Here is a 144,179-nt window from a genome sequence, read left to right as displayed (position 1 = left end):
GGCCGGGCGCAGCGCTGGGAGCGGCTCCGACGGCGTCACAGCTTCGGCTGCGCACCCCGTTTGTGTTACGGCACAAGCTCCCAAGCGTGTCCCTCTCTCCACTCTTATCTCTCTCTCCCTCTTTGTCCAAGCCACATCGATCGGTGAAGTTGCGCTGAGCTCATATGTGAAACAGCTCGCTGCCAACAGCGCCCCTCTCCTGCCGTCTCGACATTGCCCTTCTCTCTCGCCATGCTGCCGACTGCGCGTCCGCTGGGGCTTTTGCCTTTGGACGATGCGGTCAAGCACGCAGAGCGTGTAGTAGGTCGGTGTTGTTGTATTTGTTGTGAGTGAAGGAAAGATGAAACGGAAAGTGTGCGGGCCTGCCCACTGGCTCGAGCTGAGCCACAATCGCTGCCACGTGCAGACAGAGGAGAGTTGAAAGGTGCGAGAGGAAAGATTGAAAGAAGAGACGCGCGTTGCAACAACCGCGTCCGCCGAAGCGACGACGTCGGCTCTAACAGGTACCCCAGTGGCCCCCCTCCCTATCCGTGTAGTAGGTTCGCCTGCCACTCCACTCGTTGCCGGGCGAAAGCACGACGCGCGTAGCACAGGTTTCGAACATGCCGGACCACTGGGTTAAAATATCTCCATTTTGTCTGTAAGCGCGAGTGTTCTGGACCGCATACCTTCCCTATTTCTTTTTCATGTCTTATCTTGCTTATCATCAGATGCCGTTCCTTTCTTGTTGTATTCGTGCTTTTTTTCTTGTCTCTCTGCATTTTGATTCTCTTCTATTTGTTGCTTTTTTGTCCTTGATTCTATATTTACTTATGCTGTGAGCAAGTAGCATTCTATTCTGTCCCGCTCATTTTCTTAAGCTTCCCTTATGTGTTTACTAGCCTCTTTCGCTGCTTACGGGCTTCTGCTTATGTTTCATCAGTTTTTGTTTCTCCATATGCTTCCTTCTATCTCTCGCACTATATGTTTTTCTTGTCTTCTTTCCTGTAAAAATGTCTCCGTCCTTTTGGAAACCCGCCATGTTTGCTAAATTGTACTTTTGCAGGCATTCCTTTGTGTCCTTTTTTTCGCCTCTCCGCACTAAGCAGGCCTTACTAGAATTCCTCGTGTCTTATACCTGACGTCAAAGCAGGTATGTACGTTTTTCCTGTTGCTCTCCGTTTATTTCCCTCTGCATACTAACCAGGCTTTACTAGATTTCCTCGTGTTTTATACCCGACATCAAAGCATGCACGTTTTTCGTCTTACTCATCTCACGACAGTGTGACAGAAGCCAACAGCCACAGAAACCAAGGGGCACAGGGGATTTTTTTTTATTAATTTATTTATTTTGTGGTGTTGATCAATTTAGAATATGTCATCGCTTAAAGCTAATTGATTAGAAAAGCAGAAGAAAAAACAACCACATGCCGCCGGTGGGATCCGAAGGTCGTGGGTTCGGATCCCACCGGCGGCATGTGGTTGTTTTTTCTTCTGCTTTTCTAATCAATTAGCTTTAAGCGATGACATATTCTAAATTGATCAACACCACAAAATAAATAAATTAATTACAAAAAAAAATCCCCTGTGCCCCTTGGTTTCTGTGGCTGTTGGCTTCTGTCATATTTACAACGAGCCCCTCATTCCCCTTCCTTGTTTGCTTCATCTCACGACAGGTAATTTGATTTGTAAAGGAGGTGAAGCAGCAAAAGCGGCCGTTTGTTCGGGCGCCTTGCTTTAATCACTTTTGTCTCGTAACCTACTCTTCATTCTGCCTTGCCTCTCTTTTAATCGTCATCTTCGCCTGGCACGGCGCACTTCCTTGCAGTTTATATTTCTCTATTTCTGATGCCTAATTTACTGAGCAAAAACTAGAGTCATCGCTGCGCTAGGAGCTGCTCTCACATGACAGTCGCTGGTGTTCGGCTCAAGAACTATGCATGGAGTCCCACATTTCAGCGTATATAATTCCCCACCAATTTGCTCCTTTCCGCGTAACATGAATGGAGCTTCGATTAAGAATTCAGGATGTAATTCTGTTCGAAGGACGGCAATGCATGATTATAAGCAGAAAAATATCATTATCACAGTGCATGACATATATCAATATTACAATCATAAGTTCCCTGCATGAAGTGGGAACATATTAGAACACAAACAGTAATCTCATTACGCAGCGTCAACATGACTGATTATTAGTGCTATCAACCTTAATATGTTCTCCTTTCTCTTTATGATGATTATATTCTGCACAGAAAATTCGCGATTCTCATATCTTAACGCATTCACTTATATATTCTTGGAGCTTCACACAAGAAAAGTGACTTAAGAAAACACGTCGCGGAGCTAGCTGGTTCCGTCCGTTAAAAATTAGCGCTGAATTTCTTTTCATTTGAACTAAGAGAACTGATAAAGATAGTTCTGTTAGTGACTCCTTCTGTTTTCTTAATTCGTTTTGCATCTTTTGCTTCTGTTTTGTAAATTATGACTGTGTGAATTTTGTCTCGCTTACTACAGAAAACGAATCACAATCACTTTAGTTTACTTCAGGAGAAAGGCCAAACTTTAAACAACATGTATTACGGTGTGAGCCAGTGTCAGACATGAAGCTAGCTTACAACACTGTTTCCTTTGTTCTCAGACGGTCTCTTTTTTTTTTTCCTCACTGCTTGTACTTTGGATTGCAACAAACAGTTAAACTCAAGAGTTCTGATTAAGGAACAATGAAGTCGCAACAACCGCTTCAAAGGTAGTCCCGCGTCTCGAGTCCGCTCAGTTGTAAACGCAGTGTGCAAATTCTTCCGACATCAGAGCACTTGTTTCCGAAAGACGGCGGCGTTGATTTGATGGATGACTGCTCCCACAAAGACCGCGCATCCTTGCATCTCCCCCTTTCCTCGTCTTCCACTCCCCGAGAAAGCCCCGGTTGTTCCGAGGCACTTCCGGCTCGGAATAAATTAGGCCCCGGCTCGTGCAAGAATCCAACTGCGTCCTCAGGCCGAAGCACTGCACGAGCGGAGCTGAGCTCATCGCGATGGTCTCAGAAAGAGAACAAAAAAAATAAAAATATAAATTAATGGGTTTCTCGAGGAGCAACAAGGCGGGAAGGCGAGAGAAGTAAAGTTAAAGTCGAGCGGAGTTGGACGACGTCCTTGCATCCTCGCTTCGGAGACCAGGGAAGGGAGGTCGGAGTCGTAGCTGCGTGGGACGCACTGCTGGCCCGCTGGTTGGGGTCAGAGCGGCGAGGCCCCGTAATAAGCGTGCAAGGCCGCCGGTCATCGCAGCCGCGACAGCCTCGCTCCGGAAAGACGCGCTGGTCACCCTTCATCCACTCTTCGCTCGGCTTCGCAATGTTCCCTGCTACACGCCATACGATGACCCGCATTTCACCGAGAAGAGCCTCTATGCGGGATTTTCCTGTGCCTGGGTACATTCCCCTTCGCCAACCCCCCCCTGCCCTCATGTGAAGTGCTGTCGGTGGCTATCTCTGTGTCGCCAGCGCGCCGCCAGCCATCTTAGCGTGCCAACTGAAATTAGCCACGGCCCGGAGATGTCGATTCAACCGCGTGGCATCATTTGCTTGGCGTGACGTGTGCCGCTCTGAGTTACAAAAGCACCCAAGGGCAGAATTTCTTCGTGCCTTACTCTGTTTCGGCAAACGCCATAGAGATAGCGTGACATAGGCAGCAGTGCATTCAGCTACTAAACAAGCGATCTTCTTCCGACATTTTTTTTTTTTTGCTGATAGAGCTATATGGTGCCGGCGAAGTACGCCCTAGCTGGCAATTTCGCCCGTCGCTTGCCGGTCAATAAGAGGTCGGTGAACCTAGCATCGTCACTTCTCCGTAGACGAAAGCGAAATGCCTTCGAATTTCGTCATTAATGCGCGTTTTCCACGAATGGTGTTATCCCACGAAAGCTGTTATAATCCGCAAGTTGTTATATTATTTGGAACAGCTAAGCCACTCTTAAGTAACTCAATTACATAAAAGTGAGGCCTCTTCCTAGACGAAGGTACCGAGAAGAATGAAATGCCTATCAGCATATTCACTTACATAAATTACGCAAAATGTGCGAAACTTCTAGCGATGAAGCGCCATCTATTCAACTTAACCTTCGCATGCTCAACCATTCTAGCTCATTTCTCTCAACCTTGATTTCTTCCCAAACTGCTAGGGATCTTCCACGCCAGCGTCGCTTTTAAGTCCCGTTGTGAAATAAAGCTTCGATTCCTAGCAGTGGTATTGGATGTTTTCGTGCCTCAAAGATGCGAAAATGCTGTTTCTGCGTAGATATTTTGGCATTGTTAAGTTGAGACAGATTCTGTTGATGACTCGTCACCACTTCGGCGGACGTGGTGGTTGCGACGCGTGTCTTTTCTTCTAATCTTTTCTCTCACATGTATTTCAACTCTCGTTGGTCTGCTCGAGGCAATGATTGTGGCTCTGCTGGAGCCAGTCGACACTTTGCTTTTTTATTGCGAAAGCAATACTACGCTCATGAACGGCCTTTCGCGTAGCGGCGGCCGGTAGCTACGTTTGACCTTTAGAATGACCTCTGACGTCATACCAGGGTGAGAGATGGGCTGCCAAGTCGAGTCGTCGCGCAGCGGCGGCCGGTAGCCACGCGTGACATTTAGAATGACCTCTAACGTCATGCCTTGCCTAGTGACGTCATAACATGACGTCATACCAGGGTGAGAGATGGGCTAGCAAGTCGAGTCGTCGCGCAACGGCGGCCGGTAGCAACACGTGACCTGTAGACGCGGCGCGCCGCGTTCCTTCCGTCAGAGGCGCTGCACTCGCTTTCGCAATCTACCAGGCTTAACCAAAGCTAAGCCCAAGTCAATTTTCTTCACTCGCATCAACAGCAACAACATCGCAGCTTTCTCGCATCGTTTTTCCTGTCCATTTCTTCTCCCTCCTTCATTTCTGCCCTCATGACGCTGTTTCGGTGTCTACCGAAGAAGAGTCCTCTTGTTGAAACGTTGGCAAGCAGACTGCGGCTTTCCTTCCCTTGTTCAGTTTGTGATAATCAAAAGCCATCTGACCAAACTCTTTATACCGCGAAGTGATACAGCTTGTGCGCCCTGCTAATTTTAATTGGCTGTGGTTTGTAGCACATTTGCAGGGAAATCAACCGTTTGTATAAGTCCCCAATTTGTCTTAAACAGAAAGTTACGTCATTACCACAATTCTGATAAATGTCACGCTTTTAATGCATAAATTTATTCTTGGTGTCCACATAGTACTTTCTGAACATGCAAAGAGCGGCAAGTTTTTGCGCTGGCCGCGTCGGGTGAGACGCACGATCGTATGAAAGTGTCAAACGCTTTGGAAGACATCTTAAGCACTGCGTGCGCGTCTGTGTAGATGTTATAAGTAGTTCTTAGTAAAGGCTGGATGGCAGTACATCTTATACTGGGTTGCCACCTGAACTGTAACTTTGAAAGAAGCCGTTAGGAAGCAATAAAAAGGGTCAGATATCTAAATAAACAAACAAACAACGTTTACGCCAATCTTGTTAAGTTCCGCGACGCATGCAGCATAAGGTAAGCACAGTCAAGAGGCGATATGCGAAGTTAGCATAGTCATCTCTTAGCGCTCCGAGAGCTTATCCGGTCATGTTGGTTCGGTCGAGAAAACAAAACCACTGCGCGGCGTTGGGTAAAGACGGCTGCACTTTGCGTGAAAGGGGAAATGGCGATGCACTGTCGCGCTACGTCAAGCACTCTGCCAGGATACTTCGAAGAGTGCGGGAACCAAGGGTACGTTTCAGTTTCTCGTTTGCTAGTATTTTCTTTTCTTTTTTTTGCTGTGCATGAACGTTTTAATAAAACAACAAACGCAATGCGAGATACCGTATGTAAGCGCACTGACCCGTTTACAGCTTTCGCTTGCTGCGCTGATTATTCACAAAGCTTTAAACGTGATTTTTTTTCAAGTTGCGATATTTACCAGACTATTTCTTGTTTGTGATCAGAAAAGGAGTCAGTTTAGAGCATTTAGTAACTCTCTGGCAGCGCATGATCGCTCAGATGTAAACATATCGACACACACTTGAACGAATTAAACGGGGTATTTTTTTTTTCAGCCGGCGTGCGCCGATGTTGCTTAAGCTTGTTGCCCGGTCGCAAAGAACACCTTTCAGTAATGTACCCCAAGATCACGACGATGCGCAGTCAGTGCGCTCTAGCTACAAACCTCGACCGGTCGAGCCATGACACGCGACAGCGCCCTCAAAAAACTATGCGCCGATCACAGCTTGCTTTTCTACGTGTTCAGTTATGTTCAGAAGCGCTAGCAAAACTGTCTTGACCACACAGTTGTCGCTAGGTGCTGGGCACTGCTTTCCGCTAATGTCTTGCGATCATCTTGTTGTTACGTGCGTCATTGCGTCCACATACGCTATGTGCAAAAACCGATGTGCGAATGTTTTCTTTCTTCAGGCTTCCTACAATCGATATCAATTGTATCGATATCGATAGAACGTTTCTTTATCAAGCGTGCTTTTGATGACAACAGGGAAGTTTGTTACAGCATAGGAAGTGCAGGAAATTAACAACAAAAACACTAGCACCTTTGCTTGCAGTATTGCAAACAATACATGCCTGCTTCCCTCTTGATTATATTGACTGGTATAAGTGCAATATTTGCAGCACATGTCTTCCCGCATCGTTTAAAAACTGTCGCTAGAATCTATGACGGGGAAAATCAACACTGACAAATGCGCCGGGATTTGAAAGTGATGTTTAAAAGTGCAGGTGTGCATTGCACATTATAGTTAATGGTATGGCATTACGCAGCTGGCCGTGTATGATTACACTGCTGTTCATGCAGCGGCTAACGACGGAGCACACGGAAGTTTGCAGTGCCACAGAAGTTGCCCCAGGCCAACGCATGCGTGCATGCTGCACACAATTACCGCTCGCTACCCCACCAGGTGAATTTTCGCCAGCTTGGAAATAAAGCAACGATGATAGTTCCCGACACATGAGTCGATGCAGTGCGCGCATGAGAACAACAACGGCACAGAGTTCGACTTTTCTACGCACTTCCCGGTGCCGATTCTTGCCATATTCAGCGCCAAACTTCAAGCGAAGCAGAGGACTTGATAGAAGCATGCTGGCGCTGACTAAAGACCAGCAAGGATCTACATTAGGTGAAATATCAGCGGTATAAGCATTTCAGAGAGTGAAGCTTAGATTTTGAAATTATACTGGAGAAGTTCATGAGCTTCACCACCCTAGCGCGAAAGATATGAAGAAAGCACGCTAGCAACCGAAGCACTTGCCAACCGAACCAAGATGGCAACCATCAAAGCTGCGAGTGCGGTGTTGCCAGACCTCCAAGCAGTTTTCGCATACCGTCCGTTATCTTTTTTTTTTTTTTAGTTTTTCTACAGCTTTGCGCAAGATGTCTCCAAGCTGTATTTCGTCATCGCTAAGCTTCGGAGGAACGAGGACTGCTGAATCTTTTTTTTTTTTTTACTGTAGGAAAGGAACATTTAATAGACGTCCTCAAATGTCACTTCGGCAAGTTACAGGAAGGAATTGACTTCACTTAAGCGGCCAAATATATTTCCGTCACCACAAATTCTGCGCGAATTTCTTTCGTTTGAATGATTTTCATCGTGACTTTACCCTTCACAGTTGGTCTGCTTTTAAACTCGCGCTAGTAGAACAAGATCCACTTTACATCGTCTAACTGAAGAGTGCCTGCTCTGTAGCATTCCTTCCACGTAGTAAGTGAATTATGAGGGGTATCATTCTTGCTTTTATTCTAATTTTCTGGAACTTCATGTATGCGAACTTCATGCACCAACGTTTCGCATTCCGCTTTCATCATCGATAACATGACATAATCTACTTAACGCAGGTCGTTTATGAATGCCTCCATAACGTCGTTCCAGTAAACCTCAGTCGAAAAACAGAACGCAAAAGTTTCAGTCGTCACAGCAGATTTTGACCAAAAACTTGTAGGGACAACAGAACTTTCTGTAGTTACTACAGGAAAGTACTACAGAAGTACAAATTACAGAAGAACTTGTTGTTGGGCTAGTTGGTAGTTATTCATAATTAAATTCAAAGGCGCCAAACCATACGCACACACACACACAGGAGACAGGCGCTCTGTATCGTCTTTCTTTCTTCTCCTGTGTGTGTGTGTGCGTATGGTTTGGCGCCTTTGAATTTAATTACAAATTACAGATAAGCCCTGCAGAAAAAAACTGCAGTACTACAGAAAAGTACTGCAAAAGAACTGAAAACTCCTAGCTAACACTGATTCGCCATAACTCGCCGTTGAAGCATGACAATGTTGCATGAGGGCGCAGAATACAGTGAAAAGCGGATAAGTAGTGACACAGTAAACATACTAGTACAAGGACAACGCGGCATAATCACGAACAATCCTTAGCCCCAATCTTCGCTCGCACTAACACATTTAAATATAGTTTTTTCCCCCGCACGATCACTGACTGGAATTCTTTACCACGCAACATTTTTAAAAGCAAAGATTTTGTGAAAGGACTAGAAAGCCATACTTTGCATACTTAACATATCCTGTTTTCCTTCCAAAATAGTTATTTGTCATGCATTTCGCATTCTTATCATACATGAGATGTGTTGTTGCCATTTATTACCCAATATTAGTGTTATCATATAGTTGTTCTTTTAAGAAATGTGTTGTTTCCCATGTGTTCTTTCTCGCATTGTATATGTTCTTCTTGTTGTGTTCTAAACTTGTATGCCGATACTGCTTGGGCCAAAACATTGGCCTGCAGTATATTGTCACGTAGCAGTTGGTACAGGTAGCGCCGCGTCCAGGCGGCAGAGGAACGCCAACACCGAGATGATGCCAGCACACACCGAGACGGCCAGGATGGAACGTCGAGCTTCGTCTTCTTCAGCAGCGAACCGCGTGGCGCACGAGCTGCGTGCCGAACAGCCGCCGAGCGGCTATTGTTGTAGACGCGGCATTACCCTCCCTCTCGGAAAGAGCATCGGCCCGATGCTTTAACAAGAAAATAGGGAGAAAGAAGCAAAAAACAACAGAGTAACGCACGGCACTTAGTCACTGAATGTCTCGCGAAAAATAGGGCTTCATCCGCACTACATGAACAATCTCTGGTCTCTGCTGACGGCGAGTAGTCCGGGAAGCCCCATCAGGGAGGACTTCATAGGTTACGTCGCTTAGCTGACGGAGAACTCGGTAGGGGCCGAAATACTGCTTGAGCAGTTTTTCGGAAAGGCCACGGCGTCGAATGGGGGTCCATACCCACACTTTGTCGTCCGGGGCGAACGTCATCAGTCTGTGGCGGCGGTTGTAACGTCGGGCGTCACGGTCTTGTTGGTTCAGGATGCGCACTCTTGCAAGTTGTCGAGCTTCTTCTGCGCGAAGCGTGAACTCCTCGGCGCCAACGTCGGGGTCGCGGCCATCATGGGGCAGCATTGCTTCCAACATTGTCGACACTTCGCGGCCGTACAACAGACAGAAGGGCGTCCTCCGCGTGGTTTCCTGTTGAGCCGTGTTATACGCGAAAGTAATATATGGCAGGATATTGTCCCAAGATCGATGCTCAACGTCAACATACATGGACAGCATGTCGACGAGAGTTTTGTTGAGGCGCTCGGTCAGGCCATTCGTCTGGGGATGGTAGGCGGTTGTTTTCCTGTGAGTAGTGCCACTCAGCCGCATAAGGGATTCCAAGAGTTTGGCAGTGAAAGCGGTGCCTCTATCCGTGATAATTAGTGCTGGAGCGCCATGCCGGAGGACGATGCGTTCCACGAAAAATTTCGCAGCCTCGGCTGCTGTGCCGCGCTGGAGGGCCTTGGTTTCAGCGTAGCGCGTAAGGTAATCAGTAGCGACTATAATCCACCGGTTTCCCGAAGATGAAGTTGGAAAAGGGCCGAGAAGGTCCATGCCAACTTGCTCAAACGGGAGTCTGGGCACTTGAACGGGATGTAAAAGTCCAGCTGGCTTGACAGGGGGTGTTTTTCGTCGTTGACAATTACGGCACGTGCGCACATAGTGTCGTACAGTCGCCGCAAGCTTAGGCCAGTAATAGCTCTTTTTGATCCGAGCCAGAGTGCGGGCGTAGCCGAGGTGACCTGCGGTGGGCTCGTCGTGACACGCCTGCAAGATTTCTTCACGGAGATTCGCTGGAACGACGAGGAGGTAGTCGCTTCCGGTTGGAGAAAAGTTGGCTTTGTACAGCACGTTGTTGCGCAGACAAAAGGAGGACTGGGTTCTTGCGAAGGGCTGGGGAACCTCCTCGGTACGGGCTTCCAGGAAGTCGATGAGAGGTTTCAGCGCCGGGTCCTCACGTTGCTGACTGGAAATAGTCGCTGCGTCTACGGCTGCGATGAGAGGAAAGTCTGGTTCGTCGTCGTCGCGCGCAGCCTCGACTGGATATCTGGACAAGCAGTCGGCATCGTTGTGCTGGCGCCCTGATTTATAAACGATGGACATGTCAAACTCCTGAAGGCGTAAGCTCCAACGCGCAAGGCGGCCAGAGGGATCCCGTAAGTTCGTCAGCCAGCAAAGAGAGTGGTGGTCGGTTACAACTTGAAAATGCCGGCCGTACAGGTAAGGTCGAAATTTTGTCACAGCCCATACCACGGGAAGGCATTCTTTTTCGGTCGTGGAATAATTAGATTCGGCACGAGACAGAGTGCGGCTGGCGTATGCTATTACGCGCTCAGCGCCGTCCTGCCACTGGACGAGTACAGCACCGATACCCACGTTGCTGGCATCTGTGTGGACGAGAGTCTCCGCACGAGAATCGAAATGACCAAGGACAGGCGTGGTTTGCAAGCGTCGCCGTAATTCATCAAATGCCTGCTGCTGCTGTTCTGTCCACGTGAATGGGACGTCCTCTCTTGTAAGATGCGTCAACGGTGCAGCAAGTCGGGAAAAGTTGTCAATGAACCGCCGGTAATACGCGCAAAGGCCCAAAAAACGCCGGACCGTTTTCTTGTCCGAAGGAGTGGGAAAGTTGGCGACGGCAGCTGTTTTAGCAGGATCCGGCCGGACTCCACGATGGCTGACGACATGGCCCAGGAAAAGGAGCTCCTCATAACCAAAGTGGCATTTCTCGGGCTTCAACGTCAGGCCGGCAGATCGTATAGCCTGTAGCACGGTCAAGAGGCGCTGGAGGTGTTCTTCGAACGTTGGCGAAAATACAACAACGTCGTCCAGGTATACCAAGCACGTCTGCCATTTCAGGCCCGACAAAACAGCGTCCATCATTCTCTGAAATGTTGCTGGAGCTGAACACAAACCGAAAGGAAGGACCTTGAACTCATAAAGGCCATCCGGCGTCACGAACGCTGTCTTCTCGCGATCCCGCTCGTCAACTTCGATCTGCCAGTAACCACTTTTTAAGTCCAGCGAAGAAAAGTAGCGCGCGTGCCGCAACCGGTCAAGAGAGTCGTCAATGCGTGGTAACGGGTAGACGTCTTTCTTGGTAACCTGGTTAAGCTTCCGGTAGTCAACGCAAAATCGCAGACTACCATCCTTCTTCTTAACCAAAACCACAGGCGAAGCCCACGGGCTCCTCGACGGCTGAATAACACCATCCTGCAGCATCTCTTTGACTTGTTCAGCTATGGCTTCACGCTCCCGCAGTGAGACACGGTATGGGTTTTGCCGAATTGGTCGGGTACTGCAGTCCGTAATGATGCGGTGCTTAGCGAGAGTCGTCTGTTTGACTGCCGACGTAGACGAGAAACAGTCTTGGAACTGATGCAGTAGGCCGACTAGGCTCTCCCTATCGGCTGGGGTTAAGCCTGGGTTCACGTCGAGGATCAGCTGAGGTGTGCAAGAATTGGACGTTTCGCTCTGGAGGGCAAGGCAGTCGTTAATTTCGGTGATGCCCTCGAAGTATGCGACCGCAGTGCCCTTGGCGATGTGTTGCCGTTCGGTCCCGAAATTCGTTAGAAGGACATCTGCTAGGCCGTTCCGTAGCGTGACGATACCTCTGGCGATGCAGACCCCATGGGAGAGCACAAGCGCAGTGTTCTGTTCTGCTACGCCGTCAGCACTGCACAGGTCGTCACAAATGACGGTAACGAGGGCACAGGATCGCGGAGGGACGGTCACATCGGCGTCGATTATGCGCAGGGCCACTCTGCGTGGTTCGGTGTCGGCTGGAATCGTTCCAGGGGTCGAAAATGTTACCAGATGATCAGGAAGGTTTATGATAGCACCATGCTCACGCAAGAAGTCCATTCCGAGAATCAGGTCTTTGCAGCAGTGCGGCAGAACAACAAAAGTGCCAACAAAAGCAGAATTGGCAATGGTGACTCGAGCAGTGCATCTTCCGACAGGCGTCATGAGGTGACCGCCAGCAGTACGAATTTGAGGTCCATCCCAGGCTGTCTTTACCTTGCTGAGGCGATCCGCGAGGTGCTTGCTTATGATCGAAAAGTCCGCGCCTGTATCGACTAAAGCAGTCACTGGGTGCCCGTCAACGTGAATGCGGAGGTCGGCGCTAACTGCATCGGTGTCAGGGAAACTCGGGTTCACAAAATCGTGCTGCGGCGGCATCGGGATCTCGGCATCGCGCTCCGGCGGCGTTCGGGGGTCTTCGTTATATCCGCTGTCAGCAACCTTCCCCCCTGAGGTCGCCGCTTTCAGTTTCCCCGGCGCGGGCTTGGAGACCTGCCCCGCAGTCCATCTGAGAAAGGCTGGCGGCTGGGCGACGTGACGCGTGCGGGAGACGGAGATCGGGGTCGGCGGTTAGAGGTGGTGTCATGGGCAGTAAGGTACTCCTCTATTTCGTGGGGTCGCTCACCGAAACGGGGACAAGGAGCGTCACGTGGGAAACCCCGGAGGCCGATTTCACGGTATGGGCAACGGCGATACAGGTGGCCGGCTTCCCCACAATGGTAACAGAGCGGCTGCTGATCAGAAGTGCGCCAAACAGCCGCCTTCCGGGCCGGTGGGCGCATGGCAGGTCCTCGCTGAGGCCGCTGGTAGAATGACGGTGGCGGAGCGGTTGGCGGCGGCGGGTGGTACGGCAAGCGTTGCACAGGTGGCAACTCGGAACGGAGAGCCGCGGCGTAGCTCATGGGGCGTGGCTCCGGCATGACTGGAGGAGGCGGTGAAAATGCTTGACGAATCTCGTCGCGCACAACCTCGGTAAGAGCCGCAGCCGTCGGGTCAGACGAGGCAAGGGTCAGTTTCTGCAGCTCTTCACGGACCACGGCGCGTATGAGCTCACGCAGCGACGCATTGTCGCTGGACACGCTCAAAGAAGCCGCACTGGCGCTTGGCTCACCGCACAAGGAGTCATTTCGGCGGTAGCGTTGATGCAAGGCCCGCTCAATGGCGGTCGCCTCTTTGATGAAGTCGGCTACCGTCTGCGGGGGATTCCGGACCAAACCAGCGAAGAGTTGGTCCTTCACACCTTGCATCAGGTGGCGGAGCTTCGCGGATTCCGCCATATCTGGGTCAGCGCGCCGACAAAGACGGGTCACGTCCTCGGCGAACATGGCAACTGTCTCATTAGGCTTTTGGACGCGAGCGTCCAGGAGGCGCCGCGCACGATCCCGGCGGTCCGTGCTAGCAAAGGTGTCCCGGACCTGCTGGCGGAAGGTATCCCAGCTTTGGAGATCGGCCTCCCTGTTCTCGAACCAAATCTTGGCTCCATCTTCGAGGGCGAAATACACGTTCCGCAGCTTCTGCGCAGGGCTCCATTGGTTGAAATCGGCAACCCGCTCAAACTGGTCAAGCCAGTCTTCAACGTCTTCGAAAGTGACGCCATGGAAGCTGGCTGGCACGCGGGGTTGCTGGAGCGTCAAGTGTGAAGCGCTAGCCTGAGCCATGGTGGTATGCTCACCAGGTCGATGAGTGCGTGCCTCTTGTGGGAGGAGACCAAACTCTGGGACCAGTCCCAGGAGGCGGCGGCTGCTGCGGTGAACGGGCGTGCAGACAAGGGGTAGCTGGTCAGGACTCGATGAGCGGCTGTCTGAAGAGGTGTTGGACATGGGACGTCGAGCCCGCAACCTCCACCAGTGTCACGTAGCAGTTGGTACAGGTAGCGCCGCGTCCAGGCGGCAGAGGAACGCCAACACCGAGATGATGCCAGCGCACACCGAGACGGCCAGGATGGAACGTCGAGCTTCGTCTTCTTCAGCAGCGAACCGCGTGGCGCACGAGCTGCGTGCCGAACAGCCGCCGAGCGGCTATTGTTGTAGACGCGGCAATATGTAAATAAATACATAAATAAAAAAACAGTAGTGCTCACGCAATCCTCAGAACTTCTGCGCCATATGTAGTTTGCGGATAGGTGCTTTTTTTTTTCTTCCCACAACTACGCCTCATGTGAGCTGCTGTCATTTGTCATTGCGGTCAAGCAAGCGGACGACGGAACGCGAACTTGGCATCACAGCACCAGTGCCATTATTTCGGAAGTATACGTTACGACGTACCATTAAGATTTGCAGGTTGGCTTAGCGCGAGACAAAAGAGAACAAGAGAGGGGCACAGGACGAGCGCTCTCTTCTCTTCGTTTGTCTCCCGCTAAGCCAAGCCAACCTGCACATCATGAATCACCAGCTGGCCCAAAACTCCACTTTGCTACCATGAAGACCAGCTCGCCATTAGCAGCTCTGGTTAACGGAACGTCGCGAAGTGGTTGGTTTTGGTTAAAAGTGACCCCTGTTTTCTCTCGATACGAAAGACTAGCTTTTATCCGGGTTTCTCGTATGGCTGCATGGTTTAGGTGTTTGAACTTTTCTTCCTTTAAATTAATGATGATTTTCAAGTGATAATCGTCTTTTTTTTTCTCTCTCTCTCTCAAGGAGAAAAGGTGGGGACGGGTAAAAGCCGCATAACTGCGGCTTGACAAAGCCCAGCCCCCTCTATGTACAGTTCGGCAGTAGTGCTCGTACAGATTTTACAGGATTCAATTTCGCACGTCATCTCACAGACCTAAAATTTGCACCCTACAGAACAAAAACACTCCAAATGAAAGCACATGGAGTTTTAAATACACTTAAATACTGGATCTTAATGCCGCACCACCGTACCTCGCTGGCCTTCGTTCGGAAATCCGGCATGTATCTTTGAGTGTAAATTATTACTTCATTCCAGAAGGTACTCTGTCGCAGTAAAAAAGAAAGGATTCGAAATATTTTGCTTAATTTTAATAGCTTGCATTTGTTACCAACCCCCTTGGAAAGACTAAATAATAATGAGAATAAAGACGAAAAATTTACTATCTTGTACATTTATTTTCTTATTTTTCCTTTCTATTCCTCTTTTTTTTTTGTTCTTTCTGTTTCCGACTTGATAGCATGTTCCGTTTTGTGCGCTGTTCCAACTTTATGTCGACCACCCTTCTTTTTTCTTCTTTTTCGCAAGTAATAGGCAGACGCGGGGTGCCAGGATGATTTCTCGCCAACTCCTTTGTAAGCCTGTCATCGTGCTTACAGCAGACCCTTTCCGTTCCTGCTCGGCGTTTCCTTTTTGTCGCCGTCTTCTTTCTGCGATCGAGGCCAGCTTCGACCGTCGTGAGCAATGTCCCCTCTTTGCTTCTCCGCCGAAGGCCATCATCTATAACGCAGACGAGCCCGGGGCCACGCTGAACTGACCCAGTTCCAATCGCCGCGGCTACCGCTCTCGGGACGTCGTTTGCAGTCCCTGGCTGTCATACTACAATCGGCCGAGATGACGCCGGCGTTGATTAGAAGAACGACCGTCCATGCGTCAGCTAGATGCCTGCGCGCGTTTGTCGGCCTTTTTCTTCGGATACGGAGAGTAACGACCAAGAAGACACGCCTGCCCTTGCGTGGATGTCAAAAGGGTGCCATTCACAGCAGGCGTTTCGATGTGGCTAACGGAAACATGAACGCGGTCGGCGAGGCCACTGTCTGAATACGCGGGCTAAGGAAGAAGAAAGGACAGTGTTTCTTTTCTGGCGTACTCTGCGTTTTTCCTTTTTTAGGTATGATGTACCAACTTATTGAACGAGCGCCATTCGGCGGCAACGAATCTGCCTCTGGCATCGAGGTGTACTATAGGCTACATAGCCGCTTCCAAGACTATTCGTTTTTTGCATCGACGGATTCGCTGATCCCCACCTGGCTGCTCGAAGATACTGTGGTGTGTTATAGCGTGTTTATGTTCAGTAAAACTGTTGCTGCGTCCTCTCGTTACTACGGAGAACTGGGACGTCGCCTTCTTAAATCGCTTTGTAAGTTGTTGTTTTTTTTTTGCGGATTACGTTACCTCTGAACAGGCTTGTGCTGGTCATGTATATTGTATGTCCTCACAAAAGCATGACAAAGCTTGGAAGTTAAATGCGAATTAAATGGACAACTCGGCATTCTTCGACCTTCCTCAGGGTTCCTAAATGTTGGGGAGCTATTCATTTCTACCCATTAGGTGGCGGTGCTGCTTCATGGTCCTAAATAAGAATCGCTTGGACACTAAGAAAGTGCTAGTAGTGAGGAGTTCGCTCAGAGTTTCTTAACTGGTTGTACAATCGGCAGCAAAAGTTAGAGGCACATGTTCTCGGGGAAAAAAAGTATTGTCACATTGCCTCGCGACCCATTCACCTAATATCATTACTATTGGATGGAGCTTGCACACCTCCCTCATATTTTTAAATATTTCAGGCGATCGGTTCATGTGACTTCGACGAAATAAGGTTGTTTTTTTTTTATGACCCCAGCACCCCGTAAACATTACGCGCCACAACGATGTCATCCCCGGCGTGGGAGCGTTTGGCAAGTGATTCGGTTACGGCGTGAACTTCGGCGTCATGTATGCCTGGTGTAGCTCCGTGCCTGCACGACCACTTATTGACAAAGATCGTTAAACCTGCGGCAACGAAGGCAGCATTTATTATCAGTTTTAGATGCGGGCACAAGAGGAACCACGTCTACTCAGACTAGTAGCGTGCGTGTGTGTGTTAAACACATTTAATGAACAAAATAAATCAAGGTTTGCCAGATGCGTTCTCTGACGCAAACTCGACTCTTAATCTTCATACAGATAAAAGCATTTGTTGGGCGAGTTGGTGTTTTTGATGATCCATAACTACAGCGCAAACGACAGGACAGAGATAAAGAAGGGACACCACACAGCGCTGTGTGGTGTCCCTTCTTTATCTCTGTCCTGTCGTTTGCGCTGTAGTTATGGTTCATACAGATGCTAGTCCCGGTGGTGGCGTATACCGGCCTAACTGCATTGTCTCACGTTAAAGACTACCTCGAGAGATGGAGTGAAAGGTCCGGTACTAGTCACGACAAATCTGCAGGAACACCAAACTTGTTTCTCGAATCCGTGCTGAGTACCGCAGGGAAGTACAGCGCTCCGCAGTGGCTAAACTCTGCGTTTTTTATGAACATGAACGCCGTTTTCTTTTCGCCAGTAGTCCCACACAACGGCCATTTCAAAGATTGTAGAGAGCAAGTGCCGTTGTTTGCGACTGCAGCCTTTCATTGCTTCACTCTAATAGGCTCGAGAAAAACTTATCGTGTACTATCCATGAGCATTTTGAGAAGGCCTTGCCTTAGGCATCCAGTAAAACTGAAACAAACGCCAAACGTAACTTGTACGCCGCGGGCGAGGATAACTTAGCCTTCAAAGCGGTTCACATTATCCTCTCAGGTGCCTGAAATAAAGTGAGCCTTCAGGCCTTAAGTGCGTAAACTTGTTCGCTCGTCGTTGTTTTTTCTGGCCCGCATGAGAGTGGACCGAGATGACACGTCCTTGTATTTGAGTCTGGGCGCGATTCTCGTTTCTTTTATTTTTTTCAATCCGCTTTCGACACTCGGTAGAATAAATCACCATTAACGGCAAAAAAACGCACGTTCGTGGTAAAGCACAACGTAAACAAAAGCACACTCTAACGCCCACATGCCTTGGAGCTGAATGGAAACACCTGGCTGTTCCTGGACGCGTCGGCCGGAGGACTCATCCCCGCTGAGCCTATAGCCCCAAGAACCGGGGGAAATGGGTCGTGAATATTTCAGCACACTTTTCGGTAAATCCTCTGCGACACCAGCTCAGAGGGGGGGGGGGGACTAAAACAAAAGGTAAATAACAGGAGAAGTGCCCAACCTCAGCATTCGCACCAAATGGAAAATAATAAAAGTGGCGCTATACTTCGACTCGAAGTTTCTGAACGATACGTAGAGAGGATCCAGGAAAGAGTTCAAAAGAACCATGACGAGATAAAAGGCTCGTAGAAAAAAAAAATGAGATACAGATAAATACACACATACGTAATAGAGCCGAGCGCTGTCCATTCGGCCCGCAATCGATCGCGAGGTTTCCCGTGGACGACCACTTTTGTTCCTCCGTATAGCGTCCGCCCGGCCTGCGCTTTACGTGGCGTCGGACTTTCTTTTTAGCTCTCTCGGCCACACGCTCTTTCGCGTCCTGGGCGGATGCCTTCCAAATATCTTCTTTTGCTTGCTTTCTTCTTTTTTATTTTTTCACGGAGAAGAGATGAACGGAGAGGAGTGTCTTGCAGCGTTTCTCGCCATTACGGCATTTGGTTCCCGACGTTCGCCAGGGTTCTGCGCCGATGGAGAACAAAAGAATAAGCGGGACGGGGAGCTCGCAGAGCACGATTCGGATCGAGTGTGTTTGTGCGGTCCGGCCTCGTTAGTGGCAGCCCTGTTAACGCTGGGTTCGCATTGTTCCTTTTTTTTTTTTTTTGGGGGGGGGGGGGGTGGGGGGGGGCTTTTGATCATGCGTTTTTCTCTTCTCCCGCGTTCAGGGTTCATAGTTTCCTTGCCTTTGTGGTATTCAGTTCTTCTTTGATGAACAAGTCGCAGCAGCGGGTATAGAGGCTATGCGGAACCCCAATGCATCGCTATTTATCATGAAACTCACAGAAGTTACCATGACAACATGAAAACAAGTCACATGACAATGATTCAGGAATTCTATGCGGTGTTCACGCGTCTAGCCGTCACTGGGTTTTTGCGTTTCTTCGTAGTTCTACGCAAAAGCGAAGACAACGGCATGCATTCAAAGCAGCGAAGTCAAAAATGCTCACAAAGTAAAACTTTTGCCTTCAACGCTGCAGCTTTCAAATTTATAAATCCACAAAAATTTAATGACGACGAACGACGGTGATGAACCTTGGCATACAGCGATATCTTCGCTAATGCACATCTTTCTAGCACTTTGTTTTCTGTATGCTTCAAAATATGTGCCCGACTTATTTCACGTGTAACACTGAGTGAAATAGAGAGTAATACACGCGAAAGTACGTGCTCAAAGAAAAAAATTAGAGGTATCATTTCAGAGAGAGGTTGTTTCAACTTGCGAGAGGTTGTTTCAAATTTGCGCTCACGTTGAACACCAGGCGAACGGTTCCCGTGAAGAGTAAACAGCGCATACCGCAGAGAGAGCTGCACAAAGGCTGAACACCGCCGTGTTTGCCCGCAGCTTTGTTTGTGTGCGGCCCTGTTTGGTTTGCGTCCCATTTGGAGCCCCTATATACACAAACACTCCCACTCCTTGTAAGTAACGCTAACCTGCGAGTAACCAAGCATCCAATACTTTCACGGTGTCGTTAACTCGGCGTAGACAAAGATGAGCAATATTGCCGGCAAGTAATAAATAGCTAGTAATGTTTTATATGGCCAAGCCTGGAGAGAAAGGCTTTGAGGTACATTGACGTGAAAGATGCCTTGATCGCAGCCTCGCGGTGGCCGACTGCTCTGAGGCGCCAGATAACCAAGAAACTCGCTGCGTTCAAGCGTAAGTTGGAATCCCGATCCGAACACCACACCGAAAGTTTGCTTTTGTAATTTTTGTATTTTTGTAAGTTTTTTTGTGTTGTTGTTCCTTTTGTAAGTTTGCTTTTTTAATTTAATTTTTTCTCCTCTCTAGAACCGCGTGCTGAATAACTCATAAATTGTGATATAGAAAGTTTCTAAATATAATCATATCCTGCGTCGTTTAAGCACGCCAGGTTTATCTTTCTGATAACAACCAACAGTAATTACATGTGCGGCCTTTTTAAAGAGTAAAATGTGCCTGCGTATGAAGAAAAGCGGGCTTATTTTAGGCTGCAGTCACATTGTAATCGTGTCTTCACAGTCGTAGACTATGCCAAATTATAGTTTTTTTCGGCCCTGGTGTTCTATTACACGGTCGAATTTTCTTTAATTCGCCCTGTTCGGTGTGCATTGAACAAGAAACTCTGTTACAAGTCGCTGCTTGCCAGCGTCTCTATGCACAGACATATTCCCGAAATGATTAGCTTGCCTAAATCGCAGCAAAAATTGTCCAATCGGCTCAGCGACATTCGTTTTTTAATGCGTTGCTGTAGATGTGCCTTCAGCGACATTCGTTTTTTAACGAAGACGGCAAGCAATGCGCGCTTTGCTGTAGGTGTGCCTTCATATTTTCTTCTTCTGTGAAGCCCGATGTCTGGCGCAGGTGGAAATGACATCTCAATTCTGCAAAACAAAAAAATTTAAACGCCTTTTCTTTCCTGTTTAAACCCCGTGAACGAGGAACGTCAATATGCACTTTACCATCCGTCTCTCAGGTTTCTCAAAGAAAAATAACACTCGATAATACTCTGCAGCGTATTCTAATTACAACTCAACACCTTATTCCCTTTTTCTAGTCATCCTCGCCTTGAGGAGTACGATGGCGAGGGGGCATTAAAACCTGCACCACGTACTCGCTGCAGCAGCTTCAAATTCACCGCACAATAAGCGCAAAATCTGAGACGACGGAGTGTGTGCAAGAATAAAAGCCGACTTTCTTCTCATCTTTAAACATCAAGGGCAAGAGAAAATGAAATAGCAACGCAAGATTTAAATAGCTTTCTTTGCTGTTTTACGTTGCCTCGCAGTATAAGAGTTAGAGGCACGTTAGGACAAGTTTTTTGTTTCGCGAAAAAAACTGAGCAAGCAGGCTTTTCTTCCTTTCTCAACATTCAAACACGACTGTTAATTGAACCGTGGGCGCATTTTCAGCCACAGATTACTTCGGTCGCTGATTCACTGAGGTATGCGGGAACGAGAACACAGGGAATGTGTCACCGGCTACAAAATCACAATGGTCAAAGCCAAGCTGCATGCCTTAATGACAACTTTTGTTCACTATCTCTCTCTGTAAACGCAAGTGAGTCGGTAAATATAATATTTATTTCTTTTTCTTGACCATTCTACTCTTGTAAACACAAGTGTGACCGTGACCGTCAAAGGGGAATTACTGTAGCCAGCACAACGAATTCAATAGCACACAGTAAATCGCGACACGGAGTGGACATGACACGCAATACAAACGAAAAAAAATGGAGAGCGCGTAATATTTGAGATCAATGGAGGAAGGTACAGGTTGTAACCAATATCCTCCAAACCGTAATAACACGAATGAAAACAGAAAGAATAACGCGTCATTTTACTTTAGTAAAGACGAGCAATAGCTCCGTTTCGAGTGTAGACATAGCATCCGTTCGTGCAGTCACACAAAAATCTGTATAATCTAAGTATTCCTCAGCTTCGTAGTGCAGCGCTAATAATTGATTAGATCTTCATGTGCTAGGCCAACGTTGTAATCTACGATGCACGGTGTAGAGGTAGGCTCGGTAATAATTCCGACCGCCCTGGCTACATTAACAAACGCCAGATATTCATTTCACACTGCTTTTGACATTTCGTTAGAGAATGAATTCCGGAAGACGGGCTCGACATGAAAAGGTAATACCTACTAAGGCTGGAGGAGTGTATAACGTAAGCGAGGTTTTTCGTAGCTATTAGGAGTGTGCGAATATTTGAAACTTTCGAATAGCGAACCAAATATTCTCTTATTCGATTCGCTGAACGAATCAAACAATTTATGCTCAAAATTATTCGAAGCGAATCGAATCTGTTGGCCCAGTTTTACGCCGCACAGCATTCTGCCGCGATTGGTTTACGTGAAATGGAATGTTCGGTGCTGCGACGCAGCCTGCTCGTGTGGCGGCGCTCATGCTCCAAGACAATGAGGCACGGCGCAAGCAGGTTCAGCAAACTAGAAAATCTCGTCTTGATTCTCGATCACGGCATCCACGACTCATACGTAGATCTCGCCCTTCTGGTCTACTGTGATGCGGTGTAAGATTATTCGTTGTACTCTCAGTTCCAATGCGCTTATCAGTATCAGTTGAAGTACAACGTACTGATTTCATGTTGCGTATATCCAGGTCGAGATCAATATTGCGTCCTTTGAGAACTATAGCAACATATCCATAATTTATTGCGCCGTAATGGTAGCGCGTTATCGAGGTAGCTCTTTCGCAGCATTATTTGTTCTGTGCGAATATTGGCAAAAAACATGTTCTATTCTTATTCGATTTGATTTCATTTGTGGATTCATCATTCGTAATCGATTCGGCGCCAAAGCTACACTATTCGTATTCTAATCGATTTTGAAAAAGTACTGTTCGCGCACCCCCATATTTTCTTACTCGCTGAATGTTTCTCGTCTTTTTCACGCTTTTTCTCTTCTTGTTTTCTTTATTTCCTTTCTATTTCTAGTTTTTATCTACAATTCGGTTTGTTGCGCTTTAGACATGTCTAATTCACGTAATTCGCACTCTTGGGTTTTATAAGTCGCCGTTGTGCGGCAAGCGTAAATTTCTTATTGATATAATATGTCAAACAACTGCCTCCTTCTAAGTCTTGTCCAACGTATCAGCAAGTTAAAAAACAACGATACCAACATAGAAAAGTTTTGTTTCGCACACACAAGACGCTTATGCGTCAATATAGAGCGAAGGAAACAGTGATATACGAACTGTAAACATGCATGTCAACATTTACAGTAGTCTTCGATCTTTCCTTTTGAAAATTGCACGGAAATTATATCACATAAAGCTATGAATAAAGCTATGAACGCGTGTAGACTCGCCCAACTTTGTATCTTATTGGAGAATACTGCTTTAGAAACCTTCACTGTCACGCGGGAAAGGAACACCTTCACGCGCTCCTCCCCTACCTTTCTAGTAGGAAAAAGCGCATCTTTTTTCTTTCTCAATCTTCCATCTGTTCCACGCTTTACCTGGTTGTTTATTCAATTCGCATTGTTTTCCACTTTCCGCGATGAATTGTCTCTGCTTCAAGATTTCTACATTTATGATCAAGTCTGACCCTAATTTTCAGTCATGGACGCCTTAGAATTCCTCCTCATTAAGTCAGTGGACTCATTTACCAAGCGTGCTTCATTAGCGATTCTTAGGTTTTGTGCGTAACTACCAGTTTACTTGCATATCATGCCGTCACAGTTCAGTCTTCTGAATGTTCTTCCTAGTTTTAAAAAAACTAACCTTGAAAAATCACTTTATACCGTATCTCTTCGTAGAGGAGGATATTTTTCAACATTTTTTCCCAAACTTTCAGGGTCCTTTATGCCGTTTTCGTAAAGTTGCTATAGCACTTTTTACAAATTCGGAGAAGGAGCCGTTCATAAATATTTCTGAATACGTTAGCTTCACCATACGCCACTATTTTCGTAACGACAAAAACATGGGCGTTAAATTTATTCAAAGCATGCTCACCACTCAGACCTCCTCGAGTAAACACTTGGGTCATCTGCATACGGGTTTGACCGCCTCTTTCTCATGAGATTTTGTGTGCCAGCTGGATAGAACTTTTCTGTCATCATTTTTTTTTCTAAGCCGCCAAGTACTCTGAAATCATTTTGTAGCTGTCATTCGTCTCAAGTTTGGGAGACATGTTATTCTCCTGGGTGTATTTCGGTGTCAAATGCTCTCGGAGTATTCGGTCTTCTCGTAAGAACGAACGCACAATAAAGCAAAAATATTCACCGAGAGAAGGAGGAGAAGGAGTAAAGGCGAGGAGGTCAACCAGGAGAAGGTGCCGGTGCTGCTCTGCTATGGCGGAAAGCGAACAGAAGATATAACTGTGAAAAAGAAAAGGAACTTTGCGCGTGACACAGGCATAGTCTATCACGCCGTCCCGACGTATTCAAGAAATGGAGCACTGCCTGGCAGGTCTTCACAGATGATAATCACCGAGACCACCATCCAAGAATCTTCATTTACGAGGATCAAGACAATCAAGTGCACGGCACAGAAATTGTCTTTCGACACTGTATGCAGGACAGGCACAAAGAACGTCGCTATCGTGTCGTTAAATCTGCATTTAGCGTACTCAGAACTATCAGCCACATCGATTACAAATGAGTACTGGTTCGGGAATGCGATGTTAAAGCACAGGAAACTCAGCAAAGTTGCATCATGTTGCGGTAAGTAGGGTGGAAGTCATAATGGCAAGTCAGGATACAGAAAATGCAGACGTGGGTTGGAAGACTGGTCCGAAGGCCATGAGGCAAGCGTGATCTCCCACGCAAGTGTTTGAAGCCGGCCATCTGCGTCTAGTCTCGAAATGGAGGTAGACACACGGTGACCGTCATGGTGGGCAGTTCGCCCAGCCTCGTCCTCGTAATGATTGCCAGCGATGCCGCTCTGTCCTGGTAGCCATTGAGCAGTCTATGATATCTGTTTCCCGATCCCCGCCTCCCGTTCCACCTCGCTCTCCTCATACCACTCCCTTCACTTTGCTTCGTGCAGTACAAGTCAAGGCGTGTCTTGTAGTAAGGACGACTAAGAAAGGATTAAACGGACAACGCCGACAACGACGGCGCGAAAGCAGAGAACCTGCCGTATATAGCTGTCGTTGTAAAATAGTGACGAATGACATAGACGCTAGCATGGTTTATGGACAATAAACTTGGCAGAGCATTTAATACGCAGAGCCACGCAGGCCCCAAGCAACTCGTTGTTTTTTTTTTCCGCTAGCTCAATGCATTATCGGCAAGGAATCTGTAATGCTTAGATAGGAGTGAATGTGGTAAACGTCGATAAAAAATTGGAATTGTTCATGACTCGTATCACTAAATATGAGAGGGAACTTTGTTCATCTTATCCCCTATTCTTTTGCACGCCACAAGAAGGTAATAAGTCTCGTAGGAGGCATCGAAAAATTCGCAGCGGTGAGCAAGGCAGCCTCCATCTTTCCCTTCCTCTCCGGTCTTCTCATTAAGGCAGTGCTCGTTTCCGCACCAAAAGTAAAAGCCGTTTCCACCTGCCAGTAGGAAAAGTGGTTGAAAAGCTCTAATTACGAGAAGGCTTGCAATCACCAGAGAAAAGGATGAAAAAAATTGAAAGGCCAGAAAAAATACAAAAGAAAATTAAGGCAAATAACCTTGATCCAGGATGATTTTGTTCAGCTTCATGTTGCAAGTGGTTCCCTGAATTGGTAAAAGCATAACGGTAACTGAAAAACTGTATTATACTCATTCGAAGCTTTTAAAGATTTCTCCTTTTGCTGCACAGTCCGGATGTATACTTCGATTAGCAATTCTTTCAAGAAGCTACGGACAGACGGCTTCGAAGACTTGCGGGAAGCCACCAGAAAGCGGGCATTATTTCGTCAACGTACGCTGCACCGAATGTATTATTACAGCCTTCGCTTTTCTGTGCGCCTAGCGGAATGCACTTTTCAATTTCTGGCTGCTAACTAGAACTTTAGAAAAATAAAGTCCTTTTTTAGAGTCCCTTGAAATTTTACGCCGAGTGTATGCCCTGTGCCCTTCACTAGAGGCGACAGCAGAGTGGCTGGCAACCACATGAATTCGTTGTAACATAAAAAAAAATGTCAGCGGTGTCCACACATTTAGCGCCAGGTATAGAAAAAAAAATAGGTGCAGGCCACGAAGACGGGAACCGTCCAGAGTTTCTCCATTTCGGGTGGAAACAAAACGCGCGCAAGCGGCGTGTCTCCCGTTGCATCCAGCGAAGTGCAAGTGCAAAGAGAAACACGAGCGCGCATCCTTTCTCGGCATTCCCAGGGCCATTCTCTAACCGTATCGGGTCTCGCGCTGCTCCGCGATCCCGTGTCGGAAGAGCGAAAACAAAGAGGCAATGGTGAAATGGGTGGTGAAAACAAAAGCAATGCTCGGCAAAGAACGAATGGAGACAGAGTTCGCGTTCGCGGGCCGTGTAAAGAGCGACGGGTGCACAGAGGGAGAAAGGCGCGGGGCGCGCCGGCGCCTTAAAAGCACGCGCTCGGCCTCACTTTCTCCCGCCGCGCGCAGCGTCTGGACAGAGGGCGCTGAGGGCGGTGGCGGCGCCAGCAGCGCCCCTTCGGGCGCGATCCCGCACACGGGCTCCGGACTCTGCTCGCACGGTGGCCACGCGACAACAGACCGCGGATCGAAGGCGTCCCACGGCGCTCCTTCGGGCTTCGGCCCGGTCGGCACACACGTAGCAGTCCAAGGAATACTAGGCCACCACCGCTGCCAGTGTTTCACGAGCGGACCGGCGGCCGCCGCGTCCATGGAGGCAACGTCGTTTCGGTCATGGAGTTGTGTGTCTCACGGCCCGTCGGTGCCACGGGTGGAAGGAGCCAGCGCGGACGACGACGTGGTTGGGTCACCCTGCTGCTGCTCCTGGTCGCAGCCGTGTCAGGTGGGGGAGCCCCCGCGCGACTCGGTGCCGCGGTCACGCGCAGCTCGTTTCGCCTCCGGATCACGCCGCTGGGTGGAGACGCGGCGGGTGTGTGTGGAGAAGTGCGAATCCGTGAGGCACGTTGTGCGAACCGGCGCGGGTCTTCCTAGCCTTGCGAGGTGCACGCCGCGTGAATCCAGGGCAGTGTGTGTTTTAGCGTTGAAGGGCGCCGCCCATTGTTGAAGAGCGAGGTCAGTTCTAGAGCCATGGGAAGCTGGCCAATATTGTAGGAGAATGCTTCTTTCCTACTTGATGGATACGGTAGTTTGGCGAATGGAACCTAGAAGCTGCGCTCCTACTAGCCTAGCACGCTGCTCCATGAGATATACACAAAATGTTATCTCATTTTCCGCAGAGCCTGATATGGAGGTTGATATAATCGTATGATTAAGTATTATTTACTGCAGTCCTTCTGCGCAAACTTCTAAATCTTCTGTGAAAAGAACACAGTCATGTATGATTTCGAAATGCTCCTTTGACGATATTCTAGCACCGTCATATCCGCCCGATGCGGAAAAAAAACGGTCGGTAGTGTTGAACTCTTTTTGGCTCTTCGATCGCACGGAAATGTATGCGACCGGGCGAATGCGAGCGCGCGTTTCTAAATTGATCTGCACGGTCCATCGGTTTGCCGACGAACATTCTGGAGTCCACTGATCATCATCTTGGGCTTGGTGTCTTATTTCTATGGGGGAAAACGCGGCATGAATAGCATTTAACTAACATAATTAATTTTTTTTATTGTAGAAAACACCAGCTCTTTCTTTTTAACCATTTACTGCCTCCCTGTAAATCTCCCGTTCAGTGCGCAGTGTGTTTTGTCCCCTGCGATTGACAAAATGCTCCAGAGAACCACATCGTTCTCTGTACGCGCTTAGTTTTAGGAGCAGGAACATTCGCCAGCTTCAACAAAAAAGTTGTACCTTAGAACGCAGCGACACTGACGATGATTTTTCTGGACACCAACAAACCTGACTTAGAGTTCATGCGGCAATAAACCCCGTTCTTCAACTGCCTTCAGAAACGCCATCACTAAATCATACGAGAAGAAAAATAAGCTGATCTTCTACTAGCTTGTAATATGAACACGCTATTGCAGGGCATAGTTCGTTAAACTGAACCCTCTAGAGCAATGTAATACATTGATGGTTAAGCAGTTATACAATAATTTTTAAGGACAATGACATTTTCAATGGACGCCATCTTGCTTTCACACATTTTCAGCACATGTTTCACTCCAGCAGCCCCCAGGAGGCCAATTTTTTCCTCTCAGAAACGGCAGTTAACAAATGCTTTGAAATCGACCTATTCACGGCCAAGCGAATATAAAATATAAGTGCAGTGTTTTGCAAAAAATGGTGTTGCCCTTCGGAGATCTGCAACAATGGTTGCGTTTGGGACTTTGTCATGGAGCGGAGTGGACATTGTTTCTGTGTGGCGTGCATTAATGCTGTCTCGTGCAGCTGGTCCGCTTCAGAACACTCCACCTGTGTAGCTGCGGGCTGCAATATGGCTGAAAAATGGGCACTGTAGGGACTGAGAGGGTCGGGGGGCGGGGGGGGGGGGGGGGGGGGGGCTGCAGCTTAGCGATCATCGTCACGTCTTCATCTCTTGGTCAAGGTTCAATGTGCGGGCGCTTTCGTGCTTTATTTTTTTCAGCTATCAGGGCTGCAATGACAAAATAAACAAAAAAGTTTTCCCTCCATCTTTCAGAGTACGGAAAGGGCATAACATGCCCGGTTTATAGCGGACCTCATACTGGCCTTAATATCCATATATTGGGCCTTCGGTTCGTCAAGAGTAGCTTAGCGTGTTGTTTGCAAGAACAGATTCCGAAAGCGTCCAATGCAGTGACGGTGGATAAATTGAGGCGAAACATGCAGTGCAGCGGACGATTAAACGGGAGCCTCCGGATGCAAGATAGCTTTGTATCAGGTGTCTCACACTCCTCAAGCGCAGCCACGCACTAACTTATAGGCGTGTTATAAACGCAGCCTAGAAAGTAGAGCTATTCTGGGCAAATTCTTTGACGCGGCTAGTATAGCTCACTCCGCGCATTCCTCTTGTGGCCCTTCTTTTTCTTTCCCTCTTAATGCTTGCTTTCTCTGCGTCAGAAACGTCTTTGACTATAAATTATAAATTTAACTTTCAAGTTATATTAATTAATTGGCGCAAATTGGTTGCTCGGAGATAGCAAGTTGGATATCACAAGCGCCACCGGTGGCTATGTTTGAGGCAGCCACCTGTCGGGGAAGTGGCGCATAGTTTCCCCTCTGCACCACTGCGTCTACGCTCCCAGCGATCTATGAATGTAAAGTAGGGAATGACCAATTCCGCATATATGGACATGTAGCCAGTGCCTGGACGTCAAAGAGTGCTTGCGCGGGAGGAATCTCTAATGTTATGTCACTGTACTCTTAGGAGTAGGTTAAGCGTTATGCTACAGTGAAAGAAAGAACAGTGTCCGTATCTGCGAAGTGAAACCCATAGAGGACCCCAGGCCGCTGAAGAGATCTACATACCCTTTAGGCGAAGCTTAAGTGTCCCTAAAATTTTAAAATACAATCGGAGACTATATTCCGCTGCGTATAAAGAGGAGGCGTGTTTCGGCTTCGTAGCTTCGGCAGCCCCACCAAGAAAAGCTGTCTTGGAATTTAGCTGTGTCCAAGACAGTCCGTGCGCTCCTCGGTCAGTTTTGTAGCCTTGCAAGCGTGCTTCACTGCAAGCTAATCATATATGCAGGAAAGTACACTGCATGTATTTTAATGGGGCTCTTTCCTCGTTGGCGTTGCATATTGGCACATTTTGTAAAAAAAAAAAAAACGTGCATGAGTAAAAAAGCGAGTCTCCTGCTAATCCACCATTAATCAACACCACATATCGTAAAAAAAAAACAGAAACATTCCCCAATGCTTTCTCGGTTTCAGCAACTGCTGGATTTCTTCGTGTGTGTGTCGTAATGAGCCCCGCATTCCCCTGCCCTCGTCTGCTGTAGTCGCACCTGTGATTCTCTTTTCAGTTTCCTTGCGGAGTGCTCGTGAATTTACGAAAAATATGTAGTTGAACGAAATGAATAAGCAAAAATGCATCTGAATATATCTCCGCAGTTACTTCATTTGTCGGGGCGTATATTCTAGCTTATTAGACAGGGCGCACATCGTGGAAGGAGTTGAGTGGTAAAGCTTTAATTGAAGGGACATTTTAGTGAGAGGAAGAACAAAGAGAGAGAGTGATGAGGAAAAATGAAGATCAAATTTTCGTTCTCGTGAAAAAACCTGGGCAAGCGCTTTTTATTTTGTACAAACCTGTAGTCTAAGTTTTGCTGTAATTGGTTTCTCGGCCTCAGTATTTGAAGACTGAGCCCGATAAAGCAGTGCATGGCTAATAATGAAAGCAATGAGAGGGATGAACTTCTCGCCACGAACGTTGCTCTCGCATTTAGATGGCGTCATTCTCGTCTAGCCTGTAACCAAGAGAATGCCGAAGATACCACAAATTACGACAGACTTACTACAGTGCCAAATGGTGAGCGTAATGCAATAACATATACATATCCCCCCTGCTCATAAATAAGGTTTTTTCTTAGTTGCGAAAATGTAGCTGTGTCGGCAATAAATCCCAACAAGGACCCGTATTTGGGCCCATGAATCCAGATTTCTGTGTCTGGTGGTCGGCTAGGGTAGTAGTCCTGACTGCCGAGGTGTGGCTTGCCTGCTGTCCAAAGCACGGGGCAAGTTAGCAAGAAGTGGTCTACCGTCGCCTCTGTAGCGGGACTAGGGCAGAAGGGGCGGGTCGGAAGAGGAGTGTGCGGTGTCCAGGAGGTACCGCAGGCTCGCAGCACCTACTCGGATTCCCCGCAACACCACCTCCTCACTGCGAGTTAAACCACCGAGAAGGTTGGATCCACGCGGTGAAATTACATCACGGGTAGAGCGGCGGAGATGATATTTTTCAAGCAGTACGGTGTCTCCTGCGGATAGCTTCAGTATAGGAAGCGAGTATCTCACCTGCAGTGGATGAGACACATTGTCAGCTTCCCTAAAATGGTGCCTAGTGCATCGAGCTACACAACTCGGACAAAGCATGGGTATGGCTGCGCAGTGTGACACACATCGCCGACGATGTCCGAAGGACTGGCTACATGCCGTAGAGCCCGAACTGCTCGCGTGGAATCCGTATACAGGAGACGAAGGTCGGTGGTGCTATACAGAGGCGGTCTTTTAAAGTAGACAAACATTCATCTTAAAGCAGCGCGATACACAGGATGAGTGAAAGAAACAAGAGACGACACGAGTGCAATGTGTCGTCATTGCGCTCGTGTCATGAATGGCTACGAGCTCTGCTATCTGATGCAGTGGAAAACGGCTCCTTAGTGATAGGAAAATGTCTGGTGTACATCAGAAAGAGCTGGACAAAGGAGACTGGTGTGCAAAATGTGGTCTTTCGTGCTTGTGTACACGTAAGCTTGAAGTGCGCCTATGGAGCCTACTGGAAAAAGGGGCTTTCTTTATGCCACTAAACGGTGAACGTTACGCATGATACTTATAGGTCGGTTGTCGGTGACCCGGGGACGCTGCCATGGAAGGAGTTCCGCAGGTGTTACATGAAGAAGCTCATAAATCAGGTCAAAGTAATGAAAAAGGGCAGATGCTGCAAGGGGTGCTTGAAGTTGAATGAGCAGAAAGTGGTTATCTGCACCCTTAATATAATGGTTAACTCATGTCGCTTAAGAAGGACGTTATAGGATGCTGTACACAGTGAGAAAAGAAAGAAAACGAATGAAATGAAAGTTCCATTTCATGCAAATGGGGATATTTAATCACATCTCGATCTGCATTTGCTAATCACCCGTAAACTCCGAGGCGCAAACCATCTTTCTTGAAATTCATGTGACACAAAGGCCCCTGCGATTTTTGTATTAATCACAATCACGCATGGCAATTCAAAAAATAATTTTAAGATTAGCAAACACCACTTTCTTCTTGCGAAAGATTAGAAAACGTTTAATAACGCTATTTGCATGTTCACAATACCATCCAAAATAATTTGAAATTACAGATTATATAAGCTGTAGGTTCATCTTAAACATAGATTGAGTGAGTTTATTAGATATCGAGCGTTTCATACTCGTCACTGAGTTGCAACTGTTAAAATCAATAACTCTCAAGGTTCCACACGCAGACGGAGCTAGCGTTCATCTAGGCGCAGTCAAAGCAAAATTCGCGATCTCGCTAGCGCCTATTTGTCGGATGCAAATCACATTCTAGCGCGCATTCTGTCAAAATCGCGAAGGAGGCATGTCGTATCCGTTGGATTGATTTATTCCCCGTTCGCAACAAGCACCGAAGATCCATAGGCGCAGTCGATACACTCGCGCGCGGCGAGTCAGAAACTGACACGACGGGCGCACACGCATAGGAAAACAGAGACACAACGAATCGGAAAAAGACAGCGAAAAAAAAATTGAAAAACAACGTCGCGCATAGCATAAAAGCCGCCAAACAGCTCGACGCCGGGGCTCCTCGGGCGGACCGGAATCACACGGTTCGGAAAGCCTGCATATTGGTTCCTCACGATCGCGTCGATTGCTTTCTCAATCGATCTCTGGGCGCTCCCCTCGTCTTCAAGCGCAACTCAACAGAAAATCAAGAATACATAATATGGAGTGAAAGGAAAAATTGAAACATAAATTCACAAATGACGGCGCGTGTGCGTTCCCAGAGTTCCCTTGCGCTCACTTCTGGGATGCGCATCTCTTCGGACGAGAAGTAACGCCGCTTGGATAAAGAGAGAGAAAGAGATCCCTCTGAGGCGCTCATTTCGCTGCTCCTTCCACCGGCTCTATCCTCCTTGCGCTGCCTGAAGCTTACCCCTACAACTCATTTACCCCCCCCCCCCTCCCCACTCTGCTGACACACACGCAAACACAACACAAACAGCCTCTGCCAGCACCAGGCCTCGACGGTATTACTCCGGGAGCCGTTATTCCACGGCATCTCCAAATGCGGCAGCAACACGCTGAGCCGACCGGCTGTCTCCAATCATCATCCGTAATTCCCCTCCTCCACGACCATCACCGCCAGCCCTCCTCGCTAGCACCGCCATCGAGAACAATCCTCACGCACATCTTTCTCTTTTCGCCCTTCGCTCGGTGCAGGCACCAGGCAGCGAAACTCCTCCCCGAGCCGTGCTTCTTCTCTCTCTCTCTCTCTCCCCCCTCCCCGGTCTGGTTCTTTCTCCGTTAGTCACACTCCCTGGCCGACCGCCCTTTTCGTGGCATTCGTTTGAAACCCTTTCTTTCGTCTCCCCGTTGAAACTTTCGTCGGCCACCTCCTTCGCTTGCCCTCAATCCGTTTCCCTGTACGCTCCTCCGGTGCGGTCTCCCAGTACACCGCTACTCGCGTTTCGTTATTATACGTGCTCCACGAATCTGCGAACGGTCGTAGGCCGTAAAGAGAAAACGAAAGATTGAGGGCCTTCATATTTCCTTTCCTGTCATCAACGCGAGCAGCGCCAGGAAGAAAGTGTCAGCGCTAATACGAGCCCTCTTGCCCGAGTGCGGTGGCTTTTTCGTGTGCGCGTGTTTTTGCCTCCGGTTCACTCCGCTCCATCACTGACACTTCTCTCCTTCCTTTTCTTTATTTGCTTTTTAAACCACGACACCTCCTAATGCACTTTCGCCACCTTTTGGCCTTCGCAATTTCCGGTTCGTCTTTACGCCGCTCGCTACTTCCTGTCGCTTCTCCTTCACGACACGTGGAAGGCGGAAAGGAAATGGCTGGCGACGACGTTCGGTGAGCAATCCTCTCCGTGGGGTGCCCGGCATTTTCAAAATTTGTTACCTCAGCTGCTGACAGAGAGGGGGGGAGGGGGGCAGGGGGGGGGAGGGGGGGAGGGGGGGGGGGCAGAATGTCGGTACTCAATTAAATAACCTCGTGAAAGCGAAAGCCGGATGTTCAGCGTAAAAAGAACCATAAGATGCGACGGGTCAGGCGCCGTCGCCCCGGCCGTTTTCTTTCAATGGCGTTGGCCATGGTAATAGTTTTATCTTCTTTCGCTCAACATTGTGGCCTCTCTGTAAGCAGAGTCTGTTTCAAGCAAGCATGAAACTTTCTCAAGTTATAAAAGAGTACCAAAGGTGCACAGCACGATTCTTATGTCAAATTTTATGCTAATTCTTATGCTAAATCATGTGCAGGTATCGCGCGCAGCTACCATCGTTCTGTCCTTTCAATTTGTCACTACAGAACTGGGACCAAATTCACCCCAACCAGCGGCATGGTTCCATTCTGTTGTTAACTTTCAATGGCAAAGATATCAGACCTCATTGGCGCCCCAGTTCACCATCTCTCCGCTATCTGAGAAGCTCTGCTGGTGAATTAGTGAACAGATCCAGCTAATAATGTAGTGCACTATTAACCTTTCAAATAGGACATTTTTCGTGTATGTCAAACCCCCTCCAAATATTTGTACATGCAAACAGCCCCACCCCTAACGAACCACTTTCCGGGCACCGTGCAGTTCCTGTATGCCGCAAACAAAAGCACGTCTCGCAGAACATATTTGTGAACATGAGCTCGGAGAAATTTGAATTATTACTTTTGCGTGAAGGGGGGCTGCAGTAGCAGCGTATTGTTAACAAGCTACACTTATTGTCACGTGTTATATCTGTACACAAGCAGTCCATGTTTTCCTGTCTTGCTTATAAAAAAAGGAAAAACATACTAGTTGTACTTCCTATTAGAATTTTTATTTTTTGCTCTTCGTCTAATCCAGGCGGCTCAGCCGTGAATTAAAGAACATCGCTGTAAGCCTTTGCATTATTCTGCCAAACTATTCAGCCATTTTCCTACGTCTGGACGACGGTTGATTGAACGAAAAACACATTTAGACTGCCTAAAATAGATCAGGGAGTAATTTAATTAAAAGAAACTATTAGTTTTTTATTCTTAATTATTTACGCTCAGAAGCAGTCGCGGACGTGGCCAGAGCAGTTGTTTTCATTTAATTCATGGCTCATTGATTTCTTTTTTTTTTTCGCCGACGATGCCTGGCCTTTTTCAACACCATAGTCGCTCCGTATCGCCCTATTAATGAGGGGTCCTGCGCAGCATCCCTCGGCAGCAATTAATGTGCTTATTAGGCTAATCCGAAGCACCGGTGCAGACAACGTGTTTATGCGCAAATTACAGCGCTGGCCTTAACTTCGCCGCCGCGTTTTGTAACCATATCTTTTACTTCCCATATTACATCTGGTTCGCACTGTCGTCGATATGTCTTGGCAGGAGACATTGCTTGCAAGCTGTCACTGACGTCACAGGCGGTAGGCAGTAGGTAGGTGAGCTACAGAATTAATCGAATAAACTGTTAGATATGGCCTGTATACTTAATTAGGTGTGGCAAGGCTCTCAGAAAGGCAGGATCCGAGAAGCGTCACTTCAAAACCGGTCGAAATTAAAGTCGCTCAACACGGTGGTACAAACCTGTCACCTCATTAGCCAGAACGCGGCCTATTGCCATGCGATGCGCTACGTGCCATGAGAAGAAGCAAATAAACCTCGTGCTGATATCCTCAGTGCGTGCACTGAATGTAATGTTCTGAAGCAACCGTCTGGAATAGACGTCCGACCAAGGGCTGTCATTCATATTGATGCCTCCAATATTTATCGGGCACGAGTTGTCTTCTTAAAAGTGCTCTCGTTTTCAAATCCTTTGCGACATCCTTCTTAAGGCAATGAAATGTTACAGAACCCGCAGTCATTTTGTGAACGGTAAGCTGCAAGCCTTTGTTTCAACGTCTCATGTTATAACGCTCGTTTGTGTTTATAACCAAGGACACATCTTGTCATGGACTGCATTCCAAATACCCGTACGGAAAGCTGAACGTTCTTCTGGTATTTATGATGCTATTTTTACCCAGTTCTATTTTTCCTTGTGCTCCGGTGCCCCACGAACGCAGTAAGCCAGTGGTGATCCCTTCGCTTATTTCCTGATATGCCATGCCTACTACCGATGCTGAACTGCACCAGTAACGCTCTCGTACAGGACTCAACTCACTTATATAGAGCGCGCTAATGGTGCGCTGCATAGTGTGCCTTCATCATTTATGAGTAGCCTGTGGCTAAAAGCAAGTTCCTTTCCTCATGTGCATTCACATCGATCATTCTTTACTAAAGCCTAAAAAAAGCTGTAGCGATCCAAACAGGCGGCGGAAAATGTGACCAGCGCACACCGGAGTATGAAAGCTTTAGATATATGTCTGGAAAAGTGCGCCCACCTTGTATACGCTTATGACAGTTTACGCGTATCCTGTGTATTCATCTAGTAAATCAGAATACAATGCAACCCTAACGGAGTGTCGTCATCGTAATTCTGTTAGACATCTAGTTCTATTCTCTTTACGTATTAAATGTCTGCAGATTCTCTCTGCGCGTGCACTGGCCGATTCTTTCCTTCATAAATACTCAAAACATCTCCAAAAAATTGCTGAGGCTCAGCTTGGCTAAGCCTGGGGAATGCGAAGCATATTAGTGGCTAGGCTTGGTAATACATGGCTTTCCTTGGTTGAATACTTGGTCATTTTAATACAACCACTAGAAGCCTTCGTCGTGGGGGAAGACAACGGCATGGCTACAGCGGAACGCCGACTAACCCCGAGACGCGCGTTGAGTGAGCGCCTGGATTGCCACGGAAGCCGCGTCCGCCTGCCCGGTGGAGCGAGCGTTTCACCTACACCGAGTGTGAACGCGCGTTCGAAATGCGCGGGTGTGACGGCTAGGGGTCCCACGGCGACGGCGCGAGGTGGAGGCCGGCTCTCTCATCCGATGTCACGTGGTGTGACGTCACGGTGTCACGTGGGGGTCCCACGGCGACGGCGTGAGTGGTAGCTCTAGCAATATGCTTCGCATAAAAGTAATAAGCAGCGTGACTTGTTGTCGGTTGGGGCACGAATGGTAGTGTCTATACCGGTGATCAATACCGGTATCTATCGCGCTTACAGATGATGTTGAGTTCATAGAAAATACTCCATTTACCTTTATTTCTGGATGCGACATTAGTCAGCGATAGGTTCCTCAGTTTAAACCTCCTCGATATGAACCCAAATTAGTATTCGTGGTATCGTACGACCCGTTTAGGGACTGGCTCTCAGCCAACTCAATGAGCGTACTAAGCCAGCGACCACAGCGATCAAACGGGGTAGACATCATTGGCCTCAGAGGGGCCAGCGTCATGTTCACTAGCCCTCCCAATTGACGCTTGAATTCTTGCAACTGTGCTCAAACCTTCGTTCTTCCTAGTATTGAAGTAGTCGTTCAAGCTTGCTTGTGTGCGCTGGGGACATTTTTCTCCGCCTCTCTGGACTTTACAGCTTTTTTAGGCTTGAGTAAAGAATGATCGGAACGAATGAACATACACTAAAGGAACTTGCTTTTCGCCACGGGCAACTTGTAAATGATGATTGCCCACTAAGCAGCGTGTCGTTAGCGCGCTCTAAATAAGGAGGCAATAACGACCGCATGCGCATTAAGAACCTTCATTCAAAGGTTCCAAAACCTTACTCCGTGCTTCGAATGTGGTTGCGCTGTGTTTTGATTCTCCATTGCGGGAAGCATGTCTTTCGCAACTGTGTTCGCTATAACAAGAAAAAATGGTGGTACAGACGGCAGAATCATTAGCTGGCATGCGTGGCGGCCGCGTTTTCCGTGCTCCTGCAGCTTATGACGGAGCAAACTTGCGAAAATATCGAACCCTAAGCACAGGCTTACTAAGCCCGTGCTAAATATTGAGCTTTCCGCAAGTTTGCTTCGTCGCAAAGCGCAGGGCCCCAGAAAAAGCAGCCGTCGCGCACGCTAGCTAATGATTTGGTCGGCTGCACCTGTTGTTGCATTCATTGCCAGCTTAACTATAAAGGCATCTCCCTAAACTGACCTGTTAAAGGGAAGCTTAATCACTTTATTAGAATTCTACTATATTCAGATTAAAACCTGTATAGGTCATAGATAAAGCGGGCCGATTCTTTTTGTGCTAGCATTTAAAATTGTGACGTAACTCACGATTAAATCTCGGGCTTTTTCTAACAGCACCAGAGACGTGCGAAAAAGCTCGATGTCTTTGCTCCCACTGGCCGTGCTTCGCTCGAATGCCACGAAACATGGCGTTTTTTTTTTTTTTCATCAACGAAAGGGTTCCTGGGCTGTTAATGTATCGCCATTGTTGATAACGTCGTCATGTGCCTTCAAACCGGCGCCGTGCACTACGGAGAAGCCTGAACGCCACCGTTGATTTATTTGACGGTTACGTCACTATTTTTAATGCTAGCCCAAAATTATTTCGCATGCTTTGTCGTAACTTACCTGCGTTGCCCATCCTCCTTTTTTTCCCTCCTTCACCTGTTCCTGGCGTAACTATGCAGCGCCCGTAAATGCTTCGATCGGTTTGCCTGCAAGTTCCACACATTCAGTGCCTTTATGCTCGTCGAATTCAATATCCTCTCCAGTTGTACTCAAGGAAGTTGGAAAACTATGACGTAATCACCTTTTAATCTCTATCAGTCAAACTAGAGAGTAAAGCCTTGTGTGATTCTGAAAGACGCTAAGATCTGCCTGCGGCTTGCTCACAGAACTCTCAAAGCATAAGTCCTAAGGGGTGTGGTTAGGCTCCAGTCTCCTTGATCATAACCACGGGCTCCTTGTCTGTCTGTGGCATACCTTTGGTGGTCAAAAGAAAAGAAATGCCAAACAATAAATCATGCCAAGAAAGATATGCTACGTACCTAAAATTCAGCAGGGCTTAGAACTGCCTCTATCTCTCTCTCTCTCTCTCTCTCTCTCTGTGTAAAAAAAATTTCGTCACTAGTTTTAAAAGAATTGAATTTTGCGTCCCAAACATTGAATCCAAAATGAAGAATTAGGCCAGGAAACAAAGCGCCGCTCCAGATTTTTTTCTGAACATCTGGCGCTTTACTTCACGCATCGCATCAAAAAACAAATTGTCATCAACAACATGTCATCAACAACATCAACAACAACTAAGTTAAACTTGCGTGTATTCTCCGTAGTGCTTCAGATGTGATTGTCTCAGTACTAGTCCTGCCTCTGATCGCCCAAGTTTTCCCCAGTATCGTTTTTTACGCATGCGTGCTGCCAGCTTATCGTACCTTCTGTAGCCGCACAGCTCGCGCTGAATCTTTCAGCTAATGCAAACCCGTATAGTTGCAAAGGTCGCTGCTGCTTTTACCTTGTGAGTGAAACTTCAAGGAAAGACACTTTCTGAAGTAATTTCTGCTATCTGTCGTTTATGCAGGACATGAAAAGATATGCGATTTCTTCCACTTTCTCTGAAGCAAAAGATATTGGAGCTTTCGCCATTGCAATAATGGCTCTTACTTCGAAAAGAATGGGACCCTCGGTGGCCGTCACTAATACCGCGAACGCTCATCAGCTACTGTCTCTCCGCCTTTCTGAGAAAAAAAAATATAACTAAAAGTTGAGAGTTAGGTGCCGTGAAACATCATCCACTTCTATCTCTCAGTCACACTTTTTTTCTACTTCCTTCATATTATGCGCTTAGATTGTTTTGATATTTTTCTCTTCGAGGAGACTAATTAGCGGATCGGCGCAGCGCTCGCTCCACGAATACAAACGAGGATGGCGAAGCGTTATTCCGAGCTTCTCTGCTAATGGAGAAAGTGAGCGTCTCCCCCCCTCCGCCCCCCCCCCCCCCTCACTGGCTTATCTTTGCTGTCTCCAGCACAGTAGCCTCGCTTATTCACTCTTTCATCAGTCGTCCTCCACCCTACCACAATTATATCTGGAAAGATTTCGCTGGAGTTATTATTTCAAAGTATGCCTTTTAAAAAGCTACTTTTCGGAACGGTATGGCTTGGAACTCAAAATTATACGCTTTATCGTTGAAGCCTTTCGCGCATTAAGACTGCACAGATTTTTCGGAAGACCTATCCTCTGTCTCACGATATGTTTATTAATGAACGTTGCGAGAACAAGGCGGCAGCTCCTATACATAAGTGGTTGGCACGCGAGAGTGCGGAAACAGCGCACTTATAGAAACCGTCCCACTGCATTCGTAGCTTTCGCTCTACTGACGACATGTTGTGGGATGCAGCGCAAATCTAGCTCACTCAGGGCGTGGTTTAGTTACATATCGTATTTTATTGTGTTCTTCAAAATTTCACTTCTACAAAGCAGTCACTCTATCGCGTCCAATTTTTTGCGTATCGCAGACGTTTTGTGGAAAGTGACATATAGAACATTTTCCCGCAGTTTTTTTTTTGTTCATTATGAAATACCGAAAAAAAATACGATAGATTTCTCGCAAGAGAACTTTTGTGATTTCTCTGCATACCTAGCCACTCGCCTGTTTCCGCTTGAAGAGTAACTAGAGAATGCGTGCGTTATTCTCTTGTAACTTTGTCGTGATTCGTCGACATGTAGCTTTCTCTACCTTCAAGGATAATTAAGAAAATTTTTACGATGTATAAATTGATGTGTTCATTCTTTTGCTGTAGAACATACATCTTGCTAACCTCCCATTAAAACACTGTGGTAGCATCACTCCCACTTCTAGTTTCTTATAGAGTTATCCTGCATTTGGCCTCTCAGGCCGTCCTGGCTCATCTAGATGCCAAAGTTGCTGTCTCGAGGAAACGAGGATTCGGTGTTCGACCCCTAAACCAAGATTGTTTTTCCCCCATGGCAAATGTTTCAGGAAACTCTGCAAGTCTTTTTGTAGCCAGCTGAATGCTCTCTTGTGATGATTATTTCTTAACATAAAACATTTTCCACCTATAGGATATTTTCCTCAAAACGCGCAGAAATAGCCTCGCTAGACCGATTTTTCTGCCTGGCACTGAACATTACGAAAGTACATAACAAGTAAAACTAGGCGAGTCGACGAAACAGAGCAACCCAGTACTCGGACGTCCGCGGACACACATTGGCAAACCATTGATGCTGATGAGTTTGCAAGTTTACGTTCGTTCTTTTTTGGAACGCATGTTCCACCTACTTTGTTTAAGTGCCATGTGCATGATTTATTGCGCTGTTTAAAAACTGTGCCAAGACTATCTAACCTGAGCGATAAGTTTTGGGGTGTGCGGGCATTTTGTGCCCGTCATCAAGGAGTGTTAGCATGCACGTGCATACGGAGCCGCTGGCAACGAAACTGACAAAACATGACGAAGCTTGAGAAAGCACGTATTACAGCACCGTTAAAAGGTATCGCAACACCTTTCTAGGAAAGGGAATTTGTTCTGTCTTTGAGGCAAGAACCGCAGAGCTGACACAACCATCGACAGGACATGCGCAGCAACGATGGCTCGTCTCGTTCCCGGTTATTCCTTGTATAAGCGTTTTATTTATTTCACTTACGAGCCTGGCATTGTACTTTTGAACTGTACTTTTAACGCCACAGCGTTAAGGTCTCCGTTCCGCTGGCGTGGTCGGCGCCGTCGGCGTTGTAAGCGAAAAGTCCCCGGAGGAGCAGCAATGGTGGGCCACCTATAGGTCACGTGACCTTGTGGCGCCATCTTAACCTGCCCACCGGACTGTGAGCAAACTGACCACCGTGGCAGGGGGCAGTTGATTTAATGATTGGTAGTAAGAGTTCGCCCGGGAAGAGTAACCTGGTTCGCACAGGGGCCAACGGTGGCAGTACCTGCCACCGTTGGCCCCTGTGCGAACCAGGTTACTCTTCCCGGGCAAACTCTTACTACCATATGTACCTGCCATCGCAGGGAAGTGGCGCATTCCTTAACCGCATCGCCACTGTGCCAGGAGTGGTATGAGGAGTTTCAAGGATCAGTGAATGTAAAGTCGGGGATGATCACTTCCTCATATATGGGCATTAACCTAGTAGTAGTAGAAGACCTTTATTCGGCCATAATTTACAGGCCGAGCATGTCGACCGCCTGGGCGACCAGAAGTCGCTGTTCTTCCTCCCCTTCAGCGCCAAGCCAGTCTAGCCAGGTGGTGATGGATAAAGAAGGTGGGGGGTAGGAACCCGACTGCTGAGCAGCCGGGCAATAGAAGAGGCAATGGGCCAGGTCCGCATAGATACAGATTAACCTACTGACGCTATTGCGTCATACTCTTAAGGAAGAGCTGAAGCGCCCCCTCGAATCTTGTTACTTTCTTTTTATAGTACGACCAGTCACCGGTAGTAGTTTATCTTCAGCATCGCAGACCATTCCCTGTGAATCATTTGTGGATGACGAGCGACTGCAGGGCACTGAAAATGTACCAACGAAAGCGTTGTACAGGGTTCTTCTAACAAACTAGGTCAGGGGGAAGGCGGCTACCACACATGAAGGGCTGAAGTCTCAGACTAGGTCTGGAACTGTGCGACGGTAATGTTGGTTATCTATTGACTGTGCGAGCGCCATGCTTCTCCCAAGAAATGTGGCCCTCGCAACAAACGAAGCCACAAAACACGAATTCCCGCCCCGGTTCTGGCTGTGAGGCAAGAGAAGCTGAAACAGCGGAACTCAGCAGCAGGTCTGCTAAGCATTTACGTGGAGGAGGTGCGCGGGAGCGGTGTGCCCGCTAAGCGAGAAAAAGAGAGCAGTGCAGGCGAGAAAGAAGCGCAAAAGGATAAACCGCCGAGGGCCCTAATTGGCCGCAGGAAAGGCCTTCGCGTCATCGATCATTCAATTACCTTGGCTGGCGAAAATTGAATTTCGCCCCGTGCAGGCCCGGGCACGGAGCTTGGGCCTCGGCAGAGGTTCTCCTTCTCCCGTTCTGCTCTTCCCAACGGAGGTCATGTGATGCCTTCAAGGAACCAACGCTGATGGAGCTGTTTTCTTCGAAGGATGGAAGCCTTTCGGCACCCTAGTAGCCTGCGTCGCTTCAGTCGGGAAAAGGGCAGAGATGCATCTATGAAGTTCGTTGCATTCCTCCAGTTATGGATAATAGCGTCGAAGTGTAGTAAAAGCGTCGCTTAGAATCGGTTTATGATTTTTGTATCGTTTAACTCGTCAAATCTGGACAGGGGCTTTTTCTTTAACTGAACATAAACGTGAAATTGAGCTTTCTGCTCAATTCAGACACAAAAAGATTATATTTGATGTGTTATTTTTTATCACATTAAGTTGGTTTATGCGTGAAGAATCGCACATTTGTTTAAAACACTCACGAGTCGTTTCCTGACAATTTTTCGTTTTTTTTTTCTTCTGAGGAAGGCAAGTGAAAAAGAAGCAAGAACTAACTAGTCGAACATTTACCAATCGTACAGTTCGTGCTCCTTCCATAAGCAACACTGACCCGAAAGACGCGGGTTCGATCCCGGCCGCGGCGGCTGAATTTCTTTGGAGGAGAAATTCCAGAGGCCCGTGTACTGTGCGATGTTAGTGCATGCTAAAGAACCCCAGGCGGTCGAAATTTCCGGAGCCCTCCACTATGGCGTCTCTCATAGCCTTAGTTGCTTTGGGACGTTAATTCCCATAAACCAAACCAAACCATAAGCAACACTCATCCTGCATTTGACACACGTATAGACATCGGAGAGCCTCAGAGACGAGTGCGACACGAAAGCGGCTATTAGTAGCCTTTCAAACCAGAAATTACGACTATAACACGGTACACGTGCCCAACCTCGATATGAGCTCCACACCGGTGAGCGACGACTAACGATCCGTGAGGCAGTCTACGTGCAGACTGTCGATTACGGAACCTGAAGGCGTAGCGTGGCGCACAAGTCTCGTACGAGATCGCGACGGCGCGAAGCGCGGCGATAATCAGATAGGAGACGAACGCGGCCCTAACGGGTTGTTCGTCGAGAAGCCGTCATCACTGCGCCAATGAGCCGTTACAGCGATGGTTTACTATACGCGGCGGCTGTGCGGCAGCGATGATGACGGGGATTACGGAGTCCTCGGGAATGAGATTGGCGACCAAATGATGGCAATTTCCACCTGCTGTCCCATCTCCGTACGCGCACTTGGCGGCGTGATTAAATCTACGTCTGAAGGTTGCACGTTCCCTTTTACGAAGTTTACCCATGATGAAATGGTACCTTCCACTTGATTAGAGCCTCGTGACCAGACTTGGCTATGGCGTCTGCGCCAATAAAGTGACTCGTTTTGTGTTAGAGCGCAGACGCAAGAAACTGTTAATAGTGCTTGTTCAAAGTCTCATGGGAATTGAAATGATTGATTTCTACATTTCGCTGCAACCACGGATACAAAATTGATCAATCCTAGCGCAGGAAAGGACACGAACGTAACAAGAAAATAGGAGACAAACACGTCCTTTCTTCAGAAGGGCGTGCTGTCTGGCTAATTGGTGTTGCATTGCGTAAAAAAATAGCGCAAAACCAGAGACAAAGGACAAAGGATAAGACACATGGGACGATTAACGAGCGCTACTATTAATTATTATCAACTACTCCCAAACAGTTAGTACTAGTGCTTATTAATCGTTCCATGTGTCTGCTCCGTTGTCCTTTGCCTCTGTTTTCGCGGTAATTTCTTTACATAACGACGTTTGTTCCGCTAATAAACAGGAATTTTGGAAGCGAACGCAGATCAGTTCATTTTTTCGCGTTAAATGCAACGTCGTATTTATGTTGTAATTGTGGCGTTCGCACCGATAAATTTCGTTTCTCCTGATGATCCTACCAGAGATGCGTGAGCGCGATGGTCGACGGACTGTAAATAACGCTTGAATTCTGAACGTTCACAGCTGCGGTTTCAAACGATGAGCGGAGCAAGAAAAATATCTCTTTAAGCTGGAACAAAATATTAAAAGGCTAACGCTGCTGCCTAGACTTATGTGGGCTGTGGTTGGAATTCAATTTCTTTTCGCCGCATTTATCTCCAGCTCCTTAAAAATCGTGCTCCATAGCAACGCATTCGGCCATTCCGCTCACCGGGGGCCGTTGACCGCTGCTCTATACACTCCGTTGCCTCTTGACCGCCGCGCGGCCAATTTAGAGGAAGCGTGAAGGAGCATCCTCTTCCTACAGCCCCCTTCGCTAACGCGTTCCTCGGGCTAATGTTGCTCGCTAAATAGCCGCAGGTGTCATTGGGCTGGTCGCTCCGTCCTACCGCTGAGCCCTCGACTGTACTCGCACACCTGCGCCCTCTCGTGATCCGCTGTATCCGGGCGCATTCGCTCCTCCGTAACCGATTCCCGCGCATCGCCGCCAGCGTTCCCCGTCCCGCGCGGTTGAGATATCGCCATTGATCCGGCTCCACCGGGGATTCTCCGGGAGGAGCAGCGTAGTTGACCTCGCGAGCGGCCGCAGGTCGCCCCCCCCCCCCCCCCCCCCCCCCGTCATAACTGGGGCCGCGCTCTCGGCTACAGCGTTCTCCTCTTCTGCCTTCTTCCCCTTCATCCTGAAGGCGTCTTTTTCTCTCTTTCGCGCCATCTGTATCCCTCGCTTCGCCATCGTTCCTGACCGACTGCTCGTCTGCCGAAGTGTGTTTATGCTGTCATAGCTCTAGGTACTCACGTAGCATCATCGGTCTTGGGGAGGGGGATACAGAAGAAGGCTGGAAGGAAGGAAAGGCGGGAAGGTCAAATGGGGAAGTTCCGGTTGGTTACTGTGCACTGCGGGAAGGGAAAGGAGGAATGCAAATAGCAAAAGCAGAAGAAAGTCGAGAAGTGGGCAGACGACAGAGGAGAAACGCGTGCTGTGCCTCGCAAGCTGTCGGCAAGCACGGCGGCGTCGGCTGTCACTACAAACCACAAGGTTTAGTCGGGCTGCAATTTTTGCTGCTAGGGATTGCGATTTTTGCTGACAGGGAAGAATGGGGTGTCGAATTGAAACAGCAGCGAAACGTACAAGCGTACAGCGCAAAGCTTTTGCATGTTTTATGCTTTTTATAACCGAAGAACACTTTCTAAATCCTCATTTTTAAGCAGTACCTGCAGGAAGGAGTTTCTCCGATGTTTATGCCGTACTTGTCTGCCGTAAAAGTTAAACACTTTAACTGAAAAAGAATTGGAGGGGACACTTAAGCTCCGCCTTAAGGATATGACGCGACAGTGTAATGGGTCAATTCCCATATATGCGGAATTAGTCACTCTGAACTTTACATTCATATGTGCCTGAGAGTCCTCACACCACTCCTTCCGCAATGATGCAGCGGTTGAGGGATGCGTCACTGCCCTGCGATGACAGGTGCTGCCGCTGGTATGTGTTGTGCGAACCAAGTTGCTATTCCCGAGCAATCTCTCGCGATCAATCATTAATTTAGCTGCCTCCTGCCAGGGTGGTTAGTTTGCTGACAATCCGGTGGGCATATTGCGATGACGCCACAAGGTCACGTGACCTAGGTTGCTCCTCCGGTGGTGGCCACCTGGGCCACCCTACGCCACCCTGTTTACCGCTCACACCGCCAACTACGACGCCAATGACGCTGGATTTTCGGCGCAACGGAAGCCTTGTTGCTATTGTGTTAAATGTGCAGATTTTGCCTGCTTCCAGATTTATTTGGATTATTTCGGGAACTGAAACGAATATTTCCAGGAATGGGTCTTCTGTATGTGGACCTGGACTTAAGGGGCTCTCAAAAGAGTGCGAGCTCTTGCATGCATTATGGAAGGAGACTGCTGAGTAGCCATGATAAACACATCGCGATTCGCTGATCTAAACGTTCACACTCCTTCTGCCCACTGCGGGCTCACACGTGAAGGACGGAAGGAAAGCCATTACGGATTCTAACATTTACAGGAAGGAAGCTCTTAGTTTGCTGACAAACGCATCAGGAACCCAGGCGGAATTGAGTGAGTTCTCTTGTCAAAACGTTGGTTAATTTATTAAGGCTCTCTTCGCTCCCCTCATTCAAGTTGTCGCTGTTGCGCCCCCGGGAAAAAGCGCATACCCACGGTGACGATTCGCCTTAAAGGAAAAAATCCAAACCCAAAAATTGTCAGAGCAGATTTTTGGAGAAGAAACAAAAACTACGGTATAATCAAGCATATGACGCGACAATTCTACAAAAGCAGTTTAAATTACCCCCTGTGATTCATTCGATGCTTTAACTGTAATGAAAGTTTTTTTTTTCTCTACGCCGAGGCTTCACACATGCGACACAATTTTTCTTCTGGGATGTGAGCTGAACGCAGACGGATCGAGGGTGGCGGTTGGTGATATAGGTGGGTGAGTGGGTATCCCCCTAGCTAGGGATTCAAATGGCGAGGTGGCTGGGGCTTCTGGTGGGTAGAATTATGTGGGGAGTGGATGAGTTTGGTGGATTGGTGGATTGGTGGTGGATGACACTTCTTGAAGGCGTCGGTAGGCGACGGTGGGGTGGCACGGTGGATCGAGGGTAGTGGTGGGTATGTGGGTAGAAGCCCCAAGCTAAGAGGGTGCGGTGTAGAGGTGGCTGGTGGGTGGGGCTTATGGAAGGCAGAGATGGAGGGTGAAGGCTTCTTGCTTGGGCGAGAGGCTTCGCTTCAAGAGACGCCAGATTCAATGAGGAAGAGGCACATTTGCGCAGCTTGTGAAGTGAAAAGGAGCATCAATTTCAAAATTTCGCAAGTTTGTGCTTTGAGATCCAACAACAAAACTTGAGAGATGACCAAAGCTAAATGATCGGTTGGAGGCTGAATTTTGCGATAGCGTCTGCTTAGAGTCATACTGCCGATGTTGACACTGAATTTGCATTCATATTTTATATTCGCAAAGAGCTGTGTGCAGACTACAATGTTCACACGAAGCAGTTTTAATTTCGGCAAACACCTTTTCGTTCACCCTAATCGCCAACTTGAAGGGAAAATCCCCTTTAGTAACTTCTAGAACACAATATCTCAAGACGGCAGTTCCAGAATGCTCTATGGTTTATAATATGCATATATATCCACTGTGGTGGGGAGCTATGCTGCCCGCCTCTGGAAAACATCATGGGGCATTTTCTTCGTTGAATGTTTAACCAGTATGAAAACTTCCCTGGATGCACTTTGGCTTCAATGGCTCCCTAAGCGACGATGCTGTTTCAAGTTTCCCAAGTTCATGGCACGAATACTGTGCTGTTCTAACGCACCTGTAACGCACGATGCTGCAATATCATAACCCTGAAGGTACTGTCTCAAAATTTTACAGAAAGGCTAGATCGGCTCGAAGCGACTATGGCTGCTGACTACATCGTGCATATTTTATGGCCAAGTGAGGTCGTTCTGAGAAGCGTGTTCACTGAAGCTACTCACAAGAAAAGTTAATGACCTGCTCCTTACGGTTTATTTGAAATATGCACCACAGTATTATGCATGACAGTTCGCGTTGAGACCGGCGGTGCAGCGTGCTTTAAGGGCACCTACACGATTGCACAAACCGTAAAGAGCCCTTTTCTTTCAAACAAACAAGTATCGCCTGCTCAAATTGCGTCACTCTTCTCGTGAAAAGTTTAGGCTGAAAACGTGGAACCATATCATAGAACACTACAGCGAGGTTCATTGTGCGAATCGTGGAGGGAAAAGAAAAGATAAAGAGAAGCAAGGTCAACTATAACACTGTCATCACATGCTTTGGCCACTTGAAAGGCTCCAGTAGACGGGATTAGAATATGCAGAGGTCATCAGACCTGCTCTCTTTCATCAGAGGCGTTCTGTTTTTTTCCAATTTCACAAAAAAAAACACCCGCACTTCATCAAACTTTGGTTTCGCGTATTTAGAATGGCGCTAGACAGGATCAGAGAAGAATGCGTCGCTAAAGTTTACGTTGTGCCTCCCCGTGATGCTACGAGATGACAGGGCCAAAGTACCTGCTATTGTATACGTACGTTACGCGCTCTTTCAGCACACCACGTCAAGTACCTTCCAGTGATCATCAATCGAGGACTTGGAATGACGGCGCCGAGATGGCGCCTTCCCAATGGGCACTGAAACTCATTTGGACGTCTAGTAGACGTTCTAAACGTCCGAATGACGTCTGTGGGAGTTTTGGTGTTCATTGGGTTTCTGCCTCATAAAGGCAGCGCCGACCGGCAGCCTGTCCTCCTTTACGGCGCATTTATGTACGCACCCTCGCAGCATTCACGGCAGTGAGGGATCGGCTCTGCGGCAGCAGAACGGTGCTTCCGGTGCATGTGTCCGGTACCTGGCGCTTCGCCCGACGCGCACAACTCATAAAAGCGTCATGTAGCAAATCATCCAGAAAACTTTCGACCTGCCCCGACGTAAGGCGAAAACGTTTCTTAAAGGGCAGCTGCAGCACTTTTTTGAGAATTTCGCGATATTCAAGGTTTCAAATCTATGTAGGCTGTAGGTAAACCATGTCAAGTGTTGTTGCACTGGCATTTAAAACAGTGACGTAATCGACGATTGAAATTTGCGCTTCTTCTCAATGCACCGAAGGAGTGCAGGAAAACTCAGCGTGACGTCACGGAAGGTATGATTTCAAATTACCACTGTCGTCAGCCACACCCTACCCTGACGCGTTAGACGCTGCCAAACAACTCTCGGTAGGGTTCGCCTTGGGTGGCGTTGGTTTTTTCCCTTCAAAGCAGGCGTTTGTGCGTTGGAAATGTACCGATACCTTCGATGACATCATCATGCGCTCCCCACTTGGCGTTGTGCGCTGCGGACAAGCTTGAAGGGCGTCCTGATTTTAATCGGCGATTGCTTCATTATTTCAAGTGCTAGCCCAAAACGACTTCGCATGCTTTACCTGCAAGTTTCACATATTCGACCCTCTTAAGCTCGTTGATTTCTAAAACATATGCAGTTTCCCTTTTAGGAGTGTGGAGTGTGAATTGCAGCGCTGTAGCACGGGGATGACAGTGATCGAAAACGGTTTCGTCAAACAGACGACACCGTTGGCGCAGTGCAAGTGACGTGAATAAAAAAGAAACAGAAGATTGGAGAGGTCATGGTGCTGGCAGAGTTCCCTTTTGCTGCTTGTCCAGTAGGAGCGGTCGGTAGAGCAACCTCCAGCAAGGCGGTGGTTAGGCTGACATGCAGTACACCATCACCGTGGCCTTGCGTCTGAATTTAGTGCGCGTGTAATGCGCGCGAAATTGTGAGTTGGAAGTGCACGGAACCAGTGAGAGAATTATCTACAACCTCAGTGAAATTGTGAGTGAAGTTACAACCGTTATCGTAATCTATAACATGCTTATTGCCTTTGTCGTTATCTTTCTTCACTTAGAAAATTAAAGCATCTTCAGTGTGTGCACTGTCCGCTCCGGCAGTAGTAGTTTCGCAGACCCCATGCTGGTGATTATGAACTCGTGAATTAACTCGTGATGAACTAACAGACGTTTCGGAATCCAAGAGAGGGAAACAGGAGAGCATAACCTTAACCAGCGCACGGCTCTTTAAGCCCGTAGATTAACTACGGCAAAATATACAGCCAGGCGTATTCGCCTTGCCTCGATTAACTTGTCGGACAGCGAAATTACTCTCCTTGCCTCAAGAAGATAATTGCAGGAGCAGAATAATAGGAAGGCAGAGGAGGCAAAAGAAGAAGTCGAGACTCTCTGTTCGGCAAATAAGTGTGGCCAGTCGGCGCTAGTTGTGTTATCATTCATTCTGTTTTTACTGTTTCGCTGCATGTCAAGGAGCGATCCGTGATACTTTGGAGTTTAGAAAATGCCTGGTTAAAATCGATTTTGAGAAAGTGGTGATAAGTAAAAGGAGATCAAGGAACTAATGAAAGTAGCAAAAGAGTAGTTTTCTTAAGGAAAGAAAAAAATTGTAATGTATGCGAAGGAGACACGGCGGGTAATATTTATTATGCTTTAGTTCCCAGATCTCACTATGAATTTGATAAGTTTAATTGATGACCGCCAGAGCAATTTCAGAAAAACACTTGTAAGTAAAATGCAGTCACATACATTTGTTAAAAAACGAAAACGTTAAACGCTCTGAATTTTTTTTTTCCAGTGTTAAAAATTCTTGCGTCATTCAGACACCAGGCTCAGAATTTTGTTTATCTATGAAACACTTCTTCGCCTAGCTCTCATAGTATCAAGAATTGGCACAAGACGCAGCACAGGACACTATTTTCTAGTCCTCCAATCGCTTTTCTTTTCGGCTCGCTTCATAAATTTTGCGCAACTGGAATAGTTGGCCGAGAAAGCTTTTTGAGATTCGTCCCTTCAGTAAATACTAGTAACCATAATAATAACAACGTAGATAGGGGTTCGTCTATTTAATCATGGGTATAAATCAATCAGTGCTCATTTTCTATATTTATGAGGCTCAAGTGGTTGCAGTTCAAAAATGGCTGGGTGTAGCCTATGCGGTGCGAAATTACAGGCTTGAAGCCCTTGTTAATTTCAAAACACATGGATAATATGTACTATGGAGCACAGCGACTCATAAACACTGAAATGCTAATCACAAAATACGTTTAAATTACGTTATGACGACATTCATGATGCATGTCGCACTCCTGAACGATTGCGTTGATCTCCAGTAGACTGCCTCAAAAATTTCTTCTAGATTTCTTCACTATCGTGAATAATTTCTGGAACGGGTCGATACATCGAAGCCGATAAGTTTGCCGGTTAGCACTGGGAGCTCGTAGGTCAGCTCAGGTACGACCACGAGCCAGTCCAAGTCAATTTGAGCAGCATAGCATCCTTCAGCTTTTCGACGGTTTCGGGCGCTAACTTGATATATAAAAACAGTTCTGTTATAACACAGAGCCATAGCTCTTCCAGCGCTGCGCCGCCTATGCAACGTATAATTCATCTTCTATCCATGTCCTCCCACGTGCATTCACCCCGCCTTTGCGGCCGTTATACGCTGCAGCATTGCGGAAGCTGCGGCGCTGAGAATCATAAATCAGGAGCGTGCCGAGATAATGCACTAAGGTTGCGCTTCGGGCTAGTTTGTGTGACATAGTGGCGAGATACAGCGCGAGAGAGACGGCACACAGCGAGAGGCACTGTGTCTCTCACTGTGCACGGTCTCTCCCGCGCTGTATCTCTTCGCAGAATAATGCCTTACGCAAACAGTGCCCACTCTGCTGTCTGGGCTACGGTAGCTATTAGAGACGAATGAGCTGAGAATCTCCGCTCACGACGGCGTTATTGAACCATTTGTCACTTGGAAGCGCGCCCTCGTGCTGTGTAGGTAGATATGTCTGGTCAGTTTTAGTTGCGGAGTACTCAAAGATATTCATCTGAAACAAAACAAATGAAATAAATAACAGACCGGCCTTATAACTGCTTCTACCTCTGTGACATACGCAAAGTAGAAGAGCGTATTATTGCCAACTGGCAATGTCGAACGCCACCATGGCGCCAACCCAACCGCGGTGTGTTGTCGTACCTGTGATCAACGTTGGCCGGGGACCATCAGTCAAGGAACCGAGACTGGAAAGTAAATTAACGGCGTCTAATTCACTCATGTGTCGTTTCGCCCTTATATCGGCTGTCCTAGTTCCGGCTTCGGCAAAAATTAGTGCCACGTGCCTACCGCGACCACCTGCAAACCAAATTAGACTCAGGTTTTCGTCTGCTCATTGGGGCTAATGTTCCGTGAGCGTAAATAGCACGTGGCGTATTGCAGCAAAGTATTTTCCTAGATGATTGCCGCTTTGTAGGCTTGCGAGGTCCTCGACACAGCGCGAAAAGAAGTTCAAAGTCTCCCCAACAAGTCAAACTTATGAAAGTGCACTGCCGGCCCCCTCTTTTAGATGACGGACCTCACGCGAAAATAGTTCTTTACTATTTCTAACCAACTTAAACGCACGGTGTCGCAGGGTCATTTGCTAAACGAACGACATTAAAGTCGGGCTTCATATGTAGCGGCCTTTTAAGCATGAATTACTTATTGGCCCCATTCTTAGTAGCCTCACGAGAATAGTTATTTTTACAAATATTAATACGCACTGACGGGCAAATTGGTTCGGCAATTCCTTAGAAATATGTCCCGTCCTATTTCCGGCATCCATAATCCAAAACGAGCTAGCTGAATTAAACGAAACTCTAATATCATGTCATCTATTCATCATGCGTAATTATTAGGACACTTCGGTATTAATCCTTTATTAGCTAGCTGTGTTCCGCTTCAGATCTGTTTAATTCAGAGTCAGAGACGTTACCATGTCATGCACTTGCGCAGCAGTGATGGTCACCGAAGCCCAAAGCACGCTGGTTCGGCTTGTTGGTCAGTTGTTATACTTCTAATAGGGTGGAATCCGGTCTCTCGCCTTATGCCATACCAAGCTGCTTAGAAACTACGGGCCGCTGAACGGTACCGGAGAATGCGCTTGTTGGCAGGGTGTGCTCCTAAGAGAGGACATTTGAGTCGGCTCGCCTTGCCTAAATTGTGGTGACCGATAACAAGGACTTCAGAATATTAGGTTTGGATTTGAAGAAAATGGCGCGACTCGATACAAGTATGCGTAAAGGGTGTAAAAAGCAGTGCAGAAGTGCGGGGCGGCACGGGGAAGCTCAGTTCGGTGCTCATGTGGCTACCGATGCATACCAAGAGCTGCTTCCGAGTCTCATAGGATTCCAAACTAGGCAGACAAAAATATTACAGAATTGAGGATTCACAAACGTTGTCACAGCCCAGAGATAAATTCAGCTGTAGAATGACGGCAGATTTCCTGACGGCCAGTTTCCTTTTATGCTTTATACTTCCCTAACAAGAACCCTTATGATTTCAGGTATAGTCATTTTCAATTGTCTCTGATGAGAACGAATTATGGTGTGCAGCACATTGATTACTTAATTCCTGATTTACTTAATAAACACCCACGTATTATGGAACTTCTGCAGCAGCCTCGTTCCCCCCGCAACTTCAAGAACAATGTTAAAATGTACCTTCTGTCCCTGTCACCCCCATAAAGTGTCCAGTTTCTAGTTTTTTTTTATTATGCTTATTTTCTTTTACTCGCTGGGTGTATGTCCAGGTTTGCTATTTTTGGTTTTGTTGTCCTAAAGACGTAGGAGGTATGCGATGCGGTTTTCATTGTCTTTGGTTTGCGTGTTATTTCCCCCCTTGCCTGTATGTTAATTCTGTGTGTCTCATTGTTTGCTATTTCAATTTTTTTGTTTTGTCCTATAGACATTTTAGCTATGCGTTGTTGTTTCCTTCATTTTCCATTGCATCTGTGTTACTTATGTGTAACTCATTGATCGTTACATATAATTCATGTAGTACGTATGCGATGTTTGTTACTTTTCTTGTTTTGCTTTCTGTACTTTGCTGTGTAATTTGCCACCCCCCTGAGCAATGTAACGGGTGACGGGGCCACGTCAGGCAAAAAATGAATTGCCTTTTGTCCCGTCACCTCTGACAAATCGATGCCAAAAATAAACTTCACTTCACTTCAATTCAGATTGGGCCTGTTGGTGTTCCATGGTGACAAAAAAATTCAAACAGCGCTAAACAACTGGAACAGAAAGAGAAGGCCGCTGTGTTGATCTCCTTCTCTTTCTGGTCTAGTTGTCTAGTACTGTTTGAATTTTCTTGACACCTGATAAATTCAAATGACAGAGCGGAGCACATTGTGTGTGCGGACGAGGATGCTGAAAAGGAGCTTATCTTGCTGAGTACCATTCCGTCTGTGGTGTAGCAGGTCATTTTCTAGCATACTCTCTTTTGTTGGTATAGATTCTTTTTTACGCACAAGAAATAAATAGAACTGGCAACAAGCACAGCGCACCCGGATATTGCTACCAATAACAACTGTTCGTCAAACGCCATTTGTAGTTTTTAGGACTTATGAAGTGATCCTCCCTTGTTAAATTTGAACACATGAAAAACTCCTGTAGCGGTTAATTTTATTCGTTCTTGGGGTACCACACGTGTCTGCACGGGTCGAATTGCGGTAGGTAACAGTGGTAATCGTACCGCATAGCCGTACGTCTACCACAGACGGAAACTAGAAGACAGTACCAGACAAGTCGGCGCAGACGACGAAAAAAAAATACAACCGCGGGATATTCTCCCATTCCGCCTTTCCGCATGGGCGCGCTCACACAAAACCTCTCCGCACGAAACAGCTCTTGTGGACAACGAAAGCGCCCTCGACCGAACTGCCACGCTCATGCATTTTCTCGCTTTTCTGAATGTTTTTTTTTTTACTTTCCCCTCCTCAAAAAAAAAGCCTAGAACAGAAAAGCGAAAATTCTCTTGCATCGCATATCTTTCCGGCCATGTGAAGAGAGAGCGGGAATTCGCTCCTCCTGAATTCCAAAAATAAATGCACAAATATCAGACCGCAATGTCAAGCACACGTGCACGTCGGGGGTCAGCAGCTAACATCCACATGTGGCGGCTATTTTTTATCTGCTTTTTTTCAACGTCCTCCACTGCCGCTCTTGGTTCGTGATGGGCGCCGCTTTTTTTTTCTGTTTTGCGTGAACTTTGCTGTAAGCTCGACTGCGAGTGGCCTGGGTGCATAGAAAAGCGGTGCTGCTTCGAAACGAGTGTGCTACCGGTGCGCCGTTGTTGTCCGACCTGTCCTTCTGCTGTGTCGGATAGGAAAGGCTTCTGCCCGAGAACAGCGTTCGAATCTGCTTCTTCCCTTTTCTTCTTTTCTTTCTTGCTTGTTACATTGCATGTGAATCGACAGCGGGACTGTCAGCATTAGAGAACTACTTCAAGCAAAATGAAAGCATACTAATGCTGAGAGAAATAGGCGCACTATGTGCTAAGCACTGGACATGCTGAAAGAGCAAACAATTGGCACGTGAGCATCCCATCTCGTAGCAATGTCCAAAGTGCGAATGAGCCAGCTTTCATATTTTTATTTTTTTTGTTTTTGTTGAAGCTGCAGAGAACTGATCTGAACGGAAATAATTTTCATGGATTGTGCTTTACTACACAAAGAGTGTAAACATTCTGGAGCTTGAAGTAATGAAAAGTTATTTTACTTCACTTTCTCCGCAAATTTGTTATTTTTCTTTCCAAGTGCTCGCAACACCACGAATAAGCAAATAAATGGTGCCTGCACTTAGTGTGCCTTCAGAGCTAAGTAGCCTTACCTAGAGGATCGGTTAGAAGTCTCCAGGCCGTAGGGTCTCGTTTTAATCGTCCATAGGGGAGAGGGGGGGGGGGGGATCTCTGGAGGGTGCGGACGAGTTTCATCCTCACACGTGAGCAACTTGGTAGCTTCATAGGTGCCTGTTGTTCCCGGCTATACTGCTCGGAAGCAGGCCCTGTAGGCTGGGACTTATTCTCAGCCCTCTACTTCTCTGTTTCCAACTCATAGGCAAGCAATACATTCGCAGCAAACGAAATGACAGATTTCATCATCAATACCAGCCTATGAGGACCCATCCGATCCTTCTTAACAGTAGGGGCTACATTCCGGCTGTCGTAGTACTTGTTTATTTTGCAGAATGTATGCTTCTACGAGCACGAACGGCGCGCCATATTAAGCTCCCGCTCTTGTTCATTTTGCTTCATCTGTGAGCACTGCATTTCTCAGCCGTAAAAAAAAAAAAAGAACATAGAATTCCTTTGTTGAAGTTGTTTCTGATTCGTGAGAACCTGCCGAACAGATTAAACATGCAAGGACATAAATGTTTCCCCTGGGGTAAACATCGCCGTTTCGAGTAGGATAATCCTTCGAGAATCTTTGCGCTAGAGGAAAGCCTGTTCTTCTATTCCTCGTGAGTTTTGTGAAATAAACCCTCAGCTGTCAGAGCCGCGGCATTTTTTAGCAAAAATCTCCATTGTTGCAGTGAAAAGATACTGAGTTTAAAAAACTAGCGACAAGAAAGCTAGGCGAGAAAATAAATGCGGCCGTCAGAGAATAATCCGGATAAGGCTAAAATAGTGCGGTTTCTAATACAAGTGCCGTTTAAGTCAAGAGCGCCTCAAACCGTGCGGGTCGGTTTAATCCTCACGAAACACAATCACCGAGCGAAACGTCAGCTTAGCGGAAAATCTCCTCTGAGCCCAGAAAACCACGCGATCGAAGCTGCGGACGCCAATCATGGACGAAGGGCGATGGAGTGTTTGTTTCGAATCTTTTACCGCTCCGTTGACTGTTGGTTGTGCCGCAGATGAGAGGATCGGCGCAAAACCGCATTATGCTCCGAAAATGTGTCCGTCGTGTAGCGGATGCGCGGAGCGTGAAAATCCTCTTAGTGCAACTCGCACCATCGAGTCAAGACTTTTCTGTGGCTATCCATAACGAATTTAACGCCCGACAAAATTTTCTTACATTCATCCAGCTGTTGAGAGTGATATTTTATTCGGCGCTGAGGGAATTGTGTGACGGTCGCGCGATACGTCTTTTACTGCGACCGCAGTATGGCCATCGTTCGGCGAAACCATGTCGTCATCGTTGTCGTTATCGTTAGCATTGTCCATGTTCTCCCCCTCCTCTCCCAGCCCCTTTCTCCTCCTCTCCTTCTCCTATTCTCCTTTCTCCTGTCTCTGAAGACCATAAATTTAACAATAGGATTTGTTTCTTCAAGGCGTGCAACATATAGGCCGTGAGAATAATGCAGGGGCAGAGGGAGGCGCGGTTCTTGCTTCTGCCCGCTATTCGTTCTTAGGGATCCCCAGGTCCAGGATCTGTAGGAATTGTTAGCGTGTCATTTGGTTCAAGACGAAGTTGGTGCTGATGTTAGCATCAGTTGGGCCGTATTAACGCATTCGGAACCACAGGTGGTCTTTAATAGAGGTAGCTTTCAGTGGAATCCTTCACGTCACAAATAAACTTGAGGATGGAAGTTACAATCGTATACAGTGCGGGCCAAAACGTGACTAAACACTCTTCGACGACCAAACTCTTGTCATGCATTACCTAGCAAACGTTAGGAAGTACTTATTACGCACTTGAGGCAGAAAGCTGGGCTAGTCGGTGTTTGGATTGAGAGGACATAGTAGTAGCGCTAAAAAACAGGGACGACAGGGTAGAAGAAGGTATAAGTCATTTGATGTCAAACGCCTGTGTTGTCTTCGTCTACCTTGTCGTCCATGTTTTTATTGCGAAAGCAATACTGCTCGCAGTTTGAGCCCTTCAGCGTCGTCCCGGCGGTGTAACCCCGTTTGACCTTTAGCATGACCTCCACTGTGACGTCATGCCAGACGGAGAGAGACAGAGCCCCAGCTCGACTCGTCGCGGTCGTCCCAGCGTAACCACGGTGCGCCGAGCAGCAGCTGCGCGCCGCTGCCGCTGCCGCGAGGAGGCGCTCGCTATGGTGACGTCACGCCAGACGGAGATATATCCGGCTCCGACCCGGCTCGTCGCAGTCGTCCCGGAGTAACCACGCTGTGCGTTTCAGCCAGGCCATGTCGTCCGACATGCACAAGGCAAAGCTGCAACGATTCGCTCAAGCTAGGAAACGACGACGGGCTGAAGAAACGGATGAAGTTGCTTTCGCAATTTCCGGGCTTAACCAAGCTGAGCCTCTGCCAATTTTTTAGCGCTTCTACTATGTCCTCAATATACACGCTAGTTCATGCCGCTTGTGCGCTCCCGTTTGTACCCAAGAAAGCATCATATCCTCTCTACGGAACACGTTAGAAATTTTCAAAGGCCAAAGCGGGCTTCGTAATACTTTGACCACACCTGGACATCACAAGTGCATGCTATATTACTTACGTTCTTCGGCACAAAATTTTACTGCGAACTACGGCGGGCAAGACCAGTGCTGTCATAATATGAGTCAGTTTCATTCATATTCAGTGGCTTCGTCTGTTAAGTCTTAGCCGTGCAAAGGTAATTGAGCGACACTATCATTTGTGCTTTATTGGGTCGAAAATTAATCCAAGACATTGTCAGCAAATGAAGCTGACGCGTAATGGGTTCCTTTGTGCTCTGTTTCCGGAATCGCCTATCACGTGTGTGTGTGTGTGTGTGTGTGTGTGTGTGTGTGTGTGTGTGTGTGTGTGTGTGTGTGTGTGTGTGTGTGTGTGTGTGTGTGTGTGTGTGTGTGTGTGTGTGTGTGTGTGTGTGTGTGTGTGTGTGTGTGTGTGTGTGTGTGTGTGTGTGTGTGTGTGTGTGTGTGTGCGTGTGTGTGTGTGTGTGTGCGCGCGTGTCCGTGCGTGCGTGCGCGGGGGGTGGGTGGTAAACTAGCTAGTATGTTTCTAGTGCGTACGTGTTTCTGCTTTCGTCCTTCTTTTTCTCATCGCTCTATCTCTTCCTTCTCTTTCAAGTCTCGAATTGCAAGGTATGTCTGGTGCTCCATCATGTTGTTTTCGTGTATTCTAGCTTTCGCATCCTCGCTATCTCACTGTGTCCATCTTGATCGGTTGTGTTGCATCTAGGAAACATGTCGGTGATCCATCATGAATGTAACGACGCGAGAGAAGTTATTCCGAAAAGCAAGCATGCTCAATATCTCCTTTCCTATCAGGCCAAGATCGGTTGGCCCGAGGTCAGCATTAGTTGCCTCTAGCGGCACCGAACCCATTACAGGTTATGGATAACGGCGTTTATTAAGGGGTAAAGCTCAGAGAAAAAAAGCAAGGTTACTACTTTTTTAATTGGAAGGCACAGAGCCGCACGGCCAAAGGAGCAGAGAGGTGACTGATGGCGGATAATTATCTTTAATGGTAATACGATGTTTTCAAATAATGTCGTCGTTACTACTACCTCATGAGGAAGCAGCTGCCTACGTGTACGCAGTGTTGCAAGGCCAACCGATTTTTTCCTTTTCCTCTTGTATCACACAAGGTAGCCACAAGCAATACCGTGCACGTCCTCAGCAATTCAAGTAAATATAAACAAGGCCATTTGGGATACACACGCTGTTAACTAGGGAACAAATTCGAGCTCCAGGAAGACCGCTTGGAGCTCACCCCCATTCACGTGCGACGCAGGCACCATGGAGCAAAGTTGACCTAATTAAAAGATGGGCATACACGAAGATTTTAACATCCTAAAACGCACAGTGTCTCTAAAAAGAATCTAACTAATGCACTACTACTGCGCTTGTTAGATTTATTATCACTGGTAGTGCACTACTGATGATAAAAATTTGTGAGTACAGCTGCAGAAAGAAACATAAAGCACAAGCATTCAAGAGGGAAGGGAGCGTGCAGTAACACTTAAGCTTGCACAATAAAATACGTGTGCCTTGTTGCTCTGTACTTCCCGAACCACTGACTCTATTGTGCGTTATGCAAATGCGTCCATGCGCATATATAATGTGTGTTTAAAGCACGAAAATCAGGCGCTCTGTCTCTTCTCGTTTTTATTTCTGATAAACCTGGGAGAGGCCTTTGCCCTGCAGTGGGTGTAGTCAGGCTGATGATGATGATGATGGTGGTGGTGGTGGTGATGATGATGATTATGTTGATGATGATGATGATGATGGTGGTGGTGGTGGTGGTGGTGATGATGATGATTATGTTGATGTTGATGATGATGATGATGACGACGACGATGATGATGATGATGATGATGAAACCTGGCGTTGTTGAACAAAATATTTGGAATGCATTTTTCCGCGCTTGAAAACATCATTCAAGCTTCATTAAAAGTCTTCTGAACAGAGCCGGTAACTATAGCGAATAGTGCTAACTAGTTGAGGCATGAAGGGAGAATTTTCGTATAAAAAAGAATAAAAGATCAATCAACACAACAACGCCATGTGGTTATTGAAGAATATTGCCACGTATCATTGTAGTGTTCATGGTCTCTCTTTAAATCCCTCCTTGGCACTAAGCCTGCCCTTGCTCCCACTCTAGCTAAAGCCCTCACTCAGGGGACTCCCTCCGAAGTTTTTGATCAACTCGCCTCTCTCTACCTCCCGCCCCCTCTGGCACCCTCCTACGCGGTGTACTCAGGTGGACCTAACCCCGATCTGGACCAATGCTTCACTCTCCGGGAGCTCGAATCTGCTCTGGCTGCTAATGCTACACGCTCGGCTCCCGGTGAGGATGCCATTACATACACCACACTTCGTAACCTTCCTGACTGCGCCAAAGAATTCCTCCTCCAAACCTACAATGAGGCCTGGCAGAGCGGCTGCTTGCCGAGCTCCTGGACATCCTCCCTTATTTCTATGATTCCAAAGCCGGGCAAACCTCCCTCTCTCTCTAACCTCCGCCCAATCTCCCTGACGTCGTGCGTTGGTAAGACCCTTGAGCGAATGGCTCTGACTCGCCTCTCTGATTTTCTTGAGGCACGGGAGTTCTTCCCCCATTCTCTCATTGGCTTCCGACGCCGCGTCTGTGCACAGGACATGTTTCTGATTCTCCAGCAAACGTTTCTGTCCCCTACACCCACTCAAATTTACGCACTTGTGACCGTCGATGTTCGCAAGGCCTTTGACGGTGTTTGCCACGATCACATCCTTTCTCAACTCGCCTCTTTGGATTGTGGCTCCCGCATGTACTCCTATATCCGCTCATTCCTCTCTAAACGTGTGGCTCGCTTTCGAGTAGATACCCACTTGTCTAACCCACACCACCTCACCCGTGGCACTCCTCAAGGTGCTGTTCTCTCTCCTATCCCTTTTCAATCTCGCTATGGCCCCTCTCGCCTCCCAGCTAGCTGAAATTCCCGACCTGCATCATATATTTTACGCCGATGACATCACACTCTGGTGTTCATCTGGCTCTCCCGGTCACGTACAGGACACCCTGCAACGTGGCCTAGATCTCATCGACTCCTTTCTCACCACCGCTGGCCTCTCTCCTGCTCCTGAGAAATCCGAGCTTCTCCTTCTCAACCATTCCTCCTACCAGAGCTCACACAACCACTTCGTCTCTCTCCACCTTTCTGGCTCTCGCATTCCTGTCGTCACACAGTGCAAAGTTCTTGGCTTCCCTTTGCATGCGACTAAGAATGTGCAAGCCCTCCACCGTGCTGTCACCACCTGCCACTCTGTAACTCACCTCCTGCGGCGCGTGGTCACTCGACGCTCAGGTCTCCACGAGGCTCACGCGTGCCGAGTTGCCCACGCGCTGGCCCTCAACAAGGTCTTGTACTTTGCACCCTACGCTTCCTTCACTCAGACTCAACTTAACGCTCTCGTGACTGCCCTTGTGGGCCTCTACAAGGCAGCTCTCAACCTCCCTATCACTACCTCTACCACTAAGCTCTTTGCCACAGGCCTCTTCCATCCTCTTCGTTCTCTTCTCAGTCTCCATCGTGACTCGCAGCTTGCCCGGCTTTCCCTTACCCGTCAGGGTCAGTGGTTATTGACTCAAGCGGGTATCTCGCCCATTCCAATCTTCCCGTTTACCTCTCCTATTCCCACCCCCGCCCCCAATCTTCGTATCCTTCCCCTCCCGACCAACATGTCCCCCGTCCTGCACGCCGGACGTCGTCATGCGGCCGCGCAGCACCATTCCCCTCTCTTTGATACCCAGGGTGTAGCTTACACGGATGCCTCTTTCGTGGCTCCTCGAGGTTCCTGCGGCTACGCCCTGCACCATCCACACCTCCCTGCTCCTGAAACCCACACCAGCGGGCCGTATCTACACCCTCCAGACGCATTGTCCCTCGAGGTTCTCGCCATTGCGCATGCCCTCCAGTCATTTGCCCTCCTTCCCTCTCTCCAAGAGTACACAGTCTATTCAGACTCACAAGCCGCTATACACCACATACAGAAACGCACCCTGACGCCTTCTCTCCAACAGGAGGTCGAACGAGCGGTCTCCGCACTGCAGCCTTCCATCGTTTTCCTCCGCTGGGTCCCTGGGCATTCAGGGATTGACGGCAATGAGCTGGCCCATCAGCTCGCCCGCGACACACTTTTCCGGGCACCGTTGATCCCCTGGCCCAAGCCCTCGGAGGACGGTGGGAGACTCACCCTTCGCCGCACCATAAAAGAGGTCTACCTTGAGCTCCGCCTCGACAAACGCCTTTACCCTCCCCCTCATCCATCACTCACGGTGCCGGAGTCTCGCCTTCTTCGGCACATTCAGATGAATGCAGTTATCACCCCGTCCCGCCTCTTCCTCTATCGCTATCGATCGGACCCTTCCTGTCCCAACTGCCCCTGTATCTATGCGGACCTGGCCCATTGCCTCTTCTATTGCCCGGCTGCTCAGCAGTCGGGTTCCTTCCCCCCACCCTCTCTATCCATCACCACCTGGCTCGACTGGCTTGGCGCTGAAGGGGAAGAAGAACAGCGGCTTCTGGTCGCCCAGGCGGTCGAAATGCTCGGCCTATAAATTTTGGTCGAATAAAAGTCTTTTACTACTACTACTTTGTTCGTTCGCGCTCAAGGCTGCAGGAAAGGGTTGTTATCACTTTTGTTCGTGACGCGAGAAGCGACCAGACTAATCTCGATTGATCGCAGCCATGAAAGGCTGCATCTAGGTTTTTCAAGATTACTGTAGATGATCTTGTCCTGTTATCTGGAAGTTTCCTTGCCGCCTTTAAATTGAGCGATGCCGCGAGCAGCGGGCATTCGTAGTTCGACGATTGACGAGCACGCTTGTTGCTTACGCCGCCGCCGAGTGATTTAGTTCTTTTGCGGGCGAAAGTCTGCCCAAATAAAGAGCTTCGTTTGCAAGTATTTCTGGTGTCTTCCTGACCGCTGGACTGCCGTCACTACAACGTGACAATATTACTGGTTCTCGAATGATGGCATATAAATGCTCCCAGCGTTTTCCAGTGGCAGATCTTCCTCATTCGATCCACATGCATCTTCAATGCTTGCAAAGAACGAGGTATGGGCATAAGCTATACCGCTGTGAACCAGCAGAAATTCTGAAACAGATGTAAAGCGGACGTAAATCATTTGTTATTTTATTCAGAAAAAAAAATTCGCCACACTTACAATGGACATTGTTCTCAGCGCAAGCAGCTGAAAGGTCTCCTACTCTTTGTACAGCTAATGGCTGCTTCTTATCGCGTTCCCAAGCCTCAGTGATTTCTTGCATAAGACTTTACGTTATCTGACTTTTTTCTTTCTTTCGTTATTACTCATGCGATGCATTGCACCATGTGGTACGAGCATTAATTTTTTTTTATCACTGCTTTTATTTTCTTTCTTTACCGTATGAATGCTCCCACGCATTTTTCTTCTGATACACAAATACCCGGTTGACTGGCTCCGCAAGATGAAAAAAGGAGACGCTGTTTCTGGAGTCTTCCTTTGTTCGCCGGGCACCTAATGGTCACGAAAGGGCACGCCACCACAATGCCCTCCTTCACAAAGAGAACGGCCGGCGTCGCAAAACGGATCGTTATCTGGATGCACGCTTCGGTGAAGCGAGTTCTAGCACGGTTAACGCTGTTCGTACTACGTGTCGTAGTTTGCGCTGTATTGTTCTGTCGACCTTAGCAGAAACTGATCTACACCGGAACGGTTAGGGCGCGTGAAAATTAATCGGCAGCTGCTCAAAATCCTCGCAAGGGAAGTGAAAATGACGAAGTTGAAGTCAGTTCTGGAGTAAATTTTAAGAATATAGCATTGCCCGGATATTTTTTTTTTCAAAAACATAACTGAGCGTGGTTACAGAAACTGATTAATTAGTTTCCTCGCGCGTGAATGTTTTCAGAACAAGGACTGCAAGGTTCGCATCCATTGCCGGCAACGTCCACTATTGAAGCTTTCTTTTTCTTTTATTTACGGTATATCAGAAAATATCAAACGTTAAGCCTAAGGCGAAGTCGAGCAAAAGTTACTAAATTTACCGAAAGCTCTATATCCCTTTCTTTTTTGTCAAAATAATTCACAAATTGTTTTTATTAGTCACGTGATTAGTACAAAAGTTCACTGAAACAAATAACGCCCGGAAATTTCCATATGATTGCGATAATTATATCATGCAGAGCAACAAGAGGCATTAACAGTACCGAACTCCTGCGTGCTCGCTTGCGTTCCTAGGCCCCTAACACAAGATCATCACTGGCATCTAAGTTACGCCGCTGGACCTTTGCGCTCTGTATACTTCCACCGATACACTAGGCCTGCATTCTAGCAATGTTCTTTGAAAATCCGTGAACGCTCGATAGTGAGCTCTCCTGTGTGTTCGCTTCGTGTGAAAACTGCACGAAGTGTGTTGGATGTCCTGGTGAGTGACAGTGCGCGTAAATGAATAAATCACTACAAATATGAAAAAATAAACTGAAGTACTGCAAGATGACTATAGTTTGAAAAGGAGAGAGAAATGGGTTTCTGAGGCTACTAACACGGATAAACAAATCAGACGACTCCCATATGTGCGGTTTTCTACTTCGGTCCAGTTTGTCTTGTTCTCTCAAATTCACTCTGAGCGGAATGCGCGCGAGTCGGGTCAAACATAAAATCGACTGTAAGCCGACTTTCGGCAGAAATTGAAAATGCCAGCCTTGCACAAAAAGAACATGCTAATGATGTCAAAGTCAGGCGAGCCACAGAAAATAATAAAACGCTGTCAAACTGCGGATGGAACAAGACGCGAAGTAATCATCTCTTCGAGACGACTGTAAACGCGTGAGGCGTCCCTGCTCATAAAATCTGCAAAAGGGAGGCACGACTTTGGCGTCGTCTCGAGCGAGGCAAGGAGTTTTCCACTGACTTATTCACACGATGGCGGAAGTCTGCAAACAGGCCGCAAAATCGGCTGCACACGACCTTCTTGGACTAGCTTCTGAACAGCAGTCACGGAAGCCACAATTACTCCTGCTTTTCATGCAGCCAATTTCAAACCTTCAGGTTTTACGCGTGCCTTCGTAAAAATGATGACTTACGAAAGGTTGTTTGATAATGCAAGGGCCCTGTGCTTTTTCTTCTTTCGAGCCATTGCATTCTATATTATATTAGCTCTTTGAAGTCATATTTGCGTTTCTCAGCCCTGGTAAGCGGGGCCGCTTGGTATTCGGTCAAGGTTACTTCACCTCTGCTTTTCTTTAATTTTTGTTTTTATGGCGAATTACGGTAGGTTCTGTAGAGATGCCCAACAGAGGACAAATGCATGGCGTCGCTATTACGTTTGCAGACTGTTGTTTCATTGTTTCAGAAAGAAAAAGTGTCTGCTTACTCAAGGCTACCGTTGTATTACCTCTTTGCTCAATGAAGATTTGGCACTGTCCCTTTATTAAGCCTTAAGAGTATCTAGTGTTTACACGGGCTTTCAATAAAATTTGAGCGCTTATCTTTGGCTCGCCGCAATGGTTCTGCATCATTGCTACCATCTCCAGTGTGCACGCGTAATATTCCAATAGAACTGTAGTTCTATTTTTACACTGCTTGTGTAGTAGCGACCTTCTTTAGACATCAATTAATTGTAGTGTCCTGAAACGCGTTTCAGCTCACAGGACAAATGTTTTCAAAACAAAACATTCGCGGTCTCTCGCCCTACGTTCACGCCCAAGCCTACTTAAAAACATGGCCTACTGTGAATATACGTGTCAGCTGCACCTACTGAACCGCATAAAGCACTGAAGGATTCGGGAAAAAAAATGTATTCGCTTAAACTCGACGTCTGGTCCTGCACACGCCCCGAGGGTCGCGTGCACGCTATGCGCGAGCATTTTATGCAGTCCTGTAACAAATAGTTTGCGGCAAACGCCCTGGGTGCGTCGCCGTGCAAGCTAGAGAGTGAATAACGCCCTGAAAAGCGCAGCCGACCACGCGCAAAGTTGTCGAGGGAACGGCGGTCTATCCATTTTCCCTAAAAGGGAGCGGCTCGCAGCCCCGCGTGACTCAACGCCGATTCATCCCCCCCCCCCCCCCCCCGACCTTTCTGCTAATCCTGGACGCGCATGTTCGCCGCGTGGTGGGCAAGCTCTCTCCCTTCCGCATCTCCGCAAATAGGAACCCCTCTCCACTCTCCCCCCCCCCCCTCCCATCTTTCCGACTTCGTCCGAATCCCTGTTTGGAGGAAGGGGAAGGATTCTCCTCACGAAAAGCTCCCTCTAAAGCGCGAACTCGACGCAAGGGGAAGACAGGAGGAGGACCCGTCTCCTGCGAGTGGCCAGCCGCGCAGCGTGCTTCTTCCTAATTCAATTCTCACGCGATCGTTTTCGAGCCGAAGTCGCCAGCGTCCCGTTCAAATAGCCGCGTGGCCGTGTTTTCCATCACAAGGAAAAAAAAGAATCCTCAAAAACGCAGCGTACTTTATGTGGCCGCGGTGAGGTTGACAGACAAGCGAGGACAAAAACTGATAAACATACTCGGCGAGCGTGTGACGGGAGTATGGAAGTATAGCAAACAACGCATCCTCCTTTTCGGATGGGATGTGTTCCGTCATCGCTGCTGTGTATGTTTTTAGTTTTTCATTCTTTATCTATTCCTTTCTTTTTTTTTCCTCTTTCATCTCTGCGTGTTTGGCAGGATATGAAGAAGCTTTCCGTGTACCCCTCTTTATTGACTCTGCGAAGGAATTTACGAGTTCGTCTCTTGGACAGAAAACGCAGTGAACACATACAAAGCCGATAGCCAAGAACCGATTTTCTGAAAAGTGGCCAACAAGTATTTCCCCCGGTCTAGCGCAAGCCCATTTCAAATAAGTAGAGCTTCTAAACTTACAGCAAGAGGATGGAGCGAAAGAAGAAATACTTTTCGAATTCCAAACCCGACGCTGAAAGTACTGAAGGGCCGTTCCTCTTGTTCGTCTACTTGTCTCGTCGTTTCTAATTCTTTTCCCGCTTTTTGAGATATTTCATTGGTGCTTGTTTATCGCCGTGTGTTCGATGCAACGCAGACGGCGCTTTTTATTTCTCGGTTCTTTTTTAATTCAGGCAAAATAAAGTCCACGTAAACCACAGAAATAACTGGAAACGAAATCTCCGTCCACAAGATATTCGGAGTATGTGGCACAGCTAGTATAACCGCAACCTGTGTGCTATATAGTGATATTAGGTGTTCTGATCAGCAAATTGAGATCAATATTTAGCGAGTAATGAGGTAATGTCCATAACACAGAGGAAACAAAGTTCCTTCGTGTGGCACGTAAAAATAATTCGTTTTCACGTACATGTTACCAAATTACCTTGAACAGTCACCATTGAATAAGTCACTAACTGCAAATATCTTGGTTTTACTCTTACTAGCAATATATCCTGGAATTCGCTCGTGAAAAATACGTGCGCATCCACCTTCCTAAATTCGTGCTTTTCAGATAAACCTCGGAAAGCCCCCCATGTTAAACTAGCCGCTTATCGATCAGTAATCCGGTCTAATCCCGAGGATTAATGCATCGTGTGGAAGCTGTACACTAGAGTCAATATTAGTCAACTTGAAAGATTTTAAATAAAAGCTGTAAGATTTGCCTATTTTACGTTCACACCGTTTGATTCCCCGTCAGAGCTAATGAAATCTAACGGTATCTAACCCCTTAATCTAAGAAGGAAATATCTTTAGAGATAATCTCACTTTTCATTACTAACCAACTAAATGACCTTTTAGCCTGCAGTGCATCATATTTCATGTACAACATGAACGCCATCACCATCCCAGTTCTCTAAGCCCCTACTTTTAAGGCAAAAGCCTTTGATGCCTCATCATTGTCGACAGAAGGTTGTCAGCAGAGGTGTCACGCTTTTAAGTTGGTCGAAATGGTTATGACGTCAGAGTGCGCGGATTCGCAGTAATGAGGTCACCCACGGATGCCTGACGCCCCCTTTTGGAGCAGACGACAACTAATAAAATAGTTGTCGTCCGCTCTGACAGGGGGCGTAAGGCGTCCGTGGGTGATCAAGCACTAGTACAGCACAGACAATCTCGCAGTCAATGCCAAACAGTGCGCCAGAAAAGGCTTTCGCCTTGCAGCCCTTCACAGAGCCAAGGTTCCCTCCTCCCCTGAATTTTTTCTCCCATTAATACATCCAAATGGTTCCTTCTTTCCACGGAAGATAAGTGAGTGGAATTTGTCGGCACAATAATTACAATGCACTGAGGAGTAATGTTACTTACTCCCTTGCTTTCTTGTTCATTCTTCTTGTTGCCCTGCTGCCTGGATCTATAAAATGATCTGCACTGCGCAATAAATGATAACTTTGACCCTTTGTTCTGGTAACAGCTTGAAAGAACGTAGACCAAGTTTGGTTCAATTTACGTGGGGTTATTATACATTCGACATAAACTGACGTTTAAATGTGGGATGTCTGTTGAAACATTGTAGCTTGTTCAATTTTGCTGCGGGTAATTTTACTTATTGATAAAGCAGAGGTAATTTCAGTACACAGATTTACTCGTCTGTGATTTACTAAAGGATTAAAAAAACTTGTACGATGTTATCTTCACAAAACAATAATTTACTCCTTGTGAAAAGAAAAAAAAACAGTTTTGTTTATAACGATGCTTTCAGATAGCTATGTAAAAGATGAAGAGCTCTGTAAGGAACTCACGACAGAAACGAACCGTATGCATTTCTGACTTGCAAATGAATACATCAATAATAAATACAGCCTAATAATGAACAATACTACATAATTAATCACTATGAAGCACAGCTAATCTTTTCCCAGTGAAATGTATTCGAGTACACGCTAGCACTTAGCTGTTGTCTAAAATGTTAAAATAAGAGAACCAGTTAGTTACACATCCTTGACGAAAAATTGTTTCATTCCCAACACACATGATCACGTGTGCATTACTGTAAACGAATTTTTGGCCTCGATTTGAGACAATGTCTGTCGGATATTTCATTAGTAATTGGATAAAATTATACCGGCTTTCTATACAATCTTAGTTGTCTGAAAAGTTTCACGTCTTTCTACACAAACTGTGTTGTATAGTTTTAGCTAGTTAATTTATGCGCACACTTCGACGTTTCTCAGATTCTGGTGGAATTTTCTCAGATCAGCCAAAGCAGCTCGAATTGTTATTTCGAGAGGTCTCCGTTTGAAGCTGAATAGGTCCTCTTCTAAGGGTATAAATCCATAGGCTTCGCAAGGAAATACATGAAATAATTTCAAAAAGGCGTGAACTCGACTTGAACCGTTAGAGCGGTAGAACGGAGACAAAGAAAATAACGCACAAATAGCGTTACTTTTTTTTTATGGACAGAAAGGCAGCAGTAACAAGTCTTTCTTCACGTCAATAACCTCCCACCACCAAGGAAATCTCTCGTTTCAGTAAACGCAGGGAACTGCATCCAAGACTTACTGTTCTTGCTGCCCCGTTAACCTTATTGGTAACTCTGTGTCTGCATATTTTATCGGCGCCGGCTTCGCACTGTGCGGTTTTCACAGCCTGTTAAGTTTTTTTGTTTTTTTATCACTTCGTGAATTCACAGAGTGAATCGTTTCGTATGCCTACCTCCGTGCTCCCATAGTTGCCAAGGCATCTCTAAAACTTCAACTTTCAAACTCGTGATCAGTGACCGTGTGGCACCTAATCTGAGCATTTCATCGCAATGAAAACTGCACACCACAGCGCGGGTGCCTCTGCAGATCTAAAAATTGTTAGCGAGTTTGCGACCCCTCCAGGGTGGAACAGAATAGTGTTTGCATCAGAGCTGCAACGATGACCTAGTAGCAGAGTATCCGCCTTCTACGCACTAGGTACTGTGTTCGAGTCCCGGTGGCGGTGGAAAGCCATCGGCCTCTTAGGACAATCAGGTATTCGCCGACAAGTTACCCGGCTTTTTCACGGGAAGAGCTTGCTCAAGGTGTCACTTGGTGTCTGGGAGTAGTGTAGAGCTCGTACCGGTGCCTACTCTACGAGAGTGCAGGATTCGCAGCGATTGTTGATAAGCTTCACGGAGACAAACTTATAATTGAAAAATTTGTGTTCAGATCTTTTTCGGTGCCTTTTCCTATTTTTTGTTCTGAAACTTGTTTGTTTATACCCTCACAACGAGGCATATATGGCTTTTCAGGAGACGTACAAACATCTCCCTGTCATTCTTTTTTGGTAATTAAAACACAAAATTAACGCTACGAACACGACTCAAAATTTGAGAAAAATGCACTCATCAAGTATTCGTCAGAATTAATGTGACACGTTTTTCCCGGGAACTGAACAAAACCTCGCCGAACAGCTCAGCAAATACTTGACAAAGTTAAAATTTTAATTTTGAGGCGACTGCGCAAAAAAAAAATTCACAGGAACGCTTCTTAGAATTTTTTTTTTTGTAGGGAATGGATCGAACAGAAGCGGCAGCGAATCTTTCAACATATTATGCAACCAGCTATTCTTCCACACAGGCTGCCTCTCTCTATTCCCCACCTTTCTGAAACACTCCCCCCCCCCCCCCCCCCCTTCATTCCATTCCTTTTAAAATTAACGCCGCTATCAGAACAATATTGCATCATCCTAGTGACGTCTGTTTACAGTTTTGCTCAGCTGCTCAGCTTCTGGTATGTGACTCAATTAAGTAAAAGGAGATTTTTACGCACGAGGCGAAGGTTCCCTTCTACAAAATACGCCGTGATATGAAGAAAAACTGCAAAAGAAAACATTCCTCACCCATCAGGCTTACGCAAGCAGGGAAAAGCGCGGGCTAATGCGCTTGCTTGCACGGGTATGGCTCACTCTCGAGCATGCCTGTCGACCCCGTGGAATGTGGCATTCCGGTATGAGTGGGCTTCCAACCTCTTTCGAAAGGACGGCCATACAGAAAAGCTCGCTTAAACTTTTCTCTGTTCTTCAGATGTGCATGAAAACCTTTTTTTTTTTTTTTGCCCTATGGTTGCCTTTCTATCACGAATCCCACAGCTCTGTCATCTAGGGCTCTCTCCACTCTCTATTTGGACGATCCCCTTAATAATAAGTGCCTTTCTCTGCACAGCGCTTTCAGCGTGCGAGGAGTAAAGCGAGTATTGAAGAGACGTGAGATGTGCTCTCAGAATTCAGAAACGCTTGTCCATGAAGCTTTTAGCAGACGGTGTACAAAGTTTTCTCTAGTTTTTTATTAAGGGGCAGGAGCCCTCTGTCACCTTGCAAAAAAAAAAAATGTCAATGAAATGGCTACAATTCCCCTTCGTCTTGTCGTAAACTTGAAGAAATTGTTACCTTCGTGTTGCTTGTACTGAAAATTTTTAAGTTTACATGAAAATGTATTCAAGCAGTGCTGCCCTGCTCAGCTTCCTCCTCAAGTTTTTAACTTGACACAAAACTTCGTCAAAGCTGAAAATCGTCATTGTCTTCATACACAATGCAACAGAACAACGCAAGTCAAAGCCAGACTTCTCAAATTATACAAATGAGAAGTACTGAAGAATTAAAAAATCTGCTCCTATAACATTTGGCATTTAACTGCCGATTCCTATACAAGGCTTGATAAAAGGTGACTGCTGCGGGAGAAATATGGCAACCACCAAAAAAAAAGGAAGTAAGCATGACGGATAGCAAATAATTGGCAAGGACAGCGAAAAGAAGAAGGCCGCATGATGACACAAGCATTGAATACTATAAGCCGTAAACATATTATTTTTGCACATAATAGATTATTTATGAACTTATTAAACTACGATCGGAGAGACGGCGAGGGGCACCACCGCGATTGCTCGTATCTGAGAACCTAAGAAAGTATGAAAGGAAGGACCGCTTGACACGCAACGATGATCCCAAGGCGCAAGCTGCTTTAAGAGCCAAAAATACCACAAAAGCGAAATTTTACATTAACGTGCCAAACTCCAGGACAGAATACACAACACCTTCGCATTTTTCATGTTTATAACGGTTTTGTTTGACGTGGAAGGATGTATTACATCCCTTGTGATCGTACGCATGCTTATCCTTCTGTTGGATTTTGAAGACAGTTCATATCCGCAGCCTGAAAGCAGGGTCACCTCGTTGCAAGCCATGGCATCATACAAGAGCGTTTCAATAAAGATACCAATAAAAAGACGCGTTAGAATGCGGCTTCCTTTCAATCTTTAAAGGAATCTGTAATGCTCGTCCTGTGTAATCTTTGGTATGAGGGACACCACCGCAACTGAGGTCTCAGAATTAAAGACCAATGGCTTTCTAGTGACACAAGGACCACGTACGGACAACAGTATGACATGCCGCATTAGGCTAATAGCATGGAAAATTAGTCAAGTTGGCCATCTTTCGTTCTTGAAGCCTGCAGCCCCAACCTCGTAGACACGAAAGTAAGAAGGAAGGAAACAAGACAGCGCTGTCTTAAAGTGGAATTTTTTTTGTACTGCTCAACAAGTAACCGTCCAAAGACGTCAGTGATACATTCGGAAAACCAGCGCCCACAGTAATGGTGAGGGAATAAAAAAGAACTTTCAAAACAATCACGGCAGTTACTTTCGCTTCACAAACTGTAGTGTAGCCACGCACCTACCGTGCTTCACCACAATTAGGGTAACTAGGCAGTGAAGCACGCTTTACAAATGGGTTTCAGTGAGCGCAATTACAATGGGAGAATAATTTTTAAAGTCGCTTCGCATTTCACAGTGTCCAATTGATGGCGGAACTTGCAGTTTTCCGAGCAGGAAATATAAGCGGAATTCGTGCGTTTTTAGACACGCCACATGTAGACGCGTTTCATTAAGGTCACTATGGGCGCTTCTCAGGCGCAAGTACGTGTATTCACCATCTCATCTTTGACTTTTGGATAATGGCACCGCATAGTCGTGCAAAGCAACAAAAAAAAATGAATTGTCAGACATTATTATTTTTATCCTTCTTTTGGGATGCTTATGCGAACTGGTTGAAGATAAAGTGCCCTTGTCAATCTTCAAAGTGTTATTTGTGTTTAATAGGCTCCGTTCATAACCAAAAGACGTCGTGCGACATGTGAAATTACGCCAAAGTTTTTATTATGACTCGCATTTCGTCAACTGCATTGTTTTTGTTGGTAGTTGCTTAAGCACTTCCATTGTTCCGCTTTCTTCTTGCGATGCTGAAATTAAGCATTATTCATGCTCATTTCCAGAGAAGCTAATTCCTACAGAGGGCCATTATTTTAAAAGCAGGCGGGGACTCCTGTTTCACACTTCCGTGGCAAACGAATGTAGCAAATTTGCCGCTCTAACTAATGTACCATGACAGTTCATTCACATCCTGTCTGCAGATATTGTCCTTACTGTGCTAAATTCTGGCCTTTCCGTCAAAAAAAAGAAAGCTTAAATAAATCGTTGTCTGATCACTCAGCTCCCTCTAGCTCTAGCTGCTAATCTGCTGAGTCATCGAGCTGGGTCGTGTCCTCGCGAATCGGAGGCGAAACACTTTGGCGAGGCGCAGTCATTTGCACTCCGCGGGCAACTGACACGAACAGCAGCCGGACGATTCATGCCTTCCGTTTGTGAGCTGTATGTCAGTGTTCGTGCACGCACTTCATTCAAGCACCCTCTCGTGCTCGACGCGTCAAGTTCCGGCTGCGACCGCGTTTCCCCACAGATTCCCGGAGGGGTGACGTCCCCCTCTTCAGCGACGCTCCGGAAGAGAGCAGCTCTCGGGCAGTGCCGACCTTGCGCACAATTGTGGATTCTGGAAGGGAAAACTGGCGCGGTTGGCGAGAATCGAAGAATTCTGACGATAGCTATCCGGGAGCGTGCGTCGCGATCAGCCGACGTTCCCTACGGCTCATGAAGACGGGGGAAGGAAGGGAAAAGATAGGGGGAAAAGGGAGCTCACCCAGTTCTTCTCCGTCGCCCCGCATCCCGCAGTTTCGCAATAACGAACGCAGGGCGTGCCGGATGTAGTACGTACATGACCGCGCACCACTCGATGGGCTCCCGCCTCCTCTTTCCTAGATCCTAGAAGGCGCTCGATTCGTTACCACTGCAGCACGACTCAAGAGTTAAAAAGTGCGACGCAAGAAAAATTGCAGTGTACCTGCTGGAGCTGACATACGCAAACTGGGGCCGCTCACAAAACGAAAAGGCTCACTTTATCCACACACACACGATAGACTAGTTGCCAGCTGGAATAGAACCAAAAATTCTTTATATGGCTGCTCTGCTCCTGGTGTATTCACTTCATCATTTCAAGAACAGAATTCTCAAAAACGTATCCGATAGATATTTATGTTCATACATTTGATCACAACGCATATTAAACGGCTTGGTCACTTCCGGTTCGCAGGGTGGTGCTTAAATAACATCATACTTCCTCTGTTTATTGTTCGAAAAGAATCCGTGCTCCTTTTGTTTTCTTTTTATTGCCTTCTATTCAAGCGTCAGTTCTCTTTTTCTTGCCGTTAAGTGCGAGCGTGTCTTTCCTCTTGTTCGCGAGCACTCGCTTGTACAAGACACCCTAGCCCGTACCAGCGTAGTTCATGTCAGAGTTGTACAACGAGTTAAACACGCACAAAAAGAACGAGAAATATGGGCAGGGCTGTTCATAAGCGAAGCGAGGGCCTCTATCTGCAAGAATTATTACCCCCGAAGTAACTACCTCATTACACTTGCAGCGTGCCCGGGCGCAGTGCTGCTTCGAGTTCAGCCCGTTCCCCCGGCCCGAAATGCGACAACCAGAGAGCAAAACTACGCGCCAAAGGAGAAAGCCCGCCGCCAAAAATCATAACGCTGTTTGCAAAAGAACCTTTCGCGTTTTTTCGCTCCGGTGGACCCTCGTCGTAATTCGCCATTTATATTCACAAACTCCGGGAAGCAAATGCAGGCGAAGAACCACGCGAACGAACGAAGATCAAGGAAAACAGAACTCGTTGTCGCGCGACGGACAGGCGTGCGTGCATAAAAGTAAGGAAGGCGCATGGAGAGAACGGAAGAAAGAGAAAGAAGCGGAGGAACGAATGTAAAAGAGAAGACATCCTGCCTCCGCCGTTGCCTCGGCTTCCCGGCTCCACCTTTGGTCTGGATCCCTTTTATTCCCAGCCTCGAAGAATGAAGATGCATGCAGGCACTCGGTCGGGTCCAGCCGTAATTTGCGCCATCTACACGGAGGAAAGTGCCCAGCTGCAAGGAACAGTGAGGGTCAGCAAGAGAGAACACGAAAATGAACACTTTAAGGGAACGTTGCTTGGGGGTGTCTTTTTTCGGCTGAATAAAGAAGGTTCGTCATAAAACAGCAATTCGAGACGAGAGTTGGTTTTGGTTACAAAAGAGTTAAGGGCGCTACTTGTTGGCCTCTTTTTGGTCTTCGCTGTTTTCGCAGCTGGTGTGTTACATTAAGCTAATGTTCAGCAAGTTCATTCTGTTTCGACTTACGCCCAGGGATCGCGGGTAGCAAAGAAAAATTAAGTTAGTTTTCTCTTTTCCTCTGTCGCAGTTGTTGAGTAGTATGTCCAGTATATTCTTGTCTTGCCACACAAGAAAGAAAAAAGAGAACCAGAAAGAAGCTCCGACGGTGTTGGTTCTGTACATTCATAGAACTGCACACAAGATCAAGAAGATCGGTGCTCGGGCACGCGTCCGGGTGACGTTCTCGGCGCCGCACAGGCTGTCCAGGTTGTGCAAACAAGTCAATGGCATTCAAAATAGGATAAATTGTTGTCATAAGAAACGCCACATTAGTTTTGTCTTTTGTCAAGAGGGCGTAGTGTATGACATTCCGCTTTCTTGCAGCCGTTCGTATACTGGTCAAACTGGCCGATATATTAATGTCCGCTTGAGGGAACGTGTACCTGAGGGAACATGTGCCTGAAGAAAGAACCGATACTAATGATAGTCTGAGGGAAGAAAGAAGAAGGTAACATCATGCCTAAGTCCCCGGATTGTCAACAAGGGAGTGGCAGCCAAGATACCCAAGTGTGTAAAACGTGCGGACGACCACACAGTGATCGTCTGAGAGAACGTACTGAGTCACTACGGACGCTGCAGCCTCTAAGAGCAACCTCACCCTGCATTGCGGAGGCTGAAAGAAGGGCGAGTGCGAACCAAATCTCCAGGGCTGTCGGATCCTAAAGAAATATCGGGATCAACTCACGCGCGAAATCGCAGAAGCAGTTGTGTTAAACAAAATGGGCGATAAATGTGCCAGTGCGCCCTCGATATCCCTGCTAGACAATGAGCTTGCCTATTTAAAGAGCCAGATGATGATGGTGATGATGTCCTCAGGTTTAATGAGCTCCCGTGACTTTTCTTCTTTCACATATCTTCTCATGCGTGTTTTTGTTTTTGTTAAAATTTTACGGTTTCATGTTTGTGATAAAAACGCTTCTATTTATATGCTCCGCTTGCAACAAAGCATCAGTTGTTAGCAGCGCTCTTGTCGTCTCTGTTCTCATCCCGTATTGTGCGCTAAATTATTTGTATTATCCCCGATCCCCGTCACCCCTACCACGACTAAATTGAACTTTTGCAGAGCCGTGCCGCTCATTGCATCTTCTCCAAGTATGCACGTTTCACCAGGGTTGCAGCATTAAAAGAGAGAGTTATACACAGCGCGATCCGCGATCCGCTTCCATGGGGTACCACTGGACCGTGGCCTCTGCGATCCGCTCCGGCGGCGGCGCGCGCCGTTGCCACCACGACTGGAGGTGTGCAAATCGACCTGAGGGCACCAGATGGCGCCACGTGCCCGGTAGGTGCCTGCCCGTTACAAAGGGAAAGCTACATCATCATCATCATCTGCGTGCACGCCGGCCGCGTCGGAACCAAACAGCGCATGCGCAGTGGTGCCCCACTGAAGCGGATCACGGTAACGAATCACGGATCCCGCTCTAATAACGCCTTGAGCTCGATCTCTTCTGGCGCTTACGTAGACTTTCACGGACACTTTAGCATGAACTTTAACAACACACGTCAACTCATGCATGGTGACATCCGTCCACCACACCCCCAATCGATTTCACGCCCCACGCCGCTGCTTCAATGTCAAACATGCCAGGTTCCACACATCCCCTCAATTCCTTCTCACTGTAGCGACCTGCCGTCAAGGACTGCCCCCAATTTCGCTGAATTTCAACGGTTAGTTCACTGTGGTAATGATACATAATCTCGGTCGCCAATTTTCCTACTCTGTCTTGTATTTTCTCGCTTTTATTTATAATTCTGTTTTGATATTTTTGTTGTTTATTGGGCATGACTACATTGATAACGCGGGTCAATCATATTTTTCTATGCTTGTCCAGTTAGAAATTCTTTTTTCTCCTAGTTCTTTTCTTCATCACTTTCTTTAGTTTACATTTGCTTATTACATTTTTAAGCATATTGCGCCTGTACGACTTTGCTACCTTTATTTATTTTGCGCAGCTGGCTATACATTATAAGCTATTCGCCTCTTTCGATTTCCTATTTTATTAGTGTCTAACTGTTGTTTATTTTTTACAGTATCTGTGTCTTTTCTGCATTGCGCTAACCTTCCACCTCTGCGCTGCCCTGACGGTGTTGGGGTACTCTGAGTAAACATATAAACATCACGCAAACAGCTTTCAGGATTAATGGCGAAAAATTCCAAAACTATTTCTTTATTGGCAGTGCCCTGCCTAGACTCATTTTGTCCCCGAAAAAGCCCCTTTCTACGCAAGGCTCAAACCGATTCCTTGTGAAATATAATTATAAAAAAAAAAATTTCTCAGCTCGCCTTAGTCTATCTTTGTCTGAAATGTAGCAGCTTCCCGGCCATTGTAGCATCGATCGCTATCCTTTAGAAAGTGTCGCTTTTGCCGAACAAAGAGTCCTGTCACCTCGCTGTAGTCCACGACGAAAAACTTAGTCCTTTTGTTGACTTTCCGCTTGCTTCTGCGCCGATTGCAGTTTACGGCCTTCAGAGACCAAAAATCTTGAAAGCGGGCACCAATAACTCTCTTGAGATGAACGAAGAGTTTCGATTAGAAGCTTTGTCCGGTGTCTGCTTGAAAGACAACATTCTCAGCGCGAACTAAAGCCCTTGCCGTAAATCTCGCCAGACGCGAAGCTCTTTCTTCTTCAACTTCATGCTACAAATCAACATGTCGAATTTGAAATGTTAAAGACATTTCAAATATTTTGTCAAACCTTGGTTTGGTTTGGTTTGGTTTGGTTTGGTTTGGTTTGGTTTGGTTTGGTTTGGTTTGGTTTGGTTTGGTTTGGTTTGATACAAAAATAATATTCTTGAACTTCATCTCAGTTTGAGCAAATGTTCAGGGAAATCTCCCAGTGTTGAGTAGATCTGCAGTAAGGGGATAATTACTCATTAGTATCCACCCAAGTGCAGCCATACGGCTGCAGACAAACGCTCTGAAGTACCTACAGAAGGATTGAGTCTATATCTCAGTTGAATATCACTTTGAATGGGCGAATCTTAGTATGTTACGCAAAATCTGTGAATCTATTATACTGCGTGTTTTAAAATGGCGAGGGATTTAAAGCGCTTAGTTTTTTTAAAAGGCTCACTGAAGAGGAATCTGAACTTGTCTTTTTACCGCGGGAACTCGATCTACACGTTCCGAGAATAGTTAGCAGCTTCGAATTATTGTCCTGTGCGGCCAATTTTCCTGATTTAAATCAGATTAAACGTCCCGGCACCTGCTTTTTTTTTAGCTGACAGCTGACGGTATATAGGAGGAGTCAACCAATCTTTAAGCGGTCCCGTGGGAGCTTGCCGCTCTGCCATCGGCGGAGTAATGCGTAGCGATCGGCAAAAGCAAAAAGTCCACGCTTATTTTTATTTCCGTGGGCCTGATTTGCAGCTATGTTGTCTCTGACTGGATCTATTTATTCACGGAAACCTAAAAAACAAAAATAAAAGCGAAAGCGAAGCCGCTGTGCGACTGCCTCAAAGGCACTCTACGCGTTAGTTGACTCCTCCTACCTTCAGCGGTGAGTTAAAAAAAAAGAAACAGAGCCAGAACGTTTATTCTCATTTAAATTAGGGAAATCGGCCGCACAGGACAATAATCCGAAGTTTCTTAGAAGGCCTGGAACTTGGGGATTGAGTTCCCGCAGAAAAAAGACGAGTTCAGATTCCTCTTTAGGGCACCTTTCAACTCTGTTCGTCACATATTAAACTACCGTCACTTTAACTGTGTGCTTGTACGCACACAGCCATGATTACTACCACAAAACGCCTCTTAACACAAGCCACCTGTAAACCAGCCAGGTTTTTCTATTTAGCACGTTTTTTTGCAGCTATGTACAAACGTCAACAGGCTTGTCTAGAGAGCTGGAGTATGGTGCGCGCCAAACAAAGCGAAATGTTAGCGCGACTGTTTGAGTACGGGTACGCTACTTGCGCCTATGTCACGCGTGTGTCTATGCTGTTGCATTCGGACGTAAGCCTTGTTCAGGAAACCAAGTATATGCGTTGAGATTTTGCTTCTTTCACTGCCAGAGCATCGCTCCAACACTCTAGACACGCGTGCTCATGGCAGTGCTCATTCCTGGTCGCGTATTTATGCATATTACATGCAGTTCTTTGTGTGCTTAGTCTGAGTACTGCTTTACTGATCATTCGTTCGTTCATTCACTCATAGTCGAACGTCCCTTATCACAAATTTTAGTAAAAAAAAAACAACAATTGTTCAGTCATTACGAGGTAAGCATTGACGCTTGGTCCAGATGTTAAGCCGAAACTTATATACCTACGTCAAAGTCACTTGCTTTCGTGTAACCAAGTAGACGCAGCATTTCTGAAGTGTCAGTTTTTTTTTTGTTTTTTTTTTTGGAACTGGTTTGTGACCTATGAACCAACTTTATCTTCTATAAAATAGTGCAGCTGTCGTTTACAAGTTCAGTGTCCGGCTTCAGCACCAGCTGCACTTTGACAAGATGAATGCGAAATCGCCAGTGCACTGAGATATGGATGCAAACTCGGCCGTAGGCTGACCCCAAGAAGTATTCCTCTCTCAACCACAAATAACCCCTCGTTTACAGGTGAAACATTTAACTCAGGGCAACCAAGATCAACCGATACAATCATTCCCCTTCCACGCTCTCTTTCCTGCAGGCGTGCTGGGTGTGGTGGTCACCGAGGTCCGCCTTATGTCCGACAGCAACAAGACGCAGTACGTGCTGCAGGGAGAAGGGGCCACGCTGCTCTGCTTCTTCGTGCTGTCGCCGCGCGAGGAGCTTCGGCGAGTGCTCTGGTTCAAGGATGGCGCCGAGGTGTACGTGTGGCGCAAGGGACGCCGGCCGCTGGCGCGGAACCTGTTCGACAAGCGCGTCGACCTGAGCAACCGCTCTCCTTCCTTCATCACCATCCTCAGCGCCCACATGTCCATGCAGGGAAACTACACGTGCAAGGTCGAGACGGACTCAGCCACGTCGCAGAACGACTTCTTCCTCACCGTCATCGTCGGTAAGTCCCAGACCTCCGTGCATCACCGCAATACCATCAGCTTAGCCCCCAGCTGATCACGTTGACATCCAGCAATCACTTTTCTCTCCAGCCAATTATTTTGCTATCCTGCTAATCACCTTGCTGCTCAGCAATCAATGTGCCCACCAGATAATTAGCCTGCCCTCCATTTAATCACCCTGCCCTCCGGCTAATCACCTTGCCCTTCTGTTCTTAAGCGCCACTAAACCCAACACAACACTCACCTTGCCCGCCTGCGTTCAGTTTGCGAACACGCCAGCCTATCTGAAATAGACTGGTTGACTTTAACGTCATTTGTACACAACCTGCAGTGTTAATTTACTGTTGCACATCGTTCAAGTGTTCGGAGAGGTGGCCAAGCCTAATATTGCGTGTAAGTCGATCTCGTTAGTAACCTGCTGTAGTATGGCGCCGTAGTGGATCAATCTGGCAACGAGTTTCCCCTCTCCGCAACTGCCGCAGAAGTTAGCGGTACGAAATGAAGTGGCCATTCAGTGTCTTAAGCCTACGCCAAAGGGCAACTGGTTGGAAGCGCACAAGTCAAATGTGTGGCTCCTACAGAAACCAAGGCCACATTAGTTCATGTTATGAAGGCATTCAACAACGCAAAATTTCGTTCTGAAGAAGAAAAACCTACCTTTTACTGCGTTAGCAGAATAGTCCTCGTTCTGAGAAAACGCCGTGGTCTGTCTACATCTGTGTCTGTCCGTGCGCGCGCGTGTTGTGTGTGCGTGGAGGGAGGAGGGAGTGGGCTGAAAAGATACTGCGATATCGAATTGCAAGACGCTATGTGAAGGCGATCATTGTAAAGCGAAACATAAATCCAAAACTTTTCCAACGCAGGTTTCTCACATCGTATCGTATTATCCACCGTCAATTTATTTTCTTTTGGAACTGGAGTCAAGCAGCCACACTTTTTTCAACTAAAACTTTGATTTCAATGTCCGCAGTAATGGCTACCGGGTCTCGCGAGGAAATATACTTTCCGCGATACGTGAGGAAAAGGCCTGTTGTTGCTTACCCAAGATGCCATTTAAAGAATGAGGTCCGCAGTAGCTCGTTAGTAGCGCCGTTGACGAGAACCTTTCTCGCATAATGCTCGTCCTTTCGGCGAGGCTTTCGATTGAGTACCAGCCATCGTGCTCTGCTCACATTTCGTAATCAAAATAAGAGTTGCTGTTGTAAGAGCGCAAAAAGTTTTAGTTATACAAACAACAGCGCGGCAAGTAAAGGCGTACCAAATGAGGGGAATCAGTAATAAAAAGCTTCCAAAGCAAAAAAAAAAGCACTCGAGTGAGTTGAAACTGTATGTTGAAATCTTTGTACGCTAGATAAAATTGGCAAAAAAATAAATACATATTAATGCAGTAACGCACTGTTACAGAGGCAAAGTCTTTTCTGGATTTCCTCGTATTGTAATAAAACATTCTTGTTGTAAGGAATATAACATAAAGATAGGCCCTAATGCTTGTTATGTCTTCATCTTCAGCTAATGGGTTCCATAGTTTCGCGGCTGCGTACGCGAATGAAAAAGCTCTGTGATCCGTTGTAATAGCAGCGGCCGTTTCTTGTACCGATTCATATCGCGATATATTATTTTCTTTTTTTTCTTTAATTTAAACGAACATGTAAGGAAAAGGCGCCTGCCTGACAGTTTTGACGACTTCTCCGGTTCGCAGCACGGGGAAAACCTTACAACTGACTACAAAGTATAAAACACAGCCCTGCTGCGGCACTCAGTACACAATAAAAAAAAATATCAAAATGCAAGACGCCAGGGATGATAAAAAACGAGCTGCACAAATTAAAACCAGAAGAAAACGCGGCATTTTATCATTGGCAGCTGCCGTATGTGACGCAATAGTTGATAGCAAGAATGCAATGTCTTCTGCTGACTATAAACTCTAAACGAAAAGGAGTAGAAAGAGAAAAAGCTGTCCTCTAGCGCACTAGAGGAGAGCTTATTCCTTTTTTACTCCCATATATGCCTACTTGTGTTTAGAGTGAGCATAAGATGCACTTTTTTACCGATAGCACAAGGTGGAGGAATAAATCGGAGGACATCGCAAAAAAAATTGGAGGAGTTAAGCGTTAATGAGTTTATGCCCATATATGCAGAATTGATCATTCTCAATTTTACAGACTCATACCACTCCTGGCGCAGTGGTGCAGAGGTTAAGGGATGCGCCACTGACCTGTGATGGCGGGTGCTGCCACCGGTGGGTCTTGTGGGACATAGTTTGCTCTTCTTGAGTAACCTCTTGCGATCAACCATTAATTCAACTGCCACCTGCCAGGCACTTCACAATCCGGTGGGTAGGTTGTGATGGCTCCACAAAGTCGCGTGACCTACCCAATGGGCACTGAAACCCCCTTGGACGTCTTATGGACTTTTAGGACGTCCATGGGACGTCCAAGGAAATTCCAACGCCCATTGGGTAGGTTGCCCACCAAGATTGCTTCTCCGATGGCTGCCTGGGCCACCCTGCGCCACCCTATTCATCACTCACAACGCCGACGCCGGGTTTTCTGCGTAACGCAGCCTCTCACGCTATCGCGTCAATACGGCGCCGGGTATCCGAAGTTGTCACAGCCGCATCTCACGTGATGCCGCAGACTCGTGCAAGGAGGACAGCTGGAACACCTTCTCTGACCGCGTGTCGTGCACCGAGACCGTGGAGCTGGACTGCGGAGGCATGTTCCCCAAGCCGTCGCCCGCCTGCGGCGTGTACAACGACCAGACGGGCGTGTACCTGAACACGGTGCCGTTCGACCGGGTCGAGCCGGCGGCCAACTCCACCTACGAGGTGCGGCTACACCGCGTGTTCCAGGTGCGCGACTGGCTCAACTTCCGCAACCTCACCTTCCGCTGCCACATCATCGTGCTGGGCACCGACTGGCGCTCCGGCATCTCCCACAAGCTGTTCGGAGGTGAGCCTTGTCCCACCCCGTTGTGCTGCACAAACCAAAGACGCTCTGAACCGCTTAAGAATGCAGCACCATGCGACTTTTCTTTTGTTTTTTCTTCAAAGTGTTCAGTTCAAGCTTACATTGAATGAATAGCAATTCGCTGGCGCTCGTACGCGCTGTCTGATCACAATAGCCAACGATGCGATGACCGACATTCCATCCGATATCTTGACCAACACTGTTCCCGCTTCGAGTTATTGTAGCGAAAGCAACATTGGCCACGAACTTGCGATTTCGCTGTGGCGGTGCTCCGAGGAGGCACAGAGACCGACCTTGAGCCGTTGCCTAGCAACCGCCGGAGCTGACGGACTCCGCGCGCTCGCTGCGTCATCTGGTATGACGTCACACCACGCTCCTCAACGCGGAGCCGCCGCCGCCCTTTGGTATGACGTCACACCGCTTTCCTCGTCGTTGCGCTCGGCTCCGCTCGCTTCTCCAGCTGTGTCGCATGCCTGATAACATGTCGGAGGATTGAAAAGGAGAGCTCGCGTGCGCCGCAACCACAGTTGAGGCAACTTGAAATGATGAGGCGTCATTGCTTTCGCATTGCTCCAATGCGGATTACCGCAGTGATCTCGAATTTTTCATCAATTCACCCTCGCCCTAGCATAAGCTTTCCGTACCTGTTAGCTCAGTTGGTAGAGCGACTGCTCCTGTGAAGCGGTGGTCCCGGTTCGAACCGCGGACCGGGACGAATTTTTCTTTAACTACGAAGTTTCTGAGAAACCTGTATATCTTTCCTTTGTAGGCGTGTGGCTGCGCTCGGGTGGATGCCGATGAGTAATAATTACTCCCTTATTATGAACTCATTATTACATGCGACCAACGCCCTATAGGCCGATTTTTGCTCTAATCCATCCGTAGCGTTTCACACTTGTATGAAAAATCCCTCACTCAGTCAAGCGTTCGAATCATTTCTTATTGTGCGAGACTGAGAACAGATGCGAAATAGGTGCGATGAAAATGACGATCAATTGAGTTTGCATCACGAGCTTTTGTAGGCAGGTAGCACGGCGTCACAGAATGCTTTCTTTCTTAATGTGCAACGCGATTTCAGCGTATAAAGCCACCAATACTTCCTGTCTTTTTCTTTCTCTCTATTTATTTATTTTTTTCTTTTGTAGAAAATGTTTATTCAGCGTATTCGCTGTTCCTTTGCTACGTAACTAAGCTACGCTAAAACTTTTTTTTTTTCGAATGTTTCGTGACATTTCTGTTCTACATTACTTTTTTTTTTATTCACCGGCAGTCTTTTAAAATTTCGCTGCCTTACAAAGTATTCATATCGTTCCTTCAACCGCTTGAAGGCGCTGAATCATAGCAGCGCGAAGAACTGAATTTCTCGAGCCTTGGCCGCTGGCGTTTAGGAAGCCTCAAACATCCTGGCGTGCAAACCCAATTCTAGCGCCTTTTTGTCTGTCGTAAAAAAAGTCCAAAAAAAGAAGAGTTTGCAGATTGGTTCAATTGAAAACTCCGCGCACTAGCCGACGATTTAGTGACGGGGCAATTTATCGTCTTTTTTTTTTTTCACGCCCGTCGTTAGCGCAGAAAGTGTGTCACTCTTTCCCACCACGAGAGAGCGCCTACCCGGAGGTCTACATTCTGTATCACGGTTTCGTCTTTTTTTTTTGCGCTGACGGCAATTCACGTTGTTCCGGTTTCGAACTAGCAAACAGAGACAGGAGAGACATTTTTTTTTTCCATTAGTTTTTATAGCGCGGCGATAGGACACGGCTTTTTCAGCGATGTGCGAGAGATTCTGAGCGAGCAAGGAACAAAAAAAAATAATAGAAATCGTTTATCTATACTGCTCGATAAAACCGAGCATAAAAAACTCTATGGCAATGCTTCGTTTATTCATTTTTGTTTGTTTTATCTTCTCTCTATATTTACGGTAAATCATACTCTCGCGTTTCGTACTCCGGAATCACCTCGCGATGAGATTTCCAAGCTGTATTTTTCTTAAACGGCATCACCTGATGCATCAGTGATTACTCTTGAGTCGGGTGATTAGGGGGATAAAAAAATTACTAGCAATGGCTATACCTTAGGGATCTTGTTCCCATATGGAATGATACCTAACACGCTCTTTCGTTCTTCTATATGCGGTTGTTGTGATTGAACCAAATAACGGCAAGTAAAAGTATCAGTGAGCACTTATGAAGTGAAACCTGCATAGGTTACAAGATATGTGTTATTACCTTTCATTCGACCGAAAGATTCCAGTCGATCTTGAGATTCGGACACCGAGCTAAAAAATTCGATCACTGTCATAGAACCGGTTATCATAAACGAAATAATCGTAAGCACGGAGCGGAAGGATCACATAAAGAGAGGCGGGCACGAGCACGGAAGGTACAAATAAGCGTTTTATTGAAAACCTGTAAGTTACATGACCCAGTACATGGGTTATTGCGCATGGGTCCACCAACAATGACATCAAAAGCAACCTCTCAAACCGTTCAACACGAGCACGTACAAAAGGTCTGGGAAGTTGCTTTTCGTCTGAGTAAAAGTTATCGGCCAAACGCCTATTGCGCGCACGGGTTTGCGTTTTCGAAGAATGTTGTAGCAGAGTGGTGGTGGTCCCACTCTAGCAGAGAAGGCTCAGTGACGTGTAAACGGCCCACAGAAGAAAAGAGACAAAATCTCCGAGGCTTCCATGTGCGAGGAAACAGAGTAGAAAGCGATCTGTCACACCGGCGGCGAAGTTTTATTCCAGGAGGTACTTGTAAGTAAAATCTGCACGTCCCCACGCTAGACTCTGCGCACGAAAGCACTTAAATTTCACAGGGAGCAACATGCACAGCACTCGCAACGCTGATAACTCTATTATTAATCCCCTCCGCTGTCGCTCGGTCCCGAAAAGCTCACCGGGACTGGCGGAATCTAACGAACTGCGCAAACGAGAACTGTTACGAGCGCTTCCTCAAATGCGTAACGAGCAGCGTCGCTTGCCGGCAAACAGAATGCATTCGCTAGTCAGAACCACAGAAATAGCGTGAAATAGATACCGTAGAATACGCGCAATGAGCATATGAAGCATTTTTAATCGCGAAGGTTGGAAAAGCTTCGATTCAGTCGTTGCCGGTTTCCTGAAGGCAAGCAGTGACACGCATCACAAGGCCTGCATTTCTACTACCAATTCTCGAATACATGGACACACCTACGTGTGCGTCATTGTATTGCAAACGTGAAGGGTTCAAACAGAAAGGAACTGAGGATCCCTCGCTGCAGTCATGAATAAAAGTAATAGTCATAGCAGTCACAGCGCATCTTTACAACGTGTCTATCAAAGTATGGTTACAGTGCCGATCCATGACGTTAACTATACTGACACATGCGGTGAAAATTCCCATGTTTGAGGCGTTATACACAGGATAAGCCTTTATTCAGTGTCTTTTTGCGGCGGCGAGGAGCACTTCTGTATTACTAGTTGTAGCATCCCCGCTGTTACAAAATATTTCTTGCGTCAAAATCTCTTGCTATCATGTTGGCTGAGTTGCAACAAGATGGTGCTATATATAGCTCACCCGCGTAAGCAATGGGATCAGCGTTCTGTTCTCCTTAGACCAGCTTTTTCTTTTTTTTTTTTCCGAACCCGTAACGAATCGCGCGGAAAAGTCAGCTGTCGTGCCCATGTTCCTGGGAGAAGTTGCTTCCGCTGCAAAACGAATGTGTAGCGGAAGGAAGCCCACCCCTTCCCCTCTGCGGCTCCCAATAACGCTGGGCGAAGCGCCAAACAGTGACGGGGCTGCTTTCCCACATCGATTGAGGGCGATGTGGTCGATGCGAACTGAGGGTGGATCGATGCGAACAATGAAGCCAACCGCAAAGTCGAACTGCGCCACTCCACCGCGACGCTGTGGCCGGAACTGAAATCAACCAGAAGAGATGAAGGAAGGAAGGAGGGCCTCGAGGCCCACGGGAAGCGAGGCTCGGAAAACAAAATACTGCAAACACAGCGAGAGAAACTGGATGGTTTGGCGTGTGGACAAGCTCTTCCCGATTGGAGTCACGAACAGCAGAAAGCAAGCGTCGGGGATTTGCTTTTGCATGCTATTTATTGAAACTGCTCCTTAAAAGAACACCAATGACCATTCCATCAAAATTTTGTTGTAGACAAAGATCAATTCTATGGCTGTTTCCGGGTACGTCGACGTTTGTCCGGCTGCAAAACCTGCATGTTTAGCTGAAAAAACTGAATTTAAAAATTTCACTGACACTAAATTCAAACCGTGAGGTCACACAGAGGACTCCGTGATCAAAGTCTTTAAGTGAATGGCGAAGTGGCAGAGACTCCGAATGCACGCTCTCTGTCGACTCACATATTTCATGTGCGAAGTCGGACGGGGATGGGAAATCTTTTCTAGATGGTAAAAGGTCTGCTGACATTTGGCACTAACCTCTGTGATTATACCGCTAAAATTTGTTTGTTTTTTTTGTTTGTTTATGTTTTTTTTTTTGTTTGGAGTCATCAGTTGAGGCAATGCATGATACAGGCCAGCTTCAGTGTATCATCAGTGTTGCTTAAGAAAGGGAATAGGCAATTTATAGAAAATAATAAATTTCTTTGTTATTGGTGTAGGGAAGTGGAAACATCTTAGTAGTGTTATTGGTTCAGAGAAAAAATATTTAGAAGAAAAAATACAGAAGTCAATCACACTTCTGTAATAATAATTGGCTGAATGGTCGTAATGGGTTCCTTTCTTTATTGCCGCCACTTGTTCTTCTCAGCTGTCGATCATGTTCCGAAGCCTAGGTTCTAGCCTTGGAAGAAGTTTTCCATGTGGTTCATGAAACCCTTGTTGTTCTTGTATTAACCAATCATGGTAGCATATTTATACGAGAAAATTGATGCCTAGAAATTCCTAAAAATGATACAAATAGGACAAAAAATAGATAAATGACACGAGGTTCGCCACTTAGCTTATCTAATGTTTACATTACCTGCTTGTCTCCAAAGACAGAGCAAGAAAAAGTTACAGAAAAGTAAATTGCCCGGAGGCGCGTCCTTGCGCCCCGAATAAGTGCTCATAATAAGATATGCTAGAATATTATGTCACTGTGGGCATATTAGAAGACGAAATTGTGCATTACCCACTTGGAGAAAAGAACGCGAAAACTGGTACGAGCTGTGCGACGTTCCAAGTCATTTATTTTTTCTAATTTAAACGCAAACACATGGTTCATGAGAGTGAAAATACAGCGGTTTCCTGAAACAGAAAATTATTATGCTCTAACCTCCATGCATGAAAGTACAGAAAGGTTCTTATCTGCAGAAAGAAAAGTGGTACGGTTTTAAAATATTTAAACCGAATAGACTTGCAAAAGCACGTGTTTAGCCTGGTTGGCTCGTGGTTTACGTTTTCTGGGTCGTCGGCACGTCTGGCGACGATACTTGGCTCAGGTTAAGCTCTGATCGAGGCTAAGCTGACCTGCTCTGATCTGTTTGCGCCGCAGATGGCAGTTGATAAGACGACGATGTGCAATGCACAGCGCGAGAGTGTGTTCCCGTTTATAGATATATGCTATCGTAACCGGGAGATTTCCGTGTTAACACTTCTTTTCCTTTATATTTCACTCAAAATTTATTTATTTATAATTATTATTTCTTAAATTACTTATTTTAACCCTCACCTCTTAGTTTCCTTGCCCCGCCGCGGTGGCTCAGTGGTTACGGCGCTCGGCTGCTGTCCCGAAAGACGCGGGTTCGATACCGGCCGCGGCGGCTGAATTTCGATGAAGGCGAAATTCTAGAGGCCCGTGTACTGTGCGATGTCAGTGCACCTTATAGAACCCCAGGTGGTCGAAATTTCCGGAGACCTTCACTACGGCGTCTCTCATAGCCTGAGTTGCTTTGGGACGTTAAACCCCAATAAACCAAACCAATCTTAGTTTCCTCGTTTTTCATTCGAATTTCCTCAGAATCTCTCAAATTTCGTTATTCGCTTTTCCAGATTCCTCAATTTTTATTTGTGAACCGTTTGCGATAAATCTGGATGAACTTTTGTCTCTTTTGGATTTGCTCCAAACTTTGGCCAATCCCCCACCGTGGGTATATGCTATTACATCAGAGGCAACAACAACAACACGAGGCGTGAACGGCTGCGGTGGTAGCATAGTACTGTCATGGAGCGGGCAGCGAAGCTGATTTTTTCGCACCGCCGTGGGTTCGAAACCCAGTCGCGGCAGTATTTATTTTATTTCTGCATGGTCACTGCATGGTCACTTTCTTGCGGGCTAGTTGGTTCACTGCAGAAAACATTAGTACTGCACGAATGGGACAAGACAGGTGAACGAGGAGTCACCCTCAAGGTCACTCTCCCATTGGCTAAACTACACCTGGCGCGAAGCTCCTCCGAACTAAACCGAGTTTACCCGAGGGAATCCGAGGCTTCACACAAGATTCTTGGTTGGGATCGCGTTAAGTACTGGTTTCGCACTAAAATAGTTTTTGCCAAGGCATGGACAGCAAATTTATTTCAGCGACAGGCTCCAGTAGGCCGCGTTCTACGACCAGCTTCAAGACCGCTTCACAGTCCAAGTTCCAATCCGGCTGCTCTTAATTAGCTCGTTCACTGCAACGCTCAACTAACCACGAAGGCACCAACATCAATGCCAAAAGGCAAACTGAGCTGGCGCGAAAAACGAAAGAGCTTCAAAACGAGTACTTTGCGATCCTCCTGATCGGGACCACAGAGGGCTTTTCGTTCGCGATGGAGTTTTTCTCAGTATATTGCGCGTTGGCGGGCAGTACAGGCACCGAACCAGAGCATAATGTCGAGCGAAAAGGAAGAGAAATCTCGGTCATAAACTAAAGCTTTTCTTTGCAGCTCTTTCCCACTCCTTCTTCGTTTTCTGTTCGCCTGAGTGTTGGGTGGCTGCCAGTCGCCGAATGCAAAGAACGACCTGTCGCCGTGACCAAACTGGAGGTGATTGTCGAAAGTAAAAAGAAATAAACATATAAAACAGCTGGCGGCGGCGGGGGCGTCGTTCGACAGGGTGTGGTTTGCGAAATGACAGCCCGTATCGAACGGTGAGGAGCAGAGAGAAAGAAAAAAAGAAGAGTAGGAAAACGGGGTTCGAGAATCGTTGGGGAACGCGACGACCGCGCGCTAGCAAACGCAGCACGTATGCGGTGCTCGTAGAAGCCGCCGCGGAGACTTCGTTGCAGAGCTGGAGGGAAGGGAGGCGGCGGGCCGACGTAGGCACGCTCGTTGCGACCGCAAGGTGGCGCCGTGCCACTCCATCTGCGCTCGCGACGCGAACGACGGGCTTCGACCGCCATCACTCATTCGTTTCATCCGGCCGGATAGCGACACTCGCGCCCCCCTTCCACCCTTCCGCTCCGCACTCGAGCAGCAGAGCGATCCATTCCCTGTATAGCACGCAAGTTGTACGTTTGCTTCATCTCAAACATTTTTTTTTTTTCGATACCCGCGGTAGTCGCAGTGTGCCTGAGCGACAGGCCGTAGCTTGGATTCCCGCACATCCTTGGAAATTGAACTCACCAACGCTTTACTGCGGTTCATGGATCTCTCGGAAATTGAAATTAACAGCACTGTGCTGGCACCGGTAGCCGTAGAGCGGTTGGCACCGCCGAAAGGCGTCACAGGCTGATTAAATAAGCGAGCACTTAAAAAAAGCCTGAAAATATGAAGTCAGTTATATCCACAAGGCATGAAGGAGTCCCTTTGTAAGCACATGTACGAAAGGCGTCTTGAAGGAATTTATCAATGTCTGTTCAGTATACAAACACAGTTTGATGTGTATGCCTTCGTTTATGACGGCACCGGGTTTATTGGACATATCACCGCACGTTTTGCACCATCTCTTTAGGTGTGCACTGAGCGTCTCAGAAACTTACGGCCCATGAAAGGCGCTCCGGCCAGAAGAGTGTACAAGGCTGGTCGAAAGTATCCATACTACATGGTCTAGCGTTTGAGCCCTAAAATTGGGCACTAACAGCGCCTGTGAAGCTACCACGGTCGATAGGGGCGACGACGAGACTCCTCCTCACCCTTCAAAGGTTTAGAGCTTCGGCGGCTCAAAACAAGCTAACTGCAAATACCTTCTCAGCATATATATATATATATATATCAAATGCACAAAAAATGCATTCTTACACACCAACTGTGCGCATCCTCCAGCACCAAAAAGCGTGCGACGTTTTTTTTAAGCATGAAATGCTTTTAGCTCCCGTTGTCGGCATTGTGGTGACGTCACGCCGAGACCGAGAGCCATCATCCGGGCACTGAATTCCACTCATCCGGGGCTCTGAAACGAGAACATCCGGGCACCATACGAGACTTAACGAGATTCAACGAGACTCCCTAAGCCCTCCTACGGGACCGGCATAAAGCGCCGGTTGCTCTCCAAACGAGTCACAAAAAATAACTGCTGCCAGTGTGTTCTCAATGTTTATCAAGATATCAGTCGAGCTGTGCATTTGATAATGCACGGAATTATAATTTCCGATTTCTAATAACGCGTGGAAAAAGCACATACATGCCACAATACACTTCGTTGTCATACGTGATCTGTTAGGGGCTTTGAGAAAGGCCGCTTAGAGAAAGAGGGCGAGAAGGGCTTTCGGGGGAAAACTTTCGCTCCCTCCCCAAGGATGGCGCTGCGGTCCCACACTCACGCATGTAAAAGACCGGCTGCTTGGCCTTCAAGCCCTTTCCCCCTCTGACAGGCAGATGTATACACGCTCGCGGAGTATTCGAACGCGCTGCATATACATTCTTGTCAGGCCTGCGTCTCGTCATGTCCGCGTACGCTTCTGCATCGTCCTGGATTTCAATGCCGCCACCGTCACAGCTGCTTAAGCCGAGCAATGGAGCATGTGTTAGGCCCGTAAACATTCCATGCTTACTCTACTCTCGGTTACGGGAGAGGCGCAATTTTTTTTTTGTAACTATCATTATCAGCACCAATTTACCAATGTATCAGCAGTTCCACGACCCCCATTTAAACTTCCGTAATAACAATGTCATATTACGTCAATGAAAAGGCCATGCGTCGTAAATGAAGCCAGCAAGAAGCACCATTCGAATATATCTTGTTTCGCTCCTGTTCGCATGCGTAGAGCATCAAAACGGTGGCGTGACGAGCTCACGGCGCTTAATCTACCTGGAGAGCCCCGTGAGCGCCACTTCCAACCACTATCAGGCACTCGTTTTATCGTAACCGGCACACCGCGGCGATCCCCGTGAATTAAAACGAAATGCTCGAAACGTTATCAGACGCCGCCCACATTGGAGTACTGATAAGAAAAGAAACCGGACGCCCTGATATACAGTTCTTCCTTTACAGTCACCACGTCTAGGTCATTCTTCTTTGCCGCAGGTACACAGTTTTGAGCTTATACGATCTCCACATTTAGGTCAGGGGCGGCATAGCATCGACGCATCACGCCTACGTGCCGACACAGACACGTCAACGTGGCTGTGCCTGTAGGGACGTGCTATAACAGAGATGATGTCGTACGTGACGGGGTGTACGTGTCATGCAACTTGACACGAAGGGGACATTAGGCGGCCCTCGCTCGATGTATATTTGCTTTCTCCCTTGGAACCGTTACCTTCACGTAATAACGCAACGCCCACCTCCCAAAAGTGGTCCTTTCGATCTGCGGATTCGTAGCGCACGGGGCCGCTTCTTCTAACAGCGAAGCCACACCAAGGCCTGCAGTATATATTGTATAAACATAAATAAATAATAAAATCATGTCATCTTCTGGTTCCGCTATCAAATGCAGGGCTAGCCGATGGAAAAGGTTCCAAAGAATCAGTCCAGAAAATATACGATCCCTGTGCTGTGTGCCGACTGGAACGCCGTCCGACCTATGGACGTGACTTCCACGATGCTTGATGAGGCCACTGATGCGGGCAGCAAGTTCGCCAAATGCCTGCACGAATATATAGCCAGTTTCCGAGAGCCAATCAGCCAGCTTTATCATCCGCTTCGACGTCACGTCGGCGTCGTTATATAGCCAGGACGCCGTGCTCGGTCACATTGTGCTGTTTTCCCTCCTTTTTGTGGAAGGTCGGAGACTGGACACTCTAAACACAAAAAGAAATTACCTACCGTAAGGAGACTGAGCCCGTAGCTTCAGGGACCAATGCAGGTCTCTGAAATAGCTTTAATGAGCCTTCATGTGAATGCAAGGTGGAGAGAGTATTTATTAACGAAAAAAATGTCTTAAAAGTCAGTCTCATCAGTGCAGATCTGGCTCCTACCACGGCCGGTTAGTAGAGCATAAATAGATGCGTAATCTGTAGAGCAAGATGGTTCAAAGAAACATGAAGAGCACGCAGGCGCTGACTTCCAGCCAATTTATCAGCAACCATCCAAGCTAGCTCACGTCAGTATTCACTAAACTGTCATTGCTGGTATGAATGTAGTTCGCTTAGATCGTCGCTAATGAGTCACCTGGCAGCCAACGCTGTTATGTTTATCGCGTTTATTTCTCTTTGTCGCCGTCCCTTTGCACCGTGTTTGAAGGAATTTCGAGCTCAGGTATCAACGCTCGGGGAGCTGCAAAGTAGTAAGCATGAGTCTCACGTCTGATCGTTCAAACATACGTTTTATGTAAACATACAGCAGATTTAAATACTAGCAATTCTTTTTAGGTTTGCTATATAGCTCGCTAAGATGACACTGTACAGGTTTCTATGAGTACGCAGACCAGACAAAATTAAGTATGGTTAAAACGCACTGTCCCTTTGTTCTTTGAGTACACTTCATCCAGCTTCGTCTTTCGCACGCATATTCGACCGCGACTTTCGCCTGAGCTCATCCGCACCGCGGAACTCGAAAGCCTGATATCCATACGTGCTCTGGGACTGCGGCGACGACTAATATTTGGTGCCTACGTGGACAAAATTATGCATTTCGAGAAACGCGCGGTGATCTTTTTGACTGCTTTAAGAGCCGTTATATCGTGCTCTGCTATTTGAGCGGCACTAGAGACCTAACGGCTTGGAGCGATAACTGTCGCATCAACCTCAAAAATTCTGTCAGGGCCGTTGAGGCATAAGGCTTCGATAAGAGGATGAATGAGCGCGCGTTGATGAGGCGGACCAATATTGCCCGGCACGCCAGCGACGCTTTATAAGTGAATCCTGCTGTGCAACCTGAGCTGTCCTATACCTTATCCGGTCCTGTCTTTGGTGTCTTTATGGCAGTATGTTTTTTGTTAATACCCTAGCACTAACTTGGTTTTTTGGCTTTGGAGGAAAGTAAATCACGCAACAATTGTCTCGCATCTCGATGGAAGTAAGAGAAGGGAGGAAGGTGGGAGTGAAAGAAGGAAGAGAGAAAGAGGTGCCGTAGTGGAGGTCTCCGGAATAATTTCGACCACCTGGAGATCTTTAACGCACACTGACATCGCACAGCACACGGGCGCCTTTTGCGTTTAGCCTCAGAAACCATAAACCAGTCAAGTCTCGTGTAGAAGGGATCGTTCTGTGAATGCTTACATTGCGTGTCCCTTGCCATAACCAGCAAAGCAATCACTAAAACGTGTTAACGCACCTCATTAACACTTGGCCTAACCATGCTAAATCGGCTGCCGTTTTTTTTTTCTGTGGGTGCAGTTTTCTTTTCTTTTAATTCCAAATTGTACAGTATGACATAATTCGACTACTTAGTATGCATCTGTATTATATTTCCTGTCAGTATATTGGGCAGATGCGTAATGCTCTCCCGTAAGAAGCATGTAACTGTGTGATCGTTGGTAAATCGCGCATAATCTCTGTGTGGCGATTGGCTGTAACTTCCAGCTCGCATCCATAGAGGATTTCCTTGCGCACGCAGATGCCGGATGCTCACCGGAGCCCCCGGAGATTGTGAACGGCTACTACAACGTGAGCGGCGAGGAGACCTGTTGGCGCACGCCGGCCGAGGGCTCTGTGACGCGATACTACTGCCTCGAAGGGTACGAGATGCGGGGTCCCCGGGAGCTGGTGTGCCGCAACGGCTCCTGGGTGGCGCCCAACCAGCTTCTGACCATTGCCGGACTGCCGCAGACTCCCGCTACAGCGAGGCCCTTCAAAAGCGTCATCTGCGGTATGTCAATCCTGCACCTTGGATGATGATGATGATGATACTGGTGATTATGGTGGTGGTGGTGGTGGTGGTGGTAACAGCTTTCTATAACAAAAAAAATGTCTCATTGCACACTGATCGCATAAAACAGACTATAGGAAAGCAGAAGAAAGTCTTGAGCTAACCTCTGGTTGATGCAATCGCGTAGTTAGCATATTGATTTATTATTATAATTATGTAATTAATACTTTATTCACAGAATTGCTTCATGAACATTACGCAGCATGACTGCGTGAATGCAACTTGTGTACAGGGCTGAACAATCCTGCGGAGTCAAACAATAAATACATGAAAGCACGCGATCAAATCATTAAGAAGCGCACAAGAAGCTCAGGGGCGAAATACTTATCCTTCCGCCGCTAAACTCGCGCACAGGTGAACAGATACGAATTAGAACGCAGTTAACACCAGGTGGCGTTCAAACTTTTTTTTTTTTTTTGCAGGAGCTGTGATTGCATTAATGCGAATGTTTGTAAAGGCCATGGTTTCACTCTAGCGGTTCCAAAAAAGACAAGCCACAGGCCACGTAGTCTTACTAGTGTTGCGATTGAGTTCCTGACTTCTTTTTGTGGAAAGGTGACATTTAGCCTAGATGGTGATCAATTACTGTCATAAGAAGGCATCGCGCTCAGCGACTGCATATGCGCTGCAAATTTTCGGTTAAGTGACCGCATTCATGGACGCCGTTTCCCTACGCGGTTTTCTCCACTGAGTCGAATTCTTGTTGAGCTCTCTCTTTTGTCAGGTTAGTGGCGAGTTCGCCGATCCAAGGCGCATTCGGAGGATAATACACCATTGTGGTAAGCCGCAGCTTAAGACTAGCACAGGCCATTTTGAAGACTACCCAATTAAGATAACCGACAACATTTATGAGCGCCTCTGAACCCGCCCTGCAAGCGATGTTATCTGGCCCGCCTTATACCGCACTACCTCATTTGTGGCTTAGTCTGTCGGCCTTCGTGAATCGAAGCACTGCAGAAGCACGAAAGCAGCTTTTCGCGTCGCCAACCCGCTGCAGTGCCGAAGTGTCGACGCAGCTGTTGTCTGCTTTCTTGTATGTGACAGGTCGATGAATAAGAAGTCGATTTCAGCTTATGTTCCCTGAATATCAAAAGGGTTTCTATCTAAAGTTTAACGGTGGTGAAGTGAGACAGTAGAAGGGGTATTTAAGTCATCGCGAGGGCTGATGGACACGTCAAGAGCAGCAGCTTAGTCATTTTGTTCATTTTCGATTTCGATCAGAAAATTCGCGTTTATGACTGATATCCGATAATGCTCCAACCTTGTAGCTGAACTTCAGAACTGGCCAACAGTCCAAATTCTCGTATTTTCGTCCGCGTCAACGCGCTCGTCATCAGCGTTACGAGCGATCCACTGATTAGACTCAACTTCCGGAAAGATTAAGCTCAAGAGTGAAGCAAGCAGACGAGAGGAGCTTTGTTAACGACAACCGCCGAGCGATATCTGACGTTCCTTTACGTGCCACCCGCAGTGGCAGTACGTCGGATAGTGAAGGCTATGCTGCTTAGCAAAGTCGCCCGAGTTCGAACAAGTCACACACTTTTATTATGAGATGGCATAGAGGTCCATGTTCCCATACCCACCGGCAGTGTCTCATTTTGCCTCCTGCCATCTGGTAAATGGTACAGGCATGGTACAGGGTGGTACAGGCAGAGAGTGTTTTACTATTACCTAGAGGGAAAGCTGGCGCCCCTTCTATGGGAGTTTGCATGGAGCCCCCTCAAGACCACGTCAGCCACCATGGGCGCTGAAAGCGTCATGGGCCGGTGAGCTACCCACTGCAGAACTACAACTTTTGGCCAAAAAATAATCCAAAAATAAATGCTGTTCGATAATCAAGAATGCCCTAAATTTCAATATCCTGCGTAATGATTGCAACAAATGAGCAGAAAAACATGTAAATGCAGAGTTTGCCCAAAATAAGAGATGCCTCGCTCTTCTATTCCGTGTTCCCCCCCCCCCAAAAAAAAATACGACTGTCCCGCACCAAGTAGCTCACCGCCCCATGATGTTTTGAGCGTCCATGGTGGCTGAAGTGCAGCGCCGCCAGCTTTCCCTCTAGGAAATAGTAAGAAACTCTATGGGTACACAGGTGTACCACCTGCCACGGTTGGCAGGTGGCGAAGGGGCGAGATGTAAATCCCCTCTCCACTTGTAGGAGAAAGGAGTGTGAGGCCGGAAGATGGCTGGCAGGGGAAGAACCAAGAGTCTGGCTACAGTGGAAGGATACAAGTGAACGGAAAAGAGGTGCTCGTTATGACATACCTGACGGAAGCCAAGAGTCACGGAAACCAAGGAGCGTAGGGGATGTCCTTTTTTTTTTCATTTGTAGTTTTTTATCAATGGAAGATTAATGAAAGCTGAAGAAAAAAACAACCACATGTCGCAGGTGGGATACAAACCCGCCACCTCCGAACTTCGCGTCCGGTGCTCTACCAGCTGAGCTACGGTGACTTTTTTTTGTCTTTATTAACTGGGCTGCGGCGACGTCTGTTCAATCTGCTGCTTTCGGGGGTATTTATGCATAGCGTAAGTGAAACTTGAGAATGTTCACTAGCGCCACTTAGCAGCAGACGGGGTACGTCTTGTTTTACCGCGAGTGCCACGTAGGAACGTGGTCGAACGGTGAAGACTCAAGCTGTGCGAGAACTCTCTTATGCTACCTATATCGTCAAAGCTGCCAGATTCAGATTCAAGGCCCTCGTTAAACTCTTCAGCAGACAAGTAAAAGGAAAAGAGGAGCCCGTTATGCCATAAATGACAGAAGCCAACAACCACGGAAACCAAGGAGCATAGGGGATGTCTTTTTTTATATGTAGTTTTTTATCGATGGGTTAGGATCCCACAGGCAGCATGTGGTTGTTTTTTTCTTCTGCTTTTATTAATGTCCCATTCATAAAAAACACACATTAAAAGAAAAGACATTCCCTATGCTTCCGTCACGTATGTCATAACAAGCACCTCTTTTCCATTCACTTGCATGCTTAATAGTTTTACGAGGGCCTCGAATCTGGCAGCCTTGATGCCATAGGTAGCATAAGAGGGTTCTCGCACATGCAGCTTCCGCCCTCACCGTTCGACCAAGCTCCTCGCGGTAATACAGGACGTACTACGCCCGCCGCTATGGACGAGGGTAGCGCTGGTGAACACTCTCAAGGCTCGGCTGCACTACACACAAGTACCTCCGATAGCAGCAGACTGGATAGCCGTCGCCGTAACTCAGTTGGTAGAGCACTGGAGGCGAAATTCCGAAATCGTGGGTTCGGATCCCATCGGAGCCGTTTGGTTGTTTTTTTCTTCTGCTTTCATTGATTTTCCATTGATAAAAAAACTACAAATTAAAAGAAAAGGCATCCACTATGCTTCTTGGTTTCCCTGGCAGTTGACTTCCGTCAATGTATACCTTGGAAGGAGCAAGTTCTGCCACGCTCACAATGAGGTGCTTATGCTATTGTCTTGTCGCCTCTAATGGTAATTAGGCGTCCTGCAAGTATTTGTTGCGTTAGTCGCAACGTTTCTCCCATTCATACGCGCTTTGTATCGCGGAAAGCTGCTATATGAAACGCACGTCGTCTCAACTTTAACACCGACAGCGTCTAATGCCACTAAAAAACTAAACCTTCAGCTGGAACTTGCACTTACAGGAGAGCTCGGAATCTAGGCTCTGTGCTAGGGCACCCAAGCTACTCACGTTTTATCAAGTTTTCTAAAAGCACATGCATCAGCTCCATTACCTGTCAGTATGACTAAACCTGCATTGCCGCACACTTCTTAACAGCGGTCACAAGTGTTCTCACGTAAGGTCTGCATTCTCTCTTCCAGAGGTAAACGGCCATGCTGAAGTAGGATGGAACTGTTTACTCACTGCCACCATGACAACACTGCCTGCGTTGCTGTCCCTTTACCTGACGTCGTCCTCGACGTAGCAACCGTGGCTTTCTGTGGCGCCGCCAACCCCAGTGCACCTGCAAGAAGACGCGGCCTTCGAGCTCAACCGTTTCTCTCTCTCTGTCTCACTGGGTGCGAAGGAAGTGTCCAAATCAAGATCGCTGCCACCAAACCGTTCGCGGAGTCCACAGCGTGTGTGAGTTTGTGCGCTTGGGTAGCATCGTCTGTCGTAGTGGAAGTCAAGGTAGCTGAAAGAAGAAATCGTCCTCGCCCGCTGTCTTCTGCCAGCCGTCTCCGCGTCAGCCTCGGGCTTCTGCATGCGGGCAGAGCAAAGCTGGACTTCTCCACTCGCAGTACGCAGTCCAACATACGGCCCCGTGAAAGCCATGACACGCCATGCAAAGTGCAGTCGCATAGACAGGTCTCAAGCAGCGTTTGTGAGGTACAGCTCCCGTCAAAAGTGTAGAGTGCTTATGAGGGTTGGGTTTGCTTATGAGGCCCGCAGCATGCCTCGTTATACGTCCTCAGCGCCCGTAATCCATCTAAAGAGGAATGGCTTCGCGTCCTCTGTCCTTCCAACCTTTGGACTGCTAGATGTGGCAGAGAGCCCCGCAAACAGCTTAGAAGCAAACCCCTTGGGCTGTATACTTTTGACCTGGACTGTACATGTAGTCCTATACGCCAAAATCTTTTTTTTTTTCATGAAGTCCATGGTTATGTGTAGTTTGTAAATGGCGATGCTAAAGACTTTAATTTTAGAATTTTTTTAGACGATAGTAAGGAGGGTACTTAGATTCGTGAGGCGCTGGGGTGTGGAACGAGCTGAGCAGGAAGTTGTGCTTTACTGATGTCATGTGCATAGAATGGGGACTGGCAGAAAAAAAACAGAGGGTGGGGAGGTTTCGGTTGATTAAGACACGACCTCCACATCACTGGTAGTCCGTGTGAGACGTTTAGCTTATACTCGGACATCATTCATGAAATCTGACGCCGCCACGGTGGCTCAGTGGTTATTGCGCTCGGCTGCTGACCCGAAGAACGCGGGTTCGATCCCGGCCGCGGCGGTCGCATTTCGATAAAGGTGAAATTCCAGAGGCCCGTGTACTGTGCGATGTCAGTGCACGTTAAAGAACCCCAGATGGTCAAAATTTCCGGAGCCCTTCACTACGGTGTCCCTCATAGCCTGAGTCGCTTTGGGACGTTAAACCCCCCTAAAACTAAGCCATTCATGAAATTTCTCTTTTAGAAAGAATGAATGTGCGAGTTAAAGCAAATTAATCGCATTTGTGCAGCAAGATTAGAAAGTTCGTTCCGATTCTCGCATACACGGGCCCAAACATACGGCTGCGCTGGACTCCTGGCAGAAGCTTGTAAAGACATCGTATCGCCAAGCTTAACAACTTGTTTTCACAGAAGTGTGGCGTCGTGTCAGCTCTGTAGTGACCTAGTTGTGTGCGAAAACAAAAAAGTAAACCAAGGACTGAAACTGAAAAGCACAACAAAGACTACTCGCGAACTTCTATACATATAGTGATTACTCCAAGTCAAGACATCTGCCACTCGACTGTGACCCTCCAGAGACCACGGGACCAGGACAGGACGCGTCCGTGGAAGTGTTGTGAACACGCTCACCCTGGCCATAGCCAAGGCAGCCGAGGAATCTCTCCATACCTTTTTTCTTATTTTCCTTCTTTTAATTGATCTTCTTTTTTATTATTCCGTCATAGTTTAACCCTTTCTCTGCAGATCTCTTCATCCGGACGTCAGTGGTATCGAAAATACAGTATGCTTCCTATTCCATTGCCTTCATGGCGTATGCTCATTTCGCTTCGTACGTTCTTGCCAGCTGACGTCGGTGGGTGCTTTGGTAGTGTACACCGAGTTTCCCAAGTGACGTGAACCAGCGGTTAAAGAAAAAAACTTGAGGAGACAGAGTTGAGCGACCTGGGGTCTTCTTTGCGTATCACTTCGCCTAGGTTATGACAACATGCTCATATATGCTGATCCGCCGCGGTGGCTCAGTGTTCACGGCGCTCGGCTGCTGGCCCGAAAGACGCGGGTTCGATCCCGACCGCGGTGGTCGAATTTCGACAGAGGCGAAATTCCAGAGGCCCGTGTACTGTGCGATGTCAGTGCACGTTAAAGAACCCCTGGTGGTCAAAACTATCCAGAGCCCTCCACTACGGCGTCTCTCATTGCCTTAGTCGCCTGAGTGACAGCCACCTTTTCCGGCTTGTGAGACACAGGTTGCTCTTCCCGAGCAACCTATCGCGACAAATCTTCAATTTCAAATTCAAATTCGAACTCTTCATTCAGCACCATGATATGATGCTTGGAGCGTGGCTCAAAATCCAGCTTCTAGAAACGCTAGCCTAAGAAGTACCACCTGCAACGGTGGGCAGGTTGTGATGACGTCACAACGTCACGTGATCTAGGAGGTGGGTGGGCCACCTGCTTTTTCACGCACAACGCCGACGACGACACCGACGACGCCGGATTTTCTGCATAACGGGATATTTGATGCTATCGCTTTAAAACAGATATAGGTTTCAGTAATTAATTTATGCAGTATTGTTAACGGCCGCCAAGGCTAACTAACAGTTCGCATTAACCGAACTAATTTGTTAAAGTCAGTTTTATAATTCCTAGGTCGCTGGAAACGGCGGAACTCTTTTCTGAAAGCACGAACTGATGGGCGAGTTGGTTATGCATGGTATGAGTGAAACAGCGCAAGGCCGAAGGCCAAAGAAGAGAGCAGAGGAAAGGAGTAAACGGACAACACAGCGCTGAACTAACAACTGACATTTATTTGGCACGCTGTGCGTATGAATACATTTAGGCACCAAAACAGAAAACAACGCAAAGAGCTCATTTATGCACCCGGATTCCTGCAAGCCAACACAAGCTAAGATGTGCAATTCAGGAAGCGAAGTTGTTTTTGTGATAAAGATACTAATGGAGCACTTACACATGTATCACCATACTTCTTGATATTCGAAGCCTTGATTATTTCACGACACAGCTGGTATTTGTTCCTAGCAACAACTCGGCAAAAATTAAACTGTGGGGAGCAGTCGCACTCATGGCAATGCATGCTGAGGTTACGAGACTCTTTGTTATCAACATTGTTGCGGTGCTGCCTGAGCCTATCATTTAAGCATTTTCTGAAGTTATAGAGCACTAAGAGGAAAAACAAATGGTGCAATTTTCGTGTGTGTCGCTTAATCTGGAAAGTTCGGATTTTTGGCTTTGAAGAAAGCCCGTGAAATCTGATATGTTCTCGGGAAGACATTGCGCAGAGCCAGCGCACGTGCACGGGCTGTTGACATGACGCACTCAAGTTCGCGCAGCCGCAGTCGCTATCAACGAGCGCAAGCGGCCTGCTCCATGTCCCTCTCTGGAGTTTTGCGCGAATCATTCATACCTGGGAAAAATGATGAGATGGAACTACTATTTTTTATAAATTACGCCGCCGGAATTTCTTTTTTATTATCTACAACTCAGTCATTCAAAATGCTTCTCAGAGCTCCAATGGTTTAAAACGTAGTTACTAGGGAACTTTAAACTGATTCTCTTCAATTTAAATTTCGCGCCCTGTGCCAATTTTTTTTTAATATCACGTCTCTGCAATCACGAACAAGTTAAATGAGAAAAACGAGGTACAAAAGCACTAAACGAGCTGAGATTGGAGCTTCACAGGGCGCCTGCAGAAACATCGTCGTTAATAACGCACTCCCCATAGGAGCCTTCATCTTCTATAAGCACAAGTGTAGGTGGTGCGAAATTATTTTTTTTGTGTGCCATGATGTATACGATACAGCCGCTGCAACGCATTCCCTTTCTTTGTCCGTGTCTCAGGAGTGCGCTGTGTTTTTCCCCCAAGATGAACTACCAACTAGACCGCTCTTCCACCCTTGCAAGCGAGATTATTTTCAGCTCAGGTCACATGGATATGCTTATAAACGAAACAGCAAACTAGTTGACCTGTGGGAGTATACTGAGCGGGCACAAAGCATTCCCAGTGAACATAACTCTGTGCGACGAGAGAAGAAAGCCATTCCACTCAAAGCACTTCAATATCTCAACTGCACATTTGTCTTCTCACACAAATCACTCACACGGAACAAGAAACTACCCTGACAGAGGCACAAACGAGAACTTTACACGCACCACTCAAGCATCACAGAATTTGTTTTCCTTCAGAACCAATCAACCCCGCATGCGACATGTAAATTTTGCATAGGGCTGCACTCTCCTCTTCACATGTTTTGTAGGACTGGTCACAATAAAAAAAAAATTGTCGAAATCAGGAAGAAATCTCTCCCTGCCTTCGGACCTGTGCGGCTGATTAGCAAAGACTACCAGCTCGGAGACAAACTCCGGACATAAGATCTGTCACAATGCCAGCTAATGTCGTTCTCTTCTGCTTTTGTTGTAGTTCACTCCAGCTAGTGCACCCTATAGATAATTTTGGAGCAGGGTGACAAGCCCTGGAGTATTTCGAATGAGCTGAACACCTTATTCAAAAACTCTCTCTCTCAAATACTCTGTCTCACAATAATTTGACATATTGATATCCATTATTAAACATCAGTCTTGCAAGGTACTTTTGACGTTCACAGACCGGCCGTAACAACGTGCTTCGGGCAGTCCGGTGACAAGGCTTCATTCTTGCAGCCTACGAAGGAAGCTGCCATCGACTGGTCCTGTGTGTAAGGTGCTCTACCTGCTACATACGGATGCGACTCAGGAATGCAGTGGCTTTTCCCCGCCATAGGAACCCCCTTCCGGCCAATGGCGTCGGCCGATTCTCATGAGTCTGCTAGCGTGACAATGCAGGGATCATGAGAATCGGCCCACGCAATTGGCTGGAGGGGGGTCCTTTGTCGGGGAAAAGCCACTGCGTTCTTCAGTTGCATCTGACTGTAAGTATGAACACGCTTCGGGCACGTTCAGTTTTCTCTTTTTCTAGCAGCTTTTTATTATTACTATTATTATTATTATTGCCGTGCCTGAACGAGGTTGATCCAGTCGCTTTCGAGAAACGCGTGTTAAAAAAATTTGTAAGGGATGGCCTGTATGGGCCCCTTGTTCAGCCTATCTGTTTTTCTTTCTTTCTTTCTTTCTTTCTTTCTTTCTTTCTTTCTTTCTTTCTTTCTTTCTTCCTTTCTTTCTTTCTTTCTTTCTTTCTTTCTTTATTTATTTCTTTATTTATTTATTTTCACTCCAAATATTACAAAACGTTTGCAAAAACTGCTCGGCCAATAGCCCAAGCTAGTATAGTTCTTCGTTTTATATGTGAACAAGGGACCCGTAAGGATCTCGAAGCGTCGCTTGTTTTAATCTTTTTTTTTTCGTTCATTGGGGCTACTTGTTCTGTTGCAGTAAAAGTATGTGAATTGGGATCATATTTAGATCGTGAAAGCGCTCAAGAAGACAGGGACACTGAAAGAGACGGACACACAGCGCGCTCACTTCCATCTGGTCATATTTCATGTGAGAAGCGGAAATTTATACTCGTGGCTTTTTAGCTGCGCATGCTTACATGGCTTCAACGACAGAGTGATGAACGGCAAATTATCGAATAGCCCCGGAACCCGATGAAATATAAAACATATCTTCGTCCGACAGCTGAATTAAAGGAGAACTTACGCAATAATCTTCCGGCTCGGGCTACTTCCATCAATTCTCTCTTCTCTTTTCGCAATTCGCAATCATCCCTAGCGTGAGCTGGGAATGATTGCCTAAGTGCTCCTGCAATTCTGCTGTCGGACAAAGAGGTGTTTTATCTTTCATCGGGTTCCGGGGTTATTCGATAAAAATTCACCGTTAGTCACACTGTGGTTGAAGCCTCGTACGCATGCATAGATGAAAAGTCAAGAGTATAAATTTCCTCTTCTCGCATGAAATAAAATCAGTTGGATGTAAGCTCAGTGCGTGTCCGTCCCTTTCTCTGTCCCTGTCTTGAGCGCTTTCGCGAACTAAACATGGCTAACCAACCAACCCAAACGCTGCCGCAATTGGTATCATAGTTGCACCCTTGGATGATCTCAATATTCTCCAGTCAAGAGGATCCGTGGCAAAAGGAAACTTAGTAAATCCCCTTCTGCGCGTTTTTTTATGCAAATTGTTCGGAGATGCCGTGATCCTCAAATCCGTTTCTGCTGCGTGTACCAGCTTAAAGTACAGATTCAAATGCATTGCTATGTGCAGAAGATTGCAAAATGCGTTATCTGTGATGGAAATTTGAGCACGAAATTTGTCCTCTTTCACCTGTCCTGTAGAACTGCGTAGGTAGGACAGCACCTCTCTTCTTTCACCTCTGTCACCTCCTCTTGTCCTCTTTCACCTGTCATGTCCCATTTGTGCAGTCCTACCTTTTATCTGGAATGAACTAACTAGCCCGAAAGAACGTTCTACTATATGAATTCCTGGCAGGATAGAAGCATGAATACCCAGCTTGCAGCATTCTACAAGCGAAAACGTCGCAGCCTCTATGTTTCTGGTATAACTTTTTACAGAGCCAACTGTTAGTGACGCGTATGGCTGGGTACGTGCCAATCGCGTGCCGTCTACACGGGAGTTCGCAATCATGTGACCATGTTCGTTGTGGAGCAGCCCTTTCCACGTCCACTACAAGGCCATCAAGGTTCTTCGGTGTCGTGCCTGCATGGAAATGAGCATGGTCTTCCCGAACACCATCACATACTGGCAACGGCGCAAAAAGGAGCTCTCTGCCCTCGTTCGTCATCACGGCACGCCCACTGCGTTGTCGTGTTGTCGGCATCGCAAATGCACTGGCGCCTCCTGCACGCATTTCTACAGTCCCTCTGCATCACCATGCGACCTTGCTGAGCGATAACCTCGTTGTGTACATCATTTACTTCACTAAGCTCGCTCAGGTAACCATGCACGTCCTCCGAGGCTGTCGATCGCATTTCCCCGTTCCATCACTGTCACAATGAGCATTCTTCAAGCGCATGGAATTTCAACACCGGGGCAGTGCCCGCGCCCGCCCATCCTCCGGTGACTCGCCAACGCACCTAAGGAACCATTTTTCATGCACAAGCCGGAAACACTTAAGATGGCCAAGACGCTTCTCTCCATCAGCACCACCTTCGTGATTCACCTGCTGGCCCATGTTCAGTAGGCGTTGGAGTGCAAAGGCCATCACGAATATTGCGAGGCAGTTCTCGGATCGCAAAGCGAGTCTCATTAGATTAGAAAGGGTGGAGTCGTCATCAAACTCATCCACTGAAGGAACGAATGACAGGCTCAGAAATACTTAACAGAAAGGGTAATCGTATGCGACACCACATGATCCCCACCAGCTAACGCTGATATTCGCCAAGTCAGTGGATCAGCATCAAATAATTTCCTTGTGTGATGGCAGACGACAAAAAGTTGGCATTCAATAATTTAATGATTAAAGATCTTTTGCCTTTCTCTGTCTCAGTATCAGTAACGTGCTTGGTAGCAACCACACACGTCATTTTTGAGAAGCTAACTCAATTGGAGGTTTCCACAGTACGCACCACGAATCAGTACTCTTTGCGACGCCGGTACAAATTAGGCTCTTTTGCGGACACTTAGTGCTGATACGTAATTGGCCATAGTATAACAAAAAGTTTCTAGCACCCGAAAAAAACCCCACATAAAGTCTTCTGCAGTACGGCAGCGTTTGGAAAAGTGGTGTCGTAATAAAACCGAGCGCGTGTACCACCTAGCAATCGATGTTGCAGTGGGGTACTATAGCTTTCTCCAAAGCTTACCTATACTAATTTCAAGACCAGTGGTTGGAGCAAGCTTTAAGTTTCAGTTTATTATCATCTGTGATTGTGGAGAATATTCACTCTAGTCACATTAGTCGTCATGCTGGTGCACATGGAGCACGGAGAAAGACAGGGCGGTATGTCTAATCGGCTCATCGCCGTTTCTCCAGCCTGCACCACTGCACCTGCACGCTGTACTATAAAATGGCAGCCCTGATTTCGCGTGAATACTTCCCATAATTTCGCAATGCAGGCATATATAAAGTATGCTGGCTGAAGTCCCAAAGTCGTTGACTGAAATGAGGCCATTGAGTAACTGTCACAATGTGAAAATAGGATATAAAGAAGAACAAAAGCTGAATAAACTGCAATGAACTGGCGACGTTCGCGCTGGAAAGACTGTTCGGCACCGAGCAGCGCCAACGAAAAAGCGAAGGGGACGGTCTTTCAAATGCCGTCTCGGACGAGGTTCGTGCTGGAATGCTGTGGAGCAGCGATAGCGCAGGAATCCTTGAATAAAGAATCAGCACTAAGCAGCAGGTGCCGAGTGAGGTTTGCGACCAGTGTCGGCTCTGGCTGATCCTTTAAACCAACCCGTAGTCAAGTTTCGCCAGTATTTTTTTAGTTCTCCCACGAATACTCCATCTTTGACCTGCACTCGTCTCCACTCCACCGCTCCAGGCGTGCCGCGCCACTGCCACACATTGAGCCTTTCCTCGGGCGGCGCATTTATTTATTTACTTATTTATTTATTGTGCCTACTGTCAATCCCTATTATAACAGGAAGGGCATAATCTAAGGTAGTGTCTTAAGAAAACAGGCAGAATAGAATAAATTAGCATATTACAAAGGTATACACTTAGCGCTGGGGGAGTAACGCTACCAACTTTCGCTGATACAGAGTAACTGCAGAAAAGTTAGCAGTGAACAGAAAAATATACATTATAGGACTCAACGTACTGAAAAAAATAAACGCAATGTAATAAAACAAATAGTTGAACAGGTACTATGTGATAAGCACGCAGGCAATAAACACCATCCGTTGCTGTCTGGAAGATGCGAAGTTCCCCGAACGGTTAAAAAGGCTACAGTTGCACTTAATCCGTCTGTAACGGATCTTCAACGAGAGCTACAAAGGTATTTAATGACGAGTAGCTTGTGATGGATGGGCCGTATCCTTTTCACGTATGGTTAGCGAGAAGAATGAGTTTTGAAAGCTGTCGGTCCGTATATTACATGTGCGCTGCTTATGACACATATTACATGTGCGCTGCTTATGACACATGAGGCTGGTGTCTGTAATTGACATAAATTTAAACGTATCAGTATTTAGCTGTTTTTTAAGTAGCATGGTGCATGAATCTAAAGCGTGAATCTTATGCATGGTAAGCACGCCAGCTGTACTGAGTAGGTCATTTTGTGCAGCCGTCTGCCTATACTATACATGTTTACTTAAAATTACTTTGTACTTGTTCGATTTTGCTGACGTGTTGTTCGGTAAAAGAAAGCCAGACAATATTAGACAATACCAGGATTGGCCTTTTGAAGAGAAGTCGCAGCAGCCAACGCAGACGAAATGTGCAGCATTCCTCTGATCTCACCATACTCTCTTTGTTGCTTCCATGTAACCACTCTCTGTAAAATAGAAAAGAAAGAAAAATCACCCTCCGGCCCGCTCTCGCCATACCCTCCTCGTTTCTCTTTAACAACCGTCCAGATGGTTCCTGTGGTAACCAACTTTCAGTTACGCACAGCTCTTGCCATAAGACACCTTTAGCATACCGTGCACCGTGTTACCGTTACCGGTATCTGAGTATCGGGAGCCCACGCGCAGCCAATGCGCATGCGCAAATCACCTGGAGGGCGCCAGATGGTGCCAGGTACCGGGCAGCTGCGCGCGCCAAGGCGCTAGATGGCGCCACGTACACGGCAGATTATCATCATCATCATCATCATCATCTGCGCGTCCGCCTGCGCCATCGGGACCAATGAGCGCGTAGCTCCCATTGCAGCCACCCTCCGGATGCTCATTCCTCCTCTCCTGACATGCCCTTTCCCTTCCATGGTGACTCCCTTCTTCCTCCTTCCCCGTGGTTGCCAAGATCCGGTTACACCGACTATACTGCTACTCAAATAACAATGGAAGTTCTAGGAAAACAAAACATTTGTATTGCTGGGAAACGTTGACAGCTGTCTTTGTTCTTTGGTTGTACTTCGCTCATCGCCGGCGGCATACGGCCTTATCTCTTCGTCTGAAACGCTAGATGCGATGAAGGAACGATTGCGACCGCACGGAACACTTTCCACGGTGTTCGATATTGTGGTCGATGGTTGAGGTACCGTACCTCGGAAGTTCGTAGCCACCTACAAAATTGAGCACGGCCGGCAAAGATGTGCATTCTTATCTCTGCCTACCGCAGAGTGCATTGGCTGCTATCGCCACCGCAGAGCACAGTTCCTTTATAGGGCACAAGTTCATAGAAATAAGTTCGTTCGGGTAGCCGTGCTGTCTCAATGGTTATGGTGCTCGGCTGCTGACCCGAAAGAAGCGGGTTCGATCCCGGCCGCGATGGTCGAATTTCGATGAAGGCGAAATGCTATAGAGACCTGTGTACTGCGCGATGCCGATGCACGTTAAAAAACCACCAGATGGTCGAAATCACCCGGAGCCCTCCACTACGGCATCTCTAATAGCCTGAGTCACTTTGGCACGTTAAACCCGATAAACATAAACCAACCAAATAAGGTCGCCTTTCAGCCCATCAGCCCCACTGGTTAAGTGCCGTCACTCCTACGTGGCAGTATAACAGAGCATACACCTTGCACGCACAAAACTAAAATACCCGCGAAAATTGTCATAGAAAGTCAAATATCAGTTCGATTAAAAAAAAAAAACATTTTATACCCCTTTCGAATGTGTGTAATGATGCGTGAGGGGATGCAGTCCATAATTTTATAACAAAAAACGTATTTGTTGCTAAAGGGCGTCGTGTTTTCACAGTTCGGCATTTAAGGAGTAATTGTTCATATTAATAGCAAACCTAATGCACTTTCGATTTGTGATGGAATTTGTGACGATGTATTTGCAAGGAAGTTGTTTAGTAGGTAGTTTACAAAACAAAATAGCCGGATGGTACCTCAACAAGTAAGTGATTGATAAAATATGCCCTGGGCGCCATGAAAGAGGAATAAGAGGAAAGTAATCATTCGGATCGCTCGGATTTGTACGTCTTGTAAAAAAAACTTTCCTGCTTGTAAAAAAAAAGCGTCTATTGAACACCTGGCGTTAAACTAATTCTCTCACTTTAAGCGTTGCGAAAACAGACTCAATACTTTTTCGTCCAATAAACGAGCCAGTTAATTCAAATAACATCCTGTGTCTTGGTCCTTCTGTCGTAGAACTGGTTCCGGTAATAAAGACCTTGGGCGTTCTTTTCGAAGAAAATATGCAGTGGAATGCACATATTGACTTAGCTCACTCCAAACTTTCTCGCTTCCGTTACTTTCTACCTGACAACATTACATTCATTTTATACCATTCCTTTTTCGCATCCACATTAACGTATGGTTACTTGGTGTGGGGCACCACGACTGGCACAAACTTGTCAAAAATCAATCGACTGCAGAAAACAGCTGTAAGGATCATTTATAATGCACCATATGGTGGACACACAAAACATATATTTGACGACCTTATACTACAACTACTACCGAACCTGTTCAAAAAAATTCTACTGAAACGTTATCATGCCTGTCGCAAAAATCATCAACCTTTTCTAGAAAAGCTTGCAGGCCTGCCTCCACATGCAAAAACATATAGCACACGAGGTAGTCAAGTCTGGAAGATTCCCTACACCCGTGCTACCTATGACCGCCAAATGTTGAACTACTTACTGCCGCAAGCTCTGAATGCCTCCGCTAATGCGTCAAACTAATCTTTACAACAGTGTGTGCATCGTTACAGAAGTTATGGTCAACATATGCAATCTGGTGCCTCCCAGTTTTTGCCCTGCCACCAAATGTAAGTGGTTTTTTTTATAATGCGGTCGCTACGCTTGTAAGGCTTTTCTTTACTTTGCTCCTCTTGTACCCTGCTATTTCGCTTTGTAAACGGAGTGCTGACGTTTGTCAAGCCATTACAGGCTTTTCGCTAGCACCCTGCAGCATCTCGAGTGTTGCAATTTCACTGCCGATGCTGAAATGAAGTTATTTGATTTGATTTGCATATTCATGATGTAAACAGCGCGAACTACAAGGGACAAGAAAAAAAAAAAGAAGGCACACAGGACGAAGGGACAGGACACAGGACCCTTTTTTTTTCTTTTTTTCTTGTCCCTTGTAGTTCGCGCTGTTTACATCATGAATATCTACCAACTCGCCCAACTGAATGATTTGCATATGTACTACCTCATCCAATAATACCATAAGTGACATGGCTGTGAATAAAAGAAAATTTTTATGATAATCATTCATTTGTGGTAAAAAGGACCGTGCTTCGGTGGGTAATGATATGCCGAAAACCATTTCCTGCTTAATGAAGAAGGGAATCTGCTGATTTTTTTAATGGGCATCTAACTCTGTGCCCCGAAACTTTTTTTTTAGTGGGGGACAAGTCTTCGAGTTTGTTTTGTTGCTTTTTTAATGTTTTAATTGTAATATTTGTTCATTTTTATTATTTTCTTATTTTGAACTGGTTAAAGGTGATATATATATAATATGGGCAGCTTTTTAAAGATGTGTGATCAACATCAAATGAAACGCGAACAGGATAACTGAAACATGAACACAAGAACACCAAATTATTATGTTCTGCAGGAAACATACGGACTGGGTTCATTGAAACTTCCATGCCATGATCTTCGAGCCATCCAAGCATTCATTCTCCTTAAGTTTAAATCCCCTTATTTTGTTATATCCTTTTTCATTGTCTTTTTCGCGTTTCATTTGACGCTGACTGTGCATACATGCGAGGAGTGATCTACTGCGTTAAAAAAGTTCCCCCGTAGACTGTTTCAGTTCTGCTAATTAAGCTGATGAACATGGCTGCTGCACTTTTCTGTAAATGATACAATTAAAACTATTTGTAACATAACATTATTGGAAGTATAAATTTTGAGCCTCACTCGCAGCTAGCCAAGCCTCCAATCTATGAGTACTGGAGCAAAGTGTGCTGGACCACAGTGGCACAGCTTATCTGCTTATTTAGACAAGACAAAAAACTCGCCGTCGCAGACTTCACAAGGTGGGGCAAAGGCCTATTTTTCAAGCTTTTCACCCTAAAGAAGCCGGTTATCAGGTCAGAGGAAAGCTTGTACCTACTGTAGCACCGGTTAGAACCCGGTGGCATTGGGAATCGAACCCTGCAACTCCAGCAAAGGCGGATGCTCAAACCACTAGGTCACTTAAATTCACAAAGTTCTTTGTGTTTAAATATCCCGCCACTCTGCAAGCAACAGGTCACGTGCCATTATGAGCCGCCAAAAAAAAGTTTTTCTTTTCGTAACAGGCGCGTCAGGATTGTTTTAAAACGACGCTTTTTAGCTGCTCGGCGAAATTTTTTCTTCTTTTGGCTGAGGCAGATTGAACTTAGTGACTAGTCTTGGCTTCGGTCGTAAAGGGAGATAGTAGCCGAAACTGCTTGAAAATTAAAACAAAGAAAACAGCTTTGAAAAGAGAAGCAAGAGAAGTTTGTCTCTCTTTCCGCAACTGGCAACCGCACACTCGCAGACTCAGCGAGGGTGTGATACGGCCGTGAGAGCTGTGCGGGTATTTCTTCTTTTAGTTTACCGCGCTGGCGTTGCCATTGCGACAAAGTGAAGCGCGTACCGCAGCAGTTGTGCCTGAATATGACGTCTTCTTAGCGGGCTACATTTCTTGTGTGCTGCAAAAAATGACAACCGTTGAGGAACCGAAGATCGTCGACGCCAAAGTTGTTTTGCTTGGAGCACTAGGTCAGTTTCAATTCGTTTCATTGTACGCTTTCCAGGCGTTTTCGCGACTGCTGCCTTTGTTCAGCTTGCGTCTTTGTGTTATTTTGTCGATGTGAAATGTGCTTGTTAACCAGCTGCCGTAGACATGGTTTTGTTACCGCGTTGCCCGCACGTGTAGTGATCCCCTTCACCCTTTTGATATCCTCCGATTTGCGCTCTCCGTAGAGCAGAAAGACAAAGCAAACATTGCGCGCGCTGATACTGAAACTACTGGAGTGAACTGTCTTTCGTTGAGTAAGTGTAAGAACGAAGTTTTGCCAAGCGTTTTCGAAACATCCATGTTTACCATGTGCTAACGACGCGCCTAGATTTCTGAGATTGCGTTAATATTTATACGATAGCCCGCTCTTCTGCATAGCTTCTTTTTCATTCTCAGTTTTGTGTGACTGGAGTAACAGCATAGATGTATCGAGGATAAGGGCATACACACCGTCTGCCAGAAATACGCAGACAGCCAGCTTTTCTACAGGACCATGCAGTGGGATTTTTCACGCAACCCTTGAGCTTTTAGGGGTGAGGACAATAAGACAATAGTTCCCCTCACCCTTAGAGATTTGGAACACTGCTGATGCTGTACGAGCCAAAGTGCAAAACGCAGGAGCTATCCTGCTAGCCTTGTATTTTGTATTAAGGCTGTACGGAAGAGCACGTCGTTTTTGTTTCTCGGTACGATCAATTGTAGAAGCTGTCTACTAGCTGTTTAAGCATTCTTTGAAATCTTTTCTCTGTAGTGCATCGTTTGTTGGTTTGCATCTCAAGTATAAGATTTAACATATCTGCCTTGCTTTCCAGGCGTCGGGAAAACGAGCATTATTACGAGGTACTCGCAGAAAAAATTTCTTGGCACTACATCTCCAACAATTGGAGCATCTTTCACGACACTTAGAGTGTAAGTCCATGTTCATTCTGCTTTGCACTTTTCATCTTTCGAGCAAATATTTGTAACCTCCAAACAGCCCTTTGCCATTTATTTCTTTTTTTGATCATACAAATTCAAGTTGTAATTCTGATCTTGCTGTCATAGCTTTGACCACACAACTGAAAAAAAATGCATCATAGTATTTGCATTTTCAAATGAAACTAAAACCATTAGATCAGCTTATTACTTTAGTTCATTTTTGGGCATAAAAATTCTTCTCTACCTCAGCTGCTCTGCCTACATATCTATTATCCGAGTATATAATGGGTCTTTTGAGCATGTTACCAGCATAACAAATTATTGGAGAACTCACAAGACAGTCATTTATTGCTCGAAGGTTTGGTCGTTGCATGCACAAAATATTTATAAAATGCACTTCGTGAACTTCTACATTTTTACTGCTTGCCACTTCTTCCATGATGTACGCTTCCATCGTACAATTTTTAGCTACGAGGTATCTGATGTTTCACTAAAACTGGCATCTATCTGTTGTAACTTCCGGCGGCCGATGCCAAGAACCAAGCTGAAATATCTCGTATGGCAGATAACAGAGTGGCAGTGGAGAAACGTAATGGGTTTTTCGTGTGAATTGCTTATGTCAGTGTGCCCTATGTAGACCAGCTGGGGAAAGTTTCAGTTCGCTGAAAATCCATAGTACAGCATAACACACCAGTAATGCTTTGTAGAGAGAGAGAGTTAAAAAGAAAGCGGGAAGGCTTATGTACAGTCGGGGACAAAAGTCTCTGGACCACGTGTTCTTGAAACGAAGCTTAGAGCTCTACTATCAGACAGAGGCTAGAGTCCGCACTTGTGGACATGAAAGAACAAAAAATTTAACTTTACCTCCACAAGTGTGGTCTCCAGCCGCCGACTATTGGCAGAGCTATCGGCTTCGTTAGAGGAACACGTGGTCCGGAGACTTTTGTCCCCGACTGTACATACAGTTAAGCAACACTCCTGCTACTGGTTATTTGGCTGTTCCATTTTCACATGCTGAGCATACATTAGTGTCCATAACAATTTTAGTAATATTTATGTAAAAAAAATTGCTCGGGATCTGCAAAAACGACACAAACTAGTTTGAGAACGTGCCATGATGGTTTATTGGCTGTATCACTTTGGTGCTCTGCACAAGTTGGCGGCAGCTGCAATTTTCATGCAAGTGAAATGCAAAAACACTCATGTACTTAGATTTTCATGCAAATTAAAGAACGTTGTGTAGTAAACATCAGCCCCGAGTACCCCTCTATTACAAGCCTCGTTGTCTGGGTCCCACCTTGACATATAAAAGTCCATTATGAAAAGTATTTAAAAGTTTATTGCAGCAGGCATGAAGTCGCTTTAGTGCAAAGCATTCAGTTTAAGGTCTATAAAAGCAAATGCTCATGTCTTTGAGGTCTAGACTATATAGATTTGGACCAGACATGCAGTGTGCAGTGCAGATAGTGTGTGGCCTCATTGACTGTTAGAGTGGGTACTGCACGCAGCGCGTAGCCACGGGCATCAGAAATGAAGTTTGCTGCAGCACATTTGCAGTAGCTGTCACAGGACGTGAGTAATTGGAGATTGCCAGTAAACGTATTTGGTCCTCCTATGTACTCAACATGGTTATGATGATTATGATAGTATCCAAGCCTTCTCTGCACTGCTTGCAGTTATGCCGTTCTCTGCTGTTTCTTTTAAGTTCTCTCCCTTTCTTTAAATAAGCAGCTTCCTCTGCATCCTTGCATTCTGCTTTACATCTTCAGGTGTATATAAAGGTTCTAAACTACCCATCATCTCATGCTATATCTTTGTTGAACTTACCCTTTGATTTGAGTATTTCTGGCTTACCGGAATGTACGAGGGCAGCATATATGATACTCCCAGTGTTCGCTTCTAGGTATAGAATAAATGCCACCTTAGTGCCACATAAGGTGAGAAGAAGTGAGAAGAGGAGAAGGTGAACACATTCTCCATTACCAACCGCCTGCAATTGCACGCTTGCTGTTAGCATTTCAGTCGCAGGAACTGAAAGATATTTGAGAAAGGCTTACATGCAAGTTTTCATAATCAGCGTCAGCCTGGCTACGCCCATTGCAGGACAAAAGCCTCTCCCATGGCTCTCCAATTAAAATTCCCTGTCCTGTGCCAGCCTCGACCACCTTATCCCCGCAAACTTGTTAATTTCATCTCCCCACCTATCTTTCTGCTACCCCCTCCTACACTTGCTTTCACATTAAATGCCCTGCCCAAGCCCATCTCATTAATTTTTATGACCCCCATAAAGGCTCGTGCAAGCAAAGGGTGCAAAGATGTGACACCAGAAAAGTGTTTCAAGTGATTGTTTATTATGAAACTCTATATGGGCATCTATATGACGTGCGTATCTTCTGCAGCCCCCTAGTTGCACCGCAAATTTGATTTTTCAATGATACTAGTGTTGATCCTTGGAATGGGCAGAGAAATCTAAATGGTGGTGGTAAAGAAAACAAACAAAAGATTGCAAGGTGTTCTGTTTTTTAATAGGGCCCTTTCTTTTTAGAATTATTCATTGACTTCACTTGTTTTGTATGTGTGTGTCTTAAATTTTTTCTTCACTTTTATTTTTCTAGGAATGTAGGAGATGCCAGGGTAAGGATACAACTATGGGACACAGCAGGCCAAGAAAGATTCAGGGCAATGGTAAATTTATTGTCTCGTTTCAACTGCAGTAAATGAATATTTAAGAAAATGTACAAATATCTATTGGTTATGCATAATGTAGAGCAGGTGCGTATTCTCCCTATCACTGGCATTTTACATTTTACTGCTTAAGGCTTGAAGATGTAAATAGTAACAGTATCTGCATTGCTGCCTTGTCATAAAATTGTGCTAGCTATATATTTGAGGCACTTTGCTTTCAGAAATAACCGAATTTTACCAGATGCTTGCCCACCAAACATATTTCTTAACAACCGGGTTAAACCCGATTTCTCCTCTAAAACGAGCCACCTAGATCATGTTGGTTTTTCAGTTCACAAAGCTGAAGACACGCCATGTAAAAATTTGTGAATATTGTGCTTATTCCAGAGAGGTGTCTTTTGTTTACTGGGGAACTTAAACCCCTTTTCGCGCTCATTTTCATGAGGCGGATGAACTTCAGGATAAGTCAGAAAAGGACAATTTTGAAGCGAGAGGTCAAAGCATGGGTACCGACCGGACGTCTTATAGGGGTCATTGTATCCTGCACCAGCCATGCTAATGACATCCTAATCCAAGGACCTTGCGCATTTAAAATGGTTACTGTGATGTTTGATGTTTTTGCACTGTACAAATAAAGGCAGGCGTTTTTCTCAGATGGAGGAGTGCTCCGTAGGAGATTGGTAACGTATGCAAAGAAATATTTCAAATAGATTAGGAAAACAAAATCTTAATTGGTAAGGAACTCTTTATTGGAACCCACGATTTCAGTGTTCTTTATGAAAGATTGGTAAAAAAATAGGGCATCTTAAGTCTAGCATAAAAGCTTACTGTTATAGTAAACTGTGCCTTGGTGCCAAAAAAAGCGGAATTTCAGATCTTAAAATATCTCCCGATTTTTACCACCGAATTGAAGAAAAAATAAAAACAAAAACTAAAGGCCCTTTATATATATATAGTTACTGGGGCACGTGGGGAATCCCAGTGAATGGCATCTCTTCCTTCTTTCAAATCTGCACACGGAAATATACATTCGATTTTTTTTTTTTTTACGACGTCTGTTTCCTGCTGTTTCTCTGATAGTGCAGGCTTCCGCCCTGTGTTGCAAGCTCTGCAATTTTTGTTATTCTTTGAACTTGCAGATATCACCGTGTTGTGCAATGTCAGAGCAGAACAGTTTCTTGTTCTTTTATTTTGTATTTAACATGATATGCACAGTGGAGATCAGCTATAACGTAGCCGCTTATAGCGCTGGACCAGCTATAATACGGATTTTTCCAGCCACCGGTCTGCCTCCCATAGGGCTCAATGGAAAGTCATACCCCTTAACCCTTTTACCGCCACTCCCGAGATAACTCGGGCTACCACATATGCACACCCCCTGCCTCTCCCGAGTTTACTCGTTTTGGCTTTTTAACTCACCCCCTGCCGCTCCCAATAATACTCGTGTAAAAAAAACGATGCAAACATGCAGCGCCATCTATAGAGAGACGCTATAAACTCATAAATATTGTAGGGTAAATTTTACACAACAGATGGTGCGCATGTTTCCACATCCGAGTCGCTTCGTTTTCGTTTTCGCACAGCAGCCATGTCAGGCAATGTGCCACACTCGTCCGCGCTTTGACGGACGAATAAATTCAAAACTGCTTGTGAATTGGGAGTCCAATGATATTAAGAACGAGGAAGGAGCCCACCTAAGTGCCTTGTCAAGTGATAACAGCGATGAAGTCCCCCTGCCACTAAAAATCCACGTGAGAAGAGGCAATCCGACAGGCACGATTGGTGCTGCAAGATTTGATTCAGTACAACTAATATCTATAAGATTATCCTCAATAAACATGTCTACATGTCCTGCAGAGCATTTCAGTGCGTTACTAGCAAAAAATTTCCAGGAAACTAACATGCAATAAAAACCCGGCAGGGTGTGTGCAGCTGTGAGCAAAAAAACCTGGCAGTGAAAGGGTTAATATGCAGCCACACTAAGCAAAATACCAGTTATAGTGCGGTTTTGCTTTGAAATCTGCCTGGTGACCGTGTAAAATCATGAATGCGCGTCCCTGCACGGCGCATGGGGCTTCTGAGGCGCACTGCCGCTTGCTCCGAAAAGTAAATACAACAAATGTTATGTGATGGTCGACGTTGCCTCAAAAAACTATGTTCTAGCATACCGCATGCAACGTTGCCATGGAGCTTAGCATGGCCGCCTTCACGGAACTGTGCATGCACTGATAACAAGCACATGCACAGTTCCGTAGCGGCAGTTGCAGCAACCTACATGGATGCATTGCATGCAGGGTGCTAAAATTAATCAAACCATGTAGCAGACTTACCGGGTTGATTTTTATTCAGGTGTAAATAGTACCTTTTTGAAAGAGAAGCTACCCATCTGGTTTGTACTTTGACATGAAAAAAGAGAAAACAGTGTTTTGGTTGTATAGTTCGGAACCATAGTGTTAGTTTTCCAGGGCCCCGCGACATATGTTAAAAGAGATCTACACTGTATATAGAATATACCTTGTTCCTCATCCTTTGCAGAGCAAATGAATTGTTTTTGTGATGTGTTTTTTTGTTCTCTCATATCATGAATGGTAGCTTACCAATATCCCTGAAGAGAAAAGTATACAACAGCTGTATCCTACCGGTACTCACCTATGGGGCAAAAACGTGGAGGCTAACAAAGAGGGTTCAGCTTAAGTTAAGAACAACGCAGCAAGCTATGGAAAGGAAAATGATAGGTGTAACGTTAAGAGATCGGAAGAGGGCGGAGTGGGTGAGGGAACAAACGCGGGTTAATGACATCCTAGTTGAAATCAAGAGGAAGAAATGGGCTTGGGCAGGGCATGTAATGCGAAGGCAAGATAACCGCTGGTCCTTAAGGGTAACGGAGTGGATTCCAAGAGAAAGCAAACGTAGCAGGGGACGGCAGAAAGTTAGGTGGGCGGATGAGATTAAGAAGTTTGCGGGGATACAGTGGCGGCAACTGACAAAGGACAGGGTTAATTGGAGAGACATGGGAGAGGCCTTTGCCCTGCAGTGGGTGTAGTCAGGCTGATGATGATGATTATGACTTAATAATTTGCATTTTATTACCTAAACTTTAGCATTGTTCTCCAAACAGACACTTTAATGGGCTCTGAAACGCCTTCTGAGGAGAGTACATAAATTCACTCAGTCACTGCATTGTGTTGTCATGAACTCCTGAACTAAATAACGCACTTCTACATGCAGCAGAGAACCCACAGTCACGCGCGAAATTTAGCGAGCCCTTTCTGGTGACATTTTAATGCTGGTGGCCTCCTCTGTTTCACACTCCCGCTCATGCCGGTTAAGTGTTGCTTATTGGTTAGATTCTTTCCGGTGTCGCGCAGCTATCATGGCCATGGCCAATCAGCTGCGTAGCTCAGGCAGGTCAGGAAGCTCCGCCCACCGGAGAATTCCCGCGCACAGTGGCAGTGGGGCCGTGGAGAAGCACCGACCTTGCAGCGTGCAAAAACTGACAAGAAGAGAGGGAATGGCACAAAGACACTGGAATTCAAATTTGGGCTGCAGATAACTCGGGCAATGCAGAAAGTTGGGCGAGTTGGTAATACATGTTGAACTTAGCAAAGCGCAATAAAAAGACACGGACAAGAAGAAAAAGAAGCACGCAGGACAAACGCTTGAGCGTTTGTCCTGCGTGTGTCGAGCTGTCAACGAGGTGAATGACCATCCTGGGTGCACAACGAAGCATGCCACCCGTTTCACAACCTGCGTCACAGGGATGGTCTACGAGATTCCGCTCTCGTGCAAGAAGTCAAACATTGGCCAGACAGGCGGGTGCCTGAACGATAGGTTGAGGGAACACCGTCGTGCTGTGCAAGCTGTAGCAACGGATGGGCACCTAGCAGAACACTGCAAGTCTTGTAAGAAATGCAAAGCAAATGAGCCGCAGTTCAATGCCACACGCACGTGCGGTAAAGGAAAAAAGAGGCTTGACAGAGAAATTATAGAGGCCTATCGCATTGTAAAGAAAGCTGAAAATTGTATCAGCACTCCTTCCCTGGCCTTATCACGCAAGGAAATTGCCTACCTTGATGCCTGTTCACGCTAAACACACTTGTGATAAAGCCGATTCATTGTTTGGTTAATAATTTGTGTCCGCCCTCTATGTATCTGTATATATGTGTTTTTTCCCGAGTAAAGAACTAGTTGATGTCAAGCGTTTGTCCTGCGTGCTTCTTCGTCTTCTTGTCCGTGTCTTTTTATTGCGCTATGCTAAGTTCGACAGATAACTCGGCTTCTACAAAGCGCATTAAAAAATTTTTGCTGGAGGATATTCATAGAGCGGCATCCTTTTATATCCCAGGCATACTGCACCCTTATTGATAGCCTCTTTCAGAGCCCCTTTAAGGCAGTTTTACATAATACCATTTTTTTCCGCAAACTGGAGCTCAGGTTAGTTTCTGACCACGTCCATTGCCTTGCATGTCAGTTCAGATGGGTTTTGTGTGAAAAGGGCCTTCAACCACACATTTTATATTTCCCCCACACTCATCACAACTGGTTTGAGGATCTGAGACAAGTTTTTGGCGGTGTCTTTGTAGCTTGATTTTGACTCGCCGTGGTCTTGATGGCTCAGCTAAAGGAGAGGCTGCTGGTTGAGAAAAGCATATTTAAGTTAACATTAAAAAGAAAATGACATGTTATTTATCAAATTACCACACAAGCAGGCCACACAAGATTCTTTCTTTATTCCTGTATTTAAAAATGACTTGAAGTTCCGAAAGCCTGCGGAATGGCCTAATAGTGTTTTATACACCTCAGTCTAAAACATGCAGCCAAGTTCTAAGTTTTTTTGTTTCCCTTCGAAGGACTACAGACACCCGATTTTAGTTGCATGTTTTCTTCTCTGTAATGGTGTGTAAGACTGTAGAGTACATGGATCACCTTGTGGTATTCAGCTATAACCACTAAATAACCTACAATTGAATTTCTTCCTTCATGCTAGTTAGGTTTTGGTTTCAAAAACCGAACGATGGCTGTGACATGTAACAAGTGTTTAGGTCATGTGAGGCATGAAAAAAACTGCAACATAACCACTGATAAGTCTAATTTTGTCATTCCAGCTTATGTAGCAGGCTGGTTTAAGCGTTGCAGTGAATTAAAACTATGTGTCAGCCATTATCTCGCAGTTTCTTTTTTCATGCCTCACATGACCTAAACACTCCTTGCATGTCACAGCCATTGCTCAGTTAGTGAAAGCAAGCCATCATAAAGATGAAAATGAATTGTAAATTATTTAGCAGTCATTGGGAATATCATGGCGAATCCATCTATCCTAACGTCCAACACTTCATTTGAAAGAAAAAATGCAAGCAAATATTTGTTGTCTATAATCCTTTACTGCTCCTGCATGCCTTATGCTTTTCTGCTGCTTGCATCATAAATGTGCTACATTATTATTTGTCTCCACCAGCAGTAGACATGTTTGTTGCATATGATTATGCATTCACTGATATGCCCAGAGCTTCTTTTTTAAGCTGTCAGGATTTAGACCAGTTGTTTTAAAACGCACATCAGCCGCCGCGGTGGCTCAGTGGCTATGGTGCTCGGCTGCTGGCCCGAAAGACGCGGGTTCGATCCCGGCCGCGGCGGTTGAATTTCTTTGGAGGAGAAATTCTAGAGGCCCGTGTACTGTGCGATGTCAGTGCACGTTAAAGAACCCCAGGTGGTCGAAATTTCCGGAGCCCTTCACTACGGCATCTCTCATAGCCTTAGTCACTTTGGGACGTTAAACCCCATAAAACCAAACCAAACTAAAACGCACATCAGCATGCATGCTGATGTGCATGCATGTTGATGTGGCCAGCTAAGCTATTGAATGGACAGTCATTACATGTGCTTTGTCTTTGCTTGCACTGCGCTCCTGCCGGCTGATGGCTGGGTTTTTCTACGGAGCATTATTAGTACTTTTGAATACCCCAGAGTATCTTTTCACCAATAAGAGGCACCTTGGAATTGGTCTTGTGCCTTACCAGCAGTGTTGTCCCGAAAGATGTATTTCACAGTGTACAATGGAAGTGTAGGAATAAGACTTACTCTCACGTGCAAGTCTCCAGGATGCGCAAGGAGCAGTCCGGGCCCATGGCGGCCATGTTTTTTTGCAACCACATATTTCACTTTTGCATATTATAGCACAAGAGTTCGACTTTCACCTTCACAAGTGTGGTCTCAATCCCCTGGGCTATTAACCCTTATTCTGCCACTCCCGAGATAACTCGGGCTACCATATATGCACACCCCCTGCCTCTCCCGAGTTAACTCGTTTTGGCTTTTTAACTCACCCCCTGCCACTCCCGATAATACTCGTGTAAAAAAAACTATGCACTTATGCAGCGCCATCTATGGAGAGACTCTGTAAACTCATAGATCTTGTAGGGTAAATTTTAAACAACAGATGACGCGCATGTTTCCACATCCGAGTCGCTTCGTTTTGGTCTGCGCACAGCAGCCATGAGGCTATGTGCCACACTCGTCCGCGCTTTGACGGACGAAGAAATCCAAAACTGCTTGTGAATTCGGAGTCCAATGATAATGAGAACGAGGAAGGAGCCCACCTAAGTGCCTTGTTGGGTGATGACAGCGATGAAGTCCCCCTGCCGCCGAAAAATCCGCGTAAGAAGAGGAAATCCGACAGGCCAGATTGGTGCTGGAAGATTGATTCATTACAATTAATATCTATAAGATTATCCTGAATAAACATGTCTATATGTCCTGCAGAGAATTTTAGTGTGTTACTATCAAAAAATTTCCAGGAAACTAACATGCAAAAAAAAACCCGGCAGGGTGTGTGCACATGTGAGTAAAAAAACCTGGCAGTGAAAGGGTTAATAGAGCTATTGACTTCAGTTGCCACTAACGCATCCCGGAGACTTCTGTCCCCATTAGTACAGCATTTGGCTCTTGCAGTTACACTCAGCTCAAATTCTGTGATCCGTTTTTCCTCTAATTATGCCTCTGGAGATAACTAGCCAGCTATCGAGGCAACTTTGAACCCCCTTCTCACAACTATTTTTAGAAGTGGTAGTGGTAGTCACATATGCAAGCATGAGCCCTGGCATCACATAGGTGGCTGTCCTATGATTGCACCAGTACGGAAAAGCGACATTGACTTGATGGGTCGCTTACTTCGCACTTTGTTCGGGAGTAGGGGTGTGCGAATATTCGATATTTTCGAATACATCTCGAATATTATATTTTTAGTATTCGTATTCGATTCGAAATACAAGTATTCGTGTTGTTTCGAATAATCGACGCGCTGCGAATATTCGTATCTAGCCGAATATTCTATGCGAGCACCGGCGTTCATTTCGGTCCGCAAGTCCTATCGACAGAGACATAACAACATGGCGGCGCCCAGAGCAATGCGTAACGTTGGTAACGTTAGGCCATGACGTAGCTGACTGCGCTGGTGAGCTTCTTTGGGGTATAACTGCGAAGCTGGTATAGTCAAAGCTGTGCAAGAAGTACCTCGCAATACGTGCCAGTTCAGTGCCAAGTGAGAGGGCATTTTCTGTGGCTGGAGAAGTCGTTTCAGCTCGAAGGGAACGACTTTGGCCTGACCATGTGGAGCAGCTGGTTTTCCTTCATGATAAACTTTAATGTTCATCCCAGCAACGCGATTTTGTGCTTATGGTAAGCTAGCCTTAATCAATGCTCTTTACTAGCCATATTCTCTGATATTTCCACTCTTCTAAGAATAATGTTCGAGACTTTGATACTTCTTGTGCGGCCACACACACCTTTTGTGTTCATGTAATCATTAATAGTTGAACCGTGATGTTCTTGGGTGTTCAAATATATGTTTTGTAGTGGTTAAATGCGTCTGTCCTTGATTATTCAATATTCGATTCGATATTCGGAGCCAAGTATTCGATTCGTATTCGAAAAATTTGATATTCGCACACCCCTATTTGGAATTACTATGGGCTGCTTTGGACTGTGCAACTCGTCTGAAATGCTAAAGGCATCCGAACTTCAGCTCAAAAGGGGGTTACTTGCCATGTTGAAAGGCAAATGAGGCATATTTAATTGATGTCACTATTTTCTTACCTATTTAATCTTTTACATGCTTCGCCGTGCTCTCTTTTCCTACATGGCACTTGCTGCTCAGCTATGCTTTCAAATATCTTTTTGTTTCTTTGCAGGCTCCGTTATATTACAGGAAAGCCAATGCTGCGATTGTTGCATATGATATAACGTCGTCTAGCAGCTATGAAGCCATGAAGCAGTGGGTGATGGGTAAGAATGGCTCTCTTGCAGATGTAGATTGACATGACGATGAGAAACTGACACTGTGTTTGGTCAGTATACTAGCAAGAATGATTTAGCCACATACATTTAAATGCAGCGTATAGGGGCTTTAGCATAAATTGTCAATTTAAATTTTCTTCTCCTGCACTGATTGAATAAAAGGCCAAAGAATCGAGTTCTAGTCTCTTTAATGCACTGTGGGTTACTAGAAAAAAAAGTTGTTTTAGCCGTTCATCATGCCTTGTTCATCGTTCAAAAATTGTAGCAAAAGGGTTTTACACAAATACTGTAAAACACGTAGATATAGTGTTATGGCGTAAAGTATGGCTTCCGGGAATCAAATGCGGATTTATTGTTCTGTAGATCGGATTTGATTTGCTGTTTGTATGTCACTGGCATACGGGGTTCAACAAAAATTTTTCTTATTGTTTTACTGTCAGAACCCTTACTGTTGTCATATTCTGCTCTCATTTTACATGCTCATAACATTTTATTGTGACAAAAATTGAGCTGCATTCAGCAGTGAGTGTACGTTTGCCTTCTTTTTTTTTCTTTTTTTTTCAACACACTCAATCCTGCTTAAGACACTGTCCTGAAAGCCCCATATGGTAATATGCAGACTGATTTTTATCAAAGGTTCATGCTCGTTTAGTCTTTATAGTGGCATACATTTTCAACACAGTTCTTGGCTTAAGCATACCCTGTACCTTGCTGTGCTTTTTCCAATTCAATTTCAAATCATCCTGACAGCATAGTGTGCTACGCAAGTTCATTTGCCAACAGTGCTCCGCATAAAGCTAATGAATAGCCGTTCTTTCTCCACATCTCATTGCTGCATTCTTGCACATTCTCTTACATTGGAACACTTCTGCCTTCTGTTGAGCAGTTGTTGTAAACAAGAAAATGAAAATATATGTCGCTGCTCAATTTTAACAGAAGTCACTTAAAGGTGCAGTGAAGAGGAATCTGAACTCGTCTTTTTGCCGCGAGAACTCAATCTACACGTTCCGAGCATTCTTAGAAACTTCGATTTATGGCCCTGTGTGACCGATTTTCCTAATTAAATCGAATTAACGTCCGCCTCCCGCTTTTTTTTTTTTTAATTCTCCCCGTACGGTGGGCGGAGTCGACCAACACGTGGAGTGCCTTTCACCCAGTCTTGTGGCGGCTGGCCGCTCTGCCATCGGCGGAGTAATGCGCAGTAATCCGTAGAAGCAAATAGTCCACGCGTATTTTATTTCTGCGGGCTTATTTTGCGGCTATATTGTCTGCAAATGAAACTATTGATCCACGGAAACCTAAAAAACAAAAGAAAGCGAAAGCAAAGCCTCCACGGAGCTGGCTGAAAGGCACTCCACGCGTTGGTCAACTTCGCCCACCGTGGGGGGAAAATTAAAAAAATAAAGGCGGGAGCCGGACGTTAATTCGATTTAATTAGAGAAATCGGCTGCACAGGGCAATAAGTCGAAGTTTCTAAGAATGCTCAGAACGTGCAGATTGAGTTCCCGCGGCAAAAAGACGAGTTGAGATTCCTCTTCAGTGCACCTTTAAGCATTCTTTTACATATTTTTACATTGTTGGGCACTATAGTCTGATACAAATCAAGAAGAAAGCAGCTTTTCCATTTCAAAGGACCCCCTTATAGCCAATGGCATCATCCAGTTCTGATGAACCTGCTAGCGCGAGCAGCGTGACAATGCAGGGAGTGGCTATCCCCTTTCATTTGCCACTCCTTGCATTGTTGCACTAGGAGTTTCATGAGAATATGTCGATGCCATTGGCTGGAAGGGAGTCCTTTAACTGGGAAAAGCCACTTTCTTCTTGATTTGTGTCAGACTAGAAGAGTTTACATAGCGTTCCCCAGCTGTGTTGCCTCAAATACTCAGGCCTTTAAATATAGATGAAAAATTTTATTTTAGTGGGGATTCCAGTGGGGATTCTGTTAAAAATTTTATTGGGGATCCCACTAGGGATTGTATTAGGGATGGCCAGCTATCATGCTGGGTTATCCCGAGTGCCCTACACAGTAGGATATCTGCACGCTGGAAAGGGTAATTGTAGGTAACCCACTAATGGTACACAACACTGGTGGCCAAGATGACAAGAAGAGCTTCCTCAGCTAACATGACAAGAACACATACCTACACTATGATACAGCTGTTTCATTGACTGTTGTAGTTGCACACATGAATGTTCATGTAGTTAGCAATAATGTAAATATACAGCCTTCAGGAAACTGACCCACTGAGGTGGCCCAGTAGCTAGGATGTTCTGCTTGTGAGCACAAGTTTGTGAGACAGAACACCACTGTGACGAGCACATTTTCATGTGAATGAAATGCAAAAGTGCCTGTGTGCCATGAGATGGGAGTGCACAGTAGAGAAGTTGGCTGAAATTAATCCGGAACCTTTCACTAGGGTGCCTCCATAGCCAAAGTACAGCTTCAGGACATTAAATCCCACATAGCTTCAAGAAGCTCAGTCATGTGGCGCAGTGTACATGCTTCATGAGTCACGCGAAGCGTGCAAGTGGCCCAGACACAAATACAATTTTTATGTGAAGGCTCTTTTTGCATTAAGCCCTCCTGACATAGGCCGCCGCAGTGGCTCAGTGGTTATCGTGCTTGGCTGCTGACCTGAAAGACGCAGGTTCGATCCCGGCCGCGGCGGTTGAATTTCTTTGGAGGAGAAATTCTAGAGGCCCGTGTACTGTGCGATGTCAGTGCACGTTAAAGATCCCCAGGTGGTCGAAATTTCCGGAGCCCTCCACTAAGGCGTCCCTCATAGCCTTAGTCGCTTTGGGACGTTAAACCCCATAAACCAACCAACCAACCCTCCTTACAGGTCTAATATCGCAACTTGAAGTATGTGTCAGGCCATGAGCTCAGAGTATTCTGGTACATTCATTGGTAGGTTTTTTCTTTGAGGGAAGTGGCACTCAAACAGGCATTATGTGTCTTTGCACGTGCACGATGCAGAGCTGCGAAGGAACGTGGAAGAGGCCATCGTCCTGGTCTTGGTGGGGAACAAGTGTGATCTGACGCAGCACCGCGTCGTTGAAAAAGCTGTGGCACAGAAGTACGCTCGAGACATAGGGGGCCATTTCTTTGAATGCTCAGCCCTGAGCAACGAAGGTGGGACACTTGTATTGGCCTCCTGAACGTCTTTGCTGTTTCATGTCTCTGAGTTGCAGTGTTTGTTTACCCTCTGGTGTTTGGTTAAAGCAAGTTCCTGTATAAGCATGGTTTTCTTTGTACCTTGTAGGTGGACAATCTTCAAACTTTGTGTTTAGCTGATGTCAAGAAAAGTGGCTGCTTGTGCTCGATATATTTTGACGTGCACTCTAGTCTCATTTCACTTCATCACAAAGGTTGTGTTTCCTCTGGTGCTCTATTGTTTCATTTTGTTTAGCTGTGGCATTTGCTTCACTAGTTTCCTCCGTTCCCTCTTCAAATCTAAGCTAACACGAGGCCTTACCATTCTGTGGTCGCTACAACGGACCTTTCCGAGGGCCTCCACATCCTCTACGATGCTAGGGTAGGCCATTAACAAGTTAGCGGTAAGAGGGAAAGTAGAGGAATTCAGGATTTAGCTGCAGAACAGATTTTCTGCTTTAACTGAAGATGATGACCACAATGTTGAAGCGATGAACGTTCGTCTCATAGCTATCGTTACGAAGTGTGCCATAGAAGTAGGCGGTAGGATGGCTCGACAGGATACCGGCAAGCTATCTCAGGAGAAGAAAGGTCTGATTATGAAATGTCAAAGCACGAGGACGTCTAATTCCACAGACAGAATAGAACTAGTAGAGCTGTCAAAGTTAATAAATAAGCGCAAGGTAGCTGACGTAAGGAAGTTTAACATGGAGAAAATCGAGCATGCTCTAAAGAGCGGAGGTAGCCTAAAAGCAGTGAAGAGAAAACTAAGCATAGATAAAAACCAGTTGTACGCGCTACTTAAACAAAAAAGGCAATTTCATTAGGAATATAAGATAGTAAAAGCAGCCGACGAATTCTACACAAATCTTTGTAATCAGCGGATGTAATCAGAACATTAATGAGAGAGGCAGTAGAGCACCACAGCAATGGGACATCCCGTCAGTAATGAAGGAGGACGTAAAGAAAGCCTTAGGAGCAATGCAAAGGGGGAAAGCAGTCGGTGATAATAGCAGGTTTGTTGAAGAATGGAGGAGAGATTGTGCTAGAAAAACTAGCCACCCTGTATACGCAATGCCTTGTGACCTCAAGAGTACTTGAAGCGTGGAAGAACGCTAACATTATCCTAATTCATAAGAGAGGAGACGTCAAGGACTTCAAGAATTTCAGACCGATCAGCTTACCATCCGTTGCCTACAAGGTATTTACTGAGGTAATTACTAATAGAGTCAGGACCGCCTTAGACTTCAATCAACCAAATGATTAGGCAGGCTTCCGTAAAGGATACTCAACAATACACCGTATTCACGCTATGTATCAGGTGATAGAGAAATGCGCAGAATATAACCAACTCCTATATATAGCCTTCATTGATTACGGGAAACCATTTGACTCAGTGGAAACTTCAGCTGTCATGCAGGCATTGTTGAATCAGGGTGTAGAAGAGTGTTATGTGAAAATATTGTAAGATATATATAACAACCGTACAGCTAACATTGTCCTCCATAAAGTCAGCAATAAAATTCCTATAAGGAAACATGTCAGGCAGGGAGACACGATCTTGCCAATGCTATTCACCGCCTGTTTACAGGAGGTATTCCAGGGCCTTAAATGGAAACAGTTGGGGTTAAGAGTTAATGGAGAATACCTAAGTCATCTGCGATTTGCTGATGACATTGCCTTGCTAAGCCACTCAGGACAAGAACTGCAAAGCATGATCAATCAGTTAGACAGGCAGAGCAGAACGGTGGGGCTAAAAATTAACATGCAGAAAACCAAAGTAATGTTCAACCGTCTAGCAAGGGAACAGCAGTTTGCAATTGGTAGCGAGGTGCTGGAAGTAGTAAGAGAATATGTCTACTTAGGGCAGGTAGTGACCGCAGATCCGGATCATGAGAGGGAAATAACTAGAAGAATAAGACTGGGGTGGAGTGCATATGACAGGTTCTCAGATCATGAATGGCAGTTTACCAATATCCCTCGAGAAGAGTATACGAAAGTTGTACCTTACCGGTACGCACCTATGGGGCAGAAATGTGGAGGCTAACAAAGAGGGTTCAGCTTAAGTTAAGGACAACGCAGCGAGTTATGGAAAGAAAAATGATAGGTTTAAGTTAAGAGATCGGAAGCGGGCGAAGTGGGTGAGGGAACAGACGCGGGTTAATGACATCTTAGTTGAAATCAAGAGGAAGAAATGGGCTTGGGCAGGGCATGTAATGCGAAGGCAAGATAACCGCTGGTCCTCAAGGGTAACTGAGTGGGTTCCAAGAGAAGGCAAGCGTAACAGGAGGCGGTAAAAAATCAGTTGGGCGGATGAGATTAAGAAGTTTGCAGGGATACGGTGGCCGCAACTGGCAAAGGACAGGGTTAATTGGAGAGACATGGGAGAGGCCTTTGCCCTGCAGTGGGCGTAGTCAGGCTGACGATGATGATGATGGTGTTTGCTTTAGATTGCCACCGGCACTTGTCACTGATTTCATCTCATACTTGTATGCTTGACATGGTGCAACAAATATTGCCAGCACAGAGGAAGGGAAGACAGATAACAATAGAAAGTGGGACGTGAAAGGAGGTGACACAAAATGCTGTTAATCACAAACCAGCACGCAGCGCTCATGCTTATCTGATAATGAGATGTAGAAAACAAAAGCTGCGGTGCTGCAGCTCCCGCTCTAACGTCAGATGCATTCCTGCAAGGACATTTTTTCCCTTGACCACAAAGCATAGCAGGGACATTTTACAGGCACATCTTTGTGTACGCCAGCTGTTGACCGTGGCATGATTTTCTTGTTTGTTTCTTCTTGGTAGAGGAACCAAAATTTTAGTGACTTCAGTTAATACATTTGTGAAAATGGTTTTTGTGTTTAAGTTTTATGTCGTATAAGCAGCTCAGGCTGTCTTGCACCAAACACAGTAGTAAATGTGTCTATACTTTTCCCTAGAGAGAGAGAAGTTTTTAATTTGAAAGGTTATTTTGTTTTACATAAAACATTTGCATTGCTGGGAAACCTGAAGACATATAGAAAATTTACAATTCCACTTTCTTCCAAGAAGCTATAGAGTGGAAAGAAATGTGTTTATCGCATAGGGGCGTGAAATGCCTTTTTCTTAGTTTTTCAAGTTTTAGGCATGTCAGGGAAATGCGGTTTACTGTGATGCCATTGTTGGGTACTTCAGATATAGATTTGATGTTTGGTTGCTGAAGACAGTGTGGGGAAAATAAAAGGCACTAAGGCTGACCATTTACGTGTCCACTTGACTTATCTTGTATGTTTGTCCACACACTTGTCTAGAACGCTCGAGTCGTGAGCTCTGCATTGATGACAATTGTTGCTGCCCGGTGGGCCTGATGCAGCTTTTAAACATAGTTGGAGATAAATACGAGGTCTGTTAGAAAAGTATCCGACCTTTTGCCGAAGAAAAAACACTGGCATAACTGGAGCGTTGGGAACCTAATCACCTTCAAAGTAGTCTCCTTGGGACTCCACGCACTTCTCCCAGCGGTGCTGCCATTGTGGGAAGTATTCCGAAAAGACCCTTTTCGGAATGGAGTTTAGCTCAGCTGTCGTTGCAGCCATAATGTCCTCTCTTGTCTGAAATCGCGCTCCTTTCAATGGCCTCTTGATTTTGGGAAACAGCCAGAAGTCGCAGGAGGCCATATCAGGAGAGTAAGGAGTCTGTTGAACTACAACAGTCTGCTTTTTCGCGAAAAAAGTGTGAACTTAGTGCGAGGAATGTGCAGGAGCATTGTCATGATGGATGCGCCAATTTCCTGTTGACCTCAACTTCGGCCTCTTTCGCTGCACAGCACCACGCAGGCGACAGAGGACATCCCTGTAGTATTCTTTTGGTCAATATTTACTTTGTGGGGTGCGTACGCATGGTGTGCCACACGGAGGGAGTCAAAGAAAGTAGTCAGCATCACTCTGACATTGCTGCGCACTTGGCGGGCCTTCTTTGGTCTTGGTGACGTGGAATGCTGCCATTGTGACGACTGGGATTTGGTTTCCGGGTCGTACCTGTACACCCAAGACTCGTCACCAGCGATTATGGTGTTGATGAAGTCGGGGTCACTGTTTGTGGAATCCAGCATATCCTGTAAGACTTCAACATGAAGCTGCTTTTGCTCCACCGTGCGCAGCTTCGGCACGAATTTCACCGCATCTTTCTCCATGGCCAAATTTTCGGTAATAATGGAATGTGCAGAAAAATATGTGATGTCCACCTCTTCCACAATTTCTCGGATAGTCACACGACGGTCCCGCGTCTCCACAGCGTTCACTTCGGCAATGACCTGGTCATTTCGGCATGTTGATGGCCGACCGGAGCGTGGCTCTCTCTGCACCGATGTGCGGCCGTCTTTAAGCCAATTGTATCACTGCTTAATCTGTGTGCTGCTCATAGCATTGTCAGCGAAAGCCGTTTGAATATTCGAAATGGTTTCCACTTGGCTGTCGCCTAGTTTCTGGCAAAATTTGATGCAGTAGCGCTGCTCCTGTCGCTCCGCCATTTTCCTTGCAATAAAAAACCGACAATAGCACTGCGCACTGCCTCACTCAAACGCTGCTTGCCAGTTACTGACGCTATCAGCAGGCGAGAAAAAATTTGTGCATGCGCACGAAGGTTCAAGGTAGGCTGGTGCAAGCATGCTTGTTTCAAATCCATCAGGTGTTTGTAAAAAAATATAAAGTCGGATACTTTTCTAACAGACCTCGTACATTTTTGGAAGCGTGCATGCATGATAAGATCACATTTGGGGCCCGAGGCCACTCGTAAATTACATAAGTGTGCCATTTGAGTGCTCTAGACAGGTCTGTGGATGACTGTACATGGTGATAAAAATCATGTGCCGCTATGACACAGATTTGCTGCTTATCTTTTGTGTCCTCACAAAGTGTTGCGACTGTCATCAGCTCAGTGAATAAAATCAAAGTGGATGGGGGGACAAACGTCATGGGGAAAGGAAACATGCAATAACTGTTTCACTCATGGTGGACATCCAAAGAACCACTCCGTAAAAGAAGGGGAGGGATGTTAAAGGGGGGGATAGAGGAAGACTGCTGAAGTGGAGGGTTCACAATAAATGTTAACTGGCGCGCCTTTCCTCGAGTATTGAGAGCACGTTCCAGAAAAGACAGGGTATGTAATCCCACATTCAGCAGGCGGCAACGTAATCAGTCATGGCATCCTTTTAGAACGGTTAGGCGCATGCTTACCATCTGGTGACATCGTCATCGCAGCCATGCACGTCAGTGCACAGGCATTGAGACAAGCATATGTGGCACTCAACTTAAACCACCTGGAGTTCTTCTACATGCTCTAACATCACATTGAATATGGATGTTTTTACATTTGCGGTTATAAAGCCCCTTCTGTGGGAGGGCTTTCTAGGAAATCTGGGCATGTTTTGCAAATTCTCCTATTCAGGCTATTCTTACTGATTTATCTTATGAAAAAAGACTGCAGTGCGAAAAAGTTCAAGCCATTTCTCGGCCTTAGTTTGGAAAGCATTTTTAGTTTGTAAGCTTTAGCTGGCTTTCTTTTCTTTTACAAAATCAAAGCACTAGTAGTAGCTTCCCTAACGTTTTCCGAGTGATTTAATAGCACTTTCAGGTGTACTAGTTGGCACGTAGTACGTGATCAGAAAGCAATGCTGGGAAGGACGGAAGGAAGAGGCTTAAGTAGGAGCTATAGATTTCCATGACTTTTCGAAAGATTGCGGAAATAAGCACTTTTCACAGAATTTTGTGTTAACAGCCACAATTCCTTGTTTTTGTTATTACTTTTGCTGTGGATGTGAACAGCAAGAACAGTAAAATTATAATTATTTAGCCATTGGAATTGTGGGGGAAACTAGATCCGTGTTGCAGTTTCCTGCCAACGCCTTGACATGCTGGCTCCATTCATTCACTGTTGCAAACCAGTGTTTCAAGCACGGTGGTTGTGGCAACAATTGCGCCATTGCACGTAGCGAACACAGCAAAAATAATTTCACAGGACAGTGAGCTTGATAGCACATCTTCCACCATTTTCTTGCAGACAGATTTTTCCACCGATTCAAAGAACATCAAGTTTCTGCAATCCCTAGGGTGTTTATTTCATAGATCCTGTTCCTGAGTGTGTATCAGAGTTTTTCAGTTCATAAGAAATTTTTATATGTGTAAAAAATTAACAGTTGGTGCTTTCCACTGGAGAATTAATTAATCAGCTTTCGTAGGGCCTGGTTTTGCTATTTAGGCTGAAATATATTTGTCTTGAATCAAAATGGCAATTGATGGCAGAAAGGGTTTAAGGGGGAGTAGATGTGCCCTGATGCTTCTGAGCTTCCCCGATGCCAAAGCCATTGGTGTGGTGTTTAGCAGCATCCAACCATGCTTCGCAGGGTGTTGGCTAAGGTAGCTGAAATTTGAAGTCTCACCGTCTATGATGTCATCACCAAACTTCTGTGAGCGGAAGTCTGAGATTTAATCGCTGATTACGTCACCATTTTAGATGCTAGCACAGAAATACTTAGCATGCTTTACCAGGAAGCTTCATACATTCAGATCCTTTAATCTCGTTGAGTTCTCAAACAACCATTTCAGCTTCCCTTTAAACGTGCAGTGAAGAGGAATCTGAACTTGTCTTTTTGCCGCGGGAACTCAATCTACATGTTCCGAGCATTCTTGGAAACTTCGATTTACGGCCCTGTGTGACCGATTTCCCTAATTAAATCGAATTAACGTCCGGCTCCCGCTTTTATTTTTTTAATTCTCCCCCGTACGGTGGGAGGAGTCGACCAACGCGTGGAGTGCCTTTCACCCAGTCCCGTGGCGGCTTGCCGCTCTGCCATCGGCGGAGTAATACGTAGTAATCCGTAGAAGCAAATAGTCCGCTCATATTTTTATTTCTGCGGTCGTATTTTTATTTCGTATTTTTATTTTTTTTCTGTGGCTATATTATCTACGAATGAAACTATTTGTTCACGGAAACCTAAAAAAACAAAATAAAGCGAAAGAAAAGCCTCCACGGTGCTGGCTGAAAGGCACTCCACGCGTTGGTCGACTCCGCCCACCGTACTGGGAGAATTCAAAAAATAAAAGCGGGAGCCGGACGTTAATTCGATTTAATTAGAGAAATCGGCCACACAGGGCAATAAGTCGAAATGTCTAAGAATGCTCTGAACGTGTAGATCGAGTTCCCGCGGCAAAAAGATGACTTCAGATTCCTCTTCAGTGCACCTTTAATAAAGTGCTATGTGGGTGCTGAATAAGAGACAAGGAAGAAACACAAGCAGGTACACATACACATGGGCAATTCCACACTATGCCACTGCCAAGTGTGCTTCTCTCGAGGCAGTAGCCGCAGCACCTTTGCTCCAAAATGTCGCCGATAATTTCTGCAGCGATCAGATGAATGCTAATTTTTAGAGACCAGCTAATAGTTTGGGTGTTGTTGGCATGGTTCTTGTCAGTGTACCCTGAAAAAAGCATACAAAGAATGCTCGGCTTACTTATACTGGGAGTACACTGACCTAAGATGCTGTGCATGCCTGATATTTTCTTGTTACCACTTAAGATTGGCCTTATCTGCTGTAGTGATTTCTTCCCTTACCCCAGTTTACCAACAAATCTCTGCCACTGCGAAGCAATATTGTTGTGTTGCATGTCATTAGGGGTGCTGTCTATGAAACGCTTGTTCTTGTCTGACGGGAATGACTGACTCTCCAGTATATGACATGAAACAGTTGACCGCCTATTTTGTCGCTGCCTCGCTTTGACGCTCGGTGCATGTCTTTCAAGGCAGACTCTTTCATTTGGGCTTGCATCCCGTACAATGCTCAAGGTTCCAAGACTATGGTTTGACCTTCTGTTTTGTGATGAAACCATAGACCTGGAACCATGAGCACTGTTTGGGATGTCTATCAAGAAGGTCTCATAAGTGTCACGGACAGTCTCTGAGGTGATATTTTTTTTATCTAAAGGCTACAGACCTGAGCAGTTACTTAAAGATGAAGTGTGGACTTCCTTAGTTTTCACTGGCCACGATAGGCTCATTACCATGGTGTCATCCCCTGGACACATTGAACTAAGCTTTCCCATAATATATGTAATGTAGCCAACCAGGTATTAAGCCTAATTGGGTGCCCTGTGTTTCTTCCCTTCTTTGTTTTTTTTTCGCCCTTTCATGGTGTATTTAACTTCAGCATTGCCAGCAGACATAGAAGAACCATTAGACAGGAGGGACTATAAGCAATAGGATGGCCAAAATATTCAAGTAAATGTCTTTCTAGACATGCAGTCTTTGCCAGAAAAAGTTCCAGGGTGGAGATAGTAAAACTGAAGTTTTCTTAAGAAACTACCATATTTACTCGCATAATAGGTGCGCCCCCAGTTTGGTCGCGAAAATCAGATTTCCACGCATAATAGATGCACCCCGAACTTGGCACAGTGATCAGTACTGTATTTACACGATTTCAAGCCGACGCACTCTCTCTCACCTCCCCCCCCCCCCCCCCTCATCTCAGGTGGGGAAAAAAAAACATATGCACATTCCACAACCCAATTTTATTTTAACAAAGTTTTTGTGGAACTGACACTAGTCCTTACTAGTGTTGCTGCCGTCGCAGCTGCTGCGGACCCGCAACACGTAGTGCAACGACATTGCATGGAACAGCCGCGCATGCCGAATTCCGCACACAGTTTTCATTGATGCTCACTTTACACGTCTGTTTGGGAAGCTTAATCTCCATCCGAAAACTGTCCTGACTTAAGCCCACGAAAACCTCAGCGCTTGGAATCACATACGAAAATTTAGGCATGCTGCGGCTGCTGCACTTCTCGGCCACAACAAATTTCCGCCCCACCGCACACTTGCTGTGTTTGAGAGCAAACTTCCAGCCCTGAAGCTATTAAAATGCTTTCCCATCGTGCTAAAATTGCAGCGCTCGGCGTCCGCTCACGAAAGCCGCAACTATGGTAATCTAGCAAGCTACTACAACTCTTGTGCCTTTGAAAGCCTCAGAAATCTGGAGCTGGTGACACTGATGCCGATATGGATAGCGGGAGCTCACCGTGGAGGAGAAAGTTGACGATGGTGATGATGGCCCGCAGCCTCTGGCGCCATCCATGGGCGGCACTTGGAAGCTCCTGTGCTCACTTGAGGCCTCCGTGATCAAGCGCCCGTTGCTCGCAGCCGGAGCTATCGCAGAGGCCACAGCGCGTGCACTTCGAAGGCTATTCCCGCATGGGTCATGGAAAGTTTGGGTGGGGCTCTTACACGGATATTTTTTTTTAATATTTCCTTCGGGCAAACAGGGTGCGGCCCTTACACATGCGCATTTATACAGTATGTTCAATTTTGCCAGTCGAAAAATTTTCTGAAATTTTACCGCGCATAATAGGCGCACCCCGAACTTTGAACCGGATTTCCTGAAAAACAAAAAAGTGCGCCTAGTATGCGAGTAAATATGGTAATTAATTGTCGTAGGTTTTGTCAAACTAGTCCCCTTGAATATCTATGCACATCTGTCATCATTTCTGGGTCATGGAAACAAGCAGCGAAAGCTTCATCCGGGGTGCTTTTCACACATGTCACAGCCGCTTGGATTGATGTGATGTCTTCACGATGCGTCACTTTCAGCTGCTATTTCACACAAAGATACAAAAAAAATAGCATTCACACAGCAGTAGATCAAGTGGATATGGGCATGTGGTAGGGCAAAGTTATGTACGGCCAGATATTTCTGGAGTGATAGAGTAGTTTAGGGTCTTGCAGTGTCATGTAAGAAGAGACACTGACCAGATGCGAGAACAGAGGAATCTTATGATTTTTCATAACTACGACTTGCAACTTAGGGGTTGTGTTTATGTGCATTCTGGAGATAATGGAGAAAGGAACAGCTTTGGGGTTAATGTTCTAGCTATCTCCTTCACACACATACTGTGAAGCTCCCTTATAGAAAGAACAATGTGCAAGCATTTTCTTTTGTTCATTTTGCAGCAGTGAGTGGCTTAAAACACCTCAAATGTGCTGATTCCTTTACATTAAAAGTTCTTATGACAGGAAGGAGTATAATTGAGACCTTGAAGCAAGCACTGAGCTACCATGTAGAAAAAAATTGTCAGTGGCTTAGCTGTGGTTAAGCCTGGATATACAAGCGAAAAGCTTAAGTTATGCTTGGTTTGACGGCATGGTTGTGCACAATGCACACCATGATAAGGTGGATAAGGTGGAGGAGATGCACCTGTAGTGAATAGGGTGCTGTCTTAGAAGGTTGCTTTAGAGACATGTACTGTGGTGTCCATTCCTTGCGGGTGTACACCAAGATATGAGAGACAGGCATTTCCTTTCCTTAAAACCAATTTTCATTTCATTTTCCTTAAGGCCCTTATGGGTCCATGTCCACTGAGATATTGTTTCCTTTCCTTAAAACCGCAGCCACGGTGGCTCAGCGGTTATGGTGCTCGGCTGCTGACCCAAAAGACGCGGGTTCGATCCCAGCCGCGGCGGCTATAATTTCTTTGGAGGAGAAATTCTAGAGGCCCCTGTACTGTGCGATGTCAGTGCACATTAAAGAACCCCAGGTGGTCGAAATTTCTGGAGCCCTCCACTACGGTGTCTCTCATAGCCTTAGTCTCTCATAGCGTTAGTCTCTCATAGCCTTAGTCCCTTTGGGATGTTAAACCCCATAAACCAAACCAAACCTTTCCTTAAAACCAATTTTCTTTTCATTTTCCTTCCCTTACAGAGTGGTTCGGGTGTCCACCAAGATATCAGTTTTTCCTGGTGCACTGTTTGTCTTTTATTTATTGTTTTTATGTCTGATATTTTATTTATTTATTTTTTTTTATTCTCATTTCTGTGCTTATTTTTATTCTTTTTTTTTTTATTATGTAGTCTGCGCACATGTGCAGAAGTGGTAAATCTGGCCTCCGGCTCACGCGAAGCCCTGTGTTGATGAGCCTAGTGAAGCTTTTCACTTCAAAATAAGGTCTGGACCAAGACTGCATAATTAAGCCCCTGAGAGGTTAAATTTTTTTTTAGCAGTTTTAATTTGCTCCTCAGTTAAATCTGAATATTTTAACATTTTCTCTCCTCTGGATAAAAATCTCTGCCTGAACATACACTAATGTAGTGCTCTTACATTTTGCCCTGCTGACATTACTACAGCAAGATTCTGCTGTGTTTCGTGTTATCTTGGGTACCTCTTGATTAGTTCAGCATATTTTAGCTGCTGCACGAATGCACAACTCAGAAAGCACATTTTGGTGACTTGCTTGCATAATGAACTGTTATACCCATTGGGAGGTCGCCTCTCATGGTGGTACCACTTCCTCCTCATGTGTCAGAAACTTTGAACCCATAGTTACTAAGTACATACCAAGTTAAAAACATATTAAGCAGCACTTCATGATTTGACACTCAAGAGGTTGAATACTTGGCGTGAATACAAGACATTTGTGTACAGTTGGACACAGATATATCGAACTCAAAGGAGATCTCAAAATAGTTGTGTATATTGACTATTCCATATATAAAATTGGCAGTAAGCTTCTCTGTATCATAGAATCAAGAGTATTTGGCACCTCCACTAGAGACATTCTTCTTGCAGCGACGTGCCACCAACCGGCATGCTGGCGAAACGCACTCTTCGCGGGGCATTGCCAAGTCTAACCTGCTTGGCATTGAAGCCACAGTGGATGGTATTTTGGATCTAGTCTCTGTTGAAATTAAGGCACAGTTGGTGTCCGCAACTCATCCAGCAGCGAAGCACACCAGGCTAGGGCTGCCGATAGGCTTTTGTTAGTTAAAGGTTCACTGAAGAGGAATCTGAACTCGTCTTTTTGCCGCGGGAACTCAATCTGCACGTTCTGAGCATTCTTAGAAACTTCGATTTATTGCCCTGTGTGGCTGATTTTCCGAATTAAATCGAATTAACGTCCGGCTCCCGCCTTTCTTTTTAATTCTCCCTCGTACAGTGGGCGGAGTCGACCAACACGTGGAGTGCCTTACAGCCAGCTCCGTGGAGGCTTTGCTTTTGCTTTATTTTGTTTTTTAGGTTTGCGTGAATGAATAGTTTCATTCGCAGATAATATAGCCGCAAAATTAGCCCACAGAAATAAAAATACGCGCAGACTATTTGCTTCTACGGACTACTACGTATTACTCTGCCGATGGCAGAGCGGCAAGCCGCCGCGGGACTGGCTGAAAGGCACTCCACGCGTTGGTCTACTCCGCCCACCGTACGAGGGAGAATTAAAAAAAAAAAAGGTGGGAGCCGGACGTTAATTCGATTTAATTAGGAAAATCAGCCACACAGGGCAATAAATCGGAAGTTTCTAAGAATGCTCGGAACGTGCAGATTGAGTTCCCATGGCAAAAAGACGAGTTCAGATTCCTCTTCAGTGCACCTTTAAGTTGGCTTCCAACAAGGCAGCACTCTAAAATGGAAAGCAAGTACAAGCGCACCTCGTTTTTACCCCGTACCATGGTTGCTGCCAGCGGGGGCCCAAGGCCATGCAACCAACCCGTCTCCGCGAGTAAAAAGTCATCAAACTGCGCCATTAGGAGAAGTGCTACTTGCAGTGGTGCCGCGTCGTTTCATATATCGAATGACCGGCAAAATTGAGTTCAGTGTACAGAGTGACTTTACTATACTGTTATAAGGGTTTTCAAGGTGCTAATCTGCGAGTTGTACCCCTGTCAAGCGGGCAAGTTAAGTGCACTTACGGGGAGTGCGCTTCGGCATCCCGAGTGACACTTTGGTCTACGCGGTGCTAAACGGGAAAGCAAAGTGCACTCGTAGTAAAAAAAAATGGCGACAGAAAATGAGCGGAATTTCTGAACAGGACAATGGAAAAGAAAAAAAGACTGATAATATTTGATTCCTTAACGTGATAGCGCAAATAAAAAGAGGTTCAACAATTTTTAACGATGAAAAAAAGTGAAAATAGAAGAAAAACCAAATCCAGCCAAGACTATCCAGAATTTTGACAACAAACAAGATGGCAGAGGGCAGCGATGTTGCGTCTAATCACGTTTACTTGTTTTGTTGCTTCGCTTGTAGCTATAAACAACAAACTTTTTTCTGAAAACAGTGTTACAACACGTAAAATAATGTTGTAAGTACTTTTTATGTACTATAAATTTTGTACCATTGGAACCGCTGGCGTCGAGGCTACGCACTCAACCAGCAAAGTGTGGTCCGTGAACGCACTCCTACCGGAGTGCACTCTTCCGCGAGTGACACTCCACTTGCGTCGTTTAGATGGGACAAAGTGTACTTACAGCGAAGTACACTCTCCGTAAGTGCACTTAACTTGCCCGCTTGACAGGGGTATTAGATATAGCCAATAATTCGAACTATCCAGGTTCAGTATATCCAGGCTGGACCTTAGTTGTAAATGTGTTCATGGTTGTATTTTTTCCCGATTTACTTTTTCACTATACACCTAGGTCACTAATTAAAGGCATATAGCAAAGGACATTCCCACTGGCAGAAGCATGCAAGCAGATAATGTAAATAATAAAAAACTTCAGTACCAACAGTTGCATTCATTGGCAGTGCCTTGTCCACAGTGCAGCAGGGTTCGCAGCGGTCCTTGAAACCCTCGAAAACCCTTGATTTCTAAGGCTCCATATTCAAGGCCTTGGGAACCCTTGAATCTTGTAAAGGTGCTGGAAAGTCCTTGAATTTTGCGCTGGACTAGGCTTAGTGGATTCGAGTGAACGTCTGGCAACATTTGGCAAGTCCTAATTCAAGTCAATCCAATGTCGCGTTAGCCACTGTAGTATATTAGCTCTATGACTGTAGTCATAGAGAAAGATATTGCTGTAGCCGCGTGTATTGCTTGTGTCCGCTCTCTAGCCCAGACCATGCCCTGATTGTGCAGCACGCCGCTCAGCCTCCTGGCGACGTCGCTTTGCTAAGTGTTCCTCTCGTTGCTCTGGTGTCTCCGCTGCGCGCTTCTCCCTTAGCCTGTTCGTTCTGCCTCTGGTTAACCGCTAACTGCCAGGCTACCACTTCGGGATCCGGCGACTTCAACTTTTCCGCTCTTCTGCGCTGCTCAGCAGCGGCTTTGCTTTCCTTCTCCACGGCTGTAGCCTGGCTGCCGTTCCTCATCATCCTCCCCTTCTTTCTTCTTGTCGGCTCCGGAGCACCAGCTGCGCAGCTGTGTTGTCACTCGCTCCTCGCGAATGCGCAGCTCGGCTCATCCACGCTCACGCGAAACTGCTCATCCACGGCCAGTGTAGCTCACGCTACAAAAACTGTTGCGGACTTGTTGGCAGCTGCAGGCAGTTATGCCGTAAAAGCTGAGGCGGCTAATGACATCACATATATTGTGAAATCAAACAGTCTTAGAAAAACTGCAAAAGAAAAGATTCAGGAGGTTCAAGCAATTTATCTTTTTTTAACTACGAAGTTTCTGTGAAAGCTGTATAGCTTTCCTTTGTGGCCGTATGGCTGCGCTCGGGTGGACGTTAATGAGTAATTACTCCCTTATTACAATTTATTGTGCAATTGCTGAAAAACTTAAAATACATTCTTGTTAATCTTAACCAGTGTGCACTTCAAGGCAGTTTATGTGTTTATTAATGTGTGTTTCAAGGCAGTGTATGCTTATTTTTTTCTTTTTCAATAAAATGAATGATTTTGTTCTTAAATTTATTTTCTGTGCAAGCCACTAAACATTGCTTTGAGTCCTTGAAATTGCTATGCCAGGGCCTTTAAAGTCCTTGAAAAGCCTTGAATTTTTTCCACTAAAACTGCTACGAACCCTGTGCGGTCTCTTAGTACTCAGTATACTAAACAAGCATATACCATGCATACACCACTGGTTAGCCTTTTGATACTTGACAACTAAAACAGTCGTCATGTGCCACAAACTGTTATTGGCTCCAAACACTTATTACACTATCTGGTCACTTGCAAAAGTGGAGATTTCTCTCCCAAATGTTCTTACCTTGTGATCTCAAATCGGTAGATAAAGGACTTTGATATTCAGCTCAATGATTTTAAGAAATATGGCTTCTCAGCGCCTAAATATTTATTCAGAGATCACTTTTAGCAATTCAGATTATGTAATGGGAAATTTCTTATTGGAACTTGCAAGCTTTGTGTGACGGAAATCATGAACTGCTGTTGTCTATAGCCTTGGCTCTCAAACAGTCAAGTTCAGCCATGCCAGTTGTTGGGGTGCTGTTGGCACTTTTCAAGAAAAGCGAAACAAGCAATGTTGGCACTAATCTGCCTGCATTGTGTCCTTAGTAGCATATAGTGACACTGGTCCACTTTATTGCCCGAACTTTAACTTTTTGTGTGAAATTGTGCTCCTACAAAATTGTACTCTTACAAATAGAGGGTAAAACATTGTAGCTCATGCAAATGAAGGAAGCTCAACTTCATTTTGTACTTGCATGGGAGGTTGATCTCATATGTCAGCAGCTTTTGCAACTAATAGAGCTACTAAGACCCGTTCACACATTCGCCTGGTGCAAAACAAATTATGTGCTGCATCAGTTCCGATATCTTTCCTGTCATATTACTTTCCTCTCACTCTACCTCTAAAGCCTTTCACAGGTGACGCTGTAGTAGTGGAGACAGAGGACTGCTTTCTCACTGTTCTATTTCCAAACGGTTTAAATAGTCCTCTGTTGCTGCCATTTTTAGACTGAAGTATAATGTGAGAAGCACGCATCTCATGGCCCAGCACATGTGTGTACTATGGCAAGAAAAATTTAGAAACCTTTGTAGGAGTTAGGGAAATGAAGTAACACTATGAAAGAGACAGCGAGTTGTGCTTTCCTTGGCAGTACTAGAGCAGTGATCAGTGAGGCCTTTCCAAACACAAAAGGCCATTTTCATATATTGCAATTGTAAGAGGAAGATGATTAGCAGTCTACTTTTTTTCTTTCTACTTTTCTAATCTACTTTTTTTCAGTAGTTTTTGAATTCATAACTCTTCAGTCTTTATAGCAGTGAGAAACTGACTCAGGGCAGCACCTCCAAACTGTCCGAAGTGCTAAGGAAAATCCCTTTATTAAGGGGGA

At 46.2% G+C, this 144,179-nt stretch overlaps 2 protein-coding genes across 2 annotated transcripts in view; both read left to right on the top strand.

The window, feature by feature from the left end:
- Positions 1–26,149: 26,149 nt before the first annotated feature.
- LOC149339324 (uncharacterized) lies at positions 26,150–99,818 on the top strand. Its single transcript, XM_089550458.1, has 5 exons — positions 26,150–26,442; positions 79,989–80,339; positions 82,977–83,291; positions 95,157–95,408; positions 99,291–99,818. The coding sequence occupies exons 1-5, from the start codon at positions 26,334–26,336 to the stop codon at positions 99,392–99,394; spliced, it is 1,131 nt and encodes a 376-aa protein (XP_089406584.1). The 5' UTR covers positions 26,150–26,333; the 3' UTR covers positions 99,395–99,818.
- Positions 99,819–112,749: 12,931 nt separating this feature from the next.
- Positions 112,750–144,179, top strand: part of LOC149339323 (ras-related protein Rab-31-like) — a 33,877-nt gene continuing 2,447 nt past the window's right edge. The window contains exons 1-5 of the mRNA XM_089548077.1: positions 112,750–113,079; positions 113,911–114,007; positions 116,632–116,701; positions 124,888–124,981; positions 127,971–128,126. Of these exons, the coding sequence (XP_089404203.1) occupies positions 113,019–113,079; positions 113,911–114,007; positions 116,632–116,701; positions 124,888–124,981; positions 127,971–128,126 (478 nt within the window). The 5' untranslated portion in view covers positions 112,750–113,018. The remainder of the gene's footprint in view (positions 113,080–113,910; positions 114,008–116,631; positions 116,702–124,887; positions 124,982–127,970; positions 128,127–144,179) is intronic.

Source organism: Amblyomma mixtum, chromosome 6, assembly GCF_055824585.1.
Source record: "Amblyomma mixtum isolate Tamu chromosome 6, ASM5582458v1, whole genome shotgun sequence".
In the NCBI taxonomy this organism is placed as follows: Eukaryota; Metazoa; Arthropoda; class Arachnida; order Ixodida; family Ixodidae; genus Amblyomma; species Amblyomma mixtum.
This window is presented reverse-complemented; position numbering and strand designations above follow the sequence as displayed.

Bases quoted from the DNA above. Each gene is read 5' to 3' on its own strand.
- LOC149339324 (XM_089550458.1), top strand. From the start codon at position 26,334: ATGGAGTTGTGTGTCTCACGGCCCGTCGGTGCCACGGGTGGAAGGAGC. The intron at 80,340-82,976 runs GTAAGTCCCAGA...GTGATGCCGCAG, and splicing joins CTTCCTCACCGTCATCGTCG to ACTCGTGCAAGGAGGACAGC. The intron at 83,292-95,156 runs GTGAGCCTTGTC...TTGCGCACGCAG, and splicing joins CTCCCACAAGCTGTTCGGAG to ATGCCGGATGCTCACCGGAG.